The sequence below is a fragment of the Sitophilus oryzae genome, unplaced genomic scaffold (genome assembly GCF_002938485.1).
Source record: "Sitophilus oryzae breed Bouriz unplaced genomic scaffold, Soryzae_2.0 scaffold_359_pilon_pilon, whole genome shotgun sequence".
NCBI lineage: Eukaryota > Metazoa > Arthropoda > Insecta > Coleoptera > Curculionidae > Sitophilus > Sitophilus oryzae.
The window spans coordinates 848,534-992,712 of record NW_022146928.1 but is presented as its reverse complement, the minus strand read 5'-3'; the positions used below and the strand labels follow the sequence as shown (position 1 = coordinate 992,712).

Here is a 144,179-nt window from a genome sequence, read left to right as displayed (position 1 = left end):
GCAGTTTTAACATACATGAGGATACGCAGTTATTGAATTGTGATACCAGTCAGGCGGTCGTATGCACTTACATTTAAGAGCTTTTTGTACCGTAATCAGCCAGTTACAGTCGATGAAGCCTGACTGTTGACAGATTACTCAAAGGCCAAAATGACATTAGTTTGCTCTCGCAAATTTGAAATATAATTAGTGAAAAAATTAAAAACTTTGTTAACTATTTCTACCACTGATAGTTACTACCACTACTCTTAACTCCTGAATGACTACCCATACAGTTAATGTCCAAATGAAAGGTTTCATTAAGGAGACACATGAGAAACAAAAATATGTTAAAGTAAACCAAGTGTTCATCTAGTTCTAACATATACATATGAGACAATGCAGGTTTGTCGGTAGCACAGTGTAATACAGCGTATGTTGATACTGTAACAGGTATGTGTGCCTATAGTGTTAATAAGTACTGTAAAAAATGTGATAGTATATATATATATATATATATATATATATATATATATGTATATATATATATATGTATATATATATATGTGTCGTCACATTTTTACAATGTGTGTACTATAGGCAATAACCATGATACAAAGTATCACACATACATAGACTTATACATTGTATGTCCTTATATACCGACGTCAGATTTCATCATTTTAATAACTATTTGTTACGTTACAAAAAACTCTTTAGAATCTTAAGTGCATATGGTATACAACTAGTAAACACTGTATCACACAATTCTATCAATATAAACCTGCGTGTATCTCATATGTATATGTTAGAACTAGATGAACACTTAGGTTCACTTTAACATATTTTGTTTCTCATGTGTCTCCCTTGTAGAAACGTAATTTCATTTGGACGTGCTGTATGGGTAGTCATTCAGGAGTTAAAATTAGTGGTAGTAACTATCAATTAGTAGAAATAGTTAACAAAGTTTTAATTTTTTCACTAATTATATTTCAAAATTTGCGAGTAATGTCATTTTGGCCTTTGAGCGTAATCTGTCAACAGAAATTGTGGTTGTAAATCAAGAACGGTTAGGTTAACTGTTGTTGGTTGAAACTAAAAAGTGTATTGTTTTTTGTTTTATAAGTTAATTATTAGTTTTTTTTCTCTATGTATACAACGGACTACCGCCGCAACGGACTAAGCTGTTGCTAGGATATTCTATTAATTTTAATTGAATTTTTTAGACATTGTGAATGGTCGTAAACTAAAAGTCCGTCTAGAAAGTATCCCGAATTTTATATATTTCCTACTTTTAATGTATTTTTTTTCTGTAACATTGTAAGACAACAGTAATCTATCACGTAGGTTGTGCCGATAGTAGGCTATGACCAAAATCGCATGGCAACACCATCTGTCAAATATTGTTGATTGTAAACCGGCTTAAGATTTGAGAAATCATGTCGCAAATAAAAAAAAGGGAGAAATGGTGGAATATTTGTATAGAAAAGGTGTTCGAAACGTTAAAAAATTAGTGCAATTGACTTGAACTCGGAAAAAGTGCAGTATATGAGACAATAAAGAGGATAAAAAATAGCACAGATATGAAGCATAAACCAGTTTCAGGAAGACCGCGTAAGATTCGCGAAAACAATATGGATTTTTGTCAACGTTTTCAAGAAGATGATTTTAATAATGTTTTTATTCCTGACGAAAGTTGTTTCCAGCTTGATGGAAACCACCTAAAAATCCTATCAAAAGAAAATGTTACCGTTCAAGTTTCAAAATTCCCCAATAAAATTATGGTTTGGGGAGCAATATCTCAGCCAGGGGCGGCTTGTCCTATGAGGCAGATGAGGCAGTGCCTCACCAATACATTTGAAAAATTACACGTATTAATCGATACATCTTTAATCACAATTTTATATTTTTTCCCTATTTGCATCAATAATAATTGTATTTTTTTACCGTCATTCTACAATAAATTACGTCGATGGTATTCCTTTAAACGCGCTCCCTTTCCCATATGCGACAAACTCGACGATGTATATCCATCTCATTTGTTCTTTAAGAAGTATATGTGCAGAGGTTTGCCTCTCGCCTTTCCTTGTCTAGCGTATTGTGGTATATCGCATTGCCGGAGCGACAGCGTACACTGGAATCTTAACCCTATAGAATGAAAAGAAAAAGCATAGGCAAAACCTTTAGTTGAAGAGAGATAAAATGTATGGAGTAGTAGTGTGGTAGTAGCGCGTAAAAAGACCGTATTGAGGCGAGCCTCAAATGTAAATTTGAACCTTAAAAGCCGTTCGTTAAAAGTATGTATCACTTCCCGATCAGCCCAAGAGATTCGCGCACTGAATAGGTATCGGCGAGAGCGAGCGGTGCGAGCGGCGCGACCGACACGACCAGTCGGAAAGTCGATTGTAGCCGCGCACTGGAGTCGCACGATCGGCGGTCGAGAGTAGGTCACCAGCATAAATTTGAGCATAGACGAGGAGAAGTTTATTCAAATTTAGTCAAATTCATTCGGCATTTCAAAAAATTATAAAGTATTATTACTATTTATATTTTTATGCAACTTTTTATATTTTATACTTTATGATGGAAATTAATATTATTTAGATCTTAACCAAACACACATTAATATATTTAGGTCTTAACAAACCACATAAAATTAGTGAAATAGAGTGGAAGATGGGGATAAAATATACTACATGACTCTTAGCTTGACCGATTTTAACAAATTTGGTATAATGCAAAAGGGTTTAATTTGTTCTTTAAAAACAAAGCTAGATATGAAAAATAGTCAAATAAAACTTCTATTTTTATTTTTTTAATCTAAATAAGTGTTATTACAAACATTTATATATATATATTATTTTAAGTTTTTAAAATCTTTGTTTTAAGTCAGTAGTAAATAAAACGAAACTTGTGTTTACATTTTGTTTAATGATTGACGTTTCGACCAATTTTAATTCGGTCTTCTTCAGAATCTATAATATACGTATAAATAATTTTCTACGTTTGTGGTAAGAAAAAATTATATATTAAACACATTGTTAGTGATAAAATTGTATTGTACATTATAGATTCTAAAGAAGACCAAATTAAAATTAGTCGAAACGTCAATCATTAAACAAAATGTAAACACAAGTTTCGTTTTATTCACTACTGACTTAAAACCAAGATTTTAAAAACTTAAAATATAATAAAAAAGTAAACGAAAACTGAAAAAATAAAAAATATAAATAGTTTTTATAGTACCGTATTATCGAAAAAGAACGGCATCAGTGATGACCATGAAATGAAGGTCGGTGCCATTTTATATGTAAATTTATATAGGAAATGTCATCAATCGTCATTTCCCATCCAACTGGACGCCGTTTTTTCTATCATACGGTAGATATATGTACAAATATTTTATTCAAACATAAATATTATTTTCTCTATTTGTACCTTTTACGGAGCGATCAACATAGTAACATAGGATGACTATTTATCAGCTGTTATTACTAACGTCAAAACAAACCAAAAATTAAATAATATGATAAGTTTTTTGACGATATTTAAATTCGATTTTCAAAATAATGTGAGATAATCAAAACGAGATGAGAAATAAATGGGTTTAATTGGAAGGTTTTCTAATTCAGTTATTGAATAAGTGTAGTAAACAATATAGGTTACGTGCTTGTAAGAAATTTTTATCAGAAACCGCATATTAAGTATGATATGGTCTCGTACACTTTCGATTAATAATTCATCGGACATGTTTAATGTAAAACCGCTCCACTAAAAACAGTCGCTCGGCGTAGACTATTCGCCCCCTCCCATGCATTCTCTGATTTCGCCTGATGGCGCGAGTAACGCCGATAGCTCGAAGCGCACCGAGCGCACCGATCTGATGCGGTGCGCGGGCTTAAGCTCCGCGCGCATTGAATAGGTATCGGCGAGAGCGAGCGACACGTAATTTTCAGTTTACGTTGAAATAAATGTAAGCCCGCGCACCGCATCGGATCGGTGCGCTTAGAGCTATCGGCGCCGTTCGCGGTACCCGACGCCATCAGGCGAAATCAGAGAATGCATGGGAAGGGGACGAATATTCTACGCCGAGCGACTGTTTAGTGGAGCGGTTTTTAAACATGTCCGATGAATTATTAATCGAAAGTGTACGAGACCATATAATACTGTACGACCCAAAAAATAGATACTATTATGATACTGTACGCAGAGAGAATGCTTGGTCTGAAATATCCAAAAAGACGGGAGATTCTAGTAAGTAAAACTTATATTGATAAATAATTTATGGTGGATTTGGTTTGGTTGTGGGTTGAAATAGCGAAATAAAATAACATACGAAAGTTGGTTACATGATGTAACATAATAGTCACGTTCATAGCCCCAAAATAAAACAAGAAAATAAAGTAGTTGGATATTTTTTTAATTTATTTTATCATCAGCATTTTTTCGCGATCTCTCGTAGACATCTTACCGGCGCGGTGGCGGCGCCAAGCATGATGTAATTTCATTTTGGTGTCTATACAGGCGACAATTACCGATGACGTTTTGTGATCTCGACTTGTAAAATTATTGTTAATAACCTCGATTCTTTGCGTGAAATTGTAAAACAAGGTAGTGGGTATTGTTGTTTCTTTAAGTATGTAATTTATAAAACTTTCGAAGAAGGAAAGTTAAGTAAGTTTAAGTAAAATGTATGCATATATAAGTACCGGGTGTTTTTCACAAGTGACTCACCCCGATAACATTTTTATTCTTTTAGAAAAAAAAAGATTTGGTTTGTTATGTCGATTACTTCTTATTTCACCCAAAATGACACGACAACTTTTTATTTTTAAATGGTCCCTCGGTATTTTTTTACTTTATTTGATAGCAAGAAATTCTGAAGAAAACGATATACACTCAATAGGTTTGTTGAGGTTTTTGTTATTACTGGTTCTGAACCGTTCTGGAACTCTAGAACCCTACAGCACGTGCGCAGACAAAAAAATTGCCACATATTTCCTTCTGTGCATGCGTATCACAGTTTCAGGACGGTTTAGAAGCAGTAATAAGAAAAACCCGAAGTAGGCTAATATCGTATGTCAACTTTTAACGTTTTCGCTTAAAAATAGTATTTTAAATATCAATCTAGAGTGATATAACGACAATGGCTGTGTTTATAACGACAGTTTGACTCGAAATACCAAGTAGGTATGTGGTAACAAATTATTCGTATAAAAATTAAAAATAAGTTATGATAGAGAAAAAAATGGCGTCCAGTTGGATGGGAAATGACGATTGATGACAATTCCTATATAAATTTACATATAAAATGGCACCGACCTTCATTTCATGGCCATCGCTGATATCGTTCCTTACGTACCGATAATACGGTACTATGAAAACTATTTATATTTTTTTTCAATTTTCTTTGACTTTTTTATTATATTTTAATTTTTTAAAATCTTGGTTTTAAGTCAGTAGTGAATAAAACGAAACTTGTGTTTACATTTTGTTTAATGATTGACCTTTCGACCAATTTTAATTCGGGCTTCTTCAGAATCTATAATATACAATACAATTTTATCACTAACAATGTGTTTAATATATAATTTTTTCTTACCATTAACGTAGAACATTATTTACACGTATATTATAGATTCTGAAGAAGATCGAATTAAAATTGGTCGAAACGTCAATCATTAAACAAAATGTAAACACAAGTTTCGTTTTATTTACTACTGACTTAAAACAAAGATTTTAAAAACTTAAAATAAAAGCTATATATTTAATAATCTAATGTTTGTAATGACACTTATTTAGATTAAAAAACTAAAAATAGAAGTTTTATTTGACTATTTTTCATATCTAGCTTTGTTTTTAAAGCACAAATTAAACCCTTTTGGGTTATACCAAATTTGTTAAAATCGGTTAAGCTAAGAGTCATGTAGTATATTTTATCCCCATCTTCCACTCTATTTCACTAATTTTATGTGGTTTGTTAAGATCTAAATATATTAATGTGTGTTTGGTTAAGATCTAAATAATATCAATTTCCATCATAAAGCATAAAATATAAAAAGTTGCATAAAAATATAAATAGTAATAATACTCTATAATTTTTTGAAATGCCGAATGAATTTGACTAAATTTGAATAAACTTCTCCTCGTCTATGCTCAAATTTATGCTGGTGACGTACTCTCGACCGTCGATCGTGCGACTCCAGTGCGCGGCTACAATCGACTTTCCGACCGGTCGCACAGTGTTCCAAATGGGCACTCTAGGTGGACAAAATTATCTTATTGTCTAATTTAACTTAGTTTAGCGTATTAAGCTTAGTTATATATATTTTACTTATTTTTTTTTAATTTGCTTGAAACACGTGAGTAAACTTTTTTTATGTAAAATATTTTATATGTGTATAAAAATAATAGTGAAAATGAGTCGTTTGAATGATGTTTATCAAAACACAAATTACAAAAAACATGTTTAAGTGTATCTTAGCTATATAGTACTCTAAAACATCTTAAAGCTTTTAAATGGGGTTATTTTTACATGACAATTTTAAGTAGATACTACAAAATGAAGGTTTCATTAAATTCTTAAAGAAATATAAATAACTAAAAAAATCATACCAACTAATTTTTTTTATTCAACTAAACAATAAATAAATTAAATCCGTCTACAAAGTATGTCGAAACAAAAATTTTAAAAATAAATCTCACTATTCGATATAAATGTCTTTACCAAAAATACTAATTCTATTTTTAACTATTCGTCTTCATCATTAGTTTCAGAATATTCGCTTGAATAACTTGAACTACTAGTGGATGATTCTATATTAAAATTTTAAGCACTTTTTTAATTTGTTCGGTTTTTGTATCAATACTGGGTGCTACAAGTAATTCAATTACCTCTGCATGAAACGATTGCATTTTTTTTTAGGTATCTGCCTATAACTGTTTATTACGGGATCAGATGTGACTAACAACATATTTAAAAGATCTTTGTTAATATTCTGGAACTTTTCCTGGTATTATGTAGCCGAAATCTGCGAATGTCTTTGTTTCTTGCCTCTTGGGCTTCTTCAGAAAGTTGGCGAATAGGAACAATCGCTTTTTCGATTATTTCTGGACTATGAACCAAGATTTTATGAAGTGTACATGGCATATAATACCAGGAATAAAGATCCAAATATTGTGTTCGTATACTTTCATATTTCCTTTTAAATTTCAAAATATCAATTTCGTATCCTGAAGAAAGTGTAATTAAAAGTATTGAGAAATCTTTTATTAACGTTTCATCTAATCCCGTAATTTCAGCATTTAATTTATAATTTTTGAAAAACCGCCTTGCAGTATTTCCGTCATTTGAAGAGCCGCTGCCTGGTCTCGGTTTATCCACATTAAGTCCCATTTTGTTTTAAAATCTTGTTGAATGATTTTGATCTGGCTTTACTTTGCTTTTCTCTTCAGTCCTAGCTTGCCACTTTTTTATATTTATTTCTTGGTGTTACTATGCAAGAGACATTCAAATATTCGAATCCAGGCATGTAATGTGGATAAACCGAATTCGAAGTTGTCCTGATTGCTAACATACTGCCCAGGTTCATCGTTCATTAATTTAGGGGTAGCACTGCAAATATAGCATTTTTGAGAAGACTGAGTTTCGCTCAACACACAGCATACTTTTCCGTCTACCATTGTTAAATGTAAGGTATGATAAATTCTTATATCAGTGCTGTTAACTCTGCAAGTTGTAGGCTTTAGATTTTACTCAGCTTTATTTTTTCTGTTTCTGCTAATTGTCAACTCAGTCGTCTCTTTAGAAAATATAAATTTTATCGGCCTACAAAACATTGTTGAGGATGTTCTGAGGTTCTGCCAAGCAACATCGTCACTTTGATTTTGTTGTATTGGAAACAAAAGTTATATACAAATAAATACTCATCGGAATAATCAGGATTAGAAAATGTTTGTTTATAATTACTATGACCAGAACTCCCATCGCATCCCCATTTGCTAATCAAAGTAAAGTAATTTGAATGCCAAACCTCCCCGAACCCTGCACGAATCTCGGTAATAAAAATTTCTTCCGAAGAAGGAAAGCATGCTATTTTAGATTTAACTACTTTATGGTATGATGGAAATACCACATGGTTTGCTTTACGACACCATTTTCTTGTTTGTCTGTATGTGTATACTGTGGATTTTGATTCGATATAATAAGCTAAGGCTTCATCACTTGATAACATACGACTTTTCGTTTCCGCTGGATTTTTTTACACTCTTTACCTTTTTTTGAATTTTCAGTTAAGCCTCTTATTGCCGATGCTGTACTTTTTGGCCTGATTTTCTGGAAAAGCAACTTCTGGTTGCAGTGGCTAATTCGCAAGTGCGCTTCTAGAGCCTATTAAGTATCGAAACTCGTCTCTTTCTGCTTTTAAAAATAAACTCTCAAATCCTTCTTGGGTCTACCTACGTTGATGCCTGATGTGGAGCCACAAGGAACTGCCTGTTGAATAAAAAGTGTAAATTCGTATCCATTTAGCCAGTTGCTATGTTTCTCTAAAAATCTCTCCCGTTTCCTTGAACAAGCATAATATATTTTTCTCCCCCATTTTTCCGGAAAACCTTGAAATTTTCAATTCTCTTTCATATCCTTTATATTTTCCAATGAAGCATTAGTTACATCAAATTTAGTTGTAATGTAACTAAACATACCATCATTATTGCTTGTTTTTAGTGCCAAATTGATCCACGCATTAAAAAATTCCATTCCACTTAGTGTGCATCGGACATCTAAAAAGTGAAATTTAAGAAAATGAGTTAAAAATGCGCAAAACATTATTTAGAGATGCTCTTGCTAAAACGTTCGAGTATAACATAGCACAAAATCAATCCGGGGACATGCTGGGATTTTTAGAAATTCTCTATCAAAGCTATAGTTATTTTATTTTTTAACACTTTTAAAAAGGTGCTCTTTGTTCAAACTCAGACAAAAGGAATTCCCATAATAAAATATGTATAGGACTAAGCAAACTTACCCTGATATAAAACATCCATTGCTTTGTTCAAATTTCAGCACACAATGTTAATTATACACATCTACATTAAGGTAAAATTTGGGACCAAAATAAATAAAACCTTCAGCACGTTTTTATCTTTACTCTTCTCAATACGAACGAAACAAGTCGCAAAATATATACATTTTTGTGATAGCTAGACAGTCTACTTTACATCTCTAAAGTTTTTCTTTAACATACACGGTGAATTTTGTCCACCTGGGATATCCAAATTATACACTGTGGGTCGTGACGATCGCGCCGCTCGCACCGCTCGCACTCGCCGATACCTATTCAGTGCGCGCGGAGCCTTGTTACATTTGGTATTTCCCAACGTAAACTGAAGATTACGTGCCGCTCCGCTCGCTCGCGCCGATACCCTTTCAGTGCGCGCGGAGCTGGCGACAGGCTGAAAATGCAGAATTGCATTATTTGGGAATTTGGCTTAGTTTGAATTAATTCTGCCGGTAATTACACTGTTTTGTCTCTAATTGATTAATATCTACGTTTTTAATGTGAATTGCATGTTTAATTACTCTTTTTAGTGATTATTGTACATATTAAGTAAATACCTAAAAAGTGGACAGTGACTTATTGTTGATTGATAAGTGATGATTTTAGAGGGGCCATGCATCATCAGAGGACCTCCCCAGGTAAAGTTTTTCGAATCATTTCTAGATAAATTGTGTATAGTCAAAAAGTAAAGCGATCTGTTACAGATTCTTTGCTTTAGTTTCATTTTTATAGGACGGTAAAAAACAAAATTCTTTACCATACAGAGTAAAATATAAGAGAAAATATCCTGAGGTCGCTTTGAATTTACTGTTGCAATAGCCCCATGTAATAGGTGGCTAATACTGCGAATTATATTACATAAGGCTATTTCCGCAACTGTTAAAATTTAGAAATATTTTAAATACCAAATGCGCTTTTCAAGTCTGTAGGTATCTAAAATAATTAAAAATAATATACAGTGTGTAATTGCGTTTAAAAAAAAAAAAAAAAAAAACCGTAGATATAGCATTATAATATTGCAATGTTGGCCGCGCCATAAAAAAAATCCCCTGTGAATGCGGAATTTTTCTCGATTTCTTTTTTATCCTACATACCTCGCTATATTATACGTACTTAAGCAATAATATATTAATAGTTAAATTTTCTCCATTTTTACCACTTTTTAAAAGATAAATTTTTTCAAATATGAATTATCATGGAAATCCTGCATATATAGTGCTTCAAAATAAATGAATAGCGGATGTATGCTGAATTTTATGTTGAACCCAATTCTATACAGAAAAATTTATAATAAAAAAAAAAAAAATTTAAAGAAAAATATTTTTAGGGATATACTTATCTCGGCGAAAAAAAAGTTTTTTTAATTTCACTCTCAAAATGAGTTATTTGGCAATTTAATCAAAACATGTGCGCATTTTCGTGGTGTCTGTCCGTCCGTCTGTCCGTCTGTAACACGATAACTCAAAACCGGTTGAACCGATTTTTAACCAAATTTCAAGGCACAAAAATACTATGCCACCCGAGAATCTTGCCATTTTTTTATTGGGATCGGGCGTTGGTAAGGGGGTATAGGAGGGGTTAAAAATTTAAAAAACGTAACTCCAAAAATTACAGTAGATAGCGAAACGCGGTTTCAAATTAAGATTAGAATACATTTGCAACAAAATTTGTAATAACATCAAAATCGTCGCCAGTTTCTTTGGTATATTAACATATTTTTAGTATGGGCGGTTGGTATGCGCCTCCCGGCGCCAATTTTTTTATATAGAACTTCCTCGTACTAATGGCAACCCTATATATACATACCACAAAAATTCTCTAATGTGCCTCGCCATCTTCCAGTGCTACGAGCCGCCCCTGATCTCAGCGTGGTGTTACACCTCTGTGTATAGTTGATGGAACTGTTAATTTAAATGGTTTTCTCTGTTAGGAAACGGCCTGTTTTAAATCCAGAGGGGTGGCGTTTTCAGAAGGATAATGCAAGATGCCTATACTCCAGCTTGGATGCAAGAACATCATTTTTGGTAACAATTCCATAGCCAGCAGATTCACCAGACCTTAGTCCCATTGAAAACATATGGGGACTAATGAAGATTGGGTACTAAGTGGAACGAGCAGCTCTGCGATATAAACAAGATTTGATTCGCCCAGTTTTACAGGCCTGGAACTACCGCCACTGAACACATGGTAGCAATACGTAACTGAACGAAGTAATGCGGGTTTTTTAACAGGTGGAAAAGTCTCAGTGTGTGGGTGATTAATGTTTTTATAATTTAAGGGTGAGGTGACATTATATTAATTATAAGTTTATACAGACCGGACCACCGTAGTAGTAATATAGGCAGAACCGGACGAATTAGCGTATACCCAACTGCCGGAGCAGAAGTAATCGGTACACACTGTTATGTATATCTGGATGATATATATAATAATATTTTCAAGCAGGAATGTGCAGGAACATCTAAAGAAATTAAGAACTGTCTTTGACAAGATACGAGAAGCTAATTTGACACTCAACCCGGAGAAATGCAATTTTTAAAAAACAACAGAGACACCATATATCTAGGCTTTTATTATATCGAACAAAGGCATAAGGCCCTGCCCTAGAAAAACCCAAGTGATTAAGAATTTTCCCAGACCACAGACAGTTACAGAAATAAAACGGCTTTTAGGTCTAGTAGGATATTATAGACGGTTTATATTACAGTTTGCACATTACTCTTCAGCATTGACAAGATTGACGAAAAAGAATGCAAAGTTTATTTGGGATAATGATTGTCAAGAAGCTTTCGATTATCTAAGGGAAAGTTTAACGAAGGCACCTGTTTTACAATACCCGGACCCCGACCGAAAATTTTACCTGTCTACGGACGCATCGAGATTCGCAATCGGAGCCATATTGCATCAAGTTTACGACGGACAAGAACTACCAGTGGCGTACGCCAGTAGACAGATGGTAAAAGCAGAATTAAATTACAGTACAACAGAGAAGGAATGTTTAGCACTTATTTGGGGAATTAAACAATTTAGGAATTACTTATGGGGACAAGAATTTACAGTATATACCGATCATCAACCACTTAAATGGCTAATGGGAATTAAAGATCCGAGTACTCGTCTTATGCGTTGGTCATTAGCGTTATCAGAATATACGTTTAATATAGAATATAAACCAGGTAAAAAACATACCAACGTCGATGCTCTTTCACGAATAAGAACAGTAAGATTTATAGATACAGAGTGTGAACCTTTATGGGACCGTCAAAATAATTTACAACAGAAGATACTAAATTAAAAGGTAAACTATATCAGGATACCTGTAAATGGTAAACGAAATAACTATTTTATCGATGTTGATGGATTATTATAAAATAAAGGAAAATTATGAAAGCGAAGATGTACTAACACTACCAACGTGCTTAATCAAAGTAAATAAAAGTTTATCACGACTTACCTTTTGCAGGTCATGAAAAACATACAATAGATTAAAAAAGATTTGCCGCCTATAAGAAGAATAAATATTGCCAAGAGCTGTATCAATGCGTGTGAACCATGTGCACGTAGGAAAACCCCTAATCATTTAAAACCCGCTCCACTACAGAAATTTAGTATACCTAGAGAACCATTTTATAGGATAGCTATGGACATTGTTGGACCTTTACCGGTCACGTATAAAGGTAACAAATACATATTGACAGTACAGGATGCATTAACAAAATATGTGGAAGCCTTCCCTCTACCTGACCAAACAGCTCCTACCGTAGCGAAGGCATTTGTTAAGGGAATTATTTTACGACATGGGACTCCGAAACAATTATTAACGGATTTAGGAAAAAACTTTGTGTCAAACCTTATGGAAAATATCTGCAATGTACTTCAAATTCAACATTTAAAAACAACAGCTTATGGACCACAAACCAACGGAGCTTTGGAACGATTTCACAGAACTTTAAAGGACCTTTTATCCCATTATATAGAAGACAACCAGAGAGATTGGGATGAATGGTTACCATACGCACTTGCAGCTTATAGTTCAGCCACACATTCGACAACAGAAGAGAGTCCATTTTACCTGTTGTTTGGGCGAGATATGGACTATCCATTTGAAGAGATTTTTAGACCGCTTAGAATAAAATACGATGCAGATACAAACTACGTTTCGGAATTTCTCCAAAGAATGAAAATAGCACATCATAATGCCATAAAAAACTAGAGAAAAATGTTTGATCGCTGTCATACAAACTTCAATAAGAAAGCCGAACCACATAAGTTTAAGGAAGGTGACCGAGTATATGTATATCAACCAGCAACAAAAATAGGAATAAGTAGTAAATTAGATAAAAAATGGGAAGGCCCTTACCGCATAATAAAAATACGAGGGGTAAATGCAGAGATCAGAGAAATTCACGGAAGAAAACAGTTAAAAACGCACGTAAATAGATTAAAATTCTGTAACACCTGTCCGAAGATGGAAGATAAATTAGCTAATGTTCCTACTAACCGACGCCCACAAAATAAGCCGCCCCTAGATTTTGATAGCGACGAATCAGACGAATATTCAGAAGTGTCGTTCAAATTACAAAGATATGATATGCCACCCAAGGAAGTTCAACATATATCGGAGATGGAAAATTATATCACAGGGGAAAACAAGATTACTCAAAATAAGAATTTCGGTGGAAAGGATTCACCAGCATATAGGACAAGGAGTAGATACCAGTTACCTTAACCTTGAGATATCTTAACATTTCTTTTATCATTTTTTTTTATTATACTAATTTTTTTTTAGGGTGATTATTTATTATTTGGAGGGAACGTTTTATTTTTTTTTATGTTTTAGAAAAATGTGTAGAATTTATGTAGGCATCCTCCTCTGTTCCCTATTTACCATCCAACATAGCATGGCGGAGATAATCGCCTATGACTGCGCGGACCAATCGACGGAGCTGACGAAGGTGTCCCTCCTCAACGTGAAGCCCTGCCTCGACCCTAGGAACCACAGTGAGACGTCCCACAGGAGAATCCAGTTGGTACAGAAGAGGCAGTACATCCCAGTACATGTGTATACATGTCAAATCACCGTGCAGTATCTCATCGAACATTGTGGAATGCATAGCCACAGAAGCACCGTAGCTGGGGGGTTAGGCAAATATATCCAGCATTTAAATTCAGAGGAATGCATGAAAGCGCACCACTTCTTGCAACTGAATTTAGAGGGTATTGGAGCAGGCGTGGTGTCAAAACTAGTTCGAAACGGGACAATAGAACTTTCGGCAACATTACGGGGACACAATGATGCAAACGGAAAATGCGAAGGCGTGCGTTTTTCAGTTGGAAATATACAGTATGTTGATGTCGTCGTTAATGCAGCTATATCCATCACCCTTCACGATTATGAAGCACTAGCCGACGTCGAAAGAAATACTGTCAGATTACGCACCGGAACAACATGCAGTTATAATGATGGCAGTTGTTTCGATGACCTAGAAGGAGAGACAACCTGGCAACAACACTTAGCCAGTATGTGTTCTTCGAACGGAGTAGATGTATTGTATGAAGGCAATGCTACATTATTAATACTCAGCAGAAATCCACCAACTAAATATGTCATCGTCGAAACAGAAGATACAGTATTCGCACTAAAATTATACGAAACCAGAAGGAATTATGCGCGCAAAAAGCTTGGCAAACAGAACAAAACCGCCTACTTATAATTTTTGAAGATGCCGTTGGATTCTATTACCATCGAGCTTTAAGACTGCCACAAAATACAGACTTAATGGCCCAAGTTTTAAGTAAATTATAATTTTGGAAATTGCCTTAAAGAAAACAAATGGCCGAAGTTATCTATGACTCAATTTTAAGAAGATGCGAACTTCGAGAAAAAATTTTGTTAAACCGACTGACTTTAGCAAAACAATCGCCTAATGCAGTTGGAAACTTAATTAAAGATACAGCTGGTTACATTGCTCGTGTAATGGGAGATGTCTTGTATATCGCTAAGTGCCAACCGATAGTAGTGGAATACCGAAGAACTGACGAATGCTACCAAGAATTACCTATATCCTACCAAAACCGCAGCTTATTCAGAACACCAATCACACATATAATAGTGGAACATGGAACGAAAATAGAATGCCAACGATTACTCCCCGCGACATTCCTCATAGAAAACCAATGGATTGAACTCGGTCCCGAAATGAAACGCTCGTTACCCGCAACCGAACTAGACGCCAACGACGAAGAAGACAAGTTTACCATGAAAGGAATTTCCATCTCACCAATTAGCTCCAATGGAATTTATAGCCGGGAAGACATGATAAACTTTCAACAAGCCCTACTCTACCCTAACACCCGCCAAGCGATTACCAACCAGATGACGAGAAGAATCGCCGGAATAGATAAATCTGACAGTTACTACATGCCTAACCTCTTCAGCACGAGTGAGTTCAAAAGCTTGGCCCATTCAGCAGCAGAAGAAGTATGGGGGTTCCTGTCAAAAATGGGAAATCTGTTTTCCATATGCGGGTTTATCTACACAGCACTATGCCTAGGTAGCTATTGCCTAGGTGTCATAGTGAACTTCTTCCAATTGAGGACAGCCACTAAGAACCACCCTAAGAGACGCCGTTACCTTCTAGCCAGTCTATGGAATAGGCTTGCCCTTTCTTATCTCTACCGTCTACACCAAGAGCAGACCCCAACAGCCCAGCCTGACGACATCAATAGAACGGACACCGATATGGTTTCCGTTCGAATCGAGCCAGCATCAGCCCAGCGTTTTATCCAGACATCTCAGGAGTTTCCCAGTCAACAACCCCGGTGAAGCCGTGCAACGACCCAAAGTGTCCGGTAAAATAGTGCGGTACGAGTAGTCGACGATACTCGAGCGCGTAAATGAAACATCGTCCAGTGACATTGCAATGCGACCAACAAGACAGTGAGAACTAAAGAAGTCACTTCAAACAATAGTGCGAAAGCAGGACGCGAATTATGAAAAGGTGCGCGAATCATGAAACGTGCGCGAAGTGTCAGCTGAAGTTATGTCGCGGTACACCGTTCAAGGAACCAAGGAACAATCTTCATTTTAGTTAAGTAATTGATATAAGATAGTTTGTAAACGGAATCGTTTTTTCTAAACTATTGTTTAGTAATTTGGTTGACACTTTTTTTAATTTTTTTTTAATTTTTTTTATAGTTAATTAATTGTTTGTGTATTAGGGAAACAATGATTTACTCTTATTTGAGGGGGCCAGTTTTGTAACATTTATTTACAGCGAAGAAAAATAAGCTATCTTGTTTGGGGTCTACACGTGTTTCCGCCCTTAACAAGATAATTTTCTAGGAAAGTCGTAAAATCTGTTTAGTCAAACAGATTTTACGACTTTGAGGGACCCTTCTTTTTCTCTGGGGAAAACTAAATATTTTTCTTTTCGATTTAAGAATCTCACGATCATAAAATTAATGAATTGCCTTATAGAATGGATGGGAACCAAGAAATCTTTAATAGAAATCAACAAAGTCGTAAGAACTAAGCTCTAGCCAGACTAAATAAACAGACCCTTATAGAGAAGCCTCTATACAACGCGACACCAACTATTTTTAATATCCATGTCCCATGCCACATGTTCGAAAAATCGACGACTTAGCCCACCCTGTCGAACAAACGTTTTGAATATAAATAAGTTAAATAACTAAATTAACAAGGTTCACGTAACGTTATCCTGAAGGATTGCTCTCCTTTTTTATCCTATGCAGGTCCGAAATTTGAGAAATAAATACCACTGAAATATATAATGAATATAAAATTAGAATTGTGATTTGGTAGGTTTTTTTTTAAAGGTTAATCCTCAATTTGTGTTAGGTAAAAATATAGTAAACAATGATAGGGTAAATTCAGGAAATAATGAGATTTACGTAGATATTTATGATAATTGAATTTAATAGCTGAAGTTAACATTACTAGTGCCATCTAGGTTATATGGTGTGAGTTAAGCCTAAAACACTAGGGGGTTGGAACCTCCTCGGCCAATCAGAGGGTACCGGTAAAAGGGTGCCTGATGATGATACGAGGAACCAAAACCATGGGTGGAGCCTACAAACTTACCCCACTTATCCTGGATGAAACAAGTGCTTACGAAAAATAATTTTCTAAATCAGTTCACTTCTGTCTTTTTAAGTAGTTATTGACCGTGTTCGCTTTCGTGGTGAATCTCAGTATTTCTTGGTATATTTTTTTTTATTTTATTAGCTTTGATTTCTTCTTAATTTAAAATACTAAGTTTTCTTATTAACATATATTTTTTGATATCAGTTTACTAAATTTATTTCTTTCTTTTAAATTAAATCCTTAATTTAAATTTGATTTCTTATTTTTCTCTTTCTTAAATTTTAATTATTTTATTTCTTTCTCTAAGTTAGTTTTCTGATTGATAGATATCTATCTTATATATAATCTTAGGTTTCATTGTTTAAACGCTTTTTTCTTTATTACTTTTAAATAGTTGTTATTTATTTTTTTTGTTTTTCTTTTATTTTTCGCTATTTAATTTCTTGTATTGTAATAAATAGTGTTGTGTAAAATCAGCATTTTATTTCTACTTGAACACCTTAAACCTAAAATTTAAAAGAATACTGAGAAGGGTCCGTCGATCGTTTATGCAAGAGAGAAGTACCGAAGCATTGACAGCACAGAGCCACAAGTCCACAAGTTCCTGCTGACCAGATTAAGACATTGTTGGTAAGTCCTAGTAGAAGTTGAATACTAACTTTACAGTGAGGATCCACGATGAAGAGGCTTTATTACGTATTTTTGATTAAGTTTTATCTTGGTAATTTTAAGTAATAATTTACAGAACGCCACGAAGATTTCGTTGCTCTCAATTAATCCAAGTGCCCCGCTCAATTAATATTTAAAAAATATTAACACCATTTTTTTTTTTATTTTGTTTTATTTGCAATGTTAAAATTCATCACAAATCATATACAAAAATATAAATTAATTAATAGCGATTATTAAATCTAGTCCACTTGTAATAATAAATAAATAAACTACAATTAGACTTAGTAAAAAAAATATTTTATTTTAGCGATGACTTGAACCAAAAAGATTTATTTTTTATATACAATAGTAGGGGTATACAGGGTGTCCTAGGCTGAGCGTGCACTAGAAGTTTCTAGAGTATAGAGTATCTAGATTGGACATTTTTTGTACGTTATTGTTTCACAATGTCTCTATCGATAAAAATATTTTCAAAAGGCGGCACTTTCGGAAATGCCGTTAATTGACAGCAACTTTCTTATTTTAAATGGGTACCCCCATTTATTATTACATGCTTAAATTCTACGTAAAATTTTACTAATTTTGATATCAAACATTCTATACCTAACATTAGCTGTTTTTAGGAAAAAAAAAATAATTAAATTTAAAAAAAACCTGTCATAAAGATGTGTATAGCCTAAACGCCAAATTTAGTGATTACCACAGCATCTGTGATATTAAGAGAAGAAATGTGACTATCTATTTCCAAAATTGAATTGTTCGAATGTCATATAATATCTCCGTAGCTGTCATGAAATTGTGCTATTAAAAAAATTAAAAAAAAGTTATAAATACTACTGAAAATATCAAAGAAATAAAAATTTGATTTTCTTCATAAATTAATTTATAGGATCTGCAATTTTACACAAGTTAACATGAGTATTAGGTAATATTTTTTTTGAATATAAATATCAATATATTTTATCAGCCAATGAATCATATACAAAAATATAAATTAATTAATAGCGATTATTAAATCTAGTCCACTTGTAATAATAAATAAATAAACTACAATTAGACTTAGTAAAAAAAAATATTTTATTTTAGCGATGACTTGAACCAAAAAGATTTATTTTTTATATACAATAGTAGAGGTATACAGGGTGTCCTAGGCTGAGCGTGCACTAGAAGTTTCTAGAGTATAGAGTATCTAGATTGGACATTTTTTGTACGTTATTGTTTCACAATGTCTCTATCGATATATAAATCATTTTTCCCAAATGGAAACCTACTTTTTTTATTTCACTAGTAAAAAGGCTTTTCAATTCGTTACTTTTGGATTATACATGTTCCTATACCTAAAATAAATCGATTTTAAGTTATTTAAGATTTAGTTTTAAAGCGTATATTTTTCTTGATTTTAACCGGTAGCTTATGACTTTAAACGTCAAGCGATGTAAAACAATATATCTGGCCATGTCATATTAGCTTTGTTCGGGTTCTTGTTATTACCGATTCTGAACCGTCCTAGAACTCTGCAGCGCATGCGCAAATTAAATGTCTTCATATTTCCTTCTGCGCATACGCCTTACAGTTCTAGGACGGTTCAAAATCGGTAATAAGAGAAACCCGAAGTAAGCTAATGTAACACTTTGTTAAAAAATCAGTATATCATCAATCGTCATATCCAAGCCAACTTTGCGATTTGTTTTCGATCGTAGGGTATAGTATCTATCAATAATATCAACCATTTGATATCACTAAAGAGCGAAAATACGAGATATATTTGTATAAATACACTTTATAAAGATTTAAGGCAGCCAGTATTTATAATCTCTGAAATTCAAATAATTATTTTTCTTACAGAAGAAAATAAATTGTCTAATTGTTTGACATTTATTGTCAAACGAAGCTAGGTAAAATAAAAAAAAAATATACTCTTTTAAACTAAATGTTTAATAACTTTTAAAATTTTTTAGAATTTAGAATGAGTGGGAGGGGGGTTAATCACTTCGACCTTACAGATCCATTGTGTCCCCCTTTCTTGAATCATAACTCATCATACAGTCCCAGGGCTTTGACAAAAGCCAGTATCTGGGACGGTTTTATAGAGGGTAGTTCTCCATCTCCAATATCAGTCGTACCAAAATTCATGGCACGAATGGTTGTCGTCTCGGCGCACTCGGTGATGAGGTGTACTGGTGTTTCCCCATCTTCCCCACAGAATCTGCATTCGCCGTTTCTTCTTAGTTTCAATCTACTGGGGTGTTCATTGAGGAGACAGTGTCCTGTTAAAAACCCCGTGACAATCCGAAGATTGTTCTTACTCAGACCCAGGAAGATCTGTGATTTTTCTTGATCATAAGCCCTCAGAAACTTTCTTCGAGTGTCTTAGACCATTGCAAGATTTCCATTCCAGGTTGCGGATGGAATCTTCCAAGTTCTTGAGTTCCGCCTTGAGTTGGTTACCACTTGGAAAGCAGAACGGTTCTGGTCCAGTTAGTGGAGTGTTCGCTCCTTTCCTAGCTAGATTATTTGCTTTTTCATTGCCTTCTATCCCTTGGTGAGCAGGCACCCAGTGTAGGAGGACTTTGTTTTCTTTGCCTAATTTATTCAGCTTCTCTATGCATTCTTTGACCAATTTCAAATCGATTGATACTGAGTTGATCGCCTTTAACGCTGCTTGACTATCAGATAAGATGGCTATTTCTTGTTTCCGATAGTTCCTATCTAAGATAAGTTGTACGCATCTCTCGATAGCGTAGATTTCTGCCTGTAGGATACTAGGGTAAGTGCCCATTGGTTCGGAGTAATTAGCTCTCGGCGCAAACACTCCGATCCCTGTTCCCGTATTGGTTTTGGAAGCATCAGTATACCAAGTTATGGTATGGTCTTTTAACTGCTGGGCAAGCGTTTCGCTCTTCCAATCCTTCTTATTGCTCAATACTACATTGACATGTTTGTCAAAGTTGTACGTTCTTGGCATATCGTCCACTGGGAGTTGCAGGAGTGGTATTTCCTTTTTGAGGGTGTTCCAAGCCCCTGATCTGACAATTCTCCCAGTACTAATTCCGTTAGTGACCATTCTAATCATTGTCGCATTGGCATATCTACCAATGACAATGTGCAGTGGTGTTAGATCTTGAATGACCTCCATTGCTGCTGTTGGACAGGTTCTCATGGCTCCTGTGATGCAAACACATACTAGTCTCTGGACTTTGCATAGGTTTAGCCTTGCCGTCCGTTGCTCTAGTTTTGTGTACCAGGCAACTGCTCCATAAGTAATCATGGGTCTTACTATCCTGGTATACATCCAGCGCAAAATGTTAGGGGAGCAGCCCCATCTATTTCCGGCCAGTCTTCTGCATTCGCATATCATGAGAGCCTTTATGGCTTTGCTGGTAGTGTTCTTAATATGCCTGTTCCACAGGAGTTTACTGTCCAGGGTTATTCCCAGGTATTTAACTTCCTGGTGTTGGCAGTATTTCCTTTCCATCTAGTTGGATTTTTTTTTAATAACTTAAAAACGGTTTATTTTAGATATTGAAACATGTATAATCAAAAAGTCACGAAATGAAAAACCTTTTCACTAGTGAAATAAAAAGACTAAGTTTCTATTTGAGAAAAATTATTTATGATAATTTTTAATCGCTCAATTCCATGACAGCTACGGCCGATATTATGTGGCATTGGAACAATTTAATTTTCGAAATAGATCGCCACATGTCTTCTTTTTATGTTAAAGACACTGTGATATTCACTAAATTTGACGTTTAGGCTATGCACATTTTTTTGACAGGCAGTTTTTTCATCCAAAAATTTTAAATATTTTTTTCTCAAAAACGGTTAATGTTAGGTATAGAGTATTTGATATCAAAATTCATAAAATTTTACGTAGAATTTAAGCATGTAATAGAAAATCGGGGATCCATTTAAAATAAGAAAGTTAATTTCTTCCGGTATTTCCAGAAGTGCCGCCATATTGAAAATATTTTAATAGATAGACCTCGTTGTGAAAGAATTATGTATAAAAAATCTCCCATCTAGATATTGTAGTTCTATAGAAACGCTTGGGACACCCTGCATATTGTTTTTTTTTAAATGGAATTGATATTTATTCTGGAAATTTTTTTAAGATACAATTTTTTTAAGATTTTTAAGAAGCAGACATCAATATTTAATAAATTATGTTTTAAGTTTCATATACATATTTAGTGAATATACTCACTTAATTGCCATCGATCGATTAAAATTTGTCTACAACGTTACCTCCTGGATCGACATTAGTATTTTCACAAACGGAATAGTGACATTTTATTTCTCCTGGCGTCTTATAATTATCCAGTATTTTATTGCTATTTGTCCTCTCCTGACGATTATAGTCGCCAACCGTATTGTGTTGTTTATGCGATACTGCAAAAAAGTAAATTTTGTAATATTAAAATATATTAAGAACCTTCATTAATATTACGATCCTTACTTCATATTTATGACTAAGAAATAACTATTGTTATACACCCTCTACACTATACGAAAAACAGTCCGAAGCAGATCAAGGTCGTGTTTCCGCGTCTAATTTTTTCTCGTCTCGACTTACCTCTGTTTGCCTTGGCCTACTTTAATTTATTAAGGACGCCTTAAAACTACTCATAAAATTGCGGAGAAGGGGGGGGGGGGATTTTTTAGTTGTCTCCTGTGGTCTCGTTTAATTTCGTTTTGTCTCGAGCTACTTCCACATCAAATCGCTATCTATACCCGAGACAAAGGACTTTTTTCATAAATCTCAGTGAAATAAGTAAACCTAGACATTTCTAAAATATCTGTTGTTACGATGATATTGCCTTAATTACACCTCATTTTATGTTGGTATACAGGGTGAGTCTTAAATGAATTAAAAAAAAATTCCGTAAATTTTGAGAACCATAGGATGTTTTCTGGGTTTTCGTTCTAGTAAATTTAATCTACCACACCTATGTTGCCATATTATCAACAAATTATTAATATTAATTATTTAAACTAAAAACTAAAAAAAAATTCCTAAAATTTTTTCAAAAAATTTCAAATTTTTATTTTTTTTTGGCGAAAAAAAAAGTCGGACATGTGTAGAGGGTGTTTGATATTTTACAATCATAATAAACGAAACGATTTTAATATTAATGTATACTAATAATTGTCCGTTTTTCAGAAGTCTATTTAATTTTAATATTAGATTAGATTCAAAAGACATCTCTACTTGAAATGTATGGTATTATACCGTGCTGGCCACTGTTACTTTTGGGTCGGCATTTACATGTGTGGAAGTAAATCGCATAGGGATCTTATTAAGTCGGAGTGAGAGAAATGCGACCGACCGACGCGACGCGCGACGGTGTACTGTTGCGGCGTTGCTGATACGCCTTTCCCTATCAAGTAAAGTAAAATCGCGACCGCAAACCGCTTATTTATAAAAGACTTTTTTTCAAGAGATAACTAGATAAAATCATTAGACATGTTTCTGAGCATCTGAAATGGAATTATAAGGATATCGTTAGGGTGTCATTTTTTTTTAACGAGAAAATGTCAGTAATCGCGATAATTTAAAAACTCAACCAAACCAAACCAAACCAAACACATAACAGGCCATAACTCAAGAACCACTTTAGATATTGAAACTTTTTTTTTATTTTCAAGATCGGATATTTCACAATATGTTTACATAAGAAAAATTCGATAAGGTTGTTTTTCCATTCAAAAATTGTAAACAATCCATCCATTTACTTTTAGAGCATAGCAATTTTCAGCAATCCTGTAATTTTTTTATTGATAAAGATTTTCACATACTGTCTACAAAAAAAATACAGCAGAAATATTAACAAAGTTCTTGAAAAAATTACAATCTATTATTTCTAATAGATTTCGAGTTCTAATAGCGCGACCACTATCGAATACCCACTCAATTCATGCAAGTGTTTCTAGCTTGCACTTAAAAAAATTCGAGCTATAGGGAAAATTACAACAACTCGTTAATAAATAAATAAATTAAGTATCACGAGACGTAATTTGAGTGATTGTTAACATTCACTAGGGAATGCTAACAATTACGCATTGGACTAGTGAATGTGGTATTTTAAAGAGATTTGTCGACTTTTCCTAGTAATTTCCAACATTCACTAGTGAAAGTAACATTTACTAAAGATTGCCAATAAAACTTATTATATTGTACAAGGCGAGTGTGGTGAGGAAGAATGTTGGTGGAAGATAGAAGAAAAAAACTTTTAAGAATATTGTATCACCTCAATATTCAAGCTGAACCACTTATCTTAAAATCACAATTTAATTCTTTAGTAGGTATATTTATTAAAAATTCATTTATCAATATTAAAATGGAAAACATAGTAAACATTTTAGAGCGTACAAAACAATTAAAAAAAAAACATTCATAAACATAAGATTACTTATTGGTACAAGGTTTTTTTAATAAAGTTTTTCATCGTGGACAAAATAAATGCCCGAATGTTCTTCAACGGGAGTTATTCGGTTTTTAAAACCCGTTACTTCAAGCATATCAAAACGTTTAATAAATTCATAGTCACTAGGTTCCTAAATAGATTTTTCTCTTGCACGCTTAACTTTTGCTATGAGTTCATTATATTGCAAAAATGAAAAACAAGCGCTATTACATTCTTGCGAGTGCTTATAACCTAAGAGCTGACGACATATTTAGAGAACATATTTTAGGCAAGCTAGAATAACTAAAAATGTATAGTTCATTAACCGGTGAACCCAGAATCCTAAGTCTAGTTGGGGGGTTGGGGGTATTTCACTACTGCGCAACCCATTACATTTGCAAAAAAATAAATCCAAAAAACATTCTTTAGGCAACTTGAAATTTGTTTATTCTTAAATTTTAGCATCTATTTAACCTAGAAATAAGTATGCCAGACTTTTTTTTCGGGTTTAAAGTGTAACCAGACCATTCCAAATATGTTTAATTACTATACCTGGAAAACATACTTTAGGCATTCTAAAAATTTTACAGCGTGTTTATTAGATGATATTAAAAAATATGTGTTAATTGCCAGACGAATTCAATGGGATTTAATACTTGCCAGACGCGAATAAAGATTTTAAATGAGCGCGATAAGAAAGTCTTATGAGTATCTATAAGCGCGAGAAAGATAGTTTATTGAGACCCGGTCGGCAGCCGATGCGGCTGACGTAACAGCATTTTGGAGTCGTAAAAACTTTAAAAAAAAGTAACTAATATTGAATAAATAAAAAGAAACATTTTTTAATAAAAATGTATGATTGAAATCCTTTCAATACAAACTTTTTTTTACAAACTACACAACTTAAATGTTTTTTATCCATTGTGATTTAGTAGTTAGTAGCGAAATTAGTAGTTACTAAAATATTTATTTGCAGTAATTATTCTAAATTATTTACACTATGCACGTCAATATTTAATTTATAAATACATATTTGTACATGGTAACTTAATTCCAACAAAATAATCTCTGAATTAAAAGCCTGCAAATAATTGAAATGAAACCGAAAAAAAAATTGTTTTTATGAAAATTTGAAGTACATACCTACTCCAAAATACTGTTACGTCAGCCGCATCGGCTGCCGACGGGTCTCAATAAACTTAATCTTTCTCGCGCTTATAGATACTCATAAGACTTTTTTGTCGCGCTCATTTAAAATCTTTATTCGCGTCTGGCAAGTATTAAATCCCATTGAATTCGTCTGGCAATTAACACATATTTTTTAATATCAAATAAACACGCTGTAAAAATTTTAGAATGCCTAAAGTATGTTTTCCAGGTATAATAGTTAAACATATTTGGAATGGTCCGGTTACACTTTAAACCCGAAAAAAAAAGTCTGGTACACTTATTTCTAGCTTAAATAGATGCTAAAATTTAAGAATAAACAAATTTCAAGTTGCCTAAAGAATGTTCTTTGGATTTATTTTTTTGCAAATGTTATGGGTTGCGCAGTAGCGAAATACCCGCAACCCCCCAGCCAGACTTAGGATTCTGGGTTCACAAGTTATTAAACTTTATTTTTTTTGTTATTCTAACTTGCCTAAAATATGTTCTCTAAATATGTCGCCAGCTCTCCGGCTATTAGTTTACCTTAATGTTTCACAGAAAATTTCTTCCATAGGGAAAATACCGCACAGCACTGTTTACAACGATAACAAAACAATTATATATAACCAAAAAAACAAAGCGAATTTACGCCAGATTTCTGTCAACGTTGCCAACGTTTAGCCCAATTTAATGTTATTCTTATATTAGGTTCGTTCCCAGAGCATCAGCGAACTGTCCAAAATAGTTGACCGAATTAGTAATCTATGTTTTTTTAGTTTACGACATATCTATGACTTGGTGTGATCAACTACATTTGACAAGTTTCTGACCGGTTTGGATGCTTGTGGGAACAAACCTATCGGCTATTATTCAACTTATCCTTATTTATCCTTATATTTTATAACATGTGGCAACCGCGCTAACTGAATCTTTCATTCAAACTCACTGCTATCGTCCAGGGAATGCTAATAACATTCACTAGTAAAAGTTGGTTTTAAAAATAGCTGTTGAGCTTTTACCGGCATAGTCTTAGCAAATCAGTGAATGTGAGCTTTTACTAATAATCGTTAACAATCACTGATTTCCAACTATTACTGTAACATACAGGGTGAGTTTTCTACGATGTTCTCTCTATGGGTATCTCGGAGACTACTAGATATAGTGAGTCGGTTAAATGGGGAAAGAATTGCAGTTTTGTGGGGTCATAAATATCCGCCTTTCAGGTTTTTGAAAAAGTTCATGGCCTACTAGATATTTCGAAAAAAACAAATTTTGACTATTTTAAAAATTGTCCCTAATTCTATTATAAGCTATTTTAGACAAAAAGTTTTCAGATAAAAGTTGTAGATAATCACATCCTTAATGAGATTGTATCCTCCGTTTTTTTCTAAAGCCTGCCATTTTTGACATATGATACAAACATATGTTTTTTTAAATGGAAATTATAGCCATGACTTCATAAAAAGCGCCATTTTTTAAACTTTTTAGCAATGTAGCTATAATATTTTTTTTCGAGAGTTTTAGCCAATTCTTATTATTTTTAAACAATTTTACTTAGTTAGCCATGGAAACAAGTTCAATCGCCGTTGCTCTTAGAAATGTGAAGCTGTCACATCCAAACTTTTACTTAAAAAAAACTTATTAAAATAAACAAAAATTGTAAATATGAATTTTTCAAATGAAGAAAAGCATGTAGATACTCGCGCATCAATAGAGTGGTTCCAACATGACTTTCATTATGACCCCCCCCCCCATAATGAAACAAATGTTTTATGCAAACTCAGGGATAGGAAAAAGTGGACCAATTGCATGGGCCTCCTCGATTATATACATTTTAAATTTTTTTATGCGGTATGGTTAACAATAAGGTTTACAAGAAAACTTATGAATTAAGAGAGGCACTCGAAGTGGCGATGGCGGTACGAAAGAAGTTTGATTAAGTCGACCGGTCCTTCTGTGAGAATAGGTAGTAATTCAGTTTTAAAAAGATGCAACTCAAAACAATGGCGGATTTTTTGAACATTTTCAAAAATAACTTAAAGTGTATGTAGTGATATTATTTTTTTAAGTTTTAGTTTGTGTAATGTAAATTGTAAAGAACCGTTTAATAATATATTCTGACTTTTTATAAGTTATAAATCATAACAGAATAAGAATATCATACAATCTAAGTGAAATTAGTCAAGAAAGATAAGAATTGGCTATAATTAAATTTAACTTTTCTAACATGTCTTGAAAACCGTTCTCTAAAATACGTAACATACACCGGTCAACGTATCCTTGAAAATGTATGGTCAAGAAAAGTTGAACCAATAATCCTACACGCTTTTCTTCATTTGAAAAATTCATATTTACAATTTCTTGGTTTATTTTAATTTAGAAAGTTTGGATATGACAGCTTTAAATTTCTGAGAGCAAAGACGATTTTTACGAAGTTTATTTCCATGGCTAAGTGAAATTGTTTAAAAATTATAAAAATTGGCTATAACTTAGTAATTTTTCGAAGAAAACATATTATAGCTTATATCGCTGAAAAGCTTAAAAAATGGCGCTTTTTATGAAGTCATGACCAACTATGGTTTCCATTTAAAAAAAACTTATGTTTGTGTCATATGTCAAAAATGACAGGCTTTAGAAAAAAGCGGAGGACACAATCTCATTAAGGATATGATTATCTACAACTTTTATTTGAAAGCTTTTTTTCTAAAATAGCTTATAATTGAATTAGTAGTCTCCAGTAGTTTCCGAGATACCCATAGAGAACATCGTAGGAAACTCAACCTGTATATAATAATTGAAATATCGGTTTTCGTTGATTCAGAAACATTGATGCATCAGTTGCATCCTTAAACTTGTTGCAAAGCATTTATTGTGCGATTTTTAAAAGGTAATAGATTTAAATAGATTGAATGTATATTTACCAGTGTCAGAGCTATCTGACTTAAAGAACCTTAACATTTTACCATCTGGTCCAGTATCATAATTTCTAGGCACAGAGATTACACACCTAGGTTTTCGTGAGACAGCATCGCTGCTGTATTTTCCATTTTGACTATCATCCTTTTCTTTCGAACCCATATCTTTTAAAACGAAAATTATATCTGAAATAGATGAAATGATTGAGCAGTATTAATAAAATTATATTAATGGTAATGATTAATTTTAAGTTGTTATTAAAGAATAGGATTGTACGGGTTCTCAGAGATATTTTTTCAAATTTAATTTTTTGAAATAGATAGCCACATGTCTTATCTTTACTAAATTACTACTTATTTTACTAAAATATAATTTTACCGTCAGAACCATGACTCCTGAGCATTTTGTTTTTTGATTCATGTCAATACGTTACGGTTAAAGTCCGATGTCCGGTTAATGTCGACATTAACATGTTAAAATGGCAACGGCTTAGCTACGTTGAAACACCGGTTTCCATTAGAACACCGAAGTTAAGCGACGTAAGGCGATACTGGTGGATGGACGGGTGACCGGTTCGAAACTCTGTATCGTGCTGTTGTCTAAGGGAATAGAGTAAAATCTATTGATACACACTGCTCATTCACGCCAATTCGAGACCGGATAAGATCGGATATCTCATGAGTAAGGGTTAATTTAGACACTTCCTAAGTCGGTAGGCCACTGACCATGATATGGCCGAGGACCGCGGTTCGGATTCCGCGTAAACAAAGTAGGCCCCGTCCAGATTAGCCCTGGCAACAAAAAGGAGACGTTAACTGAAATCTTTACTTTTTTAACATGTTAACGTTTGGGTTAGGTTATGTTTTTGGTTGTTTTTTTTTTTTGTTGTTTTTTTTTTTCGGACCTTAACCGTAACAAATACATCCTTTGGTTAATTTTTAAGAGCGAAATGAACTGATCGCGATCAATTTGAAATTTTTTCAATTATCATTTTTTTTAAGTTAATTTTCAATATGACAAGGCGGCTTTGGTGATTATTGTGAACTATATACTACTATGAACTGCTCATTATGTTCGACATTTGGAAAATGCTTGGCAGGAAGTTTAGAGGCCGCCAAGCGGTACCAGCTTCATTAAATGAACTTCGCTTGGTTCTTAAAGAAGAATGAAAAAGCATAACGCAATAAGAAATATGCAGCCTCAATGACAGTATGAACGGACGTATATAGGCAATTGTAGCAGCCAAAGGAGGGCAATACAAAGTATTAGGGTATTTTTACATATTTTTTATTTTTGTATACTTGAGCCTTAAGTACAAATGTTTTCTTTTTAATATCGTTAGTTTTCTTATAGTTATGAATGTTTAACGTTTTTTTTTAAATTTTAGTATAGAGTATCCAATGCAACGCAAAATAATTTTGTCATATTAAAAAATTACATCAAAATGTACGAAAAAATTACAAATTGATCGTGATCAGTTCATTTCGCTGTTAAAAATTAACCAAAGCATCTATTGACATGATCCAAAAAAAACAAAATGGCTCAGGAGACATGGTTCTGACAGAAAAATTATATTTTAGAAAAATTTACAAACGAAATTATTGCACAGGGTGTTTTAAAGTTAAGGTAAAAAAACAACCCCTCGTTTAACCCTGTATAATCTGTCAAATACTAAAGTTTATAAAAAACTGAGTTTACGAATTAAATTTGATATAATTATATACAGCTTGCTAAACAATTCATGAAAATAGAGCTAAAAATAACATAAATTTGACCAAAAATTGTTCCGTTGCATTTTTTGCATCTGAGTGTAGGTGAAAGATGGGACCTTTCATTTTTAGTTTGGAAAAAGATACTAAGAAGTTAAGTAATTTAGGTACATATTAAATCATCAAAATCGGCCTACTAGAACAAAATATATTTAACTAAAATACATATAAAAATTTAGGTGCCCGTTTTTCGTGCCGGTGAGTGTATTTATGTATAAAAAAGCATTTTTTTCATGGAAATAAAAATTCATTTTTTAATTTAAAATCCTATTAATCCTATTAGTTAGAATTTGCAGTTTCTGAAACTATGCAGTAGCAATATCACTAAATCACAAAAATATTCTGTATCTGGCTCAAAAAAACTTACCTAAATTTAAATAAATAATACAGGTTGTAACAATTGATTCTAATAATAATTATAGATATAACCATAAATTTTAACGTTTTTTAAGTTACTTACATTTTAAAGGATACTGTATGAATTCATTATTTTGTAAAATAGCTTGGGGTCTGAAGTTATCTAGACCCCCCAGAAGAAAACTAATGACATTCTGAAGTTTACTTTGTCATTTGGTATTAATGATTTTTGTTTATTTTGCTATAAATAAAGTATTGTTTATGGGTTTTCCAAAATCGAAAACGGAATTAACACTTACCTAGCAATTAAAATGTCTTCTTAAGTTCTTATTTCGCTCACTTTACTGCTTCTTGTTAACACATTCTAGTTTGTTTATATCGTTCCATAAAAATGGTGAAAACTAAAGACTACTAATAAGAGAATATTAAATATCTCCTTGTACTTATAAGGCATATTTTAAAATAAAGCGTATTTAGATTAAAACATAATGACATATTTAAATGAATTTCACACCTAGTCACTAAGTTATTTCCAATTGTGACAGGATAAAGCTTGCGGAAGGTCCTAACAAATATAAAAATGATTTATAGCTTGTGTTAAATGACTTGTTAATTAAATTAATTGATTCTTTAGATGAAATTATTCTCTTTCAAAAATTTTCAGTGGAAAGTAATAAAAAGCTTTCTTTAACATAATAAACATCCTATTTATAGATCCTTAAAGGTTGATTCTCACTATACCTTCCATATCAGCTCCCTTCCCTTCCGTTTACATAAAATATTCTTCTTCTTCTTTTACTTATTTGAGATTTTGATATCTTTCGATCTGTTAATTTTAAGGTTGCCTCTGTAGGAGTTCATGGAAGATGGACTGCCAACTGTCTTTCCATCTTTTTGGAGGTCTTCCCGGCTGTCTCTTACCCATGGGTTTCCCTTCAAGGGCTATGCCTGGTAGCCTGTTTTCTTCCAGCGGTTTACGTGTGCAAACCATTGTCTTTTTCTTTGCCTACCCCATCTCACTACGTCGTGTATTCCACATTGTTGTCTGATATTTATGTTTCTAATTCTGTCTCTTCTAGTCTTCCCCATTATAGTTCTTAGGTTCTTCATTTCAGCGACTCTTAACATGATTTTGATCTTGTTTGTTTCCTCTCAGATTTCTATGCTATATGTAATTAATGGTCTGATGCAGGTCTTATAAATTTTAATTTTGGTGTCTGTTTGCATGAAGGGGTTTGTCTACACTATTTGTCTCAGACATCTCGACATGGCCGTTGCTCTGTTTATCTGGCTTCTCAGATCTTTCTCTGGATCATGGTAGTGCGACATATCTATTCGTAGGTATCTGAACTGTGATACCTGCTCAATAATTTTGTTTTCTACTACTAGTTTGCATTTTACCGGCTCTTTAGAGAAAGTTAAGCATTTAGTTTTTTTCTGTGGAGATAATCATATTTAATTCTCGGCTTACCCGATAGAATTTATGAAGCTGTCTTTGCATATCGTCCTCTGTCTCCGCGATAATGGCTGCATCGTCAGGGTAACACACCATGCTAACTCTGTTGTGTCCCATTCGGTAACCGATATTCATCGAGTTAAAAGATTGAATAAGAAGGGACTAAGGCTGTCTCCTTGTCTAATGCCTCCTGGTGTTGGTATGTCTCGTGTTAGATTATTACCTGCTTTCATTTGAGTTGTGTTATCGATATTTAGCTTTCTCATGATTTTCACAATATTGTCAGGCACTTTAATCTCTTTCAATATGTTTATAATGTCAGATAGGCGTACTTTGTCGAATGATTTAGTCAAGTCGATGAAACAGTTATATGCTGGTGTATTAAACTCTATTTCTTTTTCTTTAATTTGTTTAATGATAAATACGGCGGCGGCGCGGCGTCTGTAATTGCTCGATTTCGTCTAAAACCTTGTTGTTCGTCCCTATTCGTAATTTGTTCCTCGAGTTTTCCTTTCAAAATATTAGTGAAGAGTTTCATGGTTGTATTGATGTGACAAATCTTTTCGGATTAATCACTGACACGTGACTATTTTATAATATAAAAAAACAATTAAGTTGAGCGGAAGGTAAACTTGGATAAGAAGTACACCGACTCTTTAAGGCGTATGCTTAATGCTTTGTCTTGATGATATTAGTTAAACAAATCTACTATTACTTACTTTAATTGCGGCCTAATCTCTGCCCGAAAATCTGTAGCTCTTTTCTCGAGTCTTTTCTGGACTGCTCTGGAGATATTCTGCCCGTTCATAAGAATCTTATTTATATACTTTTAAACTACTCTTGGTTATTTTTACTATAGAAATAAAACTGCCGAGTTTTCAGAAAACATTTAAATTTAATATTAAAGAAAAAATAAAGAACAAAAAGAAAATATATATAAAAATTTAAGTTACTTATTATTATTCAGAATTAAAAAAAAAGATGGAAAAATCCAAGAAAATTGTCTGGTGTCTGCTATTATTGAAAAATATGTTAATTACATAATCAATTGAACCTTCATTACTAAATCTTACTACAACACATTAAAATAATTTAAAGAAGGATAATAAAACAGAAATTAAGAATATTTGACAAAAGAACTTAAAAAGACAACTATTAGCAGACACCAGACTTAAAACTACAGGGGGTCACATCCTGAACTTTACTGAGCTTCGCGAACCCGAGGGAGAACCGTCTCTTTTAGAAACTTAAACCGAACTAATTTTTCTGTCTAAAAACAGCCCCGAGGTTCCAACATTCCAGGGTTGAAAGGTGGTGCATTCGGTACTTAGCCAATAGGATCATCCCTAAAGGTACTGTTCTTTGTTTGATTAGTCAGCTTGACACCGCCCTTCAAACCAAGTTGGTTCGACCTCCCGTTGTTAGATGGCAGTAATATGACCATTTTACGTATTCAATTCTCGTTTGGCGCCATTTACATCTAGGTACGTGCTTTTCTAAAGTTTACAGATCCTTTACAAACATCCGGCGATAGTTAAACATGTTATCAAGGGTGGTTATTGGTTTTACAACGTCCCAGCGTTTTTATCTAAGGTCTATCTTTACAATTTTTCTGTTTACTTCTAAGTTCTGCAGTTTATTTGCTTTGTCCTTCTATAAGTTTGGGAATTTAAAAATATTCACGTTTGAAAGATGTTTGTTTTATTACTTCCTGTTAAAAAGATCCTCTCCCGAAACTAACAACCGAAAACATCGACTTGAACGTAAAGGACACAGGAAATAATCTGTTAATAATATAAATAATGATATAAAGGAAATAATCTGTTACATTGAGGAGAGTTATGCTTCTGTAGTTTTCGGGTGTAGTTTTTTGTCCTTTTTTAAATATCGGAATTGTGACGCTTGTGTGCCATTCTTGATGAGTTTCTGATGTTTCGAGAATCTTACATAAAATATTATATCATGTAAATGAATAGGACAATGCACACTATCCGTTCCGTTTCCCTTCCGTTCCATATCCTTTCCTTCCATACATTTTTTTGGCGGACAGACTGAAACGTATCGGAAACAGCGTTGTCAAGTTCTTCCATTTGTATAAGCTCTGTTAAAATTTTGCTGATATTATTTATTCTTTCGCCTCTTAATTAAATCTATTACCTTTTTCAAAAGACAAATTTTTAAAGTAAAACTTTCGTAATGATATAAATTTGTACAATAAAAAGTATGGAACTAATACGGAACGGAAGCTTACGTACAGCGTCAATACAATAAAAATACGGAACGAATATGGAATGGAAACGGAAGGTATAGTGAGAATCAACCTAGCTGCCTCGGATACTACTCCAAATAATAACATTTTTGGAGTACTGAAGTTTGGAATGTAGAATGTAGAATGAGTAAGAGGGGGGGGGTTAATCACTGCGACCTTAAAGATCTATTGTGCCCCCCCCCCCTTCCTTGAGTCATCACACCGTCTATAACCCACCATACCCCTGTTGTAGAGGGGACAGGGTATTTCCCATCCTCCTCTGACATCAGTTCTTTCTCCGAGGGTACACACCCTTTCACGGTTGGAGTTTGGCCCTCCGTGCCGCCCTTCACAGTCGAGGAGCTTGCCTCCGGCTGAGGAACCCGTGAGGTGGAGGCTTGGATAATCTGTCTCCATTTTCTCCACTTCTTTGAAGTTTGGAAACTGGAGTAGTTTAATAATCTAGTGTTTCTTGAGTTTTTTTTTAAATGTTCACTGTTAGTTTACTTTAAGGGATTTCTTCAATATAAAACTAACTACATATACATAGATTTATTTAATATTTTATAATACTGAAATGAACAAACTAGAATAAACTCATAATTAAAATAATAATACCTTGCAATATAAACTATTTAGTTCTGTAAATATATTGAAAACTATATAAACTTTAATTAAATTAACGTTGTTATACAAACTATCAAGATAACACATAAAATCATAACAATAAACATACTTTTTATCAAACAACTCATTAACATTCGTTCTTATTTTCACTTAAACTCTATATTACAATCACTTATCTCATATTACAATAAACGTATTTTTTACTTACTGAATACTGAATCAGTGCCAATTAATACTGTAATATTAATTTAAAACAACTAAAAAAGCTAATTGAATAATATTATTTATCTATTAAGCTTATTAACAGGAACATCGTTTATTAGTTTAAAAATTTTAAATTAAAAAAAATAAATAAACAGTCTTATATTTGACATTAAAGCTAGAAAATAATCAGTTTTCTGTAACTTCTTTTTCTCTTCATCTGAAAGAAAAACATATCTAATTAAAAAAATATTATCACCAAATTGTAATTTTCTTATAGACGAAAGGTATTTTAAATCTGATTATAAGGAATTACATCCTCATAACTACAGGGTGAGTCTTAAATAAGTGCAAATATTTTCAGAGCTGGTAGATCTCGATAAAAGAATCATATTTTTTCTTTACCATTTTTCAGATAAGTCCACAATAACCGAGTTATTTATGTTTGAAAATTAAAAAAAATGTTTTTTTTTTGAAAAATTTTGAAAGCCACCGGATTTTTTCTGTAATTGTATCCCTTTTAGTTCCGTAACCATAGAGTAAAGCCGTAACTACGTGAACAGACAGTTCTAAAAAGTGTAAAAAGTTTCCAAAAAATATACAGGGAGATTTAAAAGAAAATGTAAACTGCTTCCATACGCTTGACTTCGATTTCCTAGTATTCGCGGGTGTCAACTGCTTAATCTCCCGACGAATATTTTCTTTGCTTTCATGACCGAAGCGAAACATTTTTTTAAGCCGTACCTTTTGACAGCTTCAAAACTGAAATAGTTTTTAGGTTTGGGTGTCACTTAGTTGTCATAGCAAAATACAATTTAATTATTTGATTTTCAAACACAATTTTGTGTGGAATTTTCTTACCGAATACCACACGAGTATCCCTCGTCTTCGATTCGGGATAATTTTCAAAATATTCATGAGCGAGAAAAAATTTCCGGAAATAATTTGACCTCTAGTGGTATTACTAGTGAACATTTGTAGATATTTAAGTAACCTACGGGAACACGGTTTGATAACCAGGTCTATGAAATTTATTGATAGAGAAATTCTTGTAAACGTTTTATTCAAAAAATGTGTTTTTTAAAATAATTTTTCATTTTTAAAAAAACAAAAACCCTAGGCCCCCCTGGGCTCAACACCAGGCCCCCCCTCCAGGCCCACCCCAGAATAAATTGCTAGTTACGCTAATGGTTAGAGGATGATTGTAGAAATTTTTAAAAATCATTAGTTGCTGAAAAATTCCGATATATAACATTTTCTTTCAATTTGCTAAATTATAAACTTCAATTCAGATTCATTTAAAATCACCTCCGGGAAGGGGTGAAAAATAATTATAAAGTACTTTTTTCAAATTTTGGGAAAGTAACCAGGATTAGAAAGAAAAAATTCAAGTATGTTGTAGAGCGACAAATTCGCCATAAAAATGTCTATACTTTTTTCTCAAATTAACCGAGATAGGGTGGTTAGAAGCTAGAGGATGATAGTAGAATTTTAAAAAAAAATCATAAGTTGCTGAAAATTCAGATATTTGATATTTTCTATCAATTTGCTCGAAAATTATACCGGGTGCGTCTCAAAAGGGGCTCACCCCTATAACTTTTTTATTTTTTTCAGATAAAAAAACGACATTTGGTATGTTAGTGTATGACATAAATTAGGATCGATTGACGTATTTATTTGTTTTTGGTCACTTCCTGTTTTACCGGAAATGACTACAACCTTTGATTTTTAAGTAGCACCTTCGGAATTTTTTTACTTTATTCGATAGAAAATGACATTCTGAATAGAATGACACATCATATGTCAACTTTTGACATTCTCGCTTAATAAAAAATCGTATTTTAAAATTCAATCTAGAGTTCCACGGCGATGTTAAAAACACTAATTCTTAAAAAGGAGGCTTAGAAAAATAGATTTGATCGTTTAATGCCAGTGAGAAAATGCTCAAATCGTATTTTAAAACATATCTCAATTTTTTCAAATGCAGCGAGGGTGGCCCATTAGCATATTTGGAAAAAAGCATTTGTTTACGAACAATTTGACACCACACACTTGGTATTTCGAGTCAATCGTTAAGAACCGCATGTTATAATTTCAAATAAATCATACTCAAAAATGTCAAAAGTTGACATGTGATATGTCATTCTATTAAGAGTGTTATTTTCTATCGAATAAAGTAACAAAATAACGAAGGTGCTATTTAAAAATCAAAAGTTGTAGTAATTTTCGGTGAAACAGGAAGTGACCGAAAACAATTGAATACATCAATCAATTCCAATTTATGTCATATACTAACATACCAAATCTCGTTTTTTTAACTGAAAAAATTAAAAAAGTTATAGGGGTGAGCCACTTTTGAGACGCACCCGGTATACTTCAATTCAGATTCTTCACAGAAGCCCATTGGATAGATTGACGCATGCGCGAAAGTTACCTAACTTATAATTATTTGCAACCTTATCCCCTCAAAAAGTATTTTTCCATTATTTTATACCCCTATTTGTAAATGACAAGTAAACAAACTTCTAACGCGTACGGCAAATTTATGAAGTCATTACAAAATTCGTAAAAAATAATTTTATCTAGAAAAGCTGTTTTGCTTTTAAAATGAAATGTTTAAGAGTTTCTACTATCATCCCCTAGCTTCTAGCCCCCCTATCGCGGTTAATTTTGATTTGAGCAAAAAAAAATTTAGAAAGTTCATACTGAGACAAATAAAATAAAAAAAGTAATATACACGGTGTCCCATTAATATCCCAAAAAATATAAGTTTAATTCATAATTCGAAAATAACAGCTTTCAACATAAAGCTAGTGCTCCTCTAGAATGTACGTCAAAAACTCTACTGAACTCAGTTTTCACCTTTTCTATAAGTTATAGGATAATCATGATACGAGGAGAGCCAAAAAAAATGTAAAATTTTCAAATTCGCCCTTTATTTCAGTAACTAATAGGGCAAGTGTAGCAAGTTTCATAAAAAAGGAGCACAGTGATTTAAAAACCGCATCTTTGTATCTTTATTCATAAACGAAAAATATGCAATGAACTCGTATTAAGAACATAGGTAAAATAAAAGTATTTTTACACTTACTGTTATGGAAAATTAAAATTCTTCGGCAACTTTCCCATCTGGCTGGGTATTGCCATTTTCCGGAACAGAGGAAACATTCCTCTTCCTCCTTACTAACGCTTCACCATCAGATTGATCACCCATTTTTTCTTCATCGTTGATGTCGTCAAGTGTAGTTTGCTTTTCCTCTGATGTATCCATACCAAACCAACGCTTAATTTTATCTAAAATGTACACCATATTATTAAAAAAAAATGTCAGTAAGTCAAAAATATAGATATATAATTCTAGGAAGGGAAGTATTTATATTCTAAAAATCTTTCAGAACCGTTTTGGATAGTTTTTGTTAAAATTATTAAACAACACATCACACAATTCACCTTTTATTATATACGATTTGATGTTTAAACGTTGGTGTAATAAAACGAAGGAAATATAGGTGACCAGTGACGTAGGTAAATCTACGCAAAAACGTCAATAATCGGTATATTAGATCATTCAATAGAATACTTGCCAGATTCATATTCACTGATTGATGTTTATATAGATAAAGTAAACATTTGGGCACATCCTTATTAATATTTACTAGAAATATTGGTATACTAGATTCATAGTACTAAAATAATAATATGAATTTATGAAACTACAATATTGTCTACAAGCAAAACACACAAGTCCGATTTATGAATTTCTGACTTTATTATATTTTTGACTTTTTAATTACAAATGATTATTTACAAATCATTTATATATTACAAATGATTTATATTTTATCATATGGGGTGTCCCAGAAATAAGTGCAAGTATTTTAAGTATTGGTAGATCTCGATAAAAGAAACATATTTTCTCTTTATCGTTCTTCAAATAAGTGCAAAATAACGGCATTATTTTACTTTTTTTTGCTTGATTTTTTGCTCAAATTTTGAGAATCACTGGATCTTTTCTGCATTTTCTTTCTTGTAAATTTAATCTACTGTCTATGTTGCCATATTATCAAGAAATTATGTTTTTTTCTTTTTATTCTTGGCTTTAGGTCGTTGGGGTTGCAAAGATGTTACTGGATTTTGTTCATTATTTTATTTTTATTATACTCATAAAAATAAAGTAATGAACAAAATCCAGTAACATCTTTGCAATCCCCACGACCTAAAGCTAAGAATACAAGAAAAAAATATATAGTATACCAGGTCAAAGAAACGAAACAAAAAAGAAATTATGTTTTTTAACTAAAAACTAAAAAAAAAATTGGCGAAAATACCTCAGAGGGACATCTTGATATATAAGCCTATACTATGAAAAAAAGCTCAGTTTTCAAAAAATTATAAGTTTTATTTTTAAACTATTTTCATATTTATTTAGTTTATATTGTAGAATGTAGAATGTTTAGGAGGGGGGATAAGCACCGCGATCTTACAAATCTATTATGTGTTCCCCTTTTCTTCAATTATAATGGGTTATTACTAGTCTAATACAGTCACAGGGCTTTGACAAAAGCCAGTATCTGAAACGGCACCACATAGGCCAGTTGTCCATCTTCGACATCAACCGGATGTGTATCTAATATCTAATAATTAAGATATTAATAATAGTGAACAAGAAACGATGATTCAGTGCAGTCATGGTAGGCTTTGGAAAAAAGTTGCTTTTGACGTAATAGTATAAACGTCAAATTGTTATTAGATCAACATTTTGATATTTTTGGCAGCGTTTTTTATCTTTTGATTGCTTTTTCAAAATGCCAACAACTTCAACTACTTCAAATAATAAAGTATTTTGAAAAAGCATTTAAAAGATAAAAAAACGCTGCTAAGACTATCAAAATGTTGATCTAATAACAATTTGACGTTTATACTGTTACGCGAAGAGCAACTTTTTTCCAAAGCTTACCATAACTTCACTGAATCATCGTTTCTTGTTCACTATTATTAATACATATCTTAATTATTAGATATTAATACATCTGATATTATGATATTCGGGTATATCGTCGATTTTAAAATAAACTAACTGTTTCTATCTTGTAAAAATAAGGTACCTAATTAAGAGCTTATTTTTTGGTATTTATTATAATTTTGCTAATATCTTCGGTTTGAAAGAAGATATCAAGATGCGGGTTTCGCTGACTTTTTAAGCTTATACTACTCTTTACTATCAGCTAATAAAACACATACTATCGTATTTAATTTTTTTGAAAAAACGCACTATATTTGTTAAATTGTAAGAAAGCGCCCCCTAGCGTCTACGTTCAAGACCTTATTATTATTATTTTTATGGTATATTATAGAGTAAGAAACGCTCTTTTAAACGAACTCTCATTTGTTGGATTCTGATCATCCAGTCCGGAGTCATTAACATTTAAATAAAGATAGATCTACCCTTCCCCCACCACTTTATTTTAGCAGATAGGGGAAAATAGCCCTAACGAAAAAAATCCAAAATTTACTGAAGATTATGAAGCTATTATTTATAGTACCCATTATCTAGGCAAAATTCTGTGAAAAATATATTTTTCTTATTTCCCATAGCAGTTGCGCCACCTAGCGACCGTTTTACAAACTTGAAAATAATTTCCAGCAATTTCTCATAGTCTCTTTAGTTATAAATATTTTTTTCCGTAAGCCCTACGGCTAATACTTTCCGAGATACAGTCGAGAGCTATTCTTAGTGGGACACCCGGTACAAAAATTCATGGCACGAACGGTTGTCGTCTCGGCGCTAAGGTGTTCTGATGTTTCCCCATTTTCCCCACAGAATCTGCATTCGCCGTTGTTTCTCAGCTTGAGGTCTCCTCAACAAACACCTCAGTAGATTGAAGCTGAGAAACAACGACTGTTTGTATTAGGATTAGGCTTATATTTGTTCAGAAGCAATTCATTCAAATATTATTAGTTTTTAGACGTAGTGTGTTTCTCTTGTAGACGGATGATATAATCGATTTCATTATAATGATACTAATAATTTCTTATATACTTTTATAGATGCATACTCTACATGTGTAGTGAACTGCTTATTATAAACCGGTATGGAAAACGCTACAACACTCACATCAGTAGTTGATACACAGAGCAACTAGTTGATAACAGAGCTTTGATCGTAACAAGAGTTCACTATAAAAAAATTATATTTTCTAACTAAAATTAAGATTTAAATTTTATCATGTATGTGACACTAGCAAAGCTTATACATACAATAGGAAGAGAATCAACTTAATTTTTGGTCACAGCGCCTCACCAGCTAGGCCTGCTCTCTGATTACACACATACTATTTCAAGAGTTCTTATAATTTATATTAATGTCCCTGTTTCCGATGCATCACACAATATACAGGGTTGTTCACCATATACGACACGGAGTATTGTAGCTAAACGAATACATTTTTACAAATTGTAAGTTTTGGGTTCGTTGAAGGGCTATTAGAGCTACAATTTAAAAATATTTTTACATGATACAGAGTGTCCCAAATAAATAAAAAATATCAAAGTTGTATTTTTTAAATGGAACACCCTTTATATTATTACATTTTTAGTTTATATGATTAAAATAAAGGTAAATTTGATTAAGGTTTATCACCCTTAAACCTTACCGTTTTTTAAATATTTTCAATTTTGTGAAATTGCAGTAAAAATTTTAAGGCTTCAGTTCTCCAAGGGTATCAAAGTTTTTAATACTAGATATTTACTGAAGTTTAATTATTGATCAGTTATTGTGTTGCAATAATAAAAATAATACTACCTCATACAGAGTGTCTAAAAATTTATTTTAAATAATTTCCAGCTTTAAATGGCAATAACTTGTTTAATTTAAATAGAACACCCTGTATGTTTTAGGAGAATCAGATGCACAATTTAATTGTTCATCAAATTGTATTATACCATTTTACCTATCCCTTCAAGTTTTCGTAGAAAATGCATTTTCTTATAATTTAGACCTCATTTATCAAAATACCCATGGAATATTGTTATTTTAGATTGTTTTTAAAGCAACAAATGTACAGGTGCTAAAAACGATAATATTATACCAGTATTGGTATACAAAAATAAAACTATTTATATCTTTATAAAAGAGAAACATTAATTAAATATACCGCCATTATTTCCGCTAAAATATTAATTAATTACATATTTAATTGTATTAGTTAATAAATTATTCTAAATAAATGTGGATTTGGAATCAGAAATCAATATAATAATAAGTTATGAAAATGAACGCCTCTGTTGTTATAAATAAGCATCCGTCAAAAAATGAAATAACATTTTTAAGGTGTTACTTTTTACCAGGCTGTCTAATGCACATACAAAATTAAGGTTTTTAGTATTTGGAGCAATTATTATTAATCAACGCAAACAGTCAATTAATGTAGTTTGAATACTGGAATCATATTATTTTGTTCTCTTTTACAAATATTTAAACATTTTTTTTATTTTTTAATAACATAAACGAACTATATCGACAATATTAGTATCCGTACCATTTAAAAATTTGTTACATGTTTAAAAATAATCAAAAATGTCAATATTCCATGGGTATATTGATTTTTGAGGTCTAAATTATAAGAAAATGCATTTTCTACGAAAACCTGAAGACATAGGTAAAATATGATACAATACATTTGATAGACAATTAAATTGTGCATCTGATTCTTGTAAAATATACCGGGTGTTCTATTTAAATTAAACAAGTTATTGCCGTTTATAGCTAATTATTATTTAAAATAAAATTTTAGACACTCTGTATAAGGTAGTATAATTTTTATTAATGAAACACAAAATTTAGTAAATAGACAATATCAGTACAATATTTGGTTTTAAAAACTTAAATACGCCTGGAGAAATAAAGCATCAAAATTATTTATTTTTGTCAAAATACTGTATTTTGACAAAAACCTAAATGTTTCAAAAAGGGTAAGATTAAAATGCGGTAAACCTTAATCAAATTTATCTTTATTTTAATCGTAGAAACTAAAAATGTAATAATATACAGGGTGTTCCATTTAAAAAATACAACTTTGATATTTTTTATTTATTTGGGTCACTCTGTATCTTGTAAAAATATTTTTAAATTGTAGCTCTAATAGTCCTTCAATGAACCCAAAACGTACAATTTGCAAAAATCTAAGAGTTTAGCTACAATACTCCGCGTCGTATGTGGTGAACAACCCTGTATATGTAACTTAAGGAAATCTTACAACTATAATATATTGTCAGTTTGTAATATTTCTTAGCCAGAATTAATGCTGATGCATGATACATGAAATTAAAAATATTTCGAATTATGATATGTGACATTAAGAGTCTATTACGCTGTACTTTCGGGTTACTCTCAGGGGTCGGGTAAAACGAAAACGGTCGGGTGTGTGGCCGAAGGAAATATATATTATATTTCAGAAATCTGCCTAAGGCTTAGCCCGATCCTGTCGTGTTAAGCGACACCAAAAATCCCAAACACACCTGCTTTGATTAAGGCTTGATTAAGGTTTGCAGAGCTTCAGCATTTGCCATAAAATAGCGAGCAGTTTGTTACAAAACCATATCAATTATATATCACTGTAATCACAAAACTTCGGTCTATTTCCGTATAGTAACGGAATTTTAAATTATGTCTTTATTTTCGAGAAAATTTAGTCCAAACATAAGGAATATTTTGTTGATATTTGACCATCAAAAATCTTAAAAACAAAGAAGTTGTCTAAAAATGTGCTACAATACGGATCTAGTATAATCGTTTATCTTTAATTTCCTTCTTCATTTGTGTAAAAATACCTAGCCAGTTTTACATAAAACGTTAAATGTCGAACGCTTATTTTGCTACTTTTTCGGACTAGTGAAATGGACTCTTAAGTACGCCTATGTTCTAATAAACTAAATAAATGTTTAAAGAAAAAGCCATAAATGGCGTTACCTTATCTTTAAAAATGATAAGTAATTTTATTTTCTACCAAAAATCTCTCATAATCGTTATAATGCAAAATTGCAATATAAATTATTACAAATACTTAGAAAATTGTTAAAAAGAGAACAATACAGTAAAATCTCTATTGGATTCTATATTCTAACCATACTAGCACAGAATATCTAGCTACGCAACAGAAAAATACTCGAAATGGAAGAGCTAAAATTGCACAAATAAAATACTAGATGGCGCGACAATATCATAATCAGAATATAATTGGAAATTTTGAACTTTCGGTTATGGATCGATGCGGATCGACGGCACGTCGACGGCATTGACGCCCGGTTAAATATGCACAGTTGCCAGATTCAAAAAGATTTTAATTGGCATCCCACTCGTTTTCTGGTTTATAATTATGGAGTGTAGAGTTTATAATAGTTTCTTTCTATTCTTCTTTTCTTGTCAGATACACTTGTATTAATTATTCGTTTGGCTTTTAAGATAGTTTTAAGTATATTACAAAACATATACTCATAAAATACATTTTTAATATACACTACCTTATATTGTTAACTAAGAAAATACCTTTAATTACCTTTAAAAATGTACAGGGCAATTGATAGTGATATTTATTAATGCTGGAACGTTCGTAATGGAAATAATTTATTAAAATGCAGTACAAAAAAACTTAATTGACTAAAAAAATACTATAATAACAAATTTCTACTGTTTGCCACGTTATTTATATAGACCTAGGTAGATTTTAAAAAGTGACACAGGCACAATTAATAATATCATACTCGGTATAAAAGTTGCTGTCACGACATCGTACAGTAAATTAAAATTCGTAAAATAAATTAAAATTATTAATTAAACAAATCTTTATAAAGAAACGCATACCAAATTTGGGCCCAATCGCAATCCAGGAAATGATATCATAAGTACCATAATATTGCAATGTCACTGAAGATCCGTAGTATACCAAGTTTAAGCCCAATCGAACGCCAGGAAATGGTATCGTAATATGGTACTACATTATGGTACCTCTTCATGGTATCATAATATTGCAATGTCATCAAACATACGCAAGTATATATCAAATACAAGCCCAATCGAACGTCAGGAAGAAACCAAGTTTAAGCCCAATTGAACACCATGTACGTAATATGGTACTATTTTATGGTACCATTTGATATGGTTTATGGTATCATAATATTGCAATGTCATCAAAAATACGAAATTATATATTAAATGTGAGTTCAATCGAACGTCAGGAAGTGGTATCATAATACGGTACTATAGATGGTACCACTTTACATGCATCATAGTACCATGATATTACAATGTCACCGAATATACGTAGTATATCAAGTTTAAGCCGAATCGAAAGCCATGCACATATGTAGTATGGTACTATATTATGGTACCACTTGATATGCTTCATGGTACCATAATATTGCAATGTCATCAAAAATACGCAAGTATATATATATCAAATATGAGCCCAATCGAACATCAGAAAGTGGTATCATAAAATGGTACTATAGAAGGTACCACTTTATATGCTCCATGGAACCATAAGATTACAATGTTACTAAAGATAAGTCGAATACCAAGTATCGAAAGCCATGTATCGTAATATGGTACTATATTATGGTGTACTATTTCCCATAAAAATTTACATATAAAATGACAGCGATCTTCATTTTTTTATTTCATTTTTTCTAACGCCGTTTTTTCCCGATCATACGGTATAAAGTATGAACACAATTGAACGTCAGGAAGTGGTATTATAATAGTAGAACAATATTTATTATATTATCACCGGATTACAATTAAAATTCAGGATTCAATTACAATCAAATGTCAGGAACTGATTGTAATTCAGCTCGTAAGATTTAACTCCATCTAACATGGCAAGTTAAATACTTAAACGTTTGAAAAAAGAGTTCTGATCTATTTTAATGTTTAAATGACGTAGCAAATTTAAAGGTAGGCTGTATCAGGAAGTATTACAATATAAATTACACAATGGCAACACTGCACAAAATTCTTTTAAATTTCGTTTGTAGAAAACTGTTTTCTTTAAAATTTATCGCCCTCTGTTATGTAGTAGCAAAACTACCGCATCAAAATATCTGATTTGGAGACAGGCTTTTAAAGCCTGTCTCCTTTTGATACCTACAATTTTATGCATGTAACGAGGCTTCTGTTGCGTAGCTAGATATTCTGTGATACTAGCATACATCATTAGCAGAAGCAGATGACTAAAATTATTGGAGAAAATTAATCAATTATTTATAAAGCACTCAGCTGGTATTGTTGCGGAGTGTGACACTCACAACCCAGCAAAAAAAACGACTCGTCTGAATAATCGATAAACTTGTAAATATTTAATTAAATTATAAGGGTAAAACTAAAATATTATTAATTATTTAATATTTTTTACTATATTAATTTAATACAAATTGCAATATAGTTGCACAATACCATTGCATGCATTAAAATCGATTGAACATGGATATTGTTTTAATTTTCTTTAAATCATTGTTTACAAATGACTTACCTAATATATGAATAAAATATTCAGTATTTGTTTCCACAAAACCTTAACTTACGCACACATAAATACATCTAAACTAAGCAAAATAGATAACCTAAAGGTTTAAATATCCGTACTAAATTAAAAATGAATTTCCGAACATTTGTTAGAAGTATCAATTAGTACCTTCATGACAAATTGATTTGTAAGTATTTCTAAATAGGAAAAAATTATTCTAATAGAAAAATGATTATCTATAAAGTAAAATATTCTTTATTAAATAATAATAACAAATTAATTTAAAATTCTCTTTTTAATTATTTCAAATGTCACTACTAATGAAGAGGCTTTAAACAAATATTACCTAAAAGTGAACTGTTTTCTGGTTAAACCTACATAGTTTCTCGAGAAATACAGGGTCAGTCTTAAATAAATGTATACGGAGTGTTTCAAAAAACATGTGCCATCTCTGGTGGGGAGATTCCTCACGTAAAAATAAGATATATTTTTCATATCAATATAGGTCCTATTCTGCTTTGTTTCGTAGCTACAGGGTGTTAAAGTCTTAATATTTTTTCGATTTATTATAATTTTCTTCCAAGTACTTTTAGTGATTTGAATGAAATTTTGAGGGTAAAAATTACTACAAGTGCTACATATTTTAATGCTAAAAAAGTGTCGATAAATTCATCATGGACGTGCATATGGGTTATCAATGGAATATTTTTCAAAAAAAAACATGTGCGCCACAGACTTTTTTTCTTTTGATATGAAAATTGTGTAGGCCGGTTAATGCCAAATAAAAGTTATCTCTTGATATTTTGTCGAATTAGGCCTCCTTGATGAGATAAACGCAATTTTATTAATCACAATAATTATTAAAATTAAAATAAAAATAAAATTAATAAATTATATTTTTTACCTAATTTATTATTAAATATTATTACTATTAGTTACTATTACTATTACTCCAACATACAGCAATTTCAAATAATAAAATTATGGTATTTAAGATAATTACTTAAATCTTATTTTTACGGGAGGAATCTCCCCCACGAGAGATGGCACATGTTTTTTAAGACACCCTGTATAAGTGCTGTAAGTAGGTGAATATAGTACGATTGTAGTACGATACCAGAAATACGCCTATGAGGTTTTTTCTCAAATAAAATAAATATTTTTGTATTTTTCGAAATTCGCAGTTAAAAACATAATCTTGATAATATATGGTAACATATATAGATTAAAAAAAAGTCAGTGGTTCTGAAAATTTAAGCAATTTTTAATTAATTTCAAAGTAAAATAACTCAGTTGCTTTGAACTTATATGAAAAATTCATTCTTCACAAAAAAATTTGCTTGTTCCAAAATGGTTTTTACCTAATCCCGTTTTTTTTTAGACTTTTCAAAACCTCAATACCGTTTTAGAGGAAATTAAAAAAAACATGAAAATATGCTTGAAATTTTAAAGAGAAGAAAAGAATTTTAGAAAGTCCTAAAAATCATAAGGCGCTATGGTAATATAATTTCGATTTCATTCTTTGATACATCGTTCTTATTAATTTTGATTAATGTCATTGTTTTTGCCGATTTTATTATTAACAGCAGCGTAAACATTTTTTGTTTTTTTTCTAATAAGATGCAAAAAGAGCTTAAGAATTTGGAAAAAATCCAAATATATATTATTTTTTATTTACGTGTAATTGTAGTTATAAACAAGCAAAATATCTTCAATTTTCAGGCGTATCTCATATAAAAATATTAAAATGTTATCTTACTAAGGAAAGCATTGTAAAAGGTATTTTATCAGAATTCCGCAATTGCAATGATTTAAAATGACATACATAGTAATCATCAAAATAATATTGGGAAATCCCTTATACGTATGAATTATTTGTTGACACTTTACATTAGCACATGTATGGATAATATGAATAAAATTAACAAAGGACGAGAGTGATGATTGACGATAAATAAACAAATAGATTAATAAAAATTTAACTGTTTTTAATAAGCCTTAACCTAATAACTTTTACAAGGATATCCTTGAACGTTATAGCATAGAGGTAATACTTATTGTGCTATTAAATAATGCTTAAATCGAAATATTTGTAATGAAAGTTTAAGGGTCTAAGTATTTAGTAACTTACATCGACTTCTGTATTAGCAACCTACACTACAAATACTGCATTGAAAAATCTATAACTAGTTTCAGGTCAAGTTAGAATCCGAGGTAAATTATTAAAAGATTAAATAATCCATATATGTTATCGATCAACATAGGGCTTTGTTTTAAACTAGTTATTACCTCGAACTTGCAACATACTTATGCCAGTCAAATTAGTTAAAAAAGGTTAACCAGTGAAATAAATTTCCACAGTTTTTAAAGTAAAATCCCTTTAACGGTATTTAACGGTTCCTCTATACTTTTGACTTCTTCTTCTTCGTCGTCGTCGTCTCTTCATGTCTGAAGAATCGTGACATTATGGCTATGTGCAGCTAGTGATTTTGATCTTCCATCGTTGGCGATCTTCCGCTTCACGGAGATTTGATTGAAATGGATGACCTGTAATATTTGCTATTTGGTCAAGCCATCTCGATGGTGATCGTCCTCTGGGTCTTCGGCCTTCTATTTTGCCTTGTACTATGATTTTTTCAAGGTTGTCTTTACCTCTGCGAGTAATATGACCGAAGTATTGCAGGATGCGTCTACGACAGATGGTGGATAATCGATCTGTGATGCCGAGTTCATTAAGAATTGACTGGTTCGTTCTTCGAGCTGACCATGGGATACGGAGCATTCTCCTCCAGCACCACATCTCAAATGCATCTATACGGTGTCTATCAGCGCTGTTGACCGTCCATGACTCAGACCCGTATAGAAATATGGAGAACACCAAAGATCGAACAAGGGTCTTTTTGGTGTTTTTAGTAATGTTCCTATCTGTCCATATTTTTCTTAAGCTCATCATAGCCGTCCGTGCCATTGCTATATGCCTTCTTATCTCTGCTTCACAGCCCCCATTATTTGTTATTAAAGACCCTAAGTATATAAATTGATCTACCGTAAAATGGGGGGAATAGAAACATAGTGGTGAATAGAAACAAAATTTCTGAAAAAAATCAAATCACGATTAAAAATATTCAAAGTAAAAAGAGTCGACATATCTAATTTTTCTATCATTGGTAATACACAATAAAATGTAAAAACTATATTTTTATCTGTGGCAGCACTGTTTCTGTAAATCAGCTGATCAATAAATGTGAGATCGATTTATCACCTATTTTGTATGGCGCGAAAACTTTATAAATAAAATATTTATTTTTAAAGTAATACTGCTTGTACATGTAAGTTGTTATATTATATGTATTGTTAATTATTGTTAAACCTACTTAAATATGTAATAAGTTACTGTTTCTAATCACCTTGTTGGAAGTAGAATAGATAAAAACCTTAACGTCAGTGTGTGTTTCTATTCTCCCGAATAGCAGGTGAATAGAAACACAAATGTTATTTTTATTTAATATTTATATGCATATTTTTCAAAAATCAAATTATATGTATACGCAAAGAACAAACAAAGACCCATGTTTTAAAATATTCGGGAAAATAATACCACATTTTTATCAACCCGTATAGGTATCGCTAATAGCCTACGAAACTGTTTCTATTCACCCCAGTTTACGGTACCCTTTCTATATTGGGGAAGAGGTTGTGTCAGGTTGTGTTATCGAACTGCACCACTTCTATCAATCATCACACTTTTGACTATATACCGGGTTGTTCACCACATACGACACGGAGTATTGTAGCTAAACGATTAGATTTTTACAAATTGTAAGTTTTGGGTTCGTTGGCGGGCTATTAGAGCTACAATTTAAAAATATTTTTACAAGATACAGAGTGTCCCAAATAAATAAAAAATATCAAAGTTGTATTTTTTAAATGGAACACCCTGTATATTATTGCATTTTTAATTTCTAGGATTAAAATAAAGGTAAATTTGATTAAGGTTTATTACACTTAAACCTTACCGTTCTTGAAATATTTTCAATTTTGTGAAATTGCAGTATACATTTTAAGGCTTCATTTCTCTGAGGGTATCAAAGTTTTTATTGCTAAATATTTACTGAAGTTTATTTATTGATCAGTTATTGTGTTGCAATAATATACAAAATACTACCTTATACAGAGTGTCTAAAAACTTATTTTAAATAATTACTAGCTTTAAACGGCAATAACTTGTTTAATTTAAATGGAACACCCTGTATATTTTATAAGAATCAGATGCACAATTTAATTGTCTATCAAATTGTATTAGACCACTTTTCACCTATCCCTTCAAGTTTTAATAGAAAATGCATTTTCTTACGATTTAGACCTCATTTATCATATACCCATGGAATATTGACATTTTAGATTGTTTTAAAACAATAAATGTACAAAATGTACAGGCTAGTAATATTATCGTTCTTAGTAAAACGATAATATTACTAGCCTATTTGTATGCAAAAAAGAAAACTATTTAAATCTTTATAAAAGAGTATACCATTAATTAAATATAACACCAGTATTTCCGCCCAAATACTAATTAATTAAATATTTAATTGTGTTCGTTAATAAATTATTCTGAATAAATATGGATTTGAAGCAGAAATCAATATAATAATAAGTTATGAAAATGAACGTCTCTGTTGTTATAAATAAGCATTTGTCAAAAAATGATATATCATTTTAAGGTGTTTTTACCACACTGTCTAATACACATACATAATTCAGTTTTTTAGTATTTGGAGCAATTATTATTAATCAACGCAAACAGTCAATTAATGTAGTTTGAATACTGGAATCATATTAATTTGTCCTCTTTAACAAATATTTAAACAGTTTTTTTATTTTTTAATGAAATAAACGAACTATATCGACAATATTAGTATCTGTACTCTTTAAAAATAATCTGAAATATTAGTATTCCATGGGTATATTGATAAATGAGTTCTAAATTACAAGAAAATGCATTTTCTACAGAAATTTGAAGAGATAGGTAAAAAATGGTATAATACAATTTGATAGACAATTAAATTGTGCATCTGATTTTCATAAAATATACAGGGTGTTCCATTTAGATTAAACAAGTTATTGCCGTTTAAAGCTAATAATTATTTAAAATAAATATTTAGACACTCTGTATAAGGTAGTAAAATTTTTATTATTGCAACATAATAAGTGATCAAGAAATAAACTTCAGTAAATATTTAGTATTAAAAACTTTGATACCCTCGGAGAAATGAAGCCTTAAAATTTATACTGCAATTTCACAAAATTGAAAATATTTCAAAAACGGTAAGGTTTAAGTGTAATAAACCTTAATCAAATTTACCTTTATTTTAATCGTAGAAACTAAAAATTCAATAATATACAGGGTGTTCCATTTAAAAAATACAACTTTGATATTTTTATTTATTTGGGACACTGTGTATCTCCTAAAAATATTTTTAATTTGTAGCTCTAATAGTCCTTCAACGAACCCAAAACTTACAATTTGTAAAAATCTAATCGTTTAGCTACAATATTCCGTGTCGTATGTGGTGAACAACCCTGTATATATAGAAAAATATAAAAGAAGAACGGATTTATTGGGCAAGCTTAGAGTAAGATTAGCCATAAGACATGACTAAAACATGACTACCCGTAGATACTCAGTGTTTCTGCCTTCCAGCTTCATCAATACGGGAGGAATCAGCAACGATAAACTAGTGATCCTGAAAAAGAAAAAGGGAAGCAAACGAGGCACAAGGCACCATTTGCAACCTGGTTAGGCAGCAGCTCACAATTCGCAAGCGTTACCACCTAAAACCCGCTGCGGAGTCATTCCAGCACACCTCGCCGTTGTCACCTTGGCCCAGAGGAAGTAATAAATAAAAGATGTTATCGTCGGGACTGTAATAAAAAGAAGAAAGAATTTGTATACGCACCTTAATGGTGCAAGTACACACTCGCCGAGACGACCCGAGGCCGAGACGAGGCGAGTGTGTACTTGGGGCTCTCGCCTGCTCTCCGGCCCCTCGCCTCGGACTCTGAACGTTTTGTACCAAGTACACGCTCACCGAGGTGACCCGAGGCGAGACAAGGCGAGTGTGTACTTGGGGCTCTCCTCTTGCCTCGCTGCCTCTCGCCTCGTCTTGGGAGCGCTCGGTCTAGAGGCGGTCTCTAGCACGAGTCAAAGGAGACGAGAGCCACAGAGAAACTAAATAAAAGAGAGTCAATAGATTCTATATTTCTCTATGGCGAAAGCGTTAAGTAGGAGGTCCCGCGAAAATATACACGGTGCTTCTCAGGAAATCTCGGCATTCCTTATTAGTTCGTCTTCTCAACTGCCTTTGAGTTAACGCCTAGTTTTGGTATTTAAATTATTAAAATCTATACTAATATATAAAATCCTTAAGTAACTGATATACTGATTAATCACGATCCTGCTCAAACCTCTCAACGTAAGAAGCTCAATTTTGGCATACAGGTTGATTCTAGGGTGTAGAGGTTCGATAAGAAGGGATTTTTCGAAATTCCAGTTCCAAGAGGGTGAAACCACCCCTCAAATATTACAATATTTCTTATTTAAAAAACGGTCAAGTTTCCGAAAAAACGCTTAAACACGTATATTTTATTTTGTTTTTTTACATATTTTAAGATTTTTTAAAAATGTATACAGGGTGTTTCAAAAAATCTGGTCAATAATTAATCACGATCCTGCTTAAAGCGCTTGACGTAAAAAGCTGATTTTTGGAAAATAGATTGACTTTAGTGTGTGATTCGATAAGTTCAGTTCGATAAGAAGGAATTTTTCGAAACTCGAATTCTAAGGGGGTAAAACTGTCCCCCAAATATTAAAATATTTTTTATTTAAAAACCGGTGAGTTTTTCGGAAAAATTCTTAAACACGTATATTTTATTTTGTTGTTTTACATATTTTAAGATTTTTTATAAATTTATAAAGGGTGTTTCATAAAATATGACCATTGAGTAATCACGATTCTGCTTAAACTGCTTGACGTTTAAAGCTGATTTTTTGGCAAACGGATTGACTGTGGGGTGTAGAGGTTCGATAAGGAGGGGTTTCTCGAATCTCAAATTCCGAGAGGGTGAAAACGCCTCTCAAATATTACAATATTTGTTATTAAAAAAAGGTTAGTCTTTCAGGAAAACGCTTGGACAAGCATAATTTATTTGTTTTTTTACATATTTTCAATTTTTTTAAAAAATCATACAGGGTGTTCCAAAAAGTTGGATAATTTCTTAACCATATTCTGCTTAAACTGCTTGACGTAAAGAGCTTATTTTTGGCCAACGGATTTTTCGAAAGTTAAATTCCAACGAGATGAAACTACCCCTCAAATATTACCAAGTTATATAATAATATCGCCATATTGTTTTTTCTCATGCTGACATAAATGTGAGTAAATTTTATCCAGTTTGTATGTTAATGGAAATTCTTGCTTTGCTTTACCATCATCATTACAAATGATTAATTCGACGCGAACGAACCAGCGACTTCGTTCACGCTAGTATAAATATATAATTAATACAGTGGATAAACTATTTTAGTCAAAGTACCGAAAAATCTATTAAGAGAACTTTAGAAAAAAAAAGGTTCTTTAATGGTCACTGTCCGGGCCGTTTATGAAAAAAAACGCGTCTATTAAAAGCTATGCACGAGGTTTTCATTCAATTTGATGGAAAGTCTTTAAATTCAAATATATTACTGCCAACCTAATATAAACATTCATTAGTTTCTATTTCATAAGTATCCACGTTTATTTTAATAATTGAGAAGTGATCAAACAAAACGGATCCATTTTGAAATATTAGCAAAAAACATGTCGTTATTAGTATAAACGTGTCGTTATTGCGTCTTTTAAACAAAGAAAATTATAATGTATATGAAAGTTATTATGATACAGACTTTTTAGACACTGTTTTCGCTTTTTTGTCATCATTAACATAAGTATTATTACTCAAAATTATTGATTAATCTCTTTTATCCTCAGACAAAAATAAAGATTTATTTTTTATAATGTAAAATAGTTTGTTTTAATATTATTAGGTAAGCACGTTTTTATGCAGCATTATGTTTTTTTTTAAATTTTAATACACCTCACCTCGGCAAAATAAAGTCGAAAATACAGTTTGTTTCGATCCTTGGCAGTTACGTCAACATTTTCGACGTTATACTGGTTTTCATGATTTTTTTCATGACAAAAACGGACAATAGAATGATAATCTGTGACGTAACAGCCAAGGATAAAAAAAAGACAAAAAACAAAAACGTAGATGCTTCTATAAAATACCAAAAATAATCACAGGCGGATTTATCTTTTTCTGTTTGAAACTAATATATGCAATTTGATTTTGTGGATTTCACTGTTTTTTTTTTATTTTCTCGACTCTCAGGTCGGTTTTAAGGTGCCATTAAAGGGCGCGTGGAGCGCCGCACCTGGACCGTCGACTGCCGCTCCACGCTCCGTGTGATTGGGTCGGCGCGCCGATTTTCGGGCCACGGGCCTGGTAAATGAGCAGTTACACGGAGTGTGGAATCCCGCGCCAGGACGCGCCTGAACCGTGAACTGCCGCTCCACACGCCGCGCCGTATGAATGGGTCGGCGCGGGGATCGTCGGGCGGCGCACAGTGCTTCGAACATATGGCTCTAGAGGACAAAAATCCAAAATTTCTCTTTTATTGTAAGCAATTTATTCAAACTAGGTTTATTTGACACAAATGATGAGTACTCTCATTGTACTAAATGATGATGTTCTTAGTCCCACGTTTATGAAAAAAAAATCTTATAAATAATAATAATGTTGGTGCTGTGTTCCATCTAAGCAAATAATAAGTTATAGTATGAAAACGGTGTAAGTATTAAATTAATTCCTGTGATAAAAAAGAATTGAAATAACATTAGAACATGATTCCTACAATATAAGCCTAATATAAGATAAAAATGTTTTTCTTTAATGAAAAAGAAACATTAATGTTATATTTAATTAAAAAAAAAACTTAAGATACTATAAATTTACTTCAGGACAACAAAATGCATAGATCGTAACTACTCTGATTCAGGAGAATCACTGCTAACAGAATCTGCCAAATTTATAGTATCCAAATCACAGGTAGATGAAGTATCCTCACATATAAGATATTTCTGTACATCATTTTCTAATATGTTACTTTTTCGCGTTGTTACTGTTCATTTTGTCGGTATGAGGGGTTCGGATGTTAATAGTTACCTCTTTAATAGACCATATCCATATATTATTTTTTCCTTTTCTTGTTTTGCTCTGACGTTTCGCTCCAACATAGTGGACTTTTTCAGGCACAAGTGGTGTCTCATTTGACTGGAAGGTTCATCAATATCTAATAAGAACATATTTTTTGAAATACAAATAATTTTGAGTTCTTGTCCTTATGATCAAGCCAAGTATTAGCCAGATCGGCATTGCTTATCAATTTTACTCCATCTGAAAAGTATTATAAAATAAAGTTCGTCGCAAGCAGACGCAGGTGAACTATACAAAAATTAAAAGTGTATGAATATGGCAACAAAAATATTCAATAAATACGATATGTTTTGATATGTTTTTTTAAAATGCCTTTTTGAAGTTTGAAAACGTAAAATTTTTATACCCATTTAAGAATCATAAAACTAAACAATCACGAACTTGTTTAGAAATAAATTTAAAGTACATACCTTGTTTAACAATATCCATAGTGGCTTTCAATTAAGTACGTACCCGTTTAACTCCATAATATACAGAACTACTATGAATGTTATTCTTTTCACTGATGAGATAATGATCGCAAAATTTACTTTTAGAGAAAATATTTGCTAACAAAAAGGCTGTTTATGAAAAATAATATACAGGATGGTTGAACATTGCTATAAGTATAAAATTATATATTCAGATATTAGTAAATATTAACTTATTTTTTGATTTTTGTCCCTGGGACGAAGCACTGTGCGGCGTGTCCTTCCCGTCGACTGGTGGTAAACTGCACACTCCAAAGCAAACGCGCCGCGAAAAATTTTTCACCAGTAATTTTTTGAATTTAGTTAAATTTAATTGTTACATAATTTATTTAAATATCTCCATTTAATGCGAAAATGCATAATTTGATATTCGCTTAAAGAAAAATATAAATATCATATTAATTATGTGGAAAAATTACTGAAAATACAGGATATACCAATATACTCTACCATGTTATTGTTTAAAATAATTATTATTATTTATTCTAAATGTTATATAGAGGGTAAGGAACGCTAGATAAATTTTGCTGAGGTGACTTATGTATGTACTTATGAGTAATAATTACTGAACTTTTTAAATGTTTATTGCATTTGTACTTCTAAAGATGCGGTTTTCACATCACTATGCTACTTTTAATCAAACCAAAGATGCTACAAGAGTTGTCCTAGACTTTTTAGTTCCTAAAATACAGGGCGAATTTTAAAATGTTGCATTTTTCGATCCCATCGTATATTGGTTAACTTATCGAAAAGGTGAAAACTAAAAAAAAATAAAAAACTCAACGAGACTAGTTGAATTTTTTATATAGAATTCAGTGACGTTAACTAGTTTCGCTTATAACTGTCATTTTCGAAATCTGACTTCTATTTATAAATGACACCCAGTGTATTATTTTTTTATTTTATTTGCCTTGTTATGGGCTTTCTGAAAATACGATATACTCTTTTTACCTTAATTATTTTCATAATTAAGGTAAAAAATTATTATTTAACTTTTGAACATAAATAAACCTGGTTTAAAAAGTATTTTTATCTTATTTAATTTAATTTAACCAGATGATTTTGCTTTCCACTCTGTTATCTTAATAAACTGCACTGAAAATAAAGTTGGGGAATAAATTATTCGATTGTATTAATTTAAACCCAATTTAAACCGATAATCTATGTTAAAAAGTTATATAATGCATTTTTTGTATCTGCCTGCCGGTCGGTCGTCCCATCGGCGCACAGTACGGTAGATGATAAGTCTAGCGGGACAAAACCGTTTTGTTTGTAAAAATAAGCCAAAAAATGTGTACTGATAGGAATAAATAGTGTTAATTCCAACTGATATAAAAATGCAAGAGTTATTTTTTGGTCGTATACATTTTTATCAACCAAATTTGATCGTTTTCTGCTCAGCCAGGTAGAGGTCATACGAAAACAAAATATTTACAAGTGCATACATTCTATTCCAAAACCAAATTATGTTGGAAATTGTCAAAGGTATGTAAAAAGGCGTTTTAAAACTAACATCATCTCTTGACCGTTTTGTAGGATATCGCGATGCAATTTTTAGATCCCAACTCTCTTAGTAACGAAAAAAAAGGTGCTAAGACCCATCTACGATCATTTTCCCTTGTTTTTTTAGAGTTCAAGCTTAACAGGTGGACGCCCAAAAGTTTTATTTCAATTGGCTAGTATAATAACGAAACAAAGACTCATTAAAGGATTAATTGAAGAGCATTGAAAATAATAATTAGCTTTTGCAAGTGTTATGAGCTAAGCTAGTGGGAGTATTGATACTGTTGTAATCGTTGAAACCTTAACTGAAACTCCATCGAAAGACACTGAGGTTAAAAAATCAATGAATGACACCAATAGTCAGTTCGGCAATTTTTTTTTTAAGACAAAAACATCCAAATGATGTTCTAGTTAAATAAAGCATGACTATATGCAAAAGCCTTTTTTAATTTCTTATAATTACTAATAAAAACTAAATGATTATTACTAGTTTTAATAAAAGTTTTAAAAATTGACTTAGATACTTATTATATATGAATTTACAATTACAGACTGTTAAAATTAAAATTAAAATAACTATTTTATTTATTTTTAAATAAAAGAGAATTTTTTAAAATAAAACAGGGTTTCACAAGATCACAAAATAATTAAAAAATAACTGCTAAAATATTTTTTTTAAGTATTTACCTTATATCATAATTTTATTTATTTAGCAATAGTTTATAGTACGATTTTTGTGTGTCACGTACGAATAATATAATAGTTTTATTATCTTATTATTGATAAATTAAGTTGTTAATAAACAAATAAATTTAACTCATATGGGTGCTACACATATATTAAACCATTTCCTACGTTCTTAAATTTTAAGTCCCAAACATCGCTTCTGAGGTTTTGTCCCGCTAGAATTACCATCCGCCGCACTGTGAGGCGCGTCTTGGCGCGGCGCTTCACGCGCCTGGAGCGTGGATCGGCGCTCCACATGCCGTGTAATGGCATCTTTAAATTGGATCTAAGAAAATTTTTTGCCCAAATTTTCACAAAAGTGTTATTTTATTAATAAAATAAATAATTAAATATACAGTGTATCAATTTTAAAACTTCCCACCCTTAATATCTTTCTTGCAGTTAAAAATATGAAAAATCGGAAAGACACGTCAATTTTATTTGTAAGGGGGACATTTTAAATTAATATTTTTTGCGTTTTTCTTTTAACCCCCTAGGAGGGGTAGATGTCACCCTTACAATCTTAAATGTGAATGGTAGTCAAGTGTCACATCGTTTTAAAGGACGTTTAATTCTCTTTTCAGTGGTATCCTACTGTGTTGCTTTTTGTCCAGAGGTTTCCGAATAATCGCGTTTCAAACATGCAGAAATAATTAAACATGCCTGCATTGAGATTATGGTTTTCAGACTAGTGTTTACACAAAAAAATATTGCAATGGATCTTCTTGTAGTACAAATCATGATGGATCTTCTTGTAGTACAATAAGATTAGGTGGAAACATGGACGTAGCCATTATATTTTTCTAGTGGGGTCGAAATACTAATAAACAGAAAACATCATAAACATTAGCGTTTCTTTTCATAAATTCGAATGAGTGGCAGCCTCTAATCAGGTATACAGGAGGATTTGTTAACATTCCAGCAGGACGGTGGCTCCACCTCATTATTTTCTTCTGATCCGACAGTGGTTAAACGAGAGATTTCCGGGTATATAGAATGGCAGAAGGGGACCAATTGAATGGCTTCCAAGATCACTGTATTTAACACCCTTAGATTTCTTTCTTTGGGGACATCTTAAATCCATTGTTTATAGAACACAACTTACTGATATTGATGATCTTAAAAGGCGAATTACAGCAGAATGCCGGTCAATTCCCGGTGAAGTTTTCCGAAATGTTAGGGAGGAGTTTGAAAACACCCTTTATTATTGTTAACAGGAAAATTGACAACATTCTAAACAACTTATAAGATAGGGCGTAAGTGGTGTAATGTGATCTTATCATTTGTACTATAAAGAGATCCATTGCAATAATTTTTGTGTAAACACTAGCCTGAAAACCATAATCTCAATGCAGGCATGTTTAGTTATTTCTGCATGTTTGAAACCTGATTATTCGGAAACATCTGGACAAAAAACAACAAAGTATGATACCACTGAAAAGATAATTAAACGCCCTTTAAAACGATGTGCCACTTGACCACCATTCCCATTTAAGATTGTAAGGGTGACATCTCCTCTTTCTAGGGGGTTAAAAGAAAAAGGCTATAAATATTAATTTAAAGTGTCCCTCTTACAGATAAAATTGACGTGTCTTTCTGATTTTTCATATTTTTAACTGCAAGAAAGATATTAAGGGTGGGAAGTTTTAAAATTGACACACTGTATAGGTTATATGATTAAACAAAGAACTGCGCGGCGTCAGAGTTGGCTTGGAAATGAAAATCGCTGTTATTTGATATGTAAAATATTATGGTAAATGTCAATAATCGTAATTTCCAAGCCAACTAAACGATTTTTTTCGATCATACATATTATATACATATACTCGACATATTCAGTAGGTACCTATAAAAGCATTTTTATTTTTGTTTATTCTATGTTCAACATGAATAAATTTTCAATACATAATCGTTGATTTTTTATCCAAAGATATTTTCGTCAAACGTATTACAGATACTCGTATTACCAGGCGTATTACACACTAGGGTGTACCTGCGACTTCGTTCGCGTCGAATTAATCATTGTAATGGTGATGATAAAGCAAAGCAAGAATTTCCATTAACATACAAATTGGATAAAATTTTCTCACATTTATGTCATCATGAGAAAAAACAATATGGCGATATTATTATACAGGGAGAGTCTTAAATAAGTGCAAATATTTTCAGGGCTGGTAGATCTCGACAAAAGAAACATATTTTTTCTTTACCATTTTTTAAATAAGTCCAAAATAACCGAGTTATTTAAGTTTGAAAATTTAAAAAATTGATTTTTTTTGGAATTTTTTTTCGGATTTTTTCTGTATTTGCATCCATTTTAGTGCCGTAACCATAGAGTAAAGGTGTAACTATGGTAATATCAGAGATTAAGAATTTATACCGTGGGAAAATTTGCGGTGAATAGGCAGTTCTAAAAAGTTTTCGAAAAATTTAAAAGAAAATGCACGATTTTAAACATCTTTTTTTTGCGAAAAAAAACTCATAGACATGTTCCTGGGGTCAAAATATACAACCCCTGAAAATATTTGCACTTATTTAAGACTCACCCTGTATAACTTGGTAATATTTAAGAGGTAGTTTCATCTCGTTGGAATTTGACTTTCGAAAAATCCGTTTGCCAAAAATAAGCTTTTTACATCAAGCAATTTAAGCAGAATCTTGGTTAAGAAACCAAGTATGATTTTTTTAAAAATTTCAAAATATGTAAAAAACAAAATAAACTATGCGTCTCCAAGCGTTTTCCCGAAAGACTAACCGTTTTTTAAATAACAAATATTGTAATATTTGAAGGGCGTTTTCACCCTTTTGGAATTTGAGATTTGAGAAATCCCGCCTTATCGAACCTCTACACCCCACAGTCAATCCGTTTGCCAAAAATCAGCTTTAAACGTCAAGCAGTTTAAGCAGAATCGTGATTACTCAATGGACATATTTTATGAAACACCCTGTATAAATTTTTAAAAATCTTAAAATATGTAAAACAACAAAATAATGTATACGCGTTTAAGAGTTTTTCCGAAAAACTCATTCCGAAAAACTCACCGGTTTTTAAATAAAAAATATTCTAATATTTGAGGGGTGGTTTTACCCCCTTAGAATTCGAGTTTAGAAAAATCCCTTCTTATCTAACCTCTACACCCTAAAGTCAATCCGTTTTCCAAAAATCAGCTTTTTACGTCAAGCGCTTTAAGCAGGATCGCGATTAATCAATGACCAGATTTTTCGAAACACCCTGTATACGTTTTTAAAAAATCTTAAAATATGTAAAAAAATAAAATAAAATATACGTGTTTAAGCGTTTTTTCGGAAACTTGACCGTTTTTAAATAAAATATATTGTAATATTCCAGCCGCCTTTTTACCGTACCAGGGGATGAATTTTAAAAAATCCTTTCTTATCTCACGTATACATCATAAAAGGAACCCCTGTGCAAAATTTCAGCTTTCTAGTGTTAAGGGTTTGGTCTGGGCGTTGATGAGTCAGTGATGAATGAATCAGGACTCTCTTACAGATTTATATAAATATAGATATAGATTTTAGCAACACTGTCGCTTTCAGATCCACACCGTCTTCGATATGCCTTCGCTAGCCGAATTAGAGAAAATAAGTGTTTTATGCGTTGACCGCAGAGCGATTGGTGTCTCCACCATACAGCACTTGAGGCGTAAGGGGAAATCAAATCAGCCTTGCCACGAATTCGTCCATTAGGTTGCCTATTTCCCCAATTTATTAAGGAAAAAAGCCCCCAGTTGGCTTGGAAACGACGCGATCGATAACATTCCCCATTTATTTTTTCATATAAAATAACAGCGATCTTTATTTCAGAGGCATCGCTGACGCCGTTTTTTTTCGACCTATTGTCTCTTATGCTGATTAATTATTCTGTTACGCAAAATGTTCAAACTGCACTCGTTGTGAAATATTTATCCACGAAAACTTGTTTTTAAAAACAATCTTTTTTTTGTTCACATCTAATTACCTCATATTCACTTATTAATATATATTATAAAGACAATAACTATATGAAAGTAATAATATTGCTTTGGGTGTGTCTGGGAGTACTGCAAGGTGATATATTGACTGATACTGACTGAAAATTTTAGGATATTTTTTTTTATTTAGCAGATATAATTTTTTTTGAAATGATTGCGGAGCAGTTTGGTAAGTAATATGTTCTAATAGTTAATAATAAGTTTTTATAATTATTTTTTATTATAGTTATTTTATATTTTAAAATTTAAATTTATAATTATTACAGGGTAACCCAGGCTTCCAATGAAGCTCTGTATTAGGTTTTTGATTTGTGATTTTCATTTCAATTTTTCTTACATAATATATGGTAAAAGCCCAATTACCGTCACTGTCCTAATTCTCGTCATATTCCCATATTTTTTAAAAAAATAAGAATCTCAGAAAAAAAATTCCACAATAAATAATTTTAAATATAATAGTTGTTTTATATATCTAGGAACGTTGCAATACATCTTTTTTTAAATGGCCCACTTCATTTACGTGGAATAACGACTATTTTAGTTGGAAGTTAGACGTTGATGAGAATCCACACATTCCTTATAAGCTAAGCAAAGCAACAGTCCTCTTGATTTTCTATCACAATCAGCGCCGGACTTAGGCCTAGGCCAACTATGCCCGGGCCTGGGGCGGCAGATTTTTAGGGGCGGCAAATTTTGAGCATACCAAAATATTTATCTTTTTTTTAACTTTTATTTGTTCATAAAATATTTGGAATATAGCCTTAACCGATTACATATTTATTTATTTAACTATTATTTTTGTTTAAATATATAATTCGCTTGGGTTATTTTTTACTACATTGTGCCATGCATCCAGTTAATAAATACATTGGTACAAAAATACATCCAAAAACACGTTGGTCTGCACGAAATGAAACTTGCCAATCACTATCTTTGTCTTCCAATGAAATAAAATCCACGTTGGAGTCAATTTCTGAAGACGATACCGAAAAGCCTAAAACCCGATTAAACGCTTCTATAGTCTCCTTAAACTATTCTATAAAAGCCTAGAAATGGGTTTTATGGCGGTATTTTGGAGAGACGTTTTAAATAGATTAGATGCGGTCAATAAAAAGCTTCAAATGGTGGATATTGATCTACAACTTGCTGCAGATTTATATAGCTCATTGGAAAAATATTTTTCTGTAATTAGAAATCTAGATAATACTAAATCATTTGAGGAATATGAAAGAAGGGCCATAGAATTGTTCGGTGAGAAAGAATATGCGGCAGATAAAAAGAGAAAAGTGATACGGAAATGACATTGTGATGTAACCAATGATAATGAAACTCTATTTAACGCTAGGGACGATTTTAGGATAAATGTATTTAATGTTATTATTGATAAATTAATCGTTGAAATTTCTTACAGGAAAAATGCCTACAATGACTTTTCAACCAAATTTGGTTTCTTTAGTGATTTATCTACTTTAAGTATTGACGACATTACCGATAAGTCCAGACATTTAATAACCTGTTATCCAAATGATTTAGATGAGTCAATGCCTAATGAATTAATACATTTTCGTGACTTTGTAAAATGCATTAAGTCAGCAAAACCATCTGCTAGAGATAGAGAGCTTCTTAAAATAATTTATGAAAAAAACGCTCAAGACTCAAGACCTGTTTCCAAATACTTTCATAGCATTAAGAATCTTCTCATGTACTTTTATTACTAACTTTTCTGCTGAACGCTCGTTTTCTGCATTGAAACGTATTAAAACTTATTTACGGTCCACTATAGAAACAGAACGTCTAAATCACGATGAGGAAATTGATGAAGATGATGAAGTAATTGATAATTTTGCGAACAAAAAAGTACGTAAGAAACCTTTATAGGCATATAAGCAAACCTTATAGTTTTGTTGTTCGTTTGTTGTCATTTTATATGAATATTTTAATATTTATTTTATGTTCTGTGTTTATCTGTTCTGTTGGTCTATTCTGTTGTTGGTCCTGTATTCAAATAAATGTTTTTTATATCCGTAATTTTTTTAATTAAAAAAAAATGTTAAGGGGCGGCAATTTTTTTTAGCCTGGGGCGGCAACTTCGTTAAGTCCGGTCACAATAATGTAATTTAGTAACTAAGGTCCAAATATAATTAATTACTAGTGTAAAAGGTTTTTTTTATTATATGTATTCATATAAAAAAATATGTTTTTTCTGTAATATTAATAAAAAAATGGGTGACGGTTTTCGGGACACGTCACAACGGAGCGTACCGTATTTTATCGTCACCATTGACGAAGATTGGGTCATTATAGACAGAATTATTTGATTCAGTTTAAAATTCATTTTTCTATAATTTAAATATTTCTTTCCATAAATGTAAGTATGAAGATGCTCTATTTGATGTGCCAAATTTTCGTCACTCACTATTATTATTAATTCTACCTTAAATTATCAATTAAAAATGGATGACGAGAACTGGATGTCTGCGACGGAATTTAGGCCAATTAATATAGGTTTCCTGTAAAATACCGGTGATTTTAAAAATGGAAAATATTAGAGTTCGGAAGATATTTTGGACTATATTAAAAGGGATATTGTTACCAAAACTAAAAAAAATAAAAGAGGTTTTTATGATATACCTGATTATGATATTATATCTAATTGATATACCTGATATTATATCTTAAACTGATATGCCAAAGTAAAACTAATTTCTCAAATTAAAAGTTTATTTACTAATTTAAATGTACTTATTTACTAATATGATGTTACTGTTTTTTTTGTTTGTTTTTTTTATAAAAATGTTAAATACTTTGTATTCACTAATTATTATATCTGCATTATTTTTGAGCATGATGTCGGAGATATTCTTAATTCAAATTTTATTTTGTATGCTTATTTTTTTAATTATTTAATTGTTTATATCTTGTTTTTTGCAATGTGTCGCAATTGCTAAATAAACTTTTGTAAAAAACAACGTTTTTTGTGTATAATAATACATATAAAGATGTGACGAAAATTGGGATAAGTTGGTGTCGATATATAGGTAGAGAGGTGACGATATTTAGAACAATTATTGTAGTTTTTTTAGTTTTTCTTTAAAATAAACGAAAATATCGGTCAAGTTATTAAAGTTTTATTTAAACTTTAAATAAAAATATTCCTCAGTGTCATATTTAATTTTCTTGTAAGACTTATACTAAATAATTTGGATTTTATAGCTAACTGAATTGAGATATTCCCTTAATGTGACGATAACTGGGACATTTACCATAGTTCAAAAATTGTTCTTTATTTCTAGAAAATGTTAAATATGTCAAAAACCATTACATTTTAGTCATATACTTCTCTTATAAAACTCACCATTATTTTTCTCCCAAAATCCGGAAATCAATAATTAATATATAGGGTGTTTGTTCCATTACAGAAAACGAAAAAAAAAACTTTGATATGTAACTTTTTTGGGGGACACCCTGTGGAACTCTCTATATTTTTAAAAAGTAATCTCTATTAACCTAAATATGCTCACAAAATTTCATTTCAATACAAACTGTCGTCCTCCTTGGAACCTCCGAGGCGTATGAGACGTTGTAAAAATATACAACTTAAATTTGAAAATATGTTTGAATCAAATGTATGTTGACAAAAATATTTTGAAATTTAATTTTAATCTCTCTTAATTTTTTACACTCGTACTTTCTTAAACCTCCTAAAGAAGTTAAAATATATTTTTCTGAAATACATCCTAATACCCTTCTAATACGTACTTTAGATTTGCACTTAAACAAATATCATATTTTTTTTATTATAGAAGCTACAAATGTCTAAAATACATCTCTTATTAAAAGCATCTTATAAAGGACCCTATATTATCTGTATTAAGCTATATCAAAAATAAAATTAGTTAAAGAGGCAAAAAAACAAAATTACAAAATAAAAATAATGTAAGTAAATATATTTTTGGTTATTTTTTGTAGAGTTCTCAACTTTTGAAAATCAAAAAATCTCTAAAATCTTAGAGGAATATCCATTCATCAAAAATGACAGTGATAAACATGAAATGCATTCCTGCGAGGGGGATCTTACACCAATTCAAAAATTCTATGATGGATCAAAAATTCTCATTACAGGATCAACTGGATTTGTAGGTAAGTCTAGTTATAAGACAGTTGTAGGTGTCTCTACCAGATCTCCACAATGTACTGGCGATTTAATATCTAAAGGCGCGTTCTCACGAGTCAAGTTTAGTTGAACAACTTTAGTTGACCAACAAAAATTGAATGAAGACTTGATCAAGTAAAGTTCACCTTCACATATGCAGCAGAAATTTATAGTCCCGGTTCAGTTTAAAAATAGCGTCGATCGAAATTGTTCGTGAATGTGTACAGGTGATTACAGTTTTAATACAAGACGAATTAAAAAAAAATATGTGATGCAATCAAATATCGTAAAAAACGTCGTTTTTGTCTCATTGTTAACACTATTTTTTTATTTTCAATAATATTTCTTGCCAAAAACTACCAAAACTTGATTTCAACTTGAAAGCGATTTGTGACTTGAACGACAAAAGTTTGAATGGATCAAACTTTTGTTGAACAACTAAAAAGTTGATCAAGTCCATTGTAACAGTAGTTCTCACTATAGTTTTTATTCAATTTTTGTTGATCAACTAAAGTTGTTACTAACTACTCTAACTAAAATTGTTCAACCAAATTTGACTCATGAGAATGCGCCTTAACCGATAGGTTTCGACAGTACCCATTGAAATTATCCGCGATGTGTTTGTCATATTTCGAAATGGACCAGAGCAGAGCTCAGCTGATGAAGGATAAGGGCCCAGAAACCGGTCGTGAGAGGTTGGTTTATTTTCCCGAAATGGACAAACACAGCGTGGACTTTTTTCATAGCCAGTTCACGGCAAGAATTATATAATTTATTGATAACTATACTAGAGTAGCAGTAGAGTTGTAGCAGTAATAATAATAATAATAAAAAATGTCTATACCTATGTGGCGGATTTATCACCCCAAAAAAATCCTTTATGGGTATTTCGCCACTGCACTGCAAGAAAGTCTAAAAAATAAAATAGTTATTTTTTGTAAACACTTCTGGCGTTAAACCTAAACGGACACTGCTTGTCAGAAGTTATGTTTACAGTTATACAAATTTGCCTAACAAAGAAAAAAATGCTTAACGTTTCGGAAAGTTTATCTCTTTCCATCGTCGGAAGCAAAAAAAAATACAAAGAATAAAGAAAAAAACTATTTAATTTTTTTTAAATTTAACTATTCGAGAACACTTTACTTTTTTAGAACAGATACGTCTACAAGGAACCGTTGACGTTCCAAAGTGGCGAAATACCCCTAAAGGATTTTTTTGGAGAGAATAATAATAATATTTTACTAGTAGTAATTTTACCTATATTAATAATGTTAATAATGTGCTTCTAGGAAAAATTCTACTCGAAAAACTTCTTAGATCTTGTCCAACAGTGACTAAAATTTACCTCCTGGTGCGTAGTAAAAAAGGGAAATCGATGGAAGAACGAATTGACGAGATGTTTGACGACATAATTTTCCAAAGAATGAAGCTGGAGTGTCCAAAATTTAGAGAAAAAATCGTAGGAGTTCATGGGGATTTGGACCTACCTGAGTTAGGGTTGAGTATTCAAGACCGAAGACTTCTTATAAATGAGGTAATCATGTTCGTATTTAGTAATGCACTTACAGAGTGACCCAGGCTTCCGAAGCTCTATATTAGGATTTCGGTTTGTGATTTTCATTTTAATACATTAAAATTTAATTATAGTAATGTATCTATGGATTTGCTTTGATTTAATTATTAATTAATTATTAATCATTAATTATTAATTAATTATTATTAAACACTTTGCCAAACGTATGAAAACCGAGAAACTGTGCACATAGCTAAGAGACGTGGAAGGGGATATAGCAGATTTGTCGCAGTTGACCGGTCGACCTAATCAATCAATCAATACCTCTGTCAGTACTTAAAGTTCTAGGAAGGGTGTACGTCATGCATTCAGCTTCACGATTTAATTACGTCTCGTGATACTTAATTTGTTTATTTATTAACGAGTCGTTGTAATTTTCCTTATAGCTTGAATTTTTTAAGTGTAAGCTAGAAACACTTGCATTTTTGGTAAAAATATGTGGAATTGAGTGGGTGTTCGATAGTGGTCGCGCTATTAGAACTCTGAATTGAAAAATCGATATCTCGAAATCTATTAGTATCATAATAGATTGTAGTTTTTTCAAGAATTTTGACGTTTCCTCGTTATAAAAAAATGACACCGTAACGATATCCTTATAATTCCATTTCAGATGCTCAGAAACATGTCTAATGATTTTATCTAGTTATCTCTTAAAAAAAGTCTTTTAAAAATAAGCGGTTTACGATCGTGATTTTACTTTACTTAATAGGGAAAGGCGTACCGACAACGCCGCAACAGCACACCGTCGCATTTCTCTCACTCCGACTTAATAATGATCCCTATGCGATTTACCTCCACACATGTAAATGCCGACCCAAAAGTAACAGTTACCAGCACAGTATACTTTATAGTATTATACTCTGATTTTTGAAAAATGTTTTTTTTAGAAAAGTTTATACCTTTTAAGACATCACTGAAAAAACAAATCTATCGGCCCAAGGGCGAACGCATTTGAACCAATTTCGCCATGCTCTTGATATATGCCAAATGCATGGTTCAATTGGAGTAATTTCAAGATGCATTTGGGATAAACGCTTTAGAATCGCTGGTTGCCATGACTACAGCCTTATCTTGAAAGTATTGCGATTTGCATGACTTCATACCAAAGTCTTCAAAGACCATTATGAAAACGCGAATTTACGGCAGAAGCACTTCAACTTTGTTATGAAGTACTGCAAATTTGCGATAGAAGCACTTCGAATTTGTTATGAAACACTGCGAATTTATGACAAAAGCACTTCGAATTTGTAACAACATAGTGGAAATTTGCGACAAAATCATTACGAATTTGTAACAAAGGCACTGTGGTTTTTGTAACTAAAGCACTGGGAATTTGTTACAAAAATTCACCTTAACCCGAATCATACAGGGTCAATTTTTCTTTCAAATATATTTGCAAATAAGTGTTATTTGAGTGTATGTGGCGTTATTTATACCTAATTAAGTAGACAACAATATCAATTATTTGCAGCAAATATATTTGAATTAAAAATTGACTTTGTATGGTTCGGGTTAGGGTAAATTTAAAAATAATACAAAATTTAGAAAATATTTTTATTGTTTATTTGGATGTATCTTTGCTTAACAAAAATAAAACTTTTTTTAAAGATAACTTATACTAAAAATAAAAGAACATTTTAAGTTTCACATTTGAAATAAACAAAACTAATATATATCATTTACATCACTGTTTTCATCAAGTTGATGATGGCTGATGGATACTTCATTTATTACTTTCAAACTTTCAATAGCTTTGATTAATTTGATTTTGTCCCCCAGAACATTATTTACTAGAATTATTCACTTCTTCTTGTGAAAGGCACTTTATTACATCGATTCCGTCGATATTTTGCTCTGCAAGAAAACAAAGCATATTTTACATAAGTCATTCACAATACAAAATATGAACAAGAGCTGATAAAAAAATTTTGTTCAATTGTAATGAAATATTTAGCATTTGCTACAAATGCTCGCGCATTTAACCTAAGAACACGAAGGATTTCAGATGAAAAAAGATGGACGTCCATCACCAACTTATTTTCTGTAGTTCTTTCTGATGAAATCAGGAATTTTCCAAGATACTTTTATTTATTTTTCTAAATAAATAAACTATAACCAACACAGTCCTATAATAGTGTTACGTTTTTCGTCGGTTCCGTGTGGATAGAAAGTCACAATTTATTTAAACACTATTTATTTAACACTAATTAACAAAAAAAAAACAATAACGATAAAAACTTAAAGAACTATTTACAAACGATTTATAACTAAGAATTTATTTTGAATTTTAGCGCGTCAACTGTACTCGTCTATTTATAACTGCCCTCTTTAGGCTACAGCCGCCGGCTTTTATACCTACAGCTAAAGATTCCTAGAATAGTCCATAAATCGTTAGATGCATAGAGAAGGTTTTGATTGTTCTCGTATGTACTACTCCATTCCAGTGGAACTCGATTTTTCTCGAACGTCCGAATGAATCATTACGGTATCTATTCTTTAATGCGATGTGAAGGTCATCTGAGGGCGGAACATAAAGTTATGCTCGTCCCGAGATGTACACGGTGAATGAAGGTATTTGCAAAGCTGGCCCCTGGTGCATTGAAAAGTCTGGTAGAAATAGCAGTCTACAGTTTTCTCTCCCGATCTCAGCTTTGAGTTGTAGCAGCAAACGAGGATCTCGATTCCCGTAAATCTGAACAAGACTTCAATCATGTTTCGGATTGTACGCCAACTCAAACCATCGAGTCCACACGCCAGCTTCGGAATGGCCAATCGTGTAATGTTGTTGTTTAGCAAGGCTTCTCTCAGTTCAATCAGGGTGTTCCATAGATTGAGATAAGTCGGCTTACTTGGGGACCATTCCTTGGTGACTAGGTAGAAAATGTGCCTTGCTTGACCATGTTCATTGTCGGTTAGCCTCAAGACGCTTCCAACCTCTGGATCCTGTCGGCGTAGTTCTCCGACACGCCCAAACATCTCATTGAACGTCGCAGCGATTCCTCTGGACATCCGCAAATCTCGGGCCACACAGTGAGCGAGCGAATAATCAGGAGGCACGGAAAAGAGGTCTCGTTGTTCTTCTTTGGTTACACCATAGCGAGCCTTCTGACTGCTGTTGTATCGGGCCATGAAATCGTCAAAGGACATCTCCGAATCAGGGGGATCAAAGCTGCAGGTTCTCACGGTCCAAGCACGATCCTCTATTTCGTCTTGCTCAAACAGTTGAAATGGACTACCCTCGGCTTTCCTTTTGGCAATTTTCTGATACGGTATACGACGTCATTAATCCTATCCATGACTTCGTATGGCCCTTCCCACGAGGATTGTAGCTTCGGAGATAACCCACAACGTCTCTGCGGGTTGTATAGCCACACCAACTTCCCTGGTTGGTATCCTCCATGCTCAACTTGAATGTCGTAGTGTTCCTTCATTCGGTCACTAGCACTTTGAATATTTAGGCGGACTCGCTGATGGATGTCGTCCATCCTTTGACGTAGTGTGTGTACATAATCTTCTCCGGCGACTTCTTCTCCCGGTCGGCAACCAAATTTCAGATCACAGAGTAGGCGCACTTCCCGTCCCATAACGATGCTGGCTGAAGTTTGCCCTGTAGATTCTTGGGTGGATGAACGGTGAAGGAATTTGTCCCAGTCTCTTTGGTGGTCAGAGACTACTTTGGCCAGATAACGGTTGATAGTTCTGTTCATGCGTTCAACCATCCCATCGGATTGTGGATGTAGAGCAGTCGCCCTGGTCTTGCTGATGTTAAGGACTTCACAGAGACGCCTTGGAGCAGATTGGACTCGAAGTTTCTTCCCTGATCGGAATGAAGCTCCATGGGAACACCAAACCTGCAGATCCATTCTTTAACAAGGGCATCAATGGTGGACGCTTCTTGATTTGGCAACGCGTAGGCCTCGACCCATTTGCGGAGTAATCCATTACTACCACAATATATTTGTTGACATCGTTCGACTCTGGGAAAGGACCAACCACGTCGATCGCTATTCGTTCGAAGGGACTGCCTACATTGTACTGGCGCATTGGGGCTTTACCGCGCTTTTGTGGTCCATTGATGGCGGCGCAAACGTCACATTTCTTGCACCATTTCCTCACATCTCCTTTGCAGTTCACCCAATAGAACCGTTCCCGCAGCTTGCAAGTGTCTTGGTAACACCGAGATGTCCACCGCTGGTTCCATTGTGAACTTCCTCCAAGACTTCCGGGATCCTCTTCTTTGGAATGACGATCTGCCTTCTCTCTTCTTGTCCCTCCGGTCTCTCGATCACACGGCGAAGTAGTCCGTTATCTATTACCAAGGAATTCCACTGAGCCCAGTACGACTTTACGTTCGGCGAATATCTGCAAACTTCTTCCCACGTTGGTCTTAGGTCTGCATTTTTCTAGTTAATTACTAAACCTAATTCTGGGTCACTGGTTTGGTCATTTGCAAGATCTTCGGGTTGCCAAGTATCATTAACCACAGTTGTTCTTACGAGTTTCGCTTCTTTCTCTTCTGCTCGGGAACAATGCTTACAGTCCTTATCGCAAGGTCTTCTGGAAAGTGCGCCGGCATTTCGATGGATTGCCCCAGCTCGATGTTCTGTGTCGAAGTCAAATTCTTGTAATCGTTCGATCCATCTAGCTACCTGCCCTTCAGGATTCTTAAACTGCAACAGCCATTTCAAAGCAGCATGGTCTGTTCTTAACAAGAACTTTCTTCCATAGAGATACTTGTAGAAGTGTTCCACTGCTTTAACTACGGCTAGTAATTCTCGTCTGGTCACGCAGTAGTTCCTTTCCAGTTTTGACAAGGTCTTACTAAAATAACCAATTACTTTTTCTTGACCATCCTGGATTTGAGACAGAACAGCGCCTAATCCAACATTGCCAGCGTCGGTATCCAATATAAAGTTTCCGTTGCCAAGGGGGTAGCTAAGTATGGGCGCACTAGTCAGGGCCTTCTTCAATGTTCGGAATGCCTCGTCAGAATCTGAGTCCCAAGAGAAACGCCTCTCGCCTTCTGTAAGTCTGGTTAATATATTGGAGATGGAGAACTAATATTGGAGATGGAGAACTACCCTCTATAAAACCGTCCCAGATACTGGCTTTTGTCAAAGCCCTGGGACTGTATGATGAGTTATGATTCAAGAAAGGGGGACACAATGGATCTGTAAGGTCGAAGTGATTAACCCCCCTCCCACTCATTCTAAATTCTAAAAAAAAAATTCTAAGTCTGGTTAATGGTTTAGCGATGGTGGCGAAGCCCTGTACATAACGGCGATAGTATGTGAATATATGGGATAAAGACTTAAAGAACTATTTACAAACGATTTATAACTAAGAATTTATTTTGAATTTTAGCGCGTCAACTGTACTCGTTTATTTATAACTGCCCTCTTTAGGCTACAGCCGCCGGCTTTTATACCTACAGCTAAAGATTTCTAGAATAGTCCATAGATCGTTAGGTGCATAAAGAAGGCTTCGATTGTTCTCGTATGTACTACTCCATTCCAGTGGAACTCGATTTTTCTCGAACACGTTTTTTCTCGAATGAATCATTACGGTATCTATTCTTTAATGCGATGTGAAGGTCATCTGAGGGCGGGACATAAAGTTAGGTTAGGTCGAGTCCACACGGGTCCACAACAATAGTATTATTATACTGTGCTACCAAGGTGAATTTATGTAAAAATCATCTATAACCCAATCGTAGGTCGCGGCTTTATAATGCGTCATATTTTTTAACATTCATGCCATGATTGAATAGTCAAAAGTACAACCAAACAATGGGTAAAATATGAAAAAAAAAGCAAAGTAAATAGTAAATGCTTCTTTGTACTCTCTTTGTTTGTTGTTTATAAACTGTGTATAAGTTATTTCCAGAAATTTAAGCAAAATCTTTTGCCACGTTATCTTTCTTCATTCCACCCATTGTTTATTTGTTTTTATATAAATCCTCTTAGGAAATCATGCATAAACAAAATCAAACAAAGCCTTATTGTTTCTACGTTCCTTGAAATGTTGATAGCAAATGTTCTAGGCGCCACTTGGCCAAAAATTCTTCCACGCTGCTCATATTCGTCGACAAAACACGCTCCACTTGCTGGTTGTTCAAAGGGACCGATGATACCTACTAATACTAATACTAACACGCACGTAAAAGGTTGATCGCGTCACGATGCAAATATAGGCAACAATGGCTACTTATGCCAAGAGCGCCGACTTGCTACCAAAAGCATGGCTTTCAGCTGAAAAGTTTGACATTGGAGATAAAAGCATATAATTCCAATAAAAGGAGTAAGATGAATCCACGCAAAATTTGTCCCAAATGCAATAATTTTCTGCTAAAATCCGATTTGCGAAAAAAGCATGGATTTTAATTTAAAACTCTTAAATTTGACGTGAAAATAATTAATTTGCCTGAATGGCATAACGAGGCAAATGCATGGTGAATTTACCCCAATACCCTTCTTGATGTCATAGCACTAATGATCCAAATAAATATGAGCGTACGCTATTCCTTTGAGAAACCCCATAAGTCCGAGAGTTACGGTGTTTCTCAAATGAAAACCAAAAATTGTATTTTTTGGACTTACGGGGTTTCTCGAATGACCGATTTAATTGCAGTGGTTTTGTTTGGCACAAAAGCAGTGCTATTGAATTTAAGGAGTCTCCCTTGGCAAAAAAGCGAAAACGGCAAATGCGCGGAATCATTTGCCATTAAAGCATTAGTTTTTTCAGTGATGTTATATAGATCATACCAAATAAACGTTTATTTGGGTGATCCACCGGCACAGCGTTGCCCACTTTTCCATATTTTCTTTTAATAATTTATTTGTGGAGAAACAAAAATAAAATAATTATAAATATATAAACAGTTATTATTTACATCAACAAAACTCACCTTCTTAACAGCATTTAAGGGACGTAAATGTATCTATGTTGGTGGTGAAAATTTCAACTGTTTAGCTATAACGGTTAATATGTGACAGACGGACGGACGGACGGACAGCGAAGTCTTAATAGGGTTCCCGTTTTTACCCTTTGGGTACGGAACCCTAATAAAAAAGTACTTTCACTAAACATTATCTTTTAAGTAAGAATTTTACATAGAATCTTTCAAGTCCTAGGTGGCCGCGTGGTTAAAGCATTAGGACTTTACGCTGCTATGACGTTGGAGCCGTAGTAAGGCAGGTTCGAATCCTAGTCAAAGCGACTTTTTTTAATAGTTTTTTTTTTAATTTTTACATATTTTTACATATTTATTTTGACTTTTTATATATTTATTATTGATTAATACAATTTTTAGTAATGTGTTTCTTCATTTTTTTTTTAAATTACTTATACGCGCATTCAAAATTTCAGCTAAATCGGAAAAAAAAAGTTTATAATAATATAGTGTCTAATGTTGTATAGATAATGAATGGCGCGATTCCGACTCGCACTTGACCAATTTTTTCCTTTTTTTTTAACTTTTTTCACAAAAGGGGCATAAAAATGTTCTAATAAAGTTGCGATGAGTTTTTTACGGCTATGAAGCTATCTTGTACCAATTGGCACTGAAAGAGGTTCTAAAAAGAAAAATGTTTGACTTCAAGATCAACATAATAATTAATTTAAACCAAAAACTCATAATACAAAACTAAAATGTCAAAAACGAAAAACAAGAAACTGACAGATAAAACATTATGTGTAGACGGTGCCTTAGGTAAAATTCAAGTTAAAAAATGAATTAGTTCAAATTAAATATAAAAAAAAAATACGTACTTTTTTTACAGGTTAGCATTATATTCCACGTTGCTGCAATAGTTCATTTCGATGAGAAACTCAAAACCACTGTAGTCATGAATACTCGAGCCGTAAGGGACTTGCTTAATATGAGTCGAGAGATGCCAAATTTAGTATGTTGTATGCATACATCTACCATGTATTCCAATTGTCCGCAGACAATTATAGAGGAAAAAGTCTATCCACCCGCATTTGACGGTCACAAACTCATTCGTATGATCGAATGTGTACCTGAAAAAATCCTAGCAGAAATCACACCCAAGTAAATATTTTCTATATCTTTGTACGGGGTTTATTCCTTACAAAAAGAATGGGTATTTTGCCACTTAAGCAAATATCTAAAAAAATAGTTATCTTTTTTTTTCTTTTGGCGGTTTTATTTTTTTTACTACAACCTTTGGTATTACAGCAGCAAAATAAAACAATGCAAACTTTAACTTTTGCACGTTTCGCTAACCATTAAAACTGGATTTAAAATTTAAACTAGTGCTGATAGATTTTAACATCTGCTGATGACGCAACAGGGTTTCAAAACGCTCGTCCACTACAAAAGTAAAGTGTTTTGGTGAATTGTGGTAAATTAGTACCGTATGATCGAAAAAAATGGCTTCCAGTTGGCTGGGAAATGACGATCGATGACATTTCCCATATAAATTTACATATAAAATGACAGTGATCTTCATTTTATAGCCATTGCTGACGCCGTTTTTATTCGATCATACGGTACTTTATTGTGCTATTTCTTGTAAAATACTATGCATAGAATCCAGCAAAAACCAGCCTGTTTACTAGAGCTTTTTATAATAAATTCACGTAAGCAACAATAAACTACCTGCTGTAATGAGATAACAACAAAAAAAAGCAAAATAAAACACTAAATCACAACAATACACCAAAACAATTTTACTTTTACACTGGACGCGCTAAAAGTACAAGAAATAAAACTCAAACTCAGTTTTAATCATCTGCTGATAATGCTAACATGGTTAGCGAAACGCGCGTCCAGTGTAAAAGTAAAAGTATTTTGATGTATTGTGGTGATTTAGTGTTTTATTTAGCTGTGTAACACCAAAGGTTCCAACACCCAACTGTAATCTAATGAGATAAGGCCAAAAACTTATAATGTCTGTATATGAAATAAATTACTATTTTACTAAGACTTATCTTATATGGTGTCCAAAAATTCAAAGATGTGGAAGTCTTTTGGAAGTAGAAAATTTTGTTTACAGACCATTAGTTTTTTCTTTTTCATTTTTGCATTGTTAAATCCATGGTATGAAAGAAGCTTTATTATTTTCAAGAACTACCGTGAAGTAGTTTAACGGCAACATTATTTGCTAAGATATTCTGATAAGATTTCTGAATTTTCAGACTTATAGAGTCATATCCAAATACATACACTTTTACTAAACAAGTGGCAGAAGATTTGGTTAGAAGAGAGGAAGAAAATCTGCCTGTTGCCATCTTTAGACCGTCCATAGGTAAATAAACTTTGAGATGCATGAAAATTAGCAATACTATGTGATATTGTCCGCTAAGCATAGCATGCGAGAATCATATTATCTTAACAGCTTTATATTTCTTTGTATGTCCATTCGCGTATTCGTTTCTAAGAAATAGCATTATTCTATATTAGGGATACTATTCCATATTTGGGTACTTTCCTCTACAAAATGCAATCTCCATAAAGTACAAAATAATCTACCGTTTCGTCTACCCGGCCTGGGTCAATCAGGCGGGCTAGACGATCCTCTGAGAGTAGGTCTTAGCGGAGCAGAAGCACGGAGATACTTCCGACTGCTCAACGAAGGACTTGCTCCAGAGGAAGCAAAAGCGAAAACACTCCTCCGAAAAGGGGAGAGTAGAGAAACCAAGAAACAACCTGACTCATCTCCATTAAAGGGCAAGAGAGCGAGCGAGAACCTCTCACCTCTTCTCCGGCAGGGAGAGGAAAAAGCCAGGATGGAAAGCCATCCAACACCGGGAGGCAAGCAGAGACGTATCACCATCTTTGCCGCTATTGCTGGACAATTAAAAATGGCGGTGCTGCCAAAGGATTTCCCAGAGGTTGCTCTGACCACCGACCAGCAAACGTCTCTAGAAGAGGCTACTGGACGAAGAAGTGGCAATCGGATCGCAACACGACGATCTACAAAATGTGGGTCAGCTGCGTTTTTCGGGGATACACTTTCGGGTGGTCATGATCCTCATAAATTATGTATCTCAAGAATCGGCGAATTGGTTGGTGGAAATCGCACCTAAGCTTAAAAATTGGCAAGGGCTGAAACTGGTTGCAGTGAAGGGAGAAAACATCTCTAAAGGGGCGGCCATCACCGTCTTTCTGCCGAGGAGCAAGGGGACAGACACCACCTATCTGCTGAGCCTTATCCAGGGCAGAACTTCAATGTAAAGACATCGAGTTGGCGAGTCATCAACTCGAGGAAGGAGGGTCATGGTCAGGTCCTCACAATAAGAATTTACCTCAAATCCAAGGGGGCAATAGAGAAAGAGGGACATATCCTCTATTATAGATACGGGACAACACCGATATCAGGTCTAAGGAGAGACCAAGTTAAAGAGGTGGAGAAAATGGAGACAGATCCTCTAGCCTCCACCTCACGGGTTCCTCAGCCGGAGGCAAGCTCCTCGACTTTGAAGGGCGGCACGGAGGGCCAAACTCCAACCGTGGAAGGGTGTGTACCCTCGGAGGAAGAACTGTTGTCAGAGGAGGATGGGAAATACTCTGTCCCCTCTACAACAGAGGTATGATGTATAGACTGTGTGATGACTGTATAGACTGTGTGATGACTCAAGGAAGGGGGGCACAATAGATCTTTAAGGTCGCAGTGATTAACCTCCCCTCTTACTACTACCTCTTCTACATTCTACAAAATAAAAAAATAAAAATGCGCGAAAATAAAAAATTTTATACAATTTTTCAAATAATTTAGATCATATAAAAATATAAAGTTGTTACAGACGACTGATTTAATTCATTATTCTGTTTAGTCGTGTCTACCTATAAGGAGCCATTTCCAGGATGGATAAATAACATGTACGGACCATCTGGAATATGTACCGGTACAGCTGTGGGACTTCTTAGAACATTGCATTGCGATGCAAATTCCAGAGCAAATCTCGTTCCTGTTGACATGTGTGTCAATATATTAATCGCAGCTGCTTGGGAAGTGTCGTCGATTCATAAGAAAGGTAAAAAGCTATTTTTGTATAATATTACTATAAAAACTTATTACTTACTATCAAAAAATATTGACTGATTAATTTATTAATTGCTTTTTTTATCGTGGTCATTCAACTTTTAATAATTTAGTTGTTTTATATCATCAATCAACTCTAATAATGTGATGCTTGTAGTAATTTTAATTAGTTTTAAAAATGTTTATTTTTAACAGTCTCTGTGGTATAAAAAAGATTACTGAATGTTTCAATATTTTGAAGAATATATACATATACCATTATTGCCATTACTCGCTGACGAGTATTCGACACGCATCAGAAGATGGTCACGCAAGGCGTTTTCTTTCATGAGCTTTTCTGTGACTGAAAAGCCCGATACGTGATGTTATCTGCCTATACCGCACTCCCGACATTCAAAAATCTCATTGCTTTTTTGCCTCTTAACTTTTTGGTTGTCGCTGTTAACTGAGTTTACAATTCTTCTCCATTGAGTTCTATTGTGAGCTGCTTTTTCCCACTCATTCTGCATGTTAATCTCATTTAAGTTTTCGTGGAAAATATCCTTGTCCCTTTTCAGTTGTCCACCCGGCTTCCTCTTACCGTCTTACCGTAAAGCAAAGATTTTGGTATGCGGTTTTCTTGCATTCTGCATACGTGACCAGCCCATCTTAAGCGGGATTTTGTAATCATGGCTTCAATACTCTCGCAGTTAGTTTTTTCAAGAACTGATACATTTAAGATATGATGGAACCATTTTATTCTTAAGAGTTGTCTAAAATGTCTCTGTTGCAACTTGTTTAACGCGTTCATGTTTCGGCGGTACGGCATCGGCACCCAGATTTCGCTCCCATATACCATGTAACATGGTGGGGATTATAATTTCTCGGTACACTGCAAGTTTCGTTTCTGTACTCAAGTCATAATTGTAGAATACCCTGTCTTTTAATTTCCAGAATGCTCTTAAGGCGCTGCTAATCCTGTGCTGAATTTCAGAGTCAATATTGGCCTTTTCCGAAATCAAATTGCCAAGGTAATTGAATTGCGCCACATATTCCAATAGTTCTTCTCCGATTATTATAGCATTGTTGTGATTTTCCGGGGGAGTGCACATGATTTTGGTTTTGTCGATGTTTAGCTTAAGGCCCAAAGCCTCGTATGCCCAGATATATGTATTCAACATTACTTGTAATTGTTGTAACGTGTTTACACAGTGTATTGTACAGTTGTCAGCGTATTGAAATTCTGTGATGAATTTTGTACGTGTTTTTGCCCTAAGTCTTTTTATTTTGAACAGACCGCCGTCATATCTGTATCTAAGCCCAATCCTTTCTCCTGCAGTTTGCTGTCCACTATAATGGAGAGCGCTGCCATGAATATGTTGAATAAAAGAGGCGCTAAGACACATCCCTGCCTAACTCCTGTGTTTGTTAGGAAAGGATCTCTCGATATTTTGAAGAAAGTGTTTTACTGAATATTTTAATTTTTTTTTTCATCATTAATGTTAACTGATGTGTGAAGCTTTTGTTCAATATCAAATTCAAAAAATCATGAAAATAAAAATTGTTGGTATTTCTTTTATAATACATATTTTTATTTATTTTTTTTATAATACATATTTTTATTTATTTATAATAACAAAAATATATAAGTAAATAATATAAAATAGTAAATATTTTAGATCATTATTTTTTTAGCCATTAAAGAGGGTATACCCTATGAAATTCCAGTGTATAATTATGAATCCTATAGTGTCAATCCTATAACATGGAATAGGTTTATGGCCATAAATAAAAAGCAGGGTCATATTTATCCATCTATTAAACTCATATGGTATTACAGCTTTGGACTATATAAGTCCTATCCAGTATATGTGTTTGTAACTTTTATCCTGCATACGATTCCAGGATATTTGACTGACTTAGTCTTATTCTGTATGGGAAGAAAACCAAGGTAAATACACTTACAACTAATATTCGAAATAAAGAATATCTCAATATGTTGCAGCAATATGTTGTTAACTTACTAAAATTTTGTATAACAACAAGCAACATTTTGTATTTTAAATCCTAAACGAATAGAGTTTTGTTTAATTTATTAAGTCTTGTTTTTTATTTCCAGAATGGTTGCAACTTACAAAAAAATCAACAAATTCTGCCAGGTTATGTCTTATTTTATTACCCGAGAGTGGAAAATGGAATCTAATAGAGTACAAAGCCTAGTAAAGCATATGTCAGACAGAGACCAAAAAATATTCTTTTGTGACTTAAAAAAATTAGACTGGGTAGAATATTTCGATTATTATATGCTTGGTGTCAGAATATTTTTGCTTAAAGACCCTCTTGATACTTTAGCTGCTGCTAGAACAAATGCGATAAGGTAATTATGTAAATTTAACTTATAATAATGTTGCGTTATTATTCAAAATTCTGTAGTCATATTAGTACATTTGGTTAATACATCTAGTACACTAGTTGACAGACAAGAAGAAAGTATGTTTTTGCCATTTCTATAGTTAAGGTAAGGTAGGGTAAATGCAACCAGGAAGTCGAATACCGTTTTTTTAAGGTGCATAATGTTGTCAAATATAAAAATTTTACTTTGAATTTTTGTTTAGTTCATTGGAGATTTCTAGGTTAGGTATAATTGTCAAAACATTGAAACTCTTACAAGTTTTGGAAAAAAAAATATGTATGTAGTTTAATGTAGGTGATTGCTTTTTCCCGACGAGAGCGGGGAAGTGCAATCAGATTTCAAATTATACGTAAAACCTTGTTAAAATCAAGCCGAGAAAGGCCATTAGATTCTCACATGGAAATAAAAAACTGGAGAAATAATATTTTTTGAAAAAGTTTGATTGCAAAACAGTACCACTGAAAAAAAATATATTTCTTAACGTTGTATGGATGCTTTACAAAATGAAGAGATACATTTTTCCAACAAATAGGCAACGGATTAACTTAAGTAAGGTAAGTATAGGTAAGTACTAAACAATTCAGGGAAGAACGTAAGAAGGGGAAAAAGTATAATGTCCACGTCTAATTAACGGTCCTTTTAGACATTCTAATATCTCGTCCTTATACACCATTGACTTGTCATCTACTTCTGAGAAAACAAAGGTATTTTGTGATACTTTTGTCCAATAGCCACTTTTAAAAAAGAACAGTTATAAATTCTAAAGGGTTCGATTATTTCGGTCACAAGACCGATAAATATCTTCTCACTCTTCGCGGATTTTAATATAACTTTTACGTATGTGCCTACAGCAATTTCTTCTTGTTTTTCTTCTTTCTTATTTAGTTTCTTCAATTTGCTCAATGGCACCTCTTCGGAATCACCTTCAGATTCAGGATAGTTATGTTCGAGTCAAGTTTCTCCAAGGTAGTTTTTGCCGTTCCTTTGATAGGGTCCTAAGAGGCTATCTCTGGAGGCATTTGATTCCAAATCCATGTCATCGTCGCCGTCGGTGTCGATATAAGTTGGTTCTTCATAAACTGAAGAATCAGAAGAAGAACTTGGGTTCCTTTTTGCCTGGCGTTTAAATATTCTCTTCGATGCAGTACCACTAGTACTTGAACCACTATCGTTTTACTTGGTGTGTTTCTTTTCTTTTGTGCTCTTGCTGTCAAGAATTGCGTGTGCCACCGTAGATGTTAAAACTTCAGCACCTGATGAAATTTTTCCATGTCTGCTGGACTTGATTTACCGATTTATTTGATCATATTGTTTCTAATAAAATATTTTGAAACTCATCATTTTGCTCCGGTTGTTGCTCGGTTTGGTCTGTTATAGGTTCCAAATTCACAGTGACGTCTTCTGTCAACCTGTTGTTTTGTTGCTGAAATTTTTGATATCTTAACCATATGTCAGGATCATACATTTCAGGGCTAAGTATTTCCCTGTTGCCTTTTCTAAAACCACTTTTGATAATATTCATATCCACGTTCGCCCAAACTTTGCCAAATAGGAATGCAAACTCTGCTTTGAAAATACGCTGTCCTGGATTTTTTCGTTGCTAAACACACAAATTTTCATCCCAAGTTACTTTAACTGATTTGAAAACGGAGAGGTCCAAAGGCTGCAGCAAATGACTTGTGTGGGCTGGCAATTTTAAAATTTCTATCTTTTGAGTGTTTGCGAATGCGATTACTTCTTCTGTAACATGTGTAGCATGTCCATCGTAGATAACCAATACAGGTCGTTCTTCACCCAATGCAGGAACCAAATAATTCTTTAAAAAATTGATAAAGATTTCACAATTTATCCAAGCATTTTTGCTGGCGGCAAATGTCATGTTGGGGCATTTATTATCTTTGCTTGCGGGTATCCAATTGGACCATAGATTTAAACCTTTAAAAATTACGAGAGGTGAAGCTTTCCCACCATTAGCATTAGCAGCTACCAAATAGGTAAAATTTGCTTTTCCGGTACCTCCAGTAGTTCTTGACGATGGTCTTCCCTTTTCCCCTACAACTTTGGTCTTACTAGGATCGGTGCACATACAGTACGTCTGCTGGATCTGTGTCTATGAAAGGAATGCGGACAAAAAACATTTAAATAAACAGCAATATATTTTATACGTCGACTTAACGAGTACGTCACCGCAAATCGCTCCGCCCACTCATTTTATTGGCTACTTGCAAATTTGTCGAATTTTTATTGATGGGACGAGTCGTCTAATTTTTTACGAAAAACATCGAGAGAATATCGTTTCTCCTCTCACGGATACCCCGTAGCTACAGAACGGACAGATGTACTGTACTAGTTTCATCCAGATTTCATACTAGGTGTGGTTTGTCAACCAAATTTAACCGTTGAAGTGTTTTCTCCAGCAAATTGAAGTATTCACTTATTATAAAAGGATCAGTTTGCTTTCCACAGACTGAGGCTTTTTATGGCTAGATGATTACGCTTTCTAAATAGAATAAACCAGTCCTTTCCGGGGCGTCCATTCTTAAAGGGAGTTTGAATTTTGGTTCTATTGACATATTGTTGAATGACATCCAAAAGTTCCTTCCGTGATAGTCCAAAACCACTTTTTTCCAAAGTTTTCAGATATTGTACCAGCAATTCTTCATCTTCCTTTCTCAGTGCTGTACATCGGCCCCCTGTCTGACTTTTTTTCCACGACGTTCAGTTACATAACACTGTAGGGTACTGTCGTATGATATAGAGTAATTTTTCGCCGCTGCTCTTACGTTTAATACGTTTGATGTTACGCTCTGAATAGCAGCTGTAAGAGTTTCTTTTGAGTAACCTCGTCCTCGTTGTGTCTTTCTTACATAATTTCTGACCATCTGGAAAAAAATATAGATCGGGAAAGTGCAACCAATTGATTGCACTTCCCCGCCGAAATATGATTGCACTTGCCCCAATGTGGAGTTTCAATGGGGCAAGTGCAATCATGTATACAATACAAAACATATTTGATGATTCATATTTAAACTCACAGAATACAAAAACAACCCCCCTATAGCCTTACATCTTACGTAAAATTGAACACTCACCTTTAATTTTTCACAAAAAAATCGCAAATTTATAACACACGTGCTACGCATAAATACACTCATTCCCTTACGTTCGGTAAAAGATTTGTAAACAGTTGACACCAGTTGCCGCGAAGAGTCTGTGACTTATGGCCAAGGTTCGGAAAACTACATGTTACTTTGAAAAACTACATAAACTACATTACATGTAGTTAATGTAGTTTATGTAGAGGGTGTAGTTTATGTAACCTATGTATGTAACTTTCAAATATCAAAGATTTGAGATGAGGTTATAACAATGGGAGTTATGTATCCAGCCTTCATTGTTCAATAATGCTGATGCAAGATACCCTTTAATTATAAATAGCGAAGACAGGACTTCAAACAACGGATTGATCTATCGACAGCAGTGCAGAACGAATCTCTGCCCGTCACCATATCAATTTTTTCTATTGTTAATTAAATAAGTTAAAAGTAAAATATAAACTAAAAAGTAGTAAATAAATCTTTGGTTTTCTGAGTTAGAATTATTTTTTAAAAATCAATTTTTAATATTGGAAAACATAAAGTGGGTTATAATAAGTTGAAGCTTTAAAAACACATAATGTATTTAAGAAAACAGAAGAAATATTGCTTTAAATATAATATTTACATCATGTTATCTCTATTACACCTCATACAAAGGAAAATTATTCATAATATCAATACATAGTTTATTAACGTAGTTTTCATGTAGTTAATGAACAGGAAAAGACGTAGTTTTTGAAGAAAAACTACACGTAGTTAATCAGGTAAATTACGTCTTAATTAACTACTTCCGAACCCTGCTTATGGCGCGTTCTTAATTTGAGTGTGTTCGCTTAGATGGCGACAGTAGTATTAGTAAAAATATTCTTATTTTGTTAATAAGTTGACTGATTGCATTTACCCCATGTGATTGCATTTACCCCACCTTACCTTAGTAAATCTATCTATAGTAACGTAAATGGAACACTAAGACCTAAAAATAAGCCAAACAAATATAACAAATATGGCCAAATAATTAATACCTATATGGCAAAATAAATATTCGGTATTCCATTCAGTATTGTTATTTTTTTTTAATAGGTATACTAAATTATTATCACAATTTTTCTTTTTCAGATTCTACTACCTTCATCAGTTTGTAAAAATCATGTCGATATTCCTAATTCTTCTGTTTCTATATTGGTTGTTGCTACGATTTGTGAGTTTATAATGAAATTAACTTTATAAATAAATATGTAATTTAATCAAGAAAATAAATAATTACTCTAGGAAAAATTAATAAAGGATTTTTGATACTTTGTCATATTTATTTTTTTATGTAATAAATAATGTGAATAAATAAAATTAAAAACTAAAACAATTATGTCGAATAATATTGTAAAAAGGGGTTATCGGAAGTACTCGCAACATATGTTTCTGTCATGTCTTATATGTATTTCTTCTTTTTCTTCTTCAAGTGTCATGTTCCTAGTGAACGTTGCCGACTGCCATATTAACAATATCTCTGTTAATCCAATAAAATTGTCATTTGAAAAAATTTAGGCCCTTTGGGGTGGTTTTCAAAAAGTTTGTTTTACAGCAAATTGACCCGTATGAAAGTTGTTCATAATAAATAATGGACAAGCAACTTTTCCGCATTATTTTTTTTGTAGCTTCATTATTTTTGGAGATAGCGTCCGGTTCATGATCAAATTGGGGTAGTTTCATAATTTTTGTTTAGTTCTACAAATTTACCAACTTAAAGGTGTTCATATTAAAATTACATACAAACTTCCCTATGATATGTATTTATTTCAAAACGAAACATCAATAGCACTTGTGAATTTCCTGAAAAAAAAGATATTTAAAGCTACCACCACTTGTTCATGATCTGGGCGCTATCTCCAAAAATAGTCAAGTTACAAAAAAAGTTCATAAGGCAAAGGTATATGTACTCTTATTTTGAACGAATTTCCTAGGATGAATTTGCTGAGAAAAGAGTAAAATTGAAAACTACCCTAATTTGTTCATGAACTGGACACATTTATTATGAACAACTTTCATACGGGTCAATTTGCTGTAAAACAAATTTTTTGAAAACCACCCCAAAGGGCTCATGAAACGGCCGCTAAGTCCGGAAATAATAAACTTATAAAAAAATCATTAGGGGAACTCATAGATGTTCTTATGTACAATTTGCGTCTAATTATTTTGTTGTAGTACAGTTTTAAAAAAACCACCCCTATTTCTCAAAAACCGCAAGGGGAAAATTTCCAATTTTGTTAAGTTTACATTCAGAAGACAGTCGCTGACAAACTCAGACAGTCGCTGACATAATCAGCTTGTCCGTAATTTTTTTTTCACTCTCTATACGACGCGCGGCGCGCGTCGCGACGATACAATTTTACTGGGTTATGTATCGCTCTCGATCTTGCGCTACATGGTGTAATTCATCCGCGCTCAGGGTGCATCACAGGGGTGCATCCATCATCCATATCAGAGTATAACAAATCAAGTCTAGTGTTGGGAAAATTCGAATTAAATAATACGACTAATTCGATAGTAAATTAAAACTAACTAATTCGAATTATCTTTTTCGATATAATCGAGATAAAAATTAGTAGTATTTTATATTATATCTGTGGTAACCGAATTACAAATGAACATAAAACATAACATCTTATGGACGAATACGAATATTAGTAATTAGTATAGTACTATTAGTAGTATTCTTTCGTTCTGAACGAACTGAAAATTTTCACTTAAACTGATTTATAAAGGGAATCGACAAAGACAGGAACGATCCGATATAGAAAAATCCAGAAATCATTGTTATTTCCTATACCACGTAGGAATAAATCAGTTTAAGTGAAAATTTTCATTTCGTTCAGAACGAAAGAATACTACTATTATTTGGTTCATTTCCATCTCACCCAAATTTCAGCGAACACTAAAATTAATTTTCTTCTTTTAACTAAATAATTATTGATTGCAGCTGATAAAATAAAAAGAAATACTAACCGCACGTAAACAAGGACATACTTATATCTTATATCGTTTTAGAAGAAGCTTTTATTTTAGATATGAGCTTTTCAATAGGAATTGAAACAATCATAAACTCGGCACTTTTAAATTTAAAACTTTAAATTATGGTTTAATTTATAAAACGGCTTCGGCACAGTTAATAGAATACATTGAATAAAGATTTTTATTTTTATTTTTTATTCAGTGATAGAATATAGGTATGGCAATGGTTCAGGGGGTTTGTTTAAAATAGCCCCTAGACGAGCACTAGCTGGGACGAATTTATTTTTAGGTTAAATTTATAATACTACTAAATAATTCGAATTATTAATTCGATTGTGAAATATGAATTATTACTAATTATTCGATGGTGAAAATAATTCGATTATTCCCATCACTAATCAAGTCCATACCATCCTAGAAAAAGCGGAACGGCGCCGGCGCCGGCGCACAGTGGATCGACCCAGAGAGGATCGACCCAATGCAATTTGCTGGACATTCAGCAATTATGCAAAATTTCTAAATCAAGACATTTTTTTGAATAAATGTGTTCTAAATTCTTCAAATTTGTTAAAAATAGTCATAACTTTATTATAGTTAACTTACTGAATAGTGCAAGAGTTTTTCCATAATATATATTTTATTTGAATTACCGTATTAAATTGACTATTACAAATTAAACTGCATAATTTCATACTTATTCCAAAACTTAATGAACTTTTTATCATAATTTTATTCTATATGAAGTATGACCTTGGGATTTGTCCAGTTAGAATACCAACATGTATTCAATAAGAATAATTTTCAAAGTCTTAATATTATATAGTGTATCACAAAAAAAATAAATTGTAATCTTGAGTTTTAAAAAAATGCTTATATATGCATAAACTATTTTTTATCTGTTATTGAGGTTAAAGGCTCCTTAAAAGAAATATAAAAAGATTTACTGGCCACTAGGCGCCCCTTTAGAAAATATACAGGGTGGCGGATTAATGCGAGAAAGTCCAATATCGTCGTTGTTGACAAAGATATGAAAAAAAGTTCTACACAGATGTTTTGACACAGATGGTGCATATCCTAAAAAAGATGTTGTTGTATACAGGGCGTCCCAAAAAAGTTATGATAAAGCTTTATTTTTTTTAAATTGTACCCCCAATTTTTCTGTACATAGTACCTTATTCAGGACTTGTTTAGCCGGTAAGGCACACTTCTATCGGGCCTGTACTAATTTCAATGATGTTGAGAGCCTGGCATCTGTTGATATATTTGGCGACTCGCTGCGTCAATTCAGGACTGTTATGGTCCAGCAAATGAAGAATCCTAGCATTTTTTGATATTTTTTATTGTAGTTCGTTAGAATTAAAGTTTTACTTTCACTTTTAAATTTATACTAGGTGTTATTTTTTTTAAGATTACATATAGATTTGTTATATTTTGCATTGTACTTTTATTGTTGATTTGTGCTTATGTTAGCTTCATTTATTATGAATGTTCTGAATTTTTTAGTGTACAATGGTGTACACAATAATTATCTTTAATTTGGGATTTCCTGTTAGACAATAAACTATTATTTATTTATTTATTTATTTATTTATCTTTATCTGATGCACCTAAAATATACGGGGTATATACAGGTCCATTTAAATTAAACCAGTTATTGCGCCGTTTAAAGCTAATAATTATTTAAAATAAATTTATAGACACTCTGTATGAGGTAGTATTATTTTTATTATTGCAACACAAAATCTAGTAAATACAAAAACTTCGGTACAATACGTGTAAACCTGCTTTTTTAACCGATTTAAGACCGTCCGAGGAGTAATAAGTACCCAGCTGGCAGCCAAAAGGTACCTTGCTGAGCAACGTGTAGTTTCTTGCAGGATCCATCCTAGCTCCTCTCATTAAGCTTCGGTCATTCCTAGCATTTGTCGACCTTGGTCTATCCTCCCTATGCCTCTCTATGATAAATCTAGTCTCATTAAATCGGGTTTAGTCTAGTCTAATCTAATCTAAGTCTAGAAATTACACTTTAGGTGACTTTAAATCCATCAGCCACATCTATCTATCGCGCACAGCCAAGAAGCAACCCAATGGTTTGATTTGCTTCCTCTACTGTTAAAATGACGTCTGTTATATGTAATATCGCAAACTGCCGCTTAGCAACAAGCAAACAAATTCTATTCTAAACAAAAATTAAATGTACACTTTTGATGATAATGCTTTTTATTTGTTTGGGTACAATTTTTTATGTTTACAAACAGTATTTTTTAAACACAAACGACCTAGGTATTATTTTAACACATTTTTTCTGAAAAATTTTCTTCCTAGCGAAATCACAATATCCTTAAATTTTTTCGATTAGTTTAATAAAACGTTATAATTTTTATCAAGATCAATTTTATTAAAAAAAAAACTAATACACATATCAAAAATTATTTATCCTATCCTATTTTCTTAAACCAATATTTTGAGCACATAAATTAAATAAAAGTATTGGAACTTAATGTAAGCTAATACAAGCCCTTGTATATTTATATCACAATGCTAAATATGTTAAGATCTCTAACGGTAAACGAAAAACCCGTACAATATTTTACATAAATAGATTCTTATTATTTAGAGAGGTAGTCTCATAATAAACTTAGAAACTTTAGAGCCAGCGAACAAAGGAACTGGAAGATGACGAACAGAAATAGGATTTTTACAAACTGATGGACGTAGTAGAACCTAAAAAAGAAAAAGAAATATTAGTTGTGGTGCAATTAAGCTTCATTCAGAACCTCCCAATTAGTGGAATAAATTAGTAGTTTCAATTGAACTTTATACTTTTTAGTTTACGAGCATTCACAATGTCTAAAAAACACAATTAAAATTAATAAAATATCCTAGCAACAGCTTGCGTTAGTATGTTGTATTCATAGAGAAAGCATAATATTTAGCTTATAAAACAATAAACTTTTGATTTCTAACCAAAATTTTTCTTGACGGGTGATAATCAAAGGCCAAAATGACATTCCTCGCAAATGTTAGTATATAAATAATAAAGTATAATTAGTGGAAAAGTCAAAAGTTTGTTAACTTTTTCCACTAATTAAAAATTACTACGCACTAATTATGACGTTCTGAATGCTTACATTAATATTAAGCCGCGTCCATGCTACTCGAACAAACGTGCATTATTGTTTACCGAATGCAAAACGTTCATCATTTAGTTTATTTATTTAAACACCTTATATATATGCAGTATAGAAAATTAACTGTATAAATCGTATTAAATACTCGGATAATGCATTTTTAAGAACAGCAGTTCCCAGCATCACCTTTTGCAAGCATTCTTTTTAGAGTACTTCCACATTTTGCTTTAAAATAATTAATAAACAAAATCGTGGGCACTTAGTATGCACTTTGTCACAATCCACAAAAATGAACGTATTTATCATATTTATTATATCACAAAATGAACGTATTTATACACTCTATAGCTCTAAAAACTTTAAAGATACCTTTTTCACATTTAAAATTGACAAAATAATTAACTCATAATCTCTCAGCTGTTATTTTTATAAGTTTACCATAGGCAACTAATAATACACACTATCATGACAAGGCCGCGAAGGCTTTGACAAGGGCTACAATGACGTCACAACTGTCAGCTGAAGCGCGGGAAGAGGCGAACGTACGTCATGAGAATGAGCAATCCTATTAGTTTACCGTTCTTGGGTAGATTTATAATTAATAAAGCCAACAAGTACAGCTAGCGTAGGCCTATTAAGCCGCGTCCAAGCTACTCGAACAAAACGTTCGCGAACATATATAATTCACACTATATACTCGTAGCAGTAGGTCGTAAACGACGGCACAGCCCATCGCATCGGTCCCGAGGACTGAGGTGCGGGGAAGAATGCGACAACCAGTTTGCTTTAAGACCTGTATTCATTTTCAGCCGATTCTACCAGGTGTTTCTCAAAAGGGGCTCACTTTTTTATTTTTTCAGATAATACAATGAAATTTGGAGCTGTACTTGTTGGCTTTATTATTTATAAATCTACATATCTCACAATTTTCACTTAGTATCTGTTTAATTATATATCGCGAACATTGTGTTCGAGTAGCTTGGACGCGGCTTTAGGTGAACAAACTTCTACGACTAATTGAAACTACTAATTTATTTCACTGATTTTAAGGTTCTAAATGAAGCTTTACTCTAGTCATTGAATAGAAAGTCTAAGGAAGAAGTATAATGCTATTTTGTAGTCGTGCAATATAGTAACTATTCTCACTGAAAATGTGTTCTCATATTCATACTATGCCTTCAGTAACAATAAACCGGTGAGGCTATCAGTTGAGAACATGCCTTGATCCACTAAAAGTAGACCAGCCTGTATAATAAATTACCTTTTCCAATTTCTTTTAGCAGCTGCCAAAGTGTCAAGAGGGTCTTGAATCAAAAATACTCTTATTCCTCGTACATAATAAACGAAGTATTCTTGCCAATTTAATTTTTTCAGGTCACTAAAGAATATTTCTTGATCTCTATCTGACATGCTGTTGACTAGATTTTCTACTCTGTTGGACTTTATTTTCCACTCTCTAACTGCAAAGTAGGATATAACTTTTGAGTATTTGTGTATTTTTTTGTAGGCTGCAACCATTCTGCAAATTTTAAAATAGGGCTATATAAAATACTATTAATGCGCGCTCTAATAAAGGTAATGACTTGTTTAAGAAATTAAAAATTGCTTTAATAATGACAAAGCAAATATTAATCTTACAAAAATGAAAAATGGGTAAATGTACAGGATGTCCTAATATATAGTAAACATAGAACTAATAAGCATTTTTAAAATTAAAATATGTTAATTGGACATATTTTACATCTAGACAAAAGTTTTTTGACAATCACAAATAAACGACAAAAATAAATTTTATTTTTGAAGCATTTTCGCCAACTAGACTATTATCGCCTACTAGATGTTAACGATGGGTGTAGCAAGAATTATTTTCTATATATACGGGATGAATCTTCAATAAGTGCAAATATTTTCAGGGCTGGTATAGATCTCGATAAAAGAAACATATTTTCTCTGCCGTTTTTGAAATGAGTTATTTTACTTTGAAAATGTAAAAAATGGTTTATTGCTTAAATTTTGAGAACAACTGGATATGTTCTGGGGGTTTTCTTACTTATAAAATAAATCTAATACCTATGATGCCATATTATCAAGAAATTATGCTTTTTAACAAAAAAACTAAAAAAAAATCTTCTTTTTTTCTCGAAAATAACTCATAACCGTGTTTCTGGGGTCGAAATCTACCACCCCTAAAAATATTTGCACTAATTTAAGATTCTGTACAGGGTGAAAGAAAAGAGAAATACAGGAAATACACGATTTTCAACTTTTTTTTTGACATGTTCTTGGGGTCGAAATATACCACCCCTAAAAATATTTGCACTTGTGTAAATACCTGTATGACTCACCCTGTATAATATATAATATAATATATAATTTTATATCCTCTAACGGACTAACGAAGTACTTTTGTATAGAAGTAAATAGTGTTCAATTATGTAGCTTATGTCGATACCAAAATATATAGTATTTCCTTGCCCACAGAATATTGCAACACTCTGTATAGTGGTAAAATTCGCCTAAAAATTATCTATTTCCGAATAAAGGTACATTCAGGCTGAGAGCGTCTAGCGTCGCGTCCGCGTGTCGAAATGGAATCAATTCACTTAACTTAAAATAGACCGTTCAGGCAGACAGCGTCGCGTTTGGCGTTGCGCTAGCGTCCGCTGAGCGTCCGGGTTCGAGTTCAATGGGGCGCACAGAGGGGATTTTTTCCAAATTCGTGGTCAAAATTTAAAATTCTGAAATGAGCAATATTCTCATAATTAATATTTGAAATGACAGGCAACATATCTATCTATTAAGCTAAAAAAAATTATTATAAATTTTTACCGTATTCTCTAGTTACGTTGATCCAAAGTTAGCTTTAGCAAGACAAAATGTTATGCTGGCTGTCATTACTTAAATTTTCGTTACTAATGACGTTTGGTTTTATTGTGTTTCCAATAATTTTTTGCGAAAAGTGAAACATGGATTGTGTACCTTCATGTATGTAGAATAATATAATATTTTACTTAGTAGTATTTTAAAAATGCATATATAAACTTTTATTGGTTTTGTTTTCTACTGTTCAAAATGAAAAAAGAAAAAATTAAGCGTTCATTCGGTTAAGCATTTGGTACCCTATTAATGCGTATTAAGCTCAATGCTTTTCACTGTCTTATTTATCAATGCTTAATCTTATTAACTGTGTTAAAAATAACTGCTAGTTTTTGCTAATCTGTTCAAAATAACAGTTTTTTGGCTCTAAACGTAATGTGAAATCTACTTATATAATAGAATAAACTGTCTCACACACACACTAACAGCCACTTGCATCAACATTTTTTTTAAGAGACCGTTAGGTTAAGGGTCTTTTAAGTGCCATTTTAACACTGATTGATGACTTGTGTGTCACGTCAAATAAATGGCACCTTTAAATTTAATTGTCCTTTAGTTAACGGACACGTAAAAAAATGTCTGTGAAAGTGACTGTAAGTGACGGATATAGGCACATATCAATGCACAGCTTAAGCCTCTGGGTCTAGAGACTCGAAATTTTGCACAAAGGTTTCTTATACAAAGTAGGCGAGCAATAAGAAAGAATTTTATAAAACTTGAATTTAAAGGGGTTGTAACTACCCTTTCAATATTGAAATGTTTTTTATTTAAGAAACCACTGGTTTCGCGACAAAATGCTTGAACACGTATTTTTATTTTTGTTTTTGACATACGAAGATATTTTTTTCCACAATGATTGTCCCATAGGGGGTGAATACAACCCCCTTTTCATCAAGCTGAAACCAATGGGAGTCAAAAGCTGAATTTTGGCTTACGTATAGATTGTTAGGTGTAGATGTGTTTGTGTTCAATAAGTAGGGTATTTTTCAAAACCCAAATTTTAAGGGATGAACAACCCCTTAAATATTTTTTATTTAAAAAACTATTGATTTTGGTGAAAAGCGATAGAAAATACGTGTTCAACCATTTTTCTGCAAAATTAACCAATTTTTAAAATAAAACATATTTTAGGGGTTGTACACTCCCTTAAAATTTATATGTAATGAAAATGAAAAACATAGGAACAATTTGCAAAAATACATGTTTAAAGATGAAAACTACTGAATATTTTCTTCTAATAATTAATATTACCTCTGTTTCGAACTTTGCAATTTTTTGTCACCCTGTATAGCATCAAAGTGTATAATAGACATTTTCTTAGTAAATATGACTCACTTTTAATGTAAATACTAGTTTTGAAAAGAAATAGTAAGTTTATGCTACAAAAATCATTTTGGACACGAATTTGGAAAAAATCCCCTCTGTGGGGCGGACGCGATGCAAACGCGACGCGACGCTCGACGCTCTCAGCCTGAATGTACCTTAAGTATAGTCTATTCAACAGAAATATCCTATCAACATTTGAACTAAATTCTAGGTTCGTTCGCTATAAAGACTACATTTACCTGCAATATAAAGAACTTTGGCTCCATTTACTTGAAATCAGTTATGTAAGAAATATTTGTTTATTTAGTATTTGAAAGCCTTCTCGAATAGTATGTTATAAAAAAAATTCTGCCGAAATGCATCCTTTCTGTCGAAATGCATGAGTTTGAGTTGCATGAGTTTTTCAACTTTAGAATAACTGAAATCAGGATTACTTTTGTTTACTTGAAATCATTACAGTTGAAGGTTGGAACCTTTGGTGTTACACAGCAAAATAAAACACTAAATCACCACAATACACCAAAACACTTTTACTTTTACACTGGACGCGCGTTTCGCTAACCATGTTAGCATCATTAGCAGATGATTTTAAAACTCAGTTTCATGAAATCAGTTATGTAAGAAATATTTGTTTATTTAGTATTTGGAATTCGGAAGCCTTTTTGAATATTATGTCATTATGTCATAAAAATTTTGCTGCGAAAATGCATAATTTTTAGTTTTTCAAACTTTAAAATGTTTCTGTTTTTCATTCTAGAAAATTTTCTAAACATAGACACGCAAAAAAAACTTCTTGCGAAAGTGTACCATTTTCATTTATTGATAAAATATTGTAAAATATAGCAAGATTTGAAAAGTACTCGGCAATAATTGGAATTCGTAAACAGACACGTTTTAGCTTATAGCGTGTTTTGATTGGTTTGATTAGGTTTGTTTTGGTTTGGTTTGAATTGTTGGTTCATTTTTGTTTTTTCTCGGTTCGGTATTGATGTCTAAATTACAATACCTACTAGGTTAAGTTCATACCTAGACAAGAAAAGTGTTTAGAATGTAAAGCAGGAACACGTTTTCATGTAACTGATTACAGTTATTCTAAAGTCGGAAAAAAGAGAATGAGGCTTCTACATACTGGATGTTTTTTATAAGTGATTTCAAGTAAAAAAAACTTCACCCAGAAATGCAATTAATACTTTTTGGCATTGGCTTCAACTAAATGATATGAACATGAAAGTTTCTTGACCTAAGCACTATTATATTTACAAAATGTTATTGGATACCAAAATTAAAAATATATTTACCTTGGTTTCCTTCCTATACAGAATAGTCCAACATCTGCAAAGAGTGCAGGTATCGTATGCAGAAAGAAAGTTACAAACAAATATATTGGATAGTACTTATAAAGAGTTAAACTATAATACCATATGGCTTTAATGGATGGATATATCAAACCATAATTTTCAGTTAACTGCATGTATTTGCCCCATGTTATCGGTTGAGAACTGAAGGATTCATAATTATATACCGGAATTTCATATTGCTGGCCGTCCTTGATGGCTGAAAAAAATACTTAGGGTCATTTTTTTATGCTACATAATAGTATATTTATTATTTTATTAGTAGTAAAAATGATACTTTTTGTGGCGGGGTTGTACGCTTGACATTACAAGCGAGGTACAAAAGTCATTTTTACTCCGAATAGAAGACGCAATTTTTTTTCAAACGTCACAAATAATTTTTTAAACAATTTTAAACGTTCTAAATAATATAAAACAATTTAAAATGTAAGTAATTATGGTAGTTATAAATATATAGAGAAACTACGCACGTTGAATTTGACACTTTATGTCAGTTTAATAATATATTTTTGTGAAAGCGTTTAGAAATTGACAGTTTTTGATATTTATTCGAAATGGCATTCTTTTAGGCACTAGTATCTGAAAGTGACACTTGTGTAGGCACTAGTGCCTAAAAGTAAACAATGAAACGTTAGAAACAATGAAAATATGTATTTATTATAAATCTTAAAGATACAATTATTTAAATTATTAAAGTGAATACAAGAGGCATCCAACTTTTCGTCTCTAAGAGAAATGCAAGTTGTAGGAGTGGGAATAAGTAAATTTCTTGTAGGTACTTGCAATGCTTCTGCTTCTACTTAAACTGCTTTTAATTTCTTATTTGGCGTATCTTTCTGTCTCATGCCATGATTCTATTTGCTATTTCGGTTTTCTGTTCAATTGAATTACCCTATTACCCTATTCAATGTAACCTTCAGCGACCTAGCTTGATCACCAACCTCCATGTGGCTTTAAAACTGTTATGTCCGCTCCTGAATCTGCTAGCATTGTTGCAGATTGCGCCGGAAACAATAACCAGTGTATTCAATGGCGTCCACAAAAACTCCGCTATCTTTTTTGGCATACCTTTAATTGTATTGATTCCAACTGGCAGGGTACAGCATTGATTTTTTCGATATCTATTGATCCCTCACTAATCGTAAACACTCTTGGAAAATGAGTTTTTGTATTCGGAATCTTCACACTGATAAATGACTGACAATCTTTAATGGCATCTACGGTCAAAAACGTGATTTCTTCCCTCCTACATGCTCCAACGATTAAGACAACTTTAGCTAACAGGAATTCTTTGTCATCGGCTTCTTTCATAAAGGGTTCTATTTCCAGTTTTGTAAATACCTTTGATTTCTTTGCTTGATATACTGGTATCCGGAAGCTTTTCCTTTTAAAAATGCAATAAGATTTGTGAATTTGCTAATATCTACGTTTCTGTTCAGGTAAGTCATGGTGCCGAGAGAGCATCGAATATTTACTTCACACAGTTGACGGCTTAAGGTAGTGGATTACTTCAGGAAATAGGCTAGCAATACCTTTTCTGTAAAATTCTCAACATGCTTTTCTTTGACCCAGGTTTCAAAGTTGTTGTAGGTGGTCTCGTATAAGTTTTTCGACTTCTCGGGCACTAACGTGGATAGCGCAGTTTCAGCCGCTTGTTGAATATCCAAAGACTTGTCATTATCACTCATTTTTCACAAAACTTTGTAGGAAATACGACGACGTGTGAACCTGACAGAACTTTGTCATTAAACAATGCATAGACAATGCCTTATAAACCGATTACCAGAACATTTTAAAAAATGTTTAAAAATAAATAATAATAATAGCATGAAAATCTCAAATTATCCGCTTTCATAAAAAATCTTGTATGAAATTCTTTGAGAAAAGAGTGTTTTAAGCACTTGACGCATTGTCCAATTGTTGAAATTGTTGACAATTTTGCGTCCCGTGCTTAAAACACATTCATTTCGCAACTTGTTACATAAATAGCTATTTCGTACTTTTATGCTTAGGCGTAAAAGTGCTTTACCTTTATGACTAGGCGTTAAAATTCCTTTTCGGTATTCAATCACATCGCAAAAATTAATACTTTTGTGACGATTGAAAAAAAACTGTATTTTAAATGAAAATTAAATTTCCAAAATCGTCACCAAGGATGATTGATGATTAAAATAGTTAATGATGAAAACAAGTGGGTTAGGTTTTTAAAAAAAAAAAACAATTAATAATTACAAAGGGAATTGCACAGTTAGTCTAGTTTAAAGTTGTATGTTGTAATTATTTTACTCGTAATAGATAACTTATATTATGAAAAGTTGTTGTTTTACCTTGTTTATGACTTAATGCGGTTTCCCAAGCAGCTGCAATTAAAGAGTTGACGCACATGTCAACGGGTACGAGATTTGCGTTACATTTTGCATCACAATGCAGTGCTCTAATAAGTCCAACCCCAGATCCAGCGCATACACCAGTTGGTCCGTACATGTTATTTATCCATGCTGGAAATGGTTCTTTATAGGTGGAAACAACTAAAACGTAAAATAATTGAAATATGTCATCTGGATAAAATTAAAGTATTAGGTTATCAATTATTATCAAAACAGGTCTGTGAAGAATAATGATCAATCAGGTCAGGCAGAAGATTATTTAAATCAAGTACAAATAGCGATTATAGCCTTTCCAAAGAAGAAATAATATGACAGTTTTTTGTCAATTTAATTGAAAAGCAAATTGTTTTTGACTCCAAATTTTTGGTCGTCGTTGTCAAAATCGTTTCTTCTCTCATTAGACAGACCCTATAAGATATACCGTATGATCGAAAAAAAACGGCGTCCAGTTGGCTTAGAAATGACGATTGATGACATTTGCCATATAATTTTACATATAAAATGACAGCGATCTTCATTTCATAGCCATCGCTGACGCCGTTTTTATTCGATCATACGGTAGTAAATACACATGAAATAAAACTTATTAAGGAAGAAATGCCGTGATCAAAAAAAAACAGCACCCAGTTGGCTTGGAAATGAACATCCCCCATATAATTTTACATATAAAATGACAGCAATCTTCATTTTATAGCCATCGCTGATGCCGTTTTTTTTATGCTTCGGTATCGAATCATTCAATCATACGGTATAATGATATCATTGATATCTATGTATACGTGGTCTAATTTTATTTGGTCTACTAATCGACATCATAGATATACCGTATGGCCAAAAAAAAACGGGGTCAGCGATGGCTATGAAATGAAGATCGCTGTCATTTTATGTGTAAATTATATGGGGAATGTCATCGATGTTCATTTCCAAGCCAACTGGACGCCGTTTTTTTTTTCGATCGTACGGTATTATTAGTTAAAGTCCAATTTCTTTAGCTGACACAAACTGACATCCATTTTTATTACCTTACAGTGCTTTTTAGTGACAATAATTTGAGTTCTTACAGAAACCTAAATTATTTTAAACTGTTTTTTGATACTCATGCATAAAAAAAAATAGATTGTTTTAATGATTATTCCTGCACTATACAGGGTGAGTCTTAAATAAGTGCAAATATTTTCAGGGGTGGTATATTTCGACCCCAAAAACACGTCTATGAAATTTTTTTCGCAAAAAAAGATTTGGTTGAATCTCGTGCACATTCTTTTAAATTTCCCTGTATATTTTTCGAAAACTTTTTAGAACTGCCTGTTCGCCGCAAATTTTCCCACGGTATAATTTCTTAATCTCTGATAGTACGGCTTTACTCTATGGTTACGAAACTAAAAAGGGATACAAATATAGAAAAAAATCCGGTGGCTCTCAAAATTTTTCCAAAAAAAATATTTTTTGTAAATTTTCAAACTTAAATAACTCGGTTATTTTGGACTTATCTGAAAAATGGTAAAGAGAAAATATGTTTCTTTTATCGAGATCTACCAGCCCTGAAAATATTTGCTCTTATTTAAGACTCACCCTGTATAACGACTTATGTTGTAATTATATGCTACTTGATAAAATTTAAATGAATTCATATTAAATGAATTAACTTACCTATAGCTGGTCTAAATATGGCAACAGGCAGATTTTCTCCCTCTTTTTTAACCAGATCTTCCGCTACTTGTTTTGTAAAAGTGTATGTGTTTGGATATGGCTCTATAAGTCTAAAAATTCAAGAGTCTTATCAGAACATAATAAATAATGCTGTAGTTGAACTACTTGGGTGTAATTTCTTCTAGGATTTTTTCAGGTGCACATTCTGTCATGAGTATTAGTTTGTGGCTGTCAATTGCGGGTGGATATACTTTTTCTTCTATTACCGATTGCATACAATTGCCAAATATTGTGGACGTGTGCATAAAACATTTCAAGTTCGGCATTTCTCTGCTCAACCTAAGCAAATCTCTCGGGGCTCGAATATTAATGGCTACGGCAGTTTTGATTTTCTCGTCAAAACGAACTGTTGCAGCAACGTGAAATACAATGTTGACCTGTAAAAATGTATTGAATTAATATATTTTCACAAATCGTATTATTTACTCATTTTCAAAAGATCCACTGGATATCAAAATTTAAGCAAAAAATTATTTTTAGGGTTCCGTACCCAAAGGGTAAAAACGGGAACCCTATTACTAAGACTTCGCTGTCCGTCCGTCTGTCACAAAGGTCTATCTTATGAACCCTTATAGCTAGACAGTTGAAATTTTTACAGATAATGTATCTGTGTTGCCGCTATAAGAACAAATACTAAAAACAGAATTAAATAAATGTTTATAAATAAAAAAAGTACTTTCACTAAACATTATCTTTTAAGTAAGAATTTTACATAGAATCTTTCAAGTCCTCGGTGGCCGCGTGGTTAAAGCGTTAGGACTTTACGCTGCTATGACGTTGGAGCCGTAGTAAGGCAGATTCGAATCCTAGTCAAGGCGACTTTTTTTAATCGTTTTTTTTAATTTTTACATATTTTTACATATTTATTTTTACTTTTTACATATTTATTATTGATTAATACAATTTTTAGTAATGTGTTTCTTATTTTTTTTTAAATTACTTATACGCGCATTCAAAATTTCAGCTAAATCGGAAAAAAAGTTTATAATAATATAGTGTCTAATGTATAGATAATGAATGATACGGAACCCTTCGTGCGCGAGTCTGACTCGCACTTGACCAATTTTTTTTGGATATTTTCAAAGTAAAATAACTCGGTTATTTCGGACTTATGTATTTGAAAAACGGTAAAGTTAGAGCAACAATTAAAAACGGTAACCACGAGTTAAATAAATCTTAATTAAAATAATAGTACAATCTAATAAATAAAGTAACCAGAAGATAAAACAAATCATAATGATATTCCAATAACATTATAATTTATATTTAGAATACAAATACATGAAATCCTTTTTAGAATGAGGAATTAAATTTTTATTACATAAATAGATTGAAATAATTAAAATTTACATATTTAATTATAGTTTTAATTATATCTGCATTACTATAAAGGAACCCACTACAGATGTATTATTGTCGCAAATCCATGTTTAATAAGTATATTGTTTTATTTACTAATATTAATAAAATATTAATATAATATAAATAGATATTAATATAAATTATACAGTATGCCACCGGATTGCCTTTACAAGAGGAAAACCTTTTTATTATTGACATTTTGAGGAAAATGCATTCTTCGTTAAAATTTTTGCTTATTCTTAAATGCTTAATCCTATTTATACTTTCCCAAATTTCCATACCGTTTTAGAGAAGAGAAAATTACGAAAACATCCTAAAATTAAGAAATTGGCACTTATCAAGTTTTTCCCCTGAACCCTTCAAATTCTAATTAAGTATACCGGGTGCGTCTCAAAAGTGGCTCACCTCAATAACTTTTTAATTTTTTCAGATAAACATCGAAATTTGGTTTGTTAGAATATGACATAAATTAGGATTGACATATTCAATAGTTTGTGGTCACTTCCGGTTTCACCGGAAATGACTACAACTTTTGCTTTTTAAATGGCACCCTCGGTATTTTTTTACTTTGTTCGATAGAAAATGACACTCTGAATAGAATGGCATATCATATGTCAACTTTTGACATTTTCGCATATGGTTTATTTAAAATTGTAACATGCGGTTCATAACGACAATTTGACTCGAAATACCAAGTGGGTGGTATCAAATTATTCATAAAAAAATGCTGTTTCCAAATATGCTAATAAGCCACCATCGTTCCTTTATAAAAGATTGAGATATGATTAAAAATTCGATTTGGGCATCTTTTAAGCGGCTCGAATAAGACACTAAAAACATTAGACGATCAAATCTATTTTTCCAAGGCTCCTTCCTTAAAAATTAGTGTTTTTAACACAGCTTATATATAGTTAGATTTATACTCTAGATTATAATTTAAAATACAATTTGTTTTCGAGCAAAAGTTGACATATGATATGTCATTTTCTATCGAATAAAGTAAAAAAATACCGAGGGTGGCATTTAAAAATCAACAGTTGTAGTCATTTCCGGTGAAACAGGAAGTGACCGAAAACAACTGAATACGTCAATGAATCCTAACTTATGTCATATACTAACATACCAAATCTCGTTTTTTCATCTGAAAAAAATAAAAAAGTTAGGGTGAGCCACTTTTGAGACGCACCCGGTATATATAAATGTAATAAATAAATAAACAACTGAAAAATTCGTTGGAAATTATAGAATATTTATTTAAAAAACGTAAAAATTATATCATCTCAGATTTTTTTTCGCTTGCTTAATACTTATGATAATTAGGACCAATTAAAACAATCAATTATAGATAAATAAATAATACACAATTTTTGTAATTTTTATAATTCTCATTTTCCGGGTTAATTACAACTAGTTTTATCAGCAATTAAAACAACTAGTAAAATAAATATTTTAATACTTTCACATAATACGAGAATAATATACACTGTGATTAAAAAAATCATGATATACGGCCCCTGTATGTATTACATTTCATCATTCTTACCTTATCACAAAACTTCTTGATCGTAAGGTGATATTATACACGTACGAAAAAAAATATATATGGTATGAAATTTATTTTAATATTACTCATAATCCAGTAAAATTATATCGCCGTATAGAGAGCGAAAATAAAAAAATTACGGGCAAGCTGATTTTTTCAGAGTTTGTCAGCGACTGTCTTCTGAGTGTAAAATGAACAAAATCGGAAATTTTCCCCTTGCGGTTTTTGAGCAATAGGGGTGGTTTTTTTAAAACTGTATCACAACAAAATAATTAGACGCAAATTGTACATTAGAACATTCTCTATAAGTTCGCCTAATGATTTTTTTTATAAGTCTATTATTTCCGGACTTAGCGGCCGTTTCATGAGTCCTTTGGGGTGGTTTTCAAAAAGTTTGTTTTACAGCAAATTGACCCGTATGAAAGTTGTTCATAATAAATGGACAAGCAACTTTTCCTCATTAATGTTTTTTGTAGCTTGATTATTTTTGGAGATCCAGCTCATGAGCGTCCAGTTCATGAACAAATTAGGGTAGTTTTCAATGTTACTCTTTTTTCAGCAAATTCACCCTAGGAAACTCGTTCAAAATAAGAGTACATACAGACCGGACCACCGTAGTAGTAACATAGGCAGAACCGGACGAATTAGCGTATACCCGTCCGCCGAATAAAAAGCAGGCGAAAAAATGCCATAAAATAAAAATAGGTAGATATGTGATAAGAATGTTTCAGAATTTGTATTTATTCGTGTTTTAATAGCCTAAACGAATACATAGATTCTCGCGACAGTTCTCGTGTAAAATTTATTTTTTAAGTAAAATAATGGATGTTTACGTGAGAGTTTAAGTTCGTGAGAAAGAGTTTAAGTTCGTGAGAAACATCAAATTGTAAAATTGTATTTCCAAAATAGGTCTTATCGGAATATACAAACAATTTTTCCACAAACTTTTGTAAACAGGCCAATTCCATCTTTACCTACTGTATCAAGAGTTATTAATAATTTTGAAACAGATGAGTGCGTGTTCCCACAAAAACACAAAAAGCCTGATGTGTTGATTAATGAAGAACAGGAGTTAAAGCAAGTGTTCATTTGTGCTACCGCGGATCAAAATCCCACGTTTTCAAGTAATCAAATTGCTGAGGTTGTCCTGCCCACAATGCCCGTATTGTTCAAGAATATTTGAACAATACTTTTCCCAACCGTTTAATTAGTGGATATAGAACTATTTTGTGGCCCGCTAGGTCACCAGATCTTTCTCCCAATGACTTATTTTTGTGGGGTTATGTAAAATCCAAAGTGTATGGTCATAATAGGGCTAATAACCTGGATGAGCTTCAAGTAAAAATACGAGAGGCTTTCCAAACTATTAGCCAATGTCAGACGGGGATTTTACGACCGCCTAGGCTTCTGTCTAGCACAAGAAGACGGTCTTTTTGAACACTTGTTATAACTTTTTCTTATTTAGAGTAATATTTTAGTTTTTTTTTTGAGTTTAGAGAATTTATTTATTTTTAGTTTTGGCTTGTAAACACACTCAAATAATAAATATTTAAGTATTTTCATTTTAAATGTTACCTTAAGTGAAGGTAATCACTTAAAATGAAAATAATAAATACTCGACACTCCTCGCGTCGTATTCCTAGTCTGTCACGACCGACCCGTCGAAGCACAACTGCAACTGCGTACTCCCTGACCAGCCGACTAGCCGGCAATCTCGAGTACGAACGCAAAACGGGTAAACGTAAATTCGTCCGGCAACTTGCTATGTTACTAGTAGCCTGGTCTTCTCTGTATACCTATGCCTTATGAACTTTTTTTGTAACTTGACTATTTTTGGAGATAGCGCCCAAAAATCTCAATAAAAATCAAATATCTCAAAAATCCCAGCTATCTCCAAAAATAATGAAGCTACAAAAAAAATCATGAGGAAAAGTTGCTTGTCCATTTATTATGAACAACTTTCATACGGGCCAATTTGCTATAAAACAAACTTTTTGAAAACCACCCCAAAGGGCCCATGAAACGGCTTCTAAGTCCGGAAATAATAAACTTATAAAAAAATTATTAGGCGAACTTATCGAGAATGTTCTTATGTACAATTTGCGTCTAATTATTTGTTGTAGGACAGTTTTAAAAAAACCACCCCTATTGCTCAAAAACCGCAAGGGGAAAATTTCCGATTTTGTTTATTTTACACTCAGAAGACGCTTGTTTATTTTACACTCGCTGACAAACTCTGAAAAAATCAGCTTGCCCGTTTTTTTTTTCAAATGACAATTTTATTGGACTATCAGCTGTTACCGATGAAGTGTACTAAATTTATTTATAAAAATCCAATTTTAATCGATCAATAAATATTTTTACACCCTGCAACTTTTTCGTATATTTTATAAAAAAGTAACTAGAAACAACTTAGCAAGTTCAATATTATATACTTGATTATACAGGGTGAGTCTTAAATAAGTGTAAATATTTTTAGGGGTGGTATATTTCAACCCCAGGAACATGTCTGAGGTTTTTTTCGCTAAAAAAAGATGTTGAAAATCGTGCATTTGCTTTTAAATTTCCCTGTATATTTTATCGAGATCTACCAGCCCTGAAAATATTTGCACTTATTTAAGACTCACCCTGTATACTGATAAACAGTATTTTTATGGACGTGAATAATGTATTACTTGTTGGTGCAAATACACCAAGACATTAGAAAGTAATAAATTTAACCATTAAAAAATACTTAAGCACTAATATGACAACGTTACTTTCAAAAGTTCCATATTTTGACGTTAATTCTGGTTTTACTACGTAAAATAAATTTTACTGGAATTAATATTATGAACACAATAATTTTCTGTAAATGACAGTGTGAGTCGGAAACTAAAAAAGATACGCTCTCGGTTAAATAGAGGCAAAGTTGCGCAATATTATGTAGAGGGTTTAGGAGGGTGATTAATCACCGCGACATTGGACAACTGGCAATGGTTCAAAACTTGGCTACAAGCGATTTTCTAGGAATTTTCCTTACCGATAAATTATTGACAAGAGTGACAGATAAAACTTGACGATCTTTCAGTAATTGAGTTCACCTGTTTTTCGTTCTAAAGCGTGCGTTGAAAGGAGACAAACAATTTTTGGTAACCCATAATTTGTCATTCGAACACTATTTGTCTCCTTGTCGTGTTAGGTTAGGTTAGGCATTGACTTGCCCGCCATTTTATTTCTTTTGTTTACACGCTGCACTTTGCTTTGCAAATTTAATACAATAATTATTTAGGCAAATATGGGTTTTTGATAAAACTCCTTGGACTAATGTGTAGGCAGGGCCGGATTTCCGCCTGCAAGGCCCGGGCCTAGGGGCCCCATTCAATGAGTAGCGCGCAACTTTTATATATAAGCTCCAAATTGGCTATGACATGGGGGGGGCCCAAATGTCAAGTGCCTAGGGGCCCTGGATGTTTAAGTCAGGCACTGTGTGTAGGTAAGTGCAGATAAATGATGTGTACTATTTTTTTTCATCTTCACATGTTCATTGTCATTCTCCTCATTTAGGTAACAGAAAAGGATCATCAAATCAAACTGAATTTTATGATTTTTCATCCCAGGACTGATAGTAAAATATATATTTTATGGATACCTTCCTAAAGACCAACGATATGACCCATCGGAAGAAACGGACCATAGTATAAAACAGAAAGGTGATATTGTTTCTTTCCACTTAGGATATTGAAATTATATGCTGTATGTTTGGAATAATCGTCCAGTTGGCTTAAAAATGATGATCGATGACATTTCCCATACCCTGCTGGCAAGCCAAACCTTGGGTCGGCGTTTACATGTACAGGAGTGAATCGTTATGGCAATCTAGTAAGTCGGAGAGAGCAAAAATACGAAGTATTTATTACATAACCACTTAATCTGACGCTATATTTCATGCGCTTGAGAAAATACTTGCCTTCTGTGTTTATTCAGTACATCTTATTTTGCTAAGCGTCTTGACCGTACTCTTCGTACACACGAAAATCGGTACCCAAGACCAGAAATGCCAGCTCTAGTATAATTTTACTTTCAAAATTATGATATATATCTTCATTTCTAAGCCATCTACGACGCCGTTTTTTTCAGTTTTGTTATATAAATTATTTTGTCTCTTGATCGGTACTTGTAACATTATTCTTTTAATTTTATATTTTTTTGTGAAGAAATTATATTTCTGTTGTATATTTAATATTGATATTAAACATATCTTTAAAAAAATGTGTATTTTTTGTGTTTTTATGTATGTCATAACTAAAAATAACTAAACTTCCCCCCATACGTGACAATATAGTCCGTAGTTCCTACAAGCGATATTGGAGGCGCTAGTAGCAGTAGGCGCTTCAACAGTGTAAATAAAAGGATCATCATTGACGTTTAAACGTCAATTTCACTTTTCTTTTCTTCTGCATTTGTGTTTTGTGAATTATAACGAGTTATAATTCATCATACACAGTGCCGATCCTAGGGTGTCGGCCGCCCGCGTGCAAAGACCTAATGTGCCGCCCCCCCCTTTAGAAAAGTAAAAAATTAATAAAAATGCAAATAAAATTTGAAACGCAAAATTTTATTTTATGGCCAGCCAGGTTATAATAGTGAAAAAATACTTTACCAAGATACTAAAAAACAAAAATAAATCCTTATAAGTATAAATAGACATTTTATAATTACAAATACAAAACAACAGTATATTCACTCAGAAAATACAATCTTATAACAAAAAGTACTTAAACATCATAAATCTCGTGAAAGGTATGTAATCAGTCCTTCTACAAAGGTTACCTAATAATTAACTATAAACTAACTTTTCTGGCTTTCTGAGAAGCAAATTTGTCAATAATTTCGGTCAAATCAATTTTTTCAGAGAATGCGGATTCGATAGAAATGATGGCCAAATCTGTAAGCCTTTCTTGTGTCATATTATTTCTTAAGTAATTTTTAATAATTTTTAATTTACTAAAACTTCTTTCGCCTGAAGCCACAGAAACAGGTAAGGTTAAAAATATTCTTAATGCCAGAGCAAAATTCGGAAAACAGGGAATGAGATCATTTTTGACTATTATCTCTAATATTTCAGTTGGCTGTTTTTCACCTGGAAAAATATCTTTGAATGAAGTTAGTTCATTAAAGAGTTGTATACCGTCTATATCTTTCACGATATTTTCTTCCTCCCGTACCTGTAACTTAATATCTAAGTCCATGCAGGCTTTCATAAGGTTTTCATTAGAAATTTTATGAAACTCATACAGAAAGCAGAATATTGAATAGCACTCAGATAACAAGGTAAATCTTTCATTTACCGAGGAGATCGCGTGATCAAGAATTGTAAAATAGAAAGCAGTTTTGAACTGTTGGACGGGATTTGAAATTGGTTCATCACTACCCTCGTAATCAAATAAACGGGCCTTTTTCCTAAGCTTTGAGATGGGAAATTCAGGATCAGTACCTAAATCTCTAACAAGAGTTGTTGCTGATTCGACAAATATTTTAAAATTATCGTCAGATCTTTGAAATTCCAAATATTTTTTAAGATTGTCTAAGCCTTGAATGCATTCCGCGATATTCAATTTAGGATTTTGAAGCATTTTACTTAAGACATCAATTCTTGATAATAAATCATGCCAAATTAAAACTGAACACAAAAATTTAAATGTTTGTAGACTTTTAATAATTGATTTAGCACCCATTTTTGTTTTCGTGTCTCTGGTAGGATCTTCAATTAAGACATTTAATGCAGTAATAATGTTCTTTAGGTCTTGTTTTAGAGGTCTAATAGCATTGATACGGCTTTCCCACCTTGTTTCACTTAACGGTTTTAAAGTTAGACTTTTTACGTGCTTTTTTAGTATATCCCATCGATATGGGGACGCAGAAAAGTAATTATAAACCTCTTGTACTATATCAAAAAAGCCAGAAATTTCACCACTAGAGCTGGCAGCGTCATTAACGACGAGATTTAATGTATGAGCCGCACACGGCACGTATAATGCTCTAGGATTTATATCCAGAATCCGTTTCTGAAGCCCTATATTTTTCCCTTTCATGTTCGATCCATTGTCGTAGCCCTGACCCCTTATATCTTTAACTTCAAGTTGCAGACTAGGTAATAGCTTTTCTAATAGAAAATTGCACAGGCCTTCTCCGGTGGTATTAGTTATTGGAAAAAATCCTAGAAAAAATTCTAAAATATCTACCTTACCATCAGTAGTATTCACACACCTAATTACAAACGTTATTTGTTCTGTGTGACTAATGTCTGGTGTAGAGTCGAGAATAATAGCATAATATTTGGCGTTCTTGACAATTCGTGTTATCTCATTACGGATAGAGTCTGCTAAAATATTGATTATCTCATTTTGAAAATGCTGCCCTAAGTAGTGTGGAATACGGGTTTTGTTATCTTTACATTTACTGATATTATTAAGGTGTTCTGAAATAACTGGATCAAATTTGGCCAACATCTCTACTGCCTTTAAAAAATTACCATTATCTTTATGATACAACTTCGTACTAGTTCCTCTGAATGCCAAGTTTTGACTCGCTAAAAATTGTACTACAGCAATCAGTCTTTCAATGATGGCGCGCCATCGCTTTTTCTCCCTGTTGTAAACATTTTGTTGTTCCGCGTCAATAGTAATTTTTTTTTCCAGCCTTATCTTTAACTCGCATCACGATCTAATAGAATTTACGTGTTTTAGAGTATTTTCGTGCTTATTGAGGTAGTCCGAACAATGACGCCAATCAGAAAAGCCAGTATTTACAAGTTGTGTTGAACTAACTTTGCTAAACAATTTACATGCAAAACAAAAAATACGATTAAGTTTTATGGAATAGGAGAGCCACGCGCGATTTATTTTCTCCCCGTTCACTAAAGTTTTGATATAATATGAACTGCTAAATTTTCTGCCATCCTCATCCACCGGAAATTTAAAATTTGTTACTTGTTTGGGACCATGTTCTACCAATAAATCAATATATGTTTTCGTTAAAATGTTAGGCCAAGTACCTGGATCATCTAGGGCTATTTGAGCAGAATCCTCTTCCTTTTCAGTCTCATCTTCACATTCGGGCTCACTGGGAATGAAACTGTTTGATGATGTTGATGATGAACTTGCCATTTCATCGCCTTCATCAGGTGTGAGGTCCTTGGATTTGGTGTTTTTATCGTCATAAGTACTGGTGGATGGTTGTGAATAATCAAACACCGCATTTTGAATCAAATCTTTTTGTTCAGGTTCAGGTTCAGTTTTTTCCGGTTCTCTGAAATATTTTCTCAATGCTCCCGCTTGTTTAGAGATTTCTTCTATTCTTTTATTCTTCTCTTTTCTATAGAAGGCACCCGACTGTCTTTTAGTCTTTCTGGAAGACATCTAGAAAAAATTATAAGTAGTTTAAAAAAACAAAAAAAAAACGCTTTTACCGTTTAGTATAAAATAATATAATTTACCTAAAATGTTTAATAAAAAAGCGTAAGTAGGTGTATGCCTTTCAAGGAAACGCACTTTAAAGCGCCTCATTTTTTTATTAAACATTTTAGGTAAATTGTATTATTTTATACATTTTAGTACAGTAAAAGCGTGTTTTTTTAGTTTTTTACACTATAATCTATTTTTCATGTTTTTAGTTTTGGAATAAACAACTTTTTATTTATTTTTTATTTTTTTTAATTTTTTCCCCTTTCACCCTTTAGGGGATGAAATAACAACTTTTTTTCGCAAGTCATCTTAATTTATCGTAATCTATCCAAAAGTGAAAACCACATATCTCTAGATATCACTGTTCTCGATATATACAGAAAACTACCCCTTTCACCCTCTTAAGGGATTATTTTTTAGCAAATTATCTTTATATTTCACATTGCATTGTCATCGGAACTGAACCAACATGCCAAATTTCAATTTCCTTTGATAAGCGGAAGTGGTTCTAATTCAAGTTACAAGATTTATTACTTACATTTACTTATGCGGCCATTTGAAAACGAAGCAGCGTTAATTTTGGGCACCCCAAGGCATTTACGAAAAAACCCTCGGACACGTCGATTCTTTATCAAAAATCGACTTGTCCGAGAGTTTTTTCGAAAATGCATTGGGGTGCCCAAAATTAGCTCTGTTTCGTTTTCAAATGGCCACCCTATACTTACAAACTTACAAGTGAAGAATATAAAAATGTGTTAAAAAGACAAGAAATACGTAAGTATACCATCATGACTCAGAGATGCAATAAAACCAAAACTTTTTCAGAAATATTGAGATTTCTCGGAAAGGGTTACTCCTAGCGATGTTAAAGAAGTATATAAATATCATTACTTTTTTTGGTTAGAAAAACTGTAAGAATATGGTTTATCCCCATTCTTGTTAAAAAAATTAGAGAAAATTATAATTAGGTATAAATAATGATTTGTATTCGTAGCGCTCTTTAACGTCTAGGTAAAATCGAATACCAATTTATAATTACTCTCCTCAAAAAAAAACCAGTCGGTTACAGAATTTTGTAAGAAAGTAAATTAAATCACTTTTCATCAGCTTTTATACAAAACATTTTTCTCTAAAATGTAAAACAGGAACAGGGGACAGGAGAGTTAGTGTAAATTACATCAAATTAATAAAATAAAGTTTTATACTTACCATAATACACTATATAGTTTTGATATTCTGCCATGGAGATCTTCGATTTGAGTATCGGGACAGATCACGGAGAGATTCATTACGTTCGGTTATATTCGGTTACAATCGGCACGCCATCGCCAGAGCGAATCAGTTTACTACGATTTACAATCAAATTCTACGCAAGCATGTAGGGGAAATATAGCGGGGCGAGCAGAGTTTTCTTCCTCTTCAAGGACATTTCGAAATTCCCTCAGGTCAGATTTTTTTCCAGTAGCGTTACATTTCAGGGATTTTTTAACATATATTTTGTAAAATAAAAATGTTTTCTGTATCAAAAAAATGAATAACAACTACTTAACCTATTTTTAGTTTATTTAAATAACATAATAATATCCTAAGTGCATATTCACTAAATTTGTAAACCCTTTAAAAATAGGTAAGCTTGAGAAATAAAATAATTGAAAAATTTTGCTTGATTAATAAAAGTATAAAGGTAGATGCGGTCTGCGGCCGCCCCTTTTTTTGGCCGCCCGCGTGCGGTGCACGCGCTGCACACCTACTAGGATCGGCCCTGATCATACAGTCTCAGCGCTTTAACAAAAGCGTGTATCAGAAACAGCTCCACAGACGCCACCACTCCAAATGCGACATCAGCCGTATCAAAGTATATGGAATGAACGGTCGTCGTCTCGGCGCACTCAGTAATAAGGTGTTGTGATGTTTACCCATTTTCCACAGAATCTGTATTCGCCGTTGTTTCTAAGCTTCCATCTACTGAGGTGTTCGTTGAGGATAGGTGTCCTGTTAGAAACCCCGTAACAATCTGAGGATTGTTCTTACTTAAATCAATGAAAATATTTGATTTTTCTCGATCGTAAGTTCTCTAAAACATTTTCGAGTGTCTTAGACCGTTGGAGGATTCTCATTCCAGGTTACGGATGATCTTCCAGCTTCTTCCGCTTTAGGTTGGTTTCCGTTTGGAAAGCAGAATGGTTCTGGTCCAGTTAGTGAAGTGTTTGCTCCTGTTCTAGCTAGATCGTTTGCTTTTTTATTTCTTTCTATCCCTTGGTGAGCGGGCACCCAGAGATTTTATTTTCTTTGTCTAACTTGTTGAGCTTCTCCAGGCATTCTTTGACCAACTTCGAATTGATGATTACTTAGTTGATCGCTTTTAGTGCTACTTGACTATCGGATAAGATGACTATTTCCAGTTTTCGAAAGTTCCTATCTAAGGTAAATTGTACGCATCTTTCGATAGCGTAGATTTCTGCCAAAGGTTACTGGGGTAGGTGCCCATTAATTCGGAGTAGGGTAGAACACCCGGTTGTGGCCACTTAGCCGATTGTAGCCACTTCTGCATAAAATGCCAAATATTAGGTTTTTTTGGTCAATTTGGCAAATGTGCAACCACGTAGATGTGTATATGATAACATACAATTATTAGCGGCCTCTAGGTTGAAAATTGAAACTATAGGTGCATCATGTGTCTGCGTGTAACGGCTTTCAAAATGCAGTGTCTGTAAATTGCTCAATTCTAAGCGAATTTGTTAAGGATCACAGTGTAAGTAAACAGGCTATATTTTGCATTTTTTAAACTTTATTGCTTCAACTTTTGAATAGGTTAAATGAAGGTGTTTAAACCTTTTAAATTCTGTATTAGGTTAGGTTTCTTCTTCTTCTAATTTAAAAAAAAATAAATGGCCACAACTGGAATAGGATTGTGGCCATGACATGGCCAGAACCGGCAAAGTTAATATGTATTTGTGGCCACATACTAAAAACCGTGTAAAAACCGCACCTTTTCGATGTTGTCTTTTTGAGTTAGGGTAATTTCGGGGGAAATGGCCATAGATGGCCAACTTATTTGTAGTTTTAAAAAATAAGATTTATTTGAAATATGAGAATTATAGTTATTTAGGTATGATATAAAAATAATTTGACTAACCATCTCTCCCGTATGGCCATGTCCCCCGGAATTAACCTATGGTAATTTAAAAAATTTCAGATGGTAGAAAAAAAGGGTTCTTTTCAACTAATCCCAAGAAGATATGGAAGCAGCATTAAAAGCCATCCGTGAACAAAATATGGCTGTGTCAACGGCGTGCAAACAGTTTAAAGTACCCCGGACTTCGGTGCGAAATAGATTGTCAGGTAAAACTTCAGATAGCTGTAGAAGAGTTGGCCCAAATGCAGTACTTGGGTTAGAAGTTGAAAAAAAATTGGTGAAGTGGATTCTTCATCAGGCGGCAAAAGGGTTTCCGATTAATCGAGAAGGTCTTCTATATTCGGTACAAAAGCTAATAGAAGAATTTAAAATACCGACTCCCTTCAAGAATAATGTTCCTGGAGACAAGTGGTTTAAGTCTTTCCTAGTTAAAAACCCGGAAGTATTTAGGAAACATTCGGAATACATAAACCAAGCAAGAGCGGCTGTTACGGAGACAAAAATCAGGCAATGGTTTGAAGATGTGCGGCAGCAATTAGGTCCTGACATCGAAATTCTGAACCACCCAAATAGAATTTTTAACCTGGACGAAACAACGATTTTTTTATCACCTAAAGGCAATTTAGTCCTAGGGGCAAGAGGGAAAGGTGTCTATGACGTTACTACTACCTCTGAGAAAGATAATGTAACAACCCTGATGGTTGCCACCGCAAGTGGTCAATTTGGTCCTCCCTTAACATTACCTAGAGAATATTTTTGCAAGAATGTGGCCACAAATGGTAGTAAATGTGGCCACAAATGGGAAAAATCGTATGTTTTCATAAAATGCTCATTTTCTGTTTATTAAGAATACAAATCTTTAAAATAAAAGCAGATTTTGAAAGAAAAATGTTGGAAAAGCACCAAAAATTTTGCTTTATCTTCAAAATTAACTACAAATATTTTTTTCTGATAAGTCAAACTCTAAAAATCCCTTAACCTGGCCACAACCGGTGCTTCTACCCTATTTAGTTTTCGGCCCAAATACTCCTATCCCTGTCCCTGCTATGGTTTTGAAAGCATCAGTATACCACATTATGGTATGGTCTTTTACATGCCGAGCAAACGTTTCTCTTTTCCAATCCCAATTTTATTTCTCAACACTACAGTGGGCGCAATATGATGCTCATTAGAATTCCAGCGTAAAGTATAAAAATTCCTTCCGCAGCTTTTTGAAAGAAAACCGAATATTTGCAGTTTCATTTTTAATTTTCTATGGCAACAAAAAAAGAGGCATGAACTTAAAATACTATTTTTCTATGATTTTATTGGTATCGATAGAACAAAATTGCTACTTTTTGTGTTTTCCACACTAATGCCTTCCTACGAAATGTATCACTATTTTTTTCAACCTGTGTGTAGGTAGCTTGTAATAAAGACTTCAATGACTACCCTTACATTTCAAATATTCATGTATTATTTTTATAGCATAGCATAGGTTTATAAATAAAAATATAATTACCTCATCTACAAGAAGTCTTCTGTCTTGTATACTTAACCCAATCCCAGATAAAGTACAATCTCCACCGACTCCTACAACTTTGTGCCTATATTTTGGACACTCCTCTTTCATTTTTTGGAAAATGACGTCGTCAAACATTTCGTCAATTCTTTCTTCCATCGATTTTCCTTTTTTACTACGGACTAGAAGATACATAGTAGACAATGTAGGGCAGGATCTAAGAAGTTTTTCAACGAGAATTTTTCCTTAAAAAAAATAATTATCATTAACACATTATTGCTCAAAAATACACGTAAGATATATTTAGAATACCGTAATTAATTGTTTAGATCATACTGTTCTGCTATGACATTATTGATTCTACACACGCATAATATGGAAAAATAGAATTATGGTAAGGTAATTATTATTTTAAGCAAATATATTTAAATTGCATTTTTCGTCCATCATACTTAAAAATACAGAATTTGATAAATTATATGTTTGATAATTTACGTTTGTGCTTAAATCTAATTGCATATAGGTTTTAGCTTTAAAATCACGGCAAGTACTAAGTTAGTAAGGTAGTATACAATAGTAAGGTACTAAGGTAGTATTAAAAGGAAATATGGATTTTGTCAATAGGTCAATGTACACACGTTATAATATATTGTACATTGTTCCCAAACTACTGCTTTAATGATGTAAGGTAATTTAACACAGAAATTGCATTTCTACTTTGCATATCGTCAGTTTTATAACGAAAATGCGTATCTCGATTTTTGGCAATTTCGAGATATCAACTTCATGACTGACTCATTGGATATGTCCCAAAGGGTCATTTTTCAGCACGGAAAATTGGCTGTATCTTAATATTATATCTTATTAATTTTATATGCATTTAAAAAATTGCCCTATGTTAAAAATTAGAATTAATAAATATTTAGAATTTTTCAATTGCTCTTCTCAAAAGTTGCAAAAATCGAGATACGACTTTTATACGTCATAAAGCCGACCATATCTACTCAACTACATCTACTTTTAAAAAATCAATAACTTAATATATCCTTATATCTCTTAATGTATAATAAGCTGGAAATATAACTTCTTGATAAATCAATAAGTCTTCAGACAATATCGCAGTAGAGTTTAACTAATCTAACAACCATATCAACAGCTATGGTAGGCTATTAAGATCGCCAAAAAAAAAGTTTTTTTAATTTCACTCAAAATGAGTTATTTGGGTCATAAACGACCTAAATACAAAATATTTTCATGGTGTCTGTCTGTCTGTCTGTAACACGATAACTCAAAAACCGCTAAACCGATTTTAACAAAATTTGGCACAAAAATACTGTGGCACCCGAGAATCTGGCCATTAGTTTTGGTGGGGGTGGGGGGTTGGTAAGGGGGTATGGCAGGGGGTTAAAATTTTTAAAAAATCGTAACTCCAAAATTACAGTAGGTAGCGAAACGCAGTTTTCAATTTAAGATTAGGGATAATATTTGCAACAAAATTTGTAATAACATCAAAATCAGTCAAAGTCGCAGTTTTTGAGATGAAAAAAAAGCCTTTACTTTGAAACTAAAAGAACTGCCTACCAACTTTTTATTAACATATTTTAGTATGGGCGGATATACGTGCCTCCCGGTGCCAATTTTTTTAGAATTATTGCATGTCCAATATTATTTTATAACTTACCTAAAAATCCTGTAGATCCTGTAATGAATACATTTGCTCCATCATAAAATTTTTGAATTGGTGTAAGATTTAAGTCTTCCTCGAAGGAATGAATCTCATGTATATCTGTAACATTTTTGATGAATGGATATTCCTCCAAGTTTTTATAGTTATTCTGGTTTTCAAAAGTTGCGTAACCTGAAACAATATAAAAAATAATGATATTTACTAAATATTTATTATTATTTATTTTTTTTTAATTTCCCCCAGTATCCTATATATATAATTTTCGCAAAATAATATATATATATATATATATATATATATATATATATATATATATATATATATATATATATATATATATATATATATATATATATATATATATATATATATATATATATATATATATATATATATATATATATATATATATATATATATATATATATATATATATATATATATATATATATATATATATATATATTTTTTTTTTATATTTTTTAATTTCGCAATCTTCTTCCGATGCGCAGTAGTGAATGCAACGGGTATCGGCAGCCAGACGGGCCGCATGCTGTTCCAGAGAGCATAGTGAAAGATATATTGCCATAGTAATAGATAAAGAGCCATTTTTCTTAAAATACTTTCTCAAAAACGTTGACTACTAATATTTTCATTATTTTTTTTTAATTTTCTCCCAAACGCTATGGAAATTTGGAAATGTATAAACGCGAACAACCATTTTAAAAAAACAAGCAAAAATTTTTATAAAAAATGGATTTTTCTCAAAATGTCAATAATAAAAAAAGTTGTTCCTATCGTACAGATAATCCGGGGACATACTGTATAATATTTTAAAAAAATGTTAATAGCATAATACATATAAGTAACGTATGATCGAAAAAAAAGGCGTCAGCGATGGCTATGAAATGAAGATCGCTGTCATTTTATATGTAAAATTATATGGGGAATGTCATCGATCGTCATTTCCAAGCCAGCTGGACGCCGTTTTTTTTTCGATCATGCGGTATTATGGTGCCTGCTTACTAATATGGATATTGTAGTAAGCAGTAAGTGAGTTCTTTATAAGTTTATGTAAATACAATAAGTACAATAAAGTTTTAATGTGTTTAAGTGTTTGGCATTTTGGTTAAATTAAATTGTGTTTAAATTTCGAGGTTGGGTTGGAAACAATAAAAGAACAAAACAATAATAACATTATAAAAATATTCCAGTAATCCGGATACGTCCATAATTCGGTGCTAGCTGTTCCGGTATGTGCACGAATTATGTGTTATGTGATCGACTGAAAGTATTCAAAAATATGCATTTAAAAATCTCCTTATTTATTAAACACATATTTGGTTAATAGACTATTATCTATCTACCATCTAATAACGCCAGTTTTCCTCTTTTAAACCAATTTCAAATTTCTCGTACTTTTCGAGATCTTGTAGGTGTATGAACATTAGATGTATGATTTTTGGCCACCCTGTATAGCTTACCGTATTCGATAGGTGGGAGAATATTTTTACTAAGCTGTGGAATGGTTCTGAATGTATCACATCGATTGTATTTTGTATCGTTCCCATTACCTACTTTACCCGAATATCCGCCTGTGACATGTACCGTTTTTTAGGCAACAAAGAATGGTTAAGCAGATCCTCTTTCATTTATCTCATTTTACACGGTTCGGCCTACTATACAACAAACGTACAATGAATGACAAGGCACTCTCTCCAAAAACTGGTTAGGTATATGTCACACACGTGTAGCTTCGATATTCAAAAATTAATCACATGTTCTTCAAACTAAGGACAAAATACCTAAACTTGTTTTTTATTAATTCCTAAATCCCCAGAAGATTGATATTTGACGCCAATAATATTTTTTAAATGATTTTTTAATCGTAGATATAAACATGATATATTCATAAAACTTGTTTTGAATAATTAGCAAAATCGTTGACCTTTTTAATTATAATTATATTTAAAAAATATATTATATACTATTGCGTAAAGTGTAATCCTTAGAAGGGTATAATATATGATAAAAAAATAACATTTAAAAATGAATATTTGTTACAGTCAGCATGAATAAAATTAAAATAATTTAAGCTTTCAATTTATTTTTTTGAAATTATTTTCTATTTATTCTAAAATCATGAGAAAATTAACACAAAGAAACAAAAAAAATATGGGTAACCTTAAAATTCACATCAAACAACATAAATCAATTTAACCAAATTTGTGAAAGAACCCCTATATTTTTAAATTAAAAATGCAAACATCTATTATAATATAACATAAAATATATGTAACTAATATATTGATCAACATTATACTAAGTAATAAAATAACATATTTAAACTTCAATAATTTATAATAAACATTATAGGAACTTCAAAAGAGAAAAGAAGGAAGATCAGTAAGAAATAGCATCATTAAATATATTATTAAGAAGAGTTTGATTTCGACCGCTAGTAAGTATATAAAAGGACTTTCTCACGTAACAAAATTTTAGGAACCGGGGATTTCCATACAACGCCACTAATAAACCGGGATTTACCGGTTTTGTTGGTACTTTCGGTACTAGCAAATTTTTGTTCAATGATTGTGCAGTTCGTCAAACAGCTAGCAAGGACTGGTTTCCAGAAATGAAACCGATAGAAAATTGTGTTTTAAATGAAAATATCAAATTATTAAGTAATCAGTCATGAGAAAGTGGTACAGTGCCGTTTTCGGCTCTTCGAAATATGGTGGCTGCGTCGCTGATGTTACACCAACCCCGTATGTTTCTTAGCCAGGAATGTTGTTTATTTCTTCCTGGGCCTCGCCGTCCCTCTATTTTTCCTTGTAGAATCAGCTTAGGAATGTAATATTTGTCTCCTCTAAGGATATGGCCGAGGTATGAAACTTTTCTTTCTTTAACTATATTAAGCATTTCTCGTTCATAACCTGCAGTTCTTAAAACTTCTTCGTTGGTGGCATGTGCGGTCCATGGTACACGTAAGAATCTCCGGAGAGTCCACATCTCGAAAGCCTCGATGCGGTTCAGTGTTCTAGCCTTGAGAAACTACAGCTTAGTTCGGGTTTTTGTTATTACCGATTCTAAACCGTCCTAGAACTCTACAGCACATGCGTAGATGAAAAAATTACCCTACAGATTTCCCTCTGGGCATGCGTATCATAGTTCTAGGACGGTTCAGAATCGGTAATAACACAAACCCGAACTAAGCTCACGTTTCTGCGCCGTATAGTAAGATGGGTCATATGTAGCACTAGCATGTACCCGCGAATTCGTTCGCGTCGAATTAATCATTTGTAATGGTGATATGATAAAGCAAAGCAAGAATTTCCATTGACATACAAACTGGAGAATCGTGGTTAATCAATTGTCCAACTTTTTGGAACACCCTGTATGATTTTTTAAAAAATTTCAAATTATGTATAAAACAAAATAAATTATACGTGTCCAAGCGTTTTCCCAAAAGACTAACCGTTTTTTAAATAACAAATATTGTAATATTTGAGGGGCGTTTACACCCTCTTGGAATTTGAGATTCGAGAAACCCTTCCTTATTGAACCTCTACACTCCACAGTCAATCCGTTTGTCAAAATCAGCATTAAACGTCAAGCAGCTTAAGCAGAATCGTGATTACTCAATGGTCATATTTTATGAAACACCCTGTATAAATTTTTAAAAAATCTTAAAATATGTAAAACAACAAAATAAAATATACGTGTTTAAGAATTTTTCCGAAAAACTCACCGGATTTTAAATAAAAAATATTCTAATATTTGAGGGGTGGTTTCACCCCCTTAGAATTCGAGTTTCGAAAAATACCTTCTTATCGAACCTCTACACACTAAAGTCAATCCGTTTTCCAAAAATTAGCTTTTTACGTCAAGCGCTTTAAGCAGGATCGTGATTAATCAATGGCCAGATTTTTCGAAACACTGTATACATTTTTAAAAAGTCTTAAAATATGTAAAAAACAAAATAAAATATACGTGTTCAAGCGTTTTTTCGGAAACTTGATCGTTTTTTAAATAAAAAATATGGTAATACTTGAGAGGTGGTGTCACCCTCTTGAAACTGGGATTTCGAAAAATCCCTTCTTATCGAACCACTACACCCTAGAATCAACCTGTATGCCAAAATTGAGCTTCTTACGTTGAGTGGTTTGAGCAGGATCGTGATTAAACAGTGAGTCACTTAAGAATTTTATATATTAGTATAGATTATTTGAGGGGCGTTTTCACCCTCTTGGAATTTGAGATTCGAGAAACCCCTCCTTATCGAACCTCTATACCACACAGTCAATCCGTTTGCCAAAAATCAGCTTTAAACGTCAAGCAGTTTAAGCAGAATCGTGATTACTCAATGGCCATATTTTATGAAACACCCTGTATAAATTTTTAAAAAATCTTAAAATATGTAAAACAACAAAATAAAATATACGTGTTTAAGAGTTTTTCCGAAAAACTCACCGGTTTTTAAATAAAAAATATTCTAATATTTAAGGGGTTGTTTCACCCTCTTAGAATTCGAGTTTCGAAAAATCCTTTCTTATCGAACCTCTACACCCTAAAGTCAATCCGTTTTCCAAAAATCAGCTTTTTATGTCAAGCGCTTTAAGCAGGATCGTGATTAATCAATGATCAGATTTTTCACAGAAACAACCCTGTATACATTTTTAAAAAATCTTAAAATATGTAAAAAAAGAAAATAAAATATACGTGTTTAAGCGTTTTTTCGGAAACTTAACCGTTTTTTAAATAAAAAATATTGTAATATTCCACCCCTCTTTTTACCCCCTTAGGGGATGAATTTTAAAAATAAAAGGAACCCCTGTGCAAAATTTCAGCTTTTTAGGGTCAAGGGTTTAGTCTGGGCGTTGATGAGTCAGTGATCAGTCAGGACTTAGAGATTTATATATATAGATTTTACTACCCGTAGTCTAAGTACTAGCGGGAGACTGCGTGCTAATAGGAAGTTTTTAAGTTTAAAAAATATTGATTTTGCATAATTCGTTCTAGGTTTAACTTCCTCATCGCAATCCCATCGTTCATTGATCATAGCACCTAGATATTTAAATCGTGGTACTCGCTCTATAATATTTCTATCCACCGTCAATGCGGTGTTGATTATAGGTTGGCGTCCTATTACCATAAGTTTGGTCTTGGTAGCGCTGATTTTAAGACCGAAACGATTTTCCATGTCCTCTATCTTATTTATTATTTGCTGGAGATCCTCTAAAGTTGGTGCTAGGATTGCCGTATCATCCGCATACCTTAAATTGTTAAATGGAACTCCGTTAATCTTAATTCCTCTGCTTTCTCCTTCCAGGGCCATTTAAAATATCTTTTCGACGTATATATTAAAAAGTAATGGTGACAGTATACAGCCCTGGCGGACTCCTTTACACACACTGAAGGTGTCTGTGGATAAATTTTTGTTAACTCTTATCTCCGCGGTTTGGTTCCAATATAGTTCCTGTATGATTCTAATGTCTTTGGCGTCTATTCCTATCTCGAGCAATCTGTTTAAGAGAATATCGTGTTTAACGTTGTCGAAAGCCTTCTGAAAATCTATGAAGCACACAAAGACATCTTGGCGTTGATCATAACATTTCTGGATCAGTAGCTTGATTGAAAACAAAGCCTCTCCCGTACCCACCCCTTGATGAACCCGAACTGTGTCTCTCCGTTTTTTTTCTTCACATTTCGAGTATATACGAGCATGCATGACTCGAAGAAAAAGTTTCAGAGCATGACTCATTGGAGAGCATGTCTTTTGGAGATGCCTTTTTGAGAATTGTTATAAAAGTTGATTTTAGCCAGTCGTTTGGAATTTTACCCGTATCGTATATTCGATTGAACAGATATGTGAGATGCTTTGAGTCAAATATTTTAAGAACTTCTGCATGCACGTTGTCATGACCGGTGCTTTTTCGATTTTTCATTGCTTTCATGAACAATTTACATCAAGAAAAATAAACCAACTTAACTAAATTTGAAAAAAAAATGCAATTAAAAATGCAAATGCCTTTAAAAATATAAATAGGCATAACTAATACATTTAGCAACATTACACTAAATAATAAAATAAAATATTTAAATTTCAATAATGGGTAATAAACATTATAGGAGAAATTCAGAAGTAATAACAATATAATATAGCATCATTACTTATTTAGAAGAGTTTGTTTCGACCGGTAGAAAGTAACAATAATATTTTTTTTTAAATTATTTTTATTGAGTCCCGAAAGTATCGAAGAAACCGTGATTTCCCGGTTCTGAACCCTAATGACTATATATGACGGCTTTTCATTATAAGGAAATGTTACTCAATATTAGTTAAATTAAAAAGAGCGTTAAATTTTAAAACGAACGCTTGAAATTGGTCAAAAATTACGTATTTTGTTGACCGCATGCAAATATTGACTTTGTAATTTAAATGTTCTGGTACAACATTCGTGGTACTATATGTATGTTGTTCCACGCTTAATCACACAGTTTTTCATAAGTGATAAGCAAACTTTTCGTATTTATTTTTTACTTCAGGTGACGTTTTCATTTGGCATTTTTTTTCTAGTGAGGAAAGCTTTACTTTTCATTATTAATTTGTAATTTTTAATTCATTATTAAACTATATCTTATTTCTGTTATAGACTTATTATTGTTGTTTATTGCGTCTTAATTTAAATGACTGGAGAATAAAGAAAAAATACCTACCAAACCCAAGCTCCTTCTAGTTTCTGCATACATATTAAAACCTTTCACATAAAAAATAGATTAATATTTATTTCCTTGTACTCGAAATAAAAATGGGTAAAAATTGCTTATTCATTAAATTATTTTTTAAAAAACTTAACCATATCTATAACAAACCACACAAATTATATTTAATTACAGCCGATATAATACCCTTTCCAATAACTGTGAAGTAATTACTAGTTATGCGTTCTATGCCTTCATACAATTGTTATTATTTTTTAGTATATGTACTACCAATATAGAGTTTTTAGAATAGCCTTTTATAGGATATTTGTATTAAAATTAGTCTTGTGCTTTCGGTATTATAAAAAGCTTAACAAATAATATGATCTATAAAAAATATAGTTAGAATTCTCGTTACATACTATGCTGCAAAGTTCTTCAATAAAAAATACAAGTAAAATTTATTTTTTTATATATAGTTACTGAACCTATACTGCTATTAAATACCTATTGGTTATAAATAGTTAAATATGAAAACAAATTGGTTTTGTACAATACAATAAACTTAATAACAATAAAAAACTAAACCTTAAATATAAAAACCACTGTCGTTAATTTGTAGACATGAAGTACAAATGTACCGTGCAATCAAGTAATTTTGTGATGAAGCTAGCTTTGACTTCGATGAGTCAAAAAATGGAAATATAATTTTAATTTTCTATATATAATTTTATAATTTTCTATGTTAAACATTTTACGTTATTAAATTAATATATTTTTTTTTCAGAACTTTACTACAATTAGGAATTTCCACACACTTTTTCACCAGATATTGATTTCACCAATTATCTAACCTTTGTATCATAATTTAATGTTTCCAAATTATAAAGTTGCATAAGTTTCTTGGTATTCACATAGATGAGTTTTTGAACTTGAATATTGACTACATTTCCCATAAACTAAGCAGCGCTTTCTTTGCACTGGGAACTGGGAACTGTTTCTAAGTACATGAATCCCCATTCAAGAATTCTCAAACTGTTTATCATTCAAAAAATATTAGCACAATAATATGTGGAATAAAATATAGAGAAAGCATTAAAATTAATAATTATCAAGCATTTAAATCGCTAGATATATTAACTTGTGTTAAGCTAACACAGCCCCTTAAAAAAAATGAAACTATGTGAAATAATTGCCGTGAAAAGGAAAATCGCCAAGTATGTTAAATCGATGGTTGTGCTAAGTTGATATTAAGTTAGCACCACCATTATTGGAAATCGCTGAAAGGACATAATTAGGAACTTTACAGTATAGCAGGAATTTGCCCTTCATAGACATAATTAAAAAAAATATCCTCCGATCATTCTCTATCCCCCTGCATCAAAAAATGTAATAACATCCAGGTCATATATTAAGTTGGCACAACCATTCCAGTAACCGTTAAGAAAAATGCCTGAAATTGGGTGGATCAATTGCCGTTAATTACCGTAAATATATCATGCAAACGAAAAATTTTCCGCTCTATTATTTGTTTATAAAATAAATAATATTTAAAATAACGTAAATGATAACGTCAAATTACCGCGAGTTTCAGTCAGAACCTCGCAATTAGTGGAATAAATTATTGGTTTCAATTAGTGTAGAAGTTTGTTTTTTTAATTTCAATGTAAGCATTCAGAACGTCTAAATTAGTGGTAGTCATTTTCAATTAGTAGAAAAAGTTAACAAACTTTTGACTTTTCCACTAACTATACTTCAAAATTTGCGGGAAATGTCATTTTGGCCTTTGATTATCTTCCGTCAAGAGAAATTGTGGTTAGAAATCAAAAGTTGATTGTTTTATTATTTAAATATTGGGCTTTTTCTATGGATACAACTGACTAACGCAAGGTGTTGCTAGGATATTCTATTAATTTTAATTGTATTTTTTGTGAACATTGTGAATGATCATAAACTAAAAAGTATAAAGTGTAATTGAAACCAGTAATTTATTCCACTAATTGCGAGGTTCTGAATGAAGCTTTAATAATCACTAAATGGGATCAATAATGGCTTTTTAGTATAACAGGAATATGCCGCACTTAAAGAAGGCGTGAAATCTAAAAATGTACCGCTAATAAAAATATAACGTTTTAGATTACATTAATTTTTAATTTAATAATTAAGCTTCATTTAGAACCTCACAATTAGTGAAATAAATTAGTGGCTTCAATTACACTTTATACTTTTTAGTTTACGATCATTCACAATGTTTTAAAACACAATTAAAATGAATAGAATATCCTAGCAACAGATTGCTTTAGTCAGTTGTATCCATAGAAAAAGCCTAATATTTATTAGTCTCTTGACGGAAGATAATCAAAATACAAAATGACATTTCTCGCAAATTTTGAAGTATAATTAGTGGAAAAGTTAAAAGTTTAATAACTTTTTCTACTATTTAAAAATGTCTACCAGTAATTTTGATGTCCTCAATGCTTACATTGAAATTAAAGAAACAAACTTCTACGCTAACTGAAACCACTAATTAATTCCACTAATTGCGAGGTTCTGAATGAAGCTTTACTATTAATTTTGCAAACAAATAAAACACAGCGAAATTTTTCTAATTGAAAATATTATGTTAAAATATACTCCGGATTTGTTGATAATACAAAAATAAACTATAGTAGTAAAAAATTAGTAAAAACAAACATTGGTTTTGACCTTAAAGCTTATCAATAAAACAAACGCCCGCATCAAGGTAAACTGACGCGTTGCAAAATCGTTGGGGGTCCTTGACTTTCTTCAATCGCATATTACCGCGAATGATTTAATTAAAGCTATCAATTTAGTGATTATCACTATAAATATATCGTAGTTTTGATCGAGCCCCCCCCCCCCCATGCTTTGACTCTCATAATTTTTCTTCGGACAGAAGAAATTCGAATTTTTCATAAGAAATGTTTAGCTGTCGTCATTCAAAGACAAAATAAAAATATCGGCATCATATGAAATACTATTTATTATTTATATGATTTTAGGTTTATTTTCACTATACAGTGTGTCCCAATATTCCATGGACATAGAACCATATAGAACTACTAAGTATTTTTGGAATAAAAATAAGTTCATTGGACCCAATTTACCTCTGTATACAAAAGTGCTTGGTTTGTCAGCTAGAGGACATCAAACTTTCACAAAACAAACACATTTTTAAAGATATTTTAAGAACCGTTTTTCCGATTTGAATGAGATTTTGGGTGACTATGTTTTGCTAAGTGTTTTAATATCTGACTTTCACAAAAATCAAGAAAAAGTACGGGAAGGGTAAAAACTACCCCCACCATTATATACACTTTAGTATAATTTCTAACTCCACCGACAACTAATTTTTGTTTTGTAAAATGGTCCTCCGAGTATATACTACATTTTTTTCTCTTGCAAAAAAAACGCTACATCGCCCAATTTTTGAGAAAAAAGTTTTTGGAGATTATTTTTTTGCAAAACCAGACATAAAATATACAGGGAGTTCCAATATTTCGTGGACATAGAGCAACTACGTATTTCTTGAATCAAAATAAGAAAATTGCATACAATTACTTCTATACAAAGTGCTTCGTTTGTCCGTTAGAGGGCATCAATCAGAAATAAACGCGAATGATAATAATTAATTTAAAATTTATTTGTTTTTTCAAGCTTTTTATGAAGCCTGTTGTCAAATATTATTTGTAGTACTAACATAAACTTCCTTATTTTAGCTAAATAGACTATTAACACAATAGATTTTATGCGCCTACATTGCTTGATGTGACAAGAAACATTTTTTGGAAGTTAGCTTTGGGAAAATTCAACAATGCGATAAATTTTACATTGGTGAACATCTAGACCCTTAAATGTTCGAATTAAAGAACATAAAGATTGTTTAAGAGAGGGAGATTTTCGTAAATCATTGATCAGCATTCATGGGACACAGGGCACAGAATAAATTTAAATAACGCCAAAATTATAATGAAAGAAGCGATAGCCTTTAAAATAAAAATAAAAGAGGCTTTTTAATACAATCTAATAAAAATAAATGTATTGCTCATGCATCTGTAGATGTTAGTAATGTATGGCAATCGCTTCTTTGATTTTAAAGAACAATAGATACAACAAGATAAATAAATATAGCATACGTAAAATTTAAAAATAATCATACAGAAAGTTTGGGGCTTTTTGGTTTTACCTTATTAAGTAATTGTTATCAGGTATTAATTGTTAATTTTGAAGTTTAACTTGGATATATATATATATTGGCATTTTAACAGCACGTCAACGGTTTTTGTAAACGTATCTGTTTTAAAAAACTAAAGTGTTCTCGAATAGTTGAATTTAAATATTTTAAATAGTTTTATTCTTTATTTTTTATATTTTGTTTGCTTCCTACGACGGAAAGAGATAAACTTTCCGAAACGTTTAGCATTTTTTTGTTCGTTAGGCAAATTTGTATATCTGTAAACCTAACTTCTGACAAGTAGTTTCCGTTTGGGATTAACGCATAAGTGTTTAAATAAAATAACTATTTTATTTTGTAGATTTTCTTGCAGTGGCGAAATACTCATATAGGAAAACCGCTACATAGGTATAGACATTTTTTAATAAAATATTGTTTATAGTTAATGCACCATCCATCATGAATGTACCTATTAAACTAAACAAGATTCTAACAGTACCGTTAAAATTTCGTATAAGTAGACAAACAATGTTTTGTGTGTCCTAATATTTTTAGAAAGTTGAGGTACCTACTTGACATTTTTACATTTAAATAAATTGAATGTACTTCTATAATTTAAAAATACATATTACTTTTTATGAATATTTTCAAAACCGTTATTTGCAAACGATCAAAATCTAAAATAGTATTTAAATACTTTTATAATCTATCTGCTTACTTGACATTTATCAATTATTCTGAATTTGTACGATTTTGCCGAATTAAATTATACAGGGTGAGTTTTGAATAAGTACACTTATTTTTATTGTATAGCACTTGTAGATTTCGATAAAAGAAACATATTTTCTCTTTGTCATTTTTCAAGTTCCAAAATAGCCGATTTTTTTTACTTTGAAAATTAAAAAAAAATTGCCCAAATTTTAGAAATCATTGGATTTTTTTCAGTATTTTTCGTTCCTCGAAATTTAATTTACTACCTTTGTTGAAATATTATCAAAATATTATGTTTTTAAAGTGACAGAAAATTCAAAATATTTTTCGAAAAATAAAAATTTTTCCATAAAAATGTTTTCGCAAAATTTATGTTTAGAAGATCGACTGGCATGTTTATGAGAACGAAATATACCACCTCTAAGATTATATGCACTTATTTAAGACTCGACTCGCCCTGTATATATGTTTGGTAATTTATAATGGTGATATTAAGATAAATATACGGATTTTTACAAAAAATTGACCATCTTTTTGATACTTTATATTAGCAACTGGGTCAAGTCATAATGAGTTCAAGACCAAAACGCATGCCGTTTCAAAATTTTGTAACATACACAGAACTTATTCTGAATAATAATATTTTTTAGTGATTATGTAATTGATGATACATTGGATGTATTTTAATTAATTTGTTTTTAAGGATGTTTTAATTAATTTAGTATAAAAATTGTTCTCTACCTGTAACAAAAAAAAGAATTACTAATAAATGGTATACAGTGTGTCCTCGGATTGTCTTTACAAGAGGAAACACTTTTTTATTGTTAACATTTTGGTAAAAATGAATTTCTCATAAAAATGTTTACTTGTTCTAAAATGGTTAATGTCGTTTATACTTTTTCCAAAATTTCATACCGTTTTATTTTGTTGTTTCAGTTTTGCGCCATTTTTTATCCGGAACAAAATAAAAAGATAAGTTTAATTACTAAACGGATTACCATTAACAAGCCATTTTACCCCTATTAACGCGACCCCGCATCTGAGAGTCGAATTTGAAATACCCAGTATACAAAGACTTAATACAAAATCAGTAAATTAATTATTAATTATATAAAAAGAAAGTAATTATTATTTTAGACGTTTATGGAGGTGATAGAATTTGTTCGAAAATTTGGATTTTTACATAAAGGCACCTGTTCCATCTCTATCTATGATCTCTATCTAAAATATTTTCAGCGTTACAATGTTGCCGCGTCATTTGAAAAGTTATACCATCTTTCTTATTTTAAATGGAACAACCGGTATATTATTACATTTTTGGAAACCTTCTCATATGTCATAATTTTTCTATTATACTAACCTATACCTCTAACATTTTTTGAGTTAATAAATAAAATATGTGTAAAATTGACAAAAACATGATGAATATATGATTATATTCATAATATTACCTACATTATATATTGAATAGCATTAGTGAAATCATGAACTGAACATTTTAAAGTTGAAATTTGGATTATAAATTAACGAAAGTCGGTATATTCGATCTGTCTCAACCAAATGATTGGATATTATACAGGGAGAGCAAAAGAATAATTTATTTCTGTTTGTTGCTCAAATCTTTGTTATTTTAAATTGAACCCTATATGTATATCATTTAAAAAATCAAAAGATATATCATGGTCCTTTCCCTAAACCTTCCAGTTTCGTAGAGCTCTTTAAAAATTAATAATTCTATTATTATAGTCCCGTTTCAAAAATTTCGTTACCATGACATTTTAGAAATTTAGCAAGTAAAGTCTAATTCTTGGTGCCGGGTCACAGCGGCATCCAAGGCGACGAAAAAGCCCATGAGCTAACTAGGCAAGGATCATCGGCATCCTATCTTGGTCCAGAACCAATACTGGGAATACCCAAATGTATGGCCCGTAGTGCACTAAAACTCTGGATCAAGGAAAAGCAGAATGTCCACTGGAGAAACAGACAGGGGCACAGGCACAGCAAGGCTTTTATCCAAGGACCTAGCTCTAAAACCGCAAAAGAACTGCTAATGTTTAGCAGGAATAAATTGCGGATTACAACAGGCCTCTTGACAGGACACATGGCTGTCAAGTGTTACCTGAACCAGCTCAACCTGTATAAGATTATTTTTTTTTATCTATGACCTGTATCAAGGAAGTCTTTGCTGCAGACTCCTGAAAAAAAATGCTGCGATAAAGATCCTGAAACCGCGGAGCACATAATATGTCACTGCGAGGCTCTGGATCGCAAGCGACACTTTTTATTTGGGAAAGCTACGCTAAAACCGGAGGAACTATGCTCCCATCCTATCAAGAACCTGCATAAGTTAGTGCAGGGCACAGGGATAGGAGAATGGGTGCAGATATAGAAATGGGACAAACACAATAGGCCTCACAGGTCGCAGTGTTTCCGGCAGAGGACGGCCCCTTGTTGTCAAAAAAAGTAAAGTCTAATTGATACCTATTATTGTCTATAACGAATATCTGTCATGGTAACTGTGTTCTGTAAACGAGACGACTGCATATATAGAATTATTATCTTTTAAATTGCTTTACTGAAGAAACCAGAATGTTTAGATTTTTTTTTGACCTCCCTGTTTGATTTGCAATCGTTTGATTTAGGTAGGTCAAATATGTCGACTTTCCTTAACCTATAAACAAAATTTTAGCTTTCAATATTATGATTTAACCAACGCTTATTCAGTATCATGTTTTTGTCAATTTTACACAAGTTTTATTTGTTACATCGGAAACTATTATGATATATTAAAGTAATTTCAAAAAATGTAAATGTAATAACATACCGCGTGTTCTATTTAAAGTAACAAAGATGGTACCACCGTTAATATGAAGCGGCAGTCGGAGCAGTTAGATGTCTTTCTACAAAAATCCAAATTTAAAAAGAAACGGCTAACGTGGCATGACCGCGAATCACCCTGTTTATTATAAAGTAAAAACCAAAGCAATTAATTATTTCGATCAAATGTATAAATAAATTAGCCTTGTTTTTTATAAATATCATAATATAATAACTATTTTATTTAAAACACTTGAATAGTGCACGATTAGAAGAAAGTCAAGGTCGGTCAAGGATTTTACAACATTGATGCAGGTGTACATTATACAGAGTGTCCCAGAAATAAGTGCAGGTATTTTAAGGCATGGTAGATCTGGTCAAAAGGAACATTTTTTCTCTTTACCGTTTTCAAATAAGTCCAAAATAACCGAGTAATTTTACATTAAAATTTAAACAAAAGATGTGTGTTAAATTTTGAGAACCACTGGATCTTTTCTGAATTTTATTTCATGTAAATTTAATCTACTACCTATGTTGCCATATTATCTATGTTTTTTAACTTAAAACTAAAAATATTTCTAAACAATCTTTATTTTCAAAAAAAAAACACAAAAAAATCTCATAGGTCTGTTTCTGAGGCCGAAATATACTACCAGTTAAAATACTTGCACTTAGTTCTGGGAGACCCTGTATAAAATTATAATATTGTTGAACTCAATAAACATTAAAGTCAATTTTTTTTCTTTTTTTTTAATTTATGCATTTGTAAAAGATTTTCAGAGATATTTAGTGCAATACCTGGCAGGCTTATCTATTGGAGCTAATAAAAACAAGGGTGTCAAATATTCCGAATTTAAAATATTTAGCAAAACACCAAACCTACGTCAAACGGATATTTTGTTTTATTGAAACTGGTAAAATTGCGGTACAAAATTCCGGACGCTCCTGCTCGAGGGTTAAACACAAGAAATTTGTGACAAGAACGTAGTTCGAGTGTTTCATTTTCAAATGCAACCAAAACGCGAATGTAATAAAACTGTTTATTCACAAAAACTTGTATAGATTTCGTTAATTATAAAATTTTTTATAGAAAATATTAGCAGGAACTATTATTTTTTTAAATCGAACAAATATAGCATTTAGCTTCATTCAGAACCTCGAAATCAGTGGAATAAATTAGTAATTTCAATTAGCGTAGAAGTTTGTTCATCTAATTTTAATGTAAGCATTCAGAACGTCATAATTAGTGGTAGTAATTCTCAGTTATTAGAAAAAGTTAAGAAACTTTTGACTTTTCCACTAATTATACTTCAAAATTCGCGAAGAACGTCATTTTCGCCTTTGATTATCACCCGTCAAGAAAAAAATTGGTTAGAAATCAAAAGGTTATTGTTTTATAAGCTACTCGTAAATATTATGCTTTCTCTATGGATACAACAAACTACCGCAAGCTGTTGCTAGGATATTTTATTAATTTTAATTGTGTTTTTTAGACATTGTGAATAATCCTAAACTAAAAAGTATAAAGTGTAATAATTGAAAACACTAATTTATTCCACTAATTGGGAGGTTCTGAATGAAGCTTTTTTGTTATGGTAACTATGTAATATTAATATAAACAAAACTTGACAAAAGTAAAACTGAGTGCTTGTGTCACAAGAATTTGAACTGCAGCAATTTTTGCGAAAGCTCACCAAAATGTTCGTATATTAAGTTTCAGATTGTGGATAAAAAAAGTTTTATTATTAAATTCAAAAAGAGAATAAAATTAAGATATAAAATTAAAAATACATTTTTTAAATTTAAAAAACTAAACCCAAGAAAATAAGTCTGCTATTAAAAATAAATATTTAAAATATTCCACCGATTTTTTAACAAAAGAAATATAATTAATAATCTAAAATATTAACTCTATAAACTCCAGTAAATTTAAATATTGAGAATGAATATAAAAAATAAACAATTAAATCTAACATTATTTACAAAAACTTACCATAACGATCCGCAACCATTGTAAAAAGAAAATCTCACCAATTCAGAAAGAAAGAATTAATCACTAAAAGTACTGCCTTCGCCAAAGTGTAAAGAAAGCGCGAATATTTTTGGTAACGATGTGCGTGTCGACAGTACCAACTGATGTATAGCCGCTCGCCCAGGTAGTCCTCACAGATGCACCAAAACAATTCTACCTTCGCACTGTCACGTCTTACCAATAAATACACAGAAGGTATTCAATCTGTATTTGAATGACACTTATCCGACTCTATAGAAGTTGGTAGACGGTACCGACCAAGGTACTAATAGTGACTTAATAATGTACTAGTATTTATAAACTATGCAACAAACGATTTGGCTGTTTAAAATGCGTTTTAGTGCGGAAAGTTTGTACGTAGAAATTGCCCCATGTAAATGAATTTTTAATTCGATTTTGAGTTGTTGCTTACGTCAAAATAAAGTAAATATATTTTTTTTTAATATTATACAGGGCGACCTAATAGCTTCACTGTCTAAACCTTTGTTGAGTGTTCATCTCTTGAAAAAAACTGGATTTTTCACGGCTAGAAAAGAAATACAGGGTCCGGCAATAGTGCGTCGGGCATCTGTAGCTCCTAGAATAAAAAACTTGGGAATTTTGTTTTAAGTGCAAACCTAAAGTATGTACTAGGATGTATTTCAGAAAAATATTTTAACTTCTATAGGGTGGCTCAAAAAAGTGTGAGTGGATCGGGATGATTTTTTTAAATGGAACGCCCTGTATATTATTGCATTTTTGGCTTCCTTTCAGATCACTTTACATAATCCGAAGACATGAGTAAATATATTTCGATAATTTCAGAGATATTAATAAGTAAATAAAAATTATATATTTTTCAGCCTTTCTTAAAAAAATATTAATAATACAAGAACTGTCCTGAAATCAAAACTATATTATATATTTACTTTAGATGGTCTGTACTTACTTTGCTATAAATATGGAAATCGTAAATCATACAGAATGTTCAAAATTTTACGCCAAACTTTCTAAAATATAAAATAATTTTTCTTTGCTTTTTTAAATAGGACACCCTGTATATTATTTTTTCAATAGATGGAGAATTAAAAAATTAACATTTTTTGCATTTAGAGTATTTCAAAAATTTTAACGGTTTCGCAGATATTCCCGGTTTTGTATTTCATATGGCATTTTCGACAGTAAATTTTTATCAAAGCCACCCAATGATTTTTCTCTCGTATTTTACCACTGAAAGCGCCATATGAAATAATGCTGCGTGTATCCGGAAAACTATTAAAAATTTTGAAATACTTTAAATACAAAAAACGCTCATTTTTTAATTCTCCATCAAATAAAAAAATAATATACAGGGTGTTCCATTTAAAAAAAAACAAGAAAAATTGTTTTATATTTTTGAAAGTTTGGCGTAAAATATTGAACATCCTGTATGATTTACGATTACCATATTTAAGCAAAGTAAGAACAGACCATCTAAAGTAAATATCTAATATAGTTTTGACTTCAGAACATTTCTTATAATTTTAATATTTTTTTTAAGAAGGGTTGAGAAATCTATATTTTTGATTTATTTTTTAATATCTCTAAAACTATCAAAATATATTTACTCATATCTTAGGATTATGTAAAATGATCTGAAAGGAAGCCAAAAATGCAATAATATACAGGGTGTCCCGTTTAAAAAAAATCATCTAGATCCACTCACACTTTTTTGAGCCACCCTATAGAAGTTAAAATATTTTCCGGAAATACATCGTGGTACATACTTTAGGTCTGCACTTAAACAAAATTCTCAAGTTTTTTTTTATTCTAGGAGCTACAGATGTCCGACGCACTATTGCCGGACCCTGTATACAATATTAAAAATCTCTATCTATATTTTTTTTAAACATCATCGAACTGAAACCAGCTTGTCAGTGACTTTTTACGAGTAAAAGAAGTGAGCCTAAACATGGCCTAAACGAAAAAAACAATACTTCCCCTTAACCGTATCGGAACGTCAACATGTTTATAATAATAAGCGTATCTGCTAAACACTAAAGCGTTCTTGTTTTCTTCGCTTTTGACGGCGGAAGGAAATATACCTACTGAAACGTCAAGCATTTTTGGTCAGTTAGGCAAATTTATTTTACTAATTAAAATCCAATTACAATTTAAGACAATGAATGGTTTCCATTTGCGTTCAATGCAGTGATGTTTACAAAAATAAATTACGAAAATCTAGAATTATATCATGACAGGGTGACCTAATGAATACAGGGCGTCCCCATATTCCGTGGACATAGAATTACTACGTATTTTTGTTTATTTTTTTAAGTTCGATGCCTCTAGCGGACAAACGAAGCACTTTTTTATAGAAGTAAATTGTATGCAATGAATTTTGTGCAATGTTTTACAACAAAAGACTATAATGAAATAGATACTTTCAGTCTTCAATCAAAATTAAATCAATAGCAATAGTTAGGCGGTTTTTAAAGAGCTTTAAATGATTAGAAAGTTTAATCTAAACTTGGTTATACGGTAGACTCGCGATATAGTGAACATGCTGTATAGTAAACTACTCTAAATAGTGAACAGACAATTTTTTGTTAATGTATTCTGTAGAGTGAACAAAGTGGCTCTCGAAATAATGATCCCAAAAGCATATGTTCGTCAACAAACACGTCGATACAGGAAAACGATTTTAAACGTTTTGTTTTCCTTTGTGTAATTGTATCACAGCAGTTTCTTGCGGATTGTGATTGCATCAGGTCGTTTCGCGGGTGAAATATGGCAAAAAATAGAAAACATTTAAGCCTAAGTGATAAAGCCAAGATATTAGAAGACTTAAAGAAAAGTGTAGGGTTGACTGTTTTATCCAAAGAATATGTTATTGCTAAATCTACCATATGCTCTATTCGAAACAGAAGGGTAAACATTTTGAAAAAGATTAACAATACTTTTAACGGACCAGGAAAAATGAAAACCTTAAGACATTCAGAGTGTCCACGAATGGAAAAAGCTCTATATAAGTGGTTTCTAAAACAAAGAGAGAAGAATCTTCCCGTGACCGGTTTAATGATCCAAGAGAAGGCCAAGCTGCTTCACAATGAATACAAAGAATCTTCGCCTTTCCATGCAAGCAGCGGCTGGTTGCAAAAATATAAAAGGCGCTTTGGAATACGTTACTTAAAGATTTCAGGAGAAAAACTGTCATCACAGCCTGAGCTTGTTCATCCTTTCAAAAGAAATCTAGAAGTAAAAATTAAAGATCTTCAACTGTCGGAAGATCAGATTTGCAACGCAGACCAAACTGGCTTATGTTGGAAGCTTCTTCCTGGAAAAACATATGTAGCTCGCGAAGAGAAAACAGCTCCAGGAAGGAAAACCGAAAAACATAGAGTGACCTTTCTAGCATGCACAAACGCGGCAGGACGCACAAATTAAAACCACTAGTAATTGGAAAATCCAAAAATCCTTATCATTTCGAAATTTCAACTGTCCTGTTCATTATAGAAATTCCAAAGCTGCTTGGATGACAGCAGCAATTTTTAGAGAATGGGTTTACAAGATGTTTATTCCAGAGGTAAGTTTCGCAATAGGAAAACATTTTAAATTGTACCATTTTTACGAACAAAAACGACTTATTTCATCTGTGTAATTTTGAACCCTATAAATTTGTTTTTGCCACGATTTTTTCCCTTTTTTGCTGTTCCTGCTTGTGATTTAAAGTTTTGTTTCAACTTGTTTCAGGTGACAAAGGTCCTACGTAGTCAAAATCTGCCAGTTAAAGCCGTCCTTTTGTTAGACAAAGCATCAAGTCATCCACCCCCTGAGGAACTAAAAAGTGATGATGGTTCCATTTTTACTCTTTACATGCCACCTAACGTTACTCCATTGATACAACCAATGGACCAAAATGCGATTCGTTTAACAAAACTGTTTTATGGCAAAAATTTGTTGTCTCAGATTATTGGTACCAATAAGGATATAGGAGAAACTCTGAAATCTCTTTCTTTAAGAGACGCCATTGTACATTTGGCCCTGGCATGGAAAAATTTAAAGCCTGAAGTTATAGAAAAATGTTGGCACAATCTACTTTCGCTATTAGCCAACGAAGATGATGATGAAGAAGAAATTCCTTTAAGTGTTCTAAGAAGTCGAATAATGAATGAGAAAATCGATACAGTAAGATCAGAAATTGTTGATTTACTAGAAGCCTTCAATCCTGACGTCAACATTCACACCATGGATATAGACGTTGGAATAAAGATATTTTGCCGAATAAAGAATCTGAAGACCACAGCAAAAGTGACGAAAATTGTCAAGATCAAGAACGGGAAGAAGTTGAAGTAATAAGAGAACGTGTGACAACTGAATCTGCGATCAAATCACTTAACAACGTAATTCAATGGTCTGAAGAAAATGAAGTGAATACTCCAGTCTGCTCGTTTTAAAAAACTTAAGAAATGAAATGGTCCAAAAAGGGTTTATGAGACAAAAAACACAAACAAAAATTACCTCATTTTTCGATAAAAAAGAATAAACTACTTTTTTATTAGTTCAATATACTTATAACGTTTTTTCCATAGTTAGTAAAGTTCGTTTACTAATGACAACTGTTGTTTTAGTGAATTTTTGGAATATTCCATATAGTGAACAAATCGATCCAGTGAACTGGCTTTGCATTAATTAGTTCACTATATCGCGAGCCTACTGTAATAATATCATAAACTACTACATCTTTAAGACGAAAATTTTGTGAGTAATCATCTAAGCAAAACAAAAAAAAACGTTCCATTTAAAAAACAACAGTTTAAAAATATATTTGACTTGTCTTATATATTAACGATTTTTTTAATGTACAGGGTGGTCGAAATTAGTCTGTTTTAACAGAGAAAATCTATTTCCTGACTAGATAGAGCAAAACCGACATAGATGTCATGGGCTCGATTTCTGAGACACGTTTAAAGGCGTAAACCGCCTGTTGTTATTTTCACTGCTAACAGAGATACCGGGTCTTTTTGATTTTTTTGCCATTTTGAAAATTGCCTATAACTTTTTTATTTCGCTGAATAATAAAATTCTGTAAAAACGTTCTTAAGGCACTTTTTAAGCACAAACCTTTGCTTGCTCTTTTTGTCAGAAATAATAAAAAATATAATTTTTTAAATGGAAATCGTAGTTGCCTATGAACTTAAAAAAATGCTGGCGTTTAACCCTTTCCAGCGATATAAAGTTATGGCTATCTATTTCTAAGAGTGAGAGAAATATTACGGTTTTTATCTTTATATCGAGGCGGGCTTTGATTTTGAGTTGACTTATTTGCCTAATTATTTTTTGTCACAATTTAATATTCAATATTATTATTTATGTACATAATTAAAGACTTTTGAAAAGGTAAATTAACATTTTATTATTATTAATAATTGTAATTATTAGTATTAGTAATTACAACTGAAATCGAAAAAAACGTATTTCTTGAGTGACGAATATAGTTTTCTAAATCAAAGATGTTCAAATTGAGCACCTCCTTGTTGAATACACAATAAACATCTTTTGCGCACAGAGTTTCAACGATTTATTAGGCGAACTGGTTTAATAAATCCAAAAGCTTGCCTAGTAGCCTTCTGTAATTTTTCTCTCTTCCCAATGGTTCTTCCCTTATATATTATAAGGTCTTTTAATTTCCCCTATAAAATAGTCGAAAGGAGTTAAATCACAGAACCTAGCAGGCTAAGATATGTGCTCCTTGTTCCAACCCAATTCTCTCTAAATTCTCCATTTAATAGTTCACTAACCCTGGCGTTTTAATTGTAATTGGTAATACTAATATAGAATGTTAATTTACCTTTTCAAAAGTTTTTAATTATGCAGATAAATAATAATATAGAATATTAAATTGTGATAAAAAATAATTAGGCTGTGAAAAAATCAAGGCCCGCTTCGATACAAAGATAAAAAACCTAATATTTCTCTCATTCTTAGAAATAAATGCACATAACTTTATATCGTTCGAAAGGGTTAAACGCCAGCATTTTTTTAAGTTTATAGCCAACTATGATTGCCATTTAAAAATTATATTTTTTTTATATCTGGCACAAAGAGCATGTATAGAAAAAAAAATGACTACGCCACTGGATTGTGCTTAAAAAAGTGCCTTAAGAACGTTTTTACAGAATTTTATTATTCAGCGAAATACAAAAGTTGCCCATAACTTTTTTCCAAATGGTAAAAAATTCAAAAAGACCCCGTATCTCAGTTGGCAGTGAAAATATCAAGAGGCGGTTTACGCCATTAAACGTGTCTCAGAAATCGAGCCCATGACATCTATGTCGGTTTTGCTCTATCTAGTCAGGAAATAGGTTTTCTCTGTTAAAACAGACCAATTTCGACCACCCTGTACATATACCGGAATATTTTATAAAAAATAATTGGAATTGATATTATGGCATATAGAAAGAAAACTCTACATGTAGAGCTTTTTGGGCACATTGTATCATCCTGTATAAATAGTCTGTCTGTTGTACAATTATTATTGCAAATGTTGCTTGTTTATGACTTTTTTATCATTCATCATCTGATTCATAATGAGCAAAGATATAAAGTTGTATACTAAACAGTTAAAACAGGTCAATTACATGCCAGAACTTCCTAATTGTAAAACAGAAATTGTAAAACATAAAATTTGTAATTTAATATTGTGGTGCATTTTGGTTTTGTATAAAAAGTAAATAAATTGTACGTCATTGTTTTTGGTAATTATTATATTCGATATAGAGTTAATACATAATGAAAACAATTAGTAACGATTTAGACACCAAAGGACAGTTTATAATATTTTATTGGAAAAAAATGGTTTTAATACTTATTTGAAAAAGTTTATTGTGAATAATATTCCAAGATCCCAAAATAAATTTATAGTATATTCAAGTTGTAGAATGTAGAATGAATAAGAGGGGGGTAATCACTGCGACCTTATAGATCTATTGTTAGATCTATTGTTGTCCCTTCCTTGAGTCATCACACAATCTATAACCCATCATACCCCAGTTGTAGAGGGGACAGGGTATTTCCCATCCTCCTCTGACAACAGTTCTTCCTCCGAGGGTACACACCCTTCCACGGTTGGAGTTTGGCCCTCCGTGCCGCCCTTTACAGTCGAGGAGCTTGTATCCGGCTGAGGAACTCGTGAGGTGGAGGCTGGAGGATCTGTCTCCATAGTAAACATCTCAGTAGATTGAAGCTGTGAAACAAGGGCGAATGTAGATTCTGTGGGGAAAATGGGGTAACACCACATCACTGAGTGCGCCGAGACGAAAACCATTCGTGCCTTAACCTTTGATACGACTGATATCAGAGATGGAGAGCTACCCTCTGTAAGTCCGTCTCAGTTACTGCCTTTTGTCAACGCCCTAGGACTGTATGATGAATTATAACTCAAGAAAGGGGCACACAAATGATCTATCAATTTGCGGTGATTAACTTCCCATATTCCATACAATCTACAATATATCTATTGTCGCAACAACTTTCCAGACTGGACTGGCAAAAGTGGTGCTTGTTTTCAGAGGTGGGATCTGGTAACATCCAACATCTCTTTACGTGGTTTTCTCACATTTATTTTATGTTTTACTGAATAATTCATTACACCCGCAAGTAAATTCTCTCTTTATACATATCTAAAAAACTCAAAATTTAAGTGAAGATGCAGTCAATAATCACCACACAAGCAAATAAAACTACTTTTTCAAATTTGTCAAGCTTTCGAGAATTTTATTCCCATCATCAGGACAGTTTCTAAAATGTATAAATAAAAACGGAATTAAAATTGTATAACTTAAAAAACAACCTACGACTTAGTCAATTACCAAAAAAAAACCATCCTCTGCACAAAAGGCCTTAAAACTAGCATCATATGACATTCGAATACAAGGACATTTCCCTTATAAAATATTAAAATACATCCAACGACGTTACTTTTCTTTAAACACAAAACAATTTTTTTTTAATTTACTAAACTAATTTCTACATTGTTGTTTCGAGCTTGATCAAACAGTGACTGTTTAATAAAGTACCAATGAACTGAACATTCTGGAATGTTGTTGTGTTATCTGGATATCACTTAAATTTTGAGTTTTTTTCTCTTAACTTAGTCAGTCACGGCTAACCTGCTATTTTTTCATATCTAAAAATGTACCGAAAATAAAAAATATCTGAAACTGTACAAACCACCCAAAAATAAATTGACAAAAACAAAATTGATAGTTACTGTAGGGAAGAAATAACAAAAACAAAAATTCAAAAAAGTTTTGAAAAATCATGTTTCTCATTTGTGAAAAATTTCCTATCCACCAAATTATGCATTTAATAGCTGTTTACCCAATAGTGGTTAATGAGCTTCAACTATTTGAAAATGTTTATTTTAATGGAATTTTTTTGGAAAACAAAATACCTGTAATTGAGTTTCTTCTATATATCGTAATTATGAAAAATATGAAATACAGTAATTACCTCATGCGTTCTTATTGTTTGTAAAATAAATTTAGCTATAAAATAATATGCATATTAAAAATAATTTGTTTATTAGTATCCATCAACAATTTCTTACAGTTTAAAAATATATGTTATAATATAGGGTGATTCACGGCGATTGTATGTTAGATGTTTATGAAGAACTGGTGATGGTATTTTTTGAAAATTTGGATATTTACATAAAAGCACCTACTCTATCAATCTAAAGTATTATCAGCGTTACAATGTTGCCGAATCATTTAAAAAGTTGTATATAGCATCTTTATTATTTCAACACCCAGCATATTATTACATTTTTGGGAACTACTTTCATATCTCGTAGATTTTCTATTATAAACCTATATACCTATCTCTTAAAGTTTTCAGAATAACAAATAAAATATGTGTAAAATTGATTCGAATATGTCGACTTTTATTCCAGATCATATCTTTGTAAATTTTTTCCATGAAATTTAGGATTCGATCGAAATTTGTTGAAATCAACTGAAATGCACCAAGCCTATAAATATAAATGATATCTACACTATGAATTCATCACTGAAGAAAAGAAAATAAATAAAAAAATGTAATTTTTAAAAATAATAAAATAATTAATAGTTTTTAATAATATTATTTTCTACAATATTGCTATTCTCTACATCCTACAAGAGTAGATGCGGTAAAAAGCTAAAGTTGTCAAAAGACACAACAGAATTTTTAACCTTATAGCTGCCTTTATTTGAAACCTTCGTACTTAAAGAGAGGAAAAGAACAAGCGAGATTTAATGAGTTTAAAATTATTATATTGAAATAATGTCTATTATAATCATATTACTATAGACAATTCATTAAGACAGTGACAAAAGTATTAAGGGTTTTCCAGGGGCGGATACAGAAATTTATTTTAGGGGGGGAGGCCGGAATGTGTTTTAGGGGGGACCCAAATAAAAGGTCATGTAGAATATGCTTTTTAGAGCGCCATTTTTAACCCAAAAGCCTAATTTTTAACCAAATTTTTAGATTTTAGGAGGGGCCTTGGCCTCATGACCCCCCCCCCCCCCCGGCCACTGGGGTTTTCAAGTAAACAAAATAATTAAAAGAAGTAAATGACTCCTTTTCTTATAATTATGTTTTCGATTTAGATTAAATGGAATTATTTTTATGAATGAAAATAAATTACAATTGCTCTTTTTTCAAAGTCCGAAATAACGAAGATATTTTACTTTGAAAATTTTCAAAAAAAATGTTTTTTTGTTAAAATTTTGAGAACCACTGGATCTTCTCTGGATTTTTTTTCTTGTAAATTTAGTCTAATACATACTATGTTGCCATATTATCAAGAAATCATGTTTTTAACTAAAAACTAAAAGAATTTCCAAAAAATTTTTTCAAAAAATTTCGAATTTTCAATTTTTTTTTCCGCGAAAATACCTCATAGGCGTGTTTCTTGGGTTGAACTATACTGCCATTTGAAATACTTACACTTAATTCTAGGACACCCTGTAGAATAATATTATATATTGACCTATCAACCTGAGGAAGATGTTCTAACTCGTGATGATTTCAAATATACAGGGTGTCCCACAATTAGTGCGACAAACTGAAAGGGGTTGTAGAGGGCATCAAAACAAGTCATTTGAGTATAGGAAAACCCATGTCCGGAAATGTGCCGTTTTGGCAGGAAGTGGAGTGAAACGTAAATTTCAAGTTGCATTATTTATTCAAAACATTTACAAAAACCGCTCAAAGTGCCGTCCATTCTGTTGAAGATACAAATGCACACGCCTGGACGGACTTTCAGTTTGTCGCACTCATTGTGGTACAGCCTGTAGAAGAAACATCAGAAAAGATCAGAATACTAAATAGCCAAAAACATTATCACATTAAATTCGTTTTTAAGTTTGAAACTACTCTAAGAAGTTTCACACGACTAGTTGACGATAGTTTCCTATAAATGTACGACCTAAAAAACAAAAAAATGAGAATTATTGAATTCAGGTATTGCAGACTATGTTTAGTCCATTAACCGATTCTACATTAATCAAAATTATTATTATCAATTATCAATCCAAAAATAGAAA

General features: G+C 32.3%; 4 protein-coding genes and 1 long non-coding RNA gene across 7 annotated transcripts; 2 read left to right on the top strand and 3 right to left on the bottom strand.

Moving 5' to 3' along the window:
- Positions 1 to 34,736: 34,736 nt before the first annotated feature.
- LOC115885023 lies at positions 34,737 to 48,626 on the bottom strand. The gene is made up of 3 exons (XR_004050666.1): positions 48,601 to 48,626; positions 38,042 to 38,244; positions 34,737 to 35,170 (listed from the first exon to the last, which is right to left on the bottom strand). It is a non-coding gene; the product is annotated as an uncharacterized LOC115885023 (long non-coding RNA).
- On the top strand, positions 46,565 to 85,978 carry LOC115885022 (fatty acyl-CoA reductase wat-like). Of its 2 annotated transcripts, none has more exons than XM_030903766.1 (9): positions 46,565 to 46,656; positions 66,445 to 66,615; positions 67,918 to 68,162; positions 75,983 to 76,254; positions 77,364 to 77,473; positions 79,002 to 79,202; positions 80,885 to 81,140; positions 81,309 to 81,566; positions 85,817 to 85,978. In XM_030903766.1, exons 2-9 carry the CDS (start codon positions 66,528 to 66,530, stop codon positions 85,908 to 85,910), a joined length of 1,524 nt encoding a protein of 507 aa, XP_030759626.1. In that variant the 5' UTR covers positions 46,565 to 46,656; positions 66,445 to 66,527; the 3' UTR covers positions 85,911 to 85,978. The 2 variants fall into 2 exon arrangements, with proteins under 2 accessions (XP_030759626.1, XP_030759625.1); XM_030903765.1 differs by lacking the exon at positions 46,565 to 46,656 and adding an exon at positions 62,339 to 62,644.
- Positions 85,979 to 90,083: 4,105 nt separating this feature from the next.
- On the bottom strand, positions 90,084 to 133,950 carry LOC115884985 (fatty acyl-CoA reductase wat-like). The gene is made up of 9 exons (XM_030903724.1): positions 133,588 to 133,950; positions 117,161 to 117,337; positions 115,480 to 115,724; positions 100,598 to 100,869; positions 100,433 to 100,542; positions 98,723 to 98,923; positions 96,339 to 96,594; positions 92,099 to 92,356; positions 90,084 to 90,430 (listed from the first exon to the last, which is right to left on the bottom strand). The coding sequence occupies exons 1-9, from the start codon at positions 133,604 to 133,606 to the stop codon at positions 90,334 to 90,336; spliced, it is 1,635 nt and encodes a 544-aa protein (XP_030759584.1). The 5' UTR covers positions 133,607 to 133,950; the 3' UTR covers positions 90,084 to 90,333.
- On the bottom strand, positions 107,976 to 112,758 carry LOC115884984 (zinc finger MYM-type protein 5-like). 2 transcript variants are annotated; one of them, XM_030903722.1, is made up of 2 exons: positions 112,052 to 112,758; positions 107,976 to 110,797 (listed from the first exon to the last, which is right to left on the bottom strand). In XM_030903722.1, exon 2 carries the CDS (start codon positions 109,886 to 109,888, stop codon positions 108,221 to 108,223), a length of 1,668 nt encoding a protein of 555 aa, XP_030759582.1. In that variant the 5' UTR covers positions 109,889 to 110,797; positions 112,052 to 112,758; the 3' UTR covers positions 107,976 to 108,220. Both variants share the same exon structure in this region, with proteins under 2 accessions (XP_030759582.1, XP_030759583.1).
- Positions 133,951 to 136,374: 2,424 nt separating the features above from the next.
- LOC115885000 (jerky protein homolog-like) lies at positions 136,375 to 137,031 on the top strand. Its single transcript, XM_030903740.1, has one exon. It carries the CDS (start codon positions 136,375 to 136,377, stop codon positions 137,029 to 137,031), a length of 657 nt encoding a protein of 218 aa, XP_030759600.1.
- Positions 137,032 to 144,179: the final 7,148 nt, after the last annotated feature.

Excerpts from the sequence above, each read along its gene's own strand:
- LOC115884985 (XM_030903724.1), bottom strand. Across the intron at positions 100,870-115,479 it reads GAAGACTTCTTGTAGATGAG|GTCAACATTGTATTTCACGT; the intron begins GTAATTATATTT and ends ACATTTTTACAG. Across the intron at positions 100,543-100,597 it reads CTAGAAGAAATTACACCCAA|ACTTATAGAGCCATATCCAA; the intron begins GTAGTTCAACTA and ends TTGAATTTTTAG.
- LOC115885000 (XM_030903740.1), top strand. The coding sequence starts at position 136,375 with ATGGCAAAAAATAGAAAACATTTAAGCCTAAGTGATAAAGCCAAGATA.
- LOC115884984 (XM_030903722.1), bottom strand. The coding sequence starts at position 109,888 with ATGTTGGCCAAATTTGATCCAGTTATTTCAGAACACCTTAATAATATC.
- LOC115885022 (XM_030903765.1), top strand. Across the intron at positions 79,203-80,884 it reads GTCGTCGATTCATAAGAAAG|CCATTAAAGAGGGTATACCC; the intron begins GTAAAAAGCTAT and ends TTATTTTTTTAG. Across the intron at positions 81,141-81,308 it reads TGTATGGGAAGAAAACCAAG|AATGGTTGCAACTTACAAAA; the intron begins GTAAATACACTT and ends TTTTATTTCCAG.